The sequence below is a fragment of the Panthera uncia genome (assembly GCF_023721935.1).
Source record: "Panthera uncia isolate 11264 chromosome D3 unlocalized genomic scaffold, Puncia_PCG_1.0 HiC_scaffold_8, whole genome shotgun sequence".
In the NCBI taxonomy this organism is placed as follows: Eukaryota; Metazoa; Chordata; class Mammalia; order Carnivora; family Felidae; genus Panthera; species Panthera uncia.
In genome coordinates this window covers 247,932-371,409 of record NW_026057586.1, presented here as the reverse complement: position 1 = coordinate 371,409, position 123,478 = coordinate 247,932, and the positions used below count along the sequence as shown (strand labels likewise).

Here is a 123,478-nt window from a genome sequence, read left to right as displayed (position 1 = left end):
TCGGCCCCTAGACCCCCTGTGGCCGGCTGCTCCTCAGGGAACTCCCCTACCCGCCCCCTCCGCCCCCCCCCCCCCCCCCCCCCCCCCGCGGGCTGTCCACTGCATGTCGCTGGAGCCAGCGAGGTGCGGGCGAACAGCGCTTCCAGCCTGGTCGTTCCCTCATCCGCTTTCCGCCTTCCCTTTGGAGCTCGGCCTCTGGCCCAGAAACTCCGAGCTTGCAGCAAATGCCAGAAGGCTCTGCGGCTGGCCCGGGGCGGGCGGGGGGGGGGGGGGGGGGGGGGCGGGTAGGGGAGTTCCCTGAGGAGCAGCCGGCCACAGGGGGTCTAGGGGCCGAGCCCCACCGCGAGGGAGCCCCTGCCTGCACATGGCGCGCTGCTGAAGCCCACACCCCCGACAGGGACAGGGGCAGAGGTGTCACATCCACACGGCCACCCATGCCCAGACCTCTGACCTCCCTCCCGCAGGCCAGCTCCGTGGGGGCTTCCTGGACCCCCCCTTCCCCCCACAGGCTCTCCCTGAAAAAGACTCTGCAAAGCTCAAGGCCTGCATGCTTCCCGGCCCTTGTGCTGGCCTTGGATGTGCTTACCCTCCGGGTGCCTCAGGAACACCCCCTGGTTCTCCAAGGGCCGTGGGGGAGGGGCTGGGTGTGCAGCCGCTGGAACCCCGTCCTCACCAAAGCATGAGCCTGTTTCTGCTGCGGGCATGAAGGAATGGAACTTTCCGAATCATGTTACTTTGTACTTTTTCATGTTAATGAGTCGGGCCATGACATGGGAGACATTGCTGCCACAGGCCCCTGGGAGGATCACCCATCACCCGCAGCATCCCCCCCCCCCCCCACCGCCCCGGGACCCGCTGACACCCGCACCCACTCTGCCACCATCACAGCTTTGGCAGGGGCCCTGGTGCGAGGCCAGAGCCAGGACAGGCTGGGGTGGGGCTGGGGTGGGACCCTTGCTCTGGGGACATTTCCTAAGATGCTACCGCAACCAATAAAAAGTGCCACCTCTCCTGCACATACCTCTGCTGAATTCCTGTGGGCGGCACCGGCGTCTGCCCCAGGCACAGGGGCTCCCAGGCCAGGAAGGGGTTTCCTGCCATCGCAGGGAAGTCCGTGTGTGCAGATGGCAGGGCACCTCTGCCTGGACAAAGCCCTTGCATGCAAAGCCAGGTTGTACCCCTCCGAGTCCTACCGCAAAGAGCCCTGTCCCTAAATCTGCAACCACACTGTGACACCCCCCCCCCCACCGCCCGGGGGGCTGGTCATTCTCTGGGAACTAGGCTGGAATAGAACCGGGGGCTGGAACTGCAGGGTTTACACAACAAGCCCCAGCTCTGGGGCGGGGTGGACGGCCTCTCGGCAGACAAGTTTCCCCTGTATCTGCTTCCTCCTCACCCCCAGCCTCACTTTCACACACTCACAAACACACAAGTACCTGGGCTCCACCGCTGGAGTCTATAGGTCAGTGCCAAGTGGGCAAGGGCAGTGAGGAGTAGGGAGGCTGAAATAATGGTCTTACCACCAGCCAAGAAACGTTCTGGGATCAGAATGAGCTGAGGGTCCCCAAACCACACGCAGGTGAAGGCTGTCTCCCACCGTCTGCTCTCGCATGGATGCTCACATCAGCTCCCTGAGGCAGAAAGGGTCCCCTTGTATCAGATGGGGACACGCTCTGTCCACAGTAGACCAGGCCATTCGCACCCGGCCTGACACCTGCCCCCCCAGCCCGAGCTTCTCCCTGGGGCAGGCTCCTGGCAGGTGGGAGGCTGGGCTCCTGCCCTGGAACCCGCACTCCCTGGGGCAGGCTCCCCTACTCCTTCCTTCCTGGGTCCACGTACTCAAGCAGAGGCCAGCAGGGCTCTGCCAGGAGAGAGGGCAGGGAACTGGGGGCCAGGGGAGCCCCCCTGAGTGCAGGCTCTCGGCAGACTGAACCCGGAAGCCTAGCCCTGCCTCTTCCTGATGTTTCAGGTTAGCTGAACCCCCAGAGGATGGGGCTAGGGAACCCACAAACACACCAAGGGTGGCCGCGCTCTTGCAGTGGCAGCATTGGGTCTTGCTCAACCCGGGTGCCGTAGCTGGTGCCCGTGGGGTTCCCACGCGTGGAGGCCACACTCAGGGTGCCCACCCCTCTGCTCCTCATTTGGCTCAGCTGATGAGCCCCAGGGGCAAACTGCTTTTTCCTGTGCCGTGGGGCTTGCTCAGCATCACCACGAAGACCTCCAGAAATTACCCGAGTTGTCTCTCCAGGACCAGGTCAGAGGTGGTGGATGCCCTGAGGGACCTGTCCCCTGTCCTCCTAGCCTGGGGCCTCAGTGGTTCTGTGGGTGCCCAGGAGTACCCCCCCAAGACTAGGAGAGCCCGTGGAACACCACAGGTCCCAGGAAGGAGGGGCACCTGTCAGCCGTTCTGCGTGGGGTGCACTTTTCCCAGCGAGCCCCAGGTTTGCTTTTCCCTCCCCCACGGTACCAGCCACCCCGCCTCCCCACCCCCCAGCCCCATCGCCGTCCCTTCCACACAGTCCGAGCTCCTGCCGCTGGGCGCCGGGCAGGCCTCTGCTGCCTGTGGCCTCACTTTCCCCCTCTGGGTCAGGGACCGGGAACTCGCCAGGTCCCCACCAACTGCCCCCTCACACACTCTGACAAAATCTGTACTGAGACATCTGCTGTGGGATAGAATTGTGCGAGCCCTACACCGTGACGCTGACATTGCCAATCTGTTCGAAATGCGCAAAGGCAATGAAGGGGGGCAGTTTGGAAATGTGGCCGTTATCACCTCCAGAATCATGCGGAGAGCACTGTCCAGCTCCCGGAGTATCACTGACTCGGGAGGCAGGCTCTGACACCAGGTTATGATCACTGGTCAGTGACTTGTCCCAAACCAGCAGGCCAGCCAGAGGCCTCTGGCTCACCAGAAACCGTCCTGAGTGTGTAAGGGGTGTGATTTGGGGCCGTGATGTTCCAGAAACCACCCCCCTTGCCCTCGGGGCCGCTTTGTGTATATACAGTGCTTTCCCTCTTGTACCTGAGCCCTGCCTCGTCCCCCCACCTACGCCCATCACACCCACCCGCTCCCCCCACACCCACCCTGGCTGAACTGTGTGCTTCTGGACAACCTGGAGAACCGTGCGGGCTGAGCACGGCAGCCCCAGGACGGAACCAGCTCCAGCATCGGTGTTGGGGAGTCTGAAACCCTCCCCCATACTTGCTGCCCAAAAAATCCCTACACACTTTGCTTTTGGGAAAAACGCACCACACACACACACACACACACTCTCTCTCTCTCTCTCTCTCACACACACACACTCTCTATCCCTCTCTCTCTCTCTCTTTCTCTCTCTCTCTCCAGTCCTTGGCCAGCTGGAGACCGGGACAGCAGAAGTGGCTCCAGAGCCGTGGGCAGGGCCACAGCACATTCACAAGCCTCCACGTGTGTAAGTTTTCCGAGGCCCGGCAGGATGAGCTAGACCGTGGCGCTCACCCCGGAAGCCGTGACAGCGTCTCCGCACTGCTCCCACCTCCCAAATGCGGTCCTGTCAGAGGAAGGGCCATGAAAACAAACAGGAGGCCTAAGGCTGCGGAGGGTGGCCTTCGCCTGTTTTTAAGTGGGGCCGTTAAAACCTGTGCCCTCCCCCCGACAGACAGCTGTGTCCAGGGCTCAGGGCATGTGCTGTCTCGGCCAGGGCGACAATGGCCCCATGGCTCTCCGCTCTGAGAGGCTCTCTGCTCGGAGACTCCTCAGAGGGACACGGCACTCTCTCCGTGCCACTGCCCTCAGTGGCTCGTCAGTGGAGCCGCAGGAAGAGGCCGCAGGTGAGTTTTCAGGAACACAGATGGGTTCACAAAAAAGACACCTTTGTATATTTTACCGCCTTTCATCTTACTGTGGAAGTTTTCACTGCATGCATTAACTTAATTAAGTTGATTTTAGGTAACACATGATCAGAAAGCAAATAAAAAGCCACCGCCAGGCAGGACTGTTGTCCTGCGGCAGTAAGCGGCCCCCAGGGCCCACGCCGGGGATGTCTGCTGCCGGAACGAGGGCCACACCTGCGTCACCACCTTGGATCGGCCCCAGACCAGACTCACTCTCAGACTAGAATCCAGGGCTGGGGGGTGACGCATCCCAAAACTTCAACTATCACTTCCACGTACCATCACTTTGTGTATGGTTTTGACATTTTTTGTATCTTGCCCCCCAGTGTAAATTGTCTCCAAGAAAAAAAAAGAAAATGGCTCAGTGCAAACAGCTTCGTCCGTACTTGCCATACAGAACGGTCGATTATTCTTGAGACACGGCTCTTGGCCTAAAACAAGGCACTTCCCGCCCTTCCAAAGCATTCCACGGTTGGGGCCCTGTCGGCACAGGGCCGTCACCGGTCCGGGGCTGGCCTGCCTGGGGAGGGGGCACCTGAGCGAGCAGCCCGGGTCTCGCAAGGACAGCCGCACCCCACGGAAGGGGCGTCCACCCTTCCCTGGAGACCCTGAGGTGAAGTAAGGGCGGGGACCGGTTCCTCCCTCTGTCCTGGGCCCTCGCTCCCGAGTCCATTCACGAGGCCACACTGGATCCGCAAGCGGTTTATTGATTCACAGTCACCACGCTGACAGAACGGAGCGCCCCCCCACCCCCCACCTGGGCGCGGCCGGTCACCACTGCAATCGCTGACGTTTTAATTCGGAGGCAATTACTGCTGCAGACATGTCCCTTCATTTTTATAAACTAAGCATTTCCAGGTCATCTCACAGGCCATTAACTCGGCAGGATCCTCGCTCAAACACGCAGGAGTTTTTGAGGAAAACTCTGGAGGAGGGAACGGCTGTGCACAGCAGACACCACTAGGACTGTGGCACCCCGGTCAACCCCCCCCCCCCCCCCCGCCCTGAGAGCTGCCCCTCTGCCCAGCAGAAGGGAAGCCACGTGGAAGCATCCAGAACACAGGCTCTGGGGCCTGGGAGCTTGCCCAGGGCTGCTGGGCACGGCTGAGATGCTCACGTGACAGTGAAGGGGGGAAATACGGGGCGACCAGAGTCACCCAGCAGCCCCCACCACAGCCAGATGCAGGGGATGTGGAGGACCAGGGGTTCGGCAGGCAGAGATGCCGGGGCCCGGCCCGCTACCCCGGAAGGTCACCCCAGGCCTGAGGGCCCAGAGTGTGGGGTGTGGGACTGGCTCGGCAGCAGGGACACGGGCCACACGTGTCCCCACTCCTGGCCCGCAGACCGGCCCCCTGTCCCGAAGATGGAAGGCTGTGTGCTGCAGACACGTGCATTCCCCAGGATACGGGGAAAACGCCCCGCAAGGCAGCTCTCCTTGGGGGACCCGGTCGCGGGCCCCTGGCTTTCCTGGGAGCACACGCGGGCCACCGGCACCCCACCACACCCCTGAGCCCCAGCAGGGTCCACACCGGTGCCTGCCAGGAAGAAGCCAGCGTAGCAGTGAGGCCCAGGGGGCCCACAGGACAGCCCTGGGCCCCACTGCCGAGCTGACGGCCGAGTCCTGAGTCCCATGAGGCAGCTGACTGCAGGTGGCCCTGAAAAGGCCAACTCTGGCTGGATAATCAAGAATGCTCATGACGCGCGTCCTCACGGCCTCCTTTCCACATGTATCAGGCGGGCTCTGCGCCCGGGCCCTTCTGAGACCGGGCTCTGCACTCCGGAGGGGCTTCATGGTGTCCTCTGTCCTGTCGCAGCCCCAGGTCAGCCTTTCCCGGGTTTGTGAGCACGTTCCAGGCTGCAGACAGGCGTCTTGTGAGAGGAAGGAAGAGAACACTCGCTTTTCCATCGCCCGAAAGCGGCTGCAGCCCAGCCCTCTCTGTGAACCCCACTGGCGCCCGTCCTCGGGGCGGGCGGGCACAAAGGCCGGCACCCAGGCCCCCCCACCGGCCCACCCCAGACCCACAGAGGCTGACAGAGATCCCGATGGCTGAGACCCCTCTGGGGCCACGGTGCCTGCCCGCCCCGATGGGGAGGCCGGGCGGCCGGGCGGCGCCTGCGGCTGGAGACCGCCACGCGTCCTTGTCCTCCTCCCCGGCTGCCTCAGAGGGCCTTGGCACTGGCGGGGTGCGCCGCGTGGGAGGCGGGCTTCGGGGGATGGCGGGCGAACGCGTAGGCCTGTCCCAGGATGGCCAGGTCCACCAGCACCTGCAACAGGCCACACACGGAGAACTGCAGGGGCGCGCCGTTCAGCAGGAAGTAGGCGGTCTTGAAGGCGTCCCCGCTGGTCCACATGAACACCATCTTGATGCTGCAGAGACACCAGCCAGGGGTCAGGAAACAAAACGGGGCTGGGGGCTCAGCAGACGGGGCAGTCGGGGGACACCCGGCCCCAACCCGTCCCTCCCATCCCTCCCATCCCTCCCATCCTCGCCATGAGGGCCCTGCATGCCCCGCCACGGGGACAGGGAGGCCCTTCGGCCGGAGGGGTCTCAGCTGTGTGGGGCAGGAAAAGGCCGACACAGCGGTGGGGCCCCCACGGCCTCACAGGTGCTCTGCCCCTCGCGGCTGCGGGCACGTCTGTCACGTGCCCCTCAGGAGACTCGCCGTGGCCTTAGCACAGGGGAGACCACCCCTCCCCACGCTGCATCCCAGGGAGTCGACCAGGCAGGGGCAGCAGCCACAGCCACAGGACCTCAGGACGGCCGCACTCAGCCACAGGAGCCTTGCCCAGGACAGGTGGTGGCCCCCTCAGCCTCAGCTTTCCCCTCCTGGCCGCGGAGCCCCCGGTCTGCACCCAGGGGACAAAAGCAGGGGCTGCCAGGAGAAGCGGAGCAAAGCCGGCCACTCTCGGAAATCCCTGCCCGGCCAGACCCCCCCCCCCCCCACGTGAAAGCTCACTGGAGGGTGATTCCCTTCCTGGTCACGGACGCCGACCCCCCTCAGACACCTCAGACCCGTCTGTAGGGGGACAGGGACCCTTGGTGAGTAAAGAGGGAACTGTCACCCACGTCACTGCCCACAGCCCACATGCACACCACCGAGCCCTGGCTCCCCGAGCGACGAGCGGAGCACCGCTGTGCCTTCCCGCGTACGCTGTTTAAATCGGACCGCCTCCGCCAGCAGGCCGAACCTTCTCCAACCAATGAAACCAGGCCACAGGGTTTGGGGGTGGTGCCACCAGGAAGGACGGTGAAGTTCCCCAAGCAGACAGGGTGCCCGTCAGAGCCGCAAGCACCAGACCGAGAAGAACTTACGTCGAGGGCGAGGCAGGCGCTGGGCTCTTGCAAGTGGGCACTCCTCCACCCCGGAGCCCTGGCGTTCGGACAACCTCAAGCCCCAGGCTGGTTCCGACAGAACCGGGGTGAGGAGCCCCGTCTCCTGAACCCCAGCGCATGGAGGCAGCAGGCGCTCAAACACTGCTCTTGGTCCCATCCTCCGCCCGCTGAAGTGTCACACTGGCCATGCAGGACCGAGGGAAGCGGAGAAAACAGCCTGAGGTTCTCGGGGACGGTCGCTGGGGAAATGGCCTAAGGCCGAGCTCCACCCAGCTTGTCTGTGGGCAGGCATCCACGTCCAAACAGCCCACGGATACATCTCACTTGGCCTGTAGTGTTGGCTCACGTAGTATTTCAAAATGTTTGTTCTGAGTTAGCTGATAACTAATTCTGCATTTTGAAAATCCAGATTTATTATATATAACAGATCTTTTTCTGGCTGCTTTCCACATTTAACGTTGGTTTTTAGCAGATTGTGATGTGATACATGTTTGGGATTTGCCAAACGTCTGAAATCTGTGTTTACCTAACATCAAATTTGGAAAATTTTCAGCCATTATTTAACTATTTTTGTCTGCTCCACACTCCTCTCCTAAACTCAGACGACATCAATGTTAGATCTTTTGGTGCTGTCCCTACGTCCACTTTTACCCCCAGTTTTTCTCTGTTGTTGAGAATGTACAATTTTTATCGATCTGTCTTCAGGTTCAGACTCTTTCTCCTGTTACCTTCATTCTGCTACTGAACTCACGAAGTACATTTTTATTTGGTTGTCTGTATTTTTTAATTTAAGATCTTCTATTTGGTTCTTTCTTATAGCTTCCACGTCTTTGCGGAGATGTTCTGTTTTTCATTCATCTCCAGAGTGTCCGCTCTTGCTCTCTAGAGTGGTTTCCAGTGACCGCAGTGCCTCTGTCACCTGGTTCACGGTCCTTGTTGTCAGCTGGTTCCCGTGTCCTTTGACAGCTGCTGAGATCTTCCCGGTTCCTTCATATGTTGAGTAATTTTGGTTTGTATCCTGGACATTGTTAACATATAATGAGACTGGATGCCTTATTAAACCCTATGGAGAATGTCGGGTCTTGTGTTCTAACAGCAGCTGATGTGGGCTGCAGGTCAATTCAGCTCAGTTTTCAAGGCCTCGGCAGAACCACCTGGGTCCGGACTGTGCAGGCAGCACTCAGTGGCCGGGCTGGGATGTGGGTGGTGGTCCTCCCCAACATTCAGTTTTCAACGCCTTTGGGATGTAGGTTAGGGCCAAGTCCATGCATGCATAGCTTGGCGTGAGCCCAGGAGTCACACGCAACTTCACAGGATCCCTGTCCCAAGATGTTCCTGTCCATCTCCCTGACTCTGTGCCTCGGGGACACTCCTTTCCCAGGTCCTCTGGCTGGAAAGCCAGGGCTTTAGTGTCCAGGTCCATGTGGTGGCAGGGTGGAGGGAAAGAGCCACAGGATTCCCCTTTACTCTCAGGGGCAGGTGTCTGTCCAGCCACCACTCACACGGCCCCAGCTCGGCAGACAGCCCTTCAGGATTGGGACTTGCCTGGAGCCAGGACATAAGAGCAAGGCCAAAACATCAACGACAACAACCTTGGGCGTCTCCTCACTCTCTGCCCTGGAGGGGGCCCTGCCCCACGCTGGGACCAGTGGAGGAGGCCCCTCGTGGAGCTCTTTCCACCCTACCCAGGGCACAGTGCTGAGTTCCAGGCTGGCAGAGATGGACAGGAAAACGGAACTCAGGTCAGTCATCCATGTGTCAAGTTGTGGTCTCCTTCCCGTGACCTGCCCGCGCCGGCTGACTTCTTGGAGTCCCCACAGCTGCTCCGTGCCTTCTGTCCAGGCCTGCAGTTGTGCTCAGGGGGAGAGACGGGCTTGCCCCGTGCAGCCTCGTGGGAAAGATCCGAGATTGGAAGTTTGGGTCTGCATTCTGCCACTGGCCACCTTCCCCAACTGGTCCCTGTGGACATCGGACCTAGTCCACCCTGGGCAGCATGGCTGAGGAGCAGGAGGGACGGTGCTGGCTGCTGTGACATTTCCCATGGGGATTTGTCACCTGCGGTAATCAAAACCCTCCACTTCCCACCCCGTGCCTCTCTCTCGGTCTGAACTGTCCTGGTCTGGAGCACCAGCTGGGGATGTCTGCCTGTGGGTGACTCGGCATCATGGCTCAGGGCCTCAGTGGGGCTGCAGGGTAGGGACTTGGGCTAATGGCACCCTTAGAACTGGGGGAACCGTGGAGATGGGGGGCACAGCACGGAGACGAGCTGAGTGAGGGAAGCGGTGTGAACGGGGGACAGAGCTGACAGCACGCGGTCCCCTCCAGGCCTGGGCTGGGCCACCAGGAGGCCGCAGGCACCTGGCAGACTGGGGCCCAGGTGCACGGAGTGAACTGCACCGCGGAGGGCCAGCCTGTCCAAGCTGCTCACAGCCCCCACACTCACAACACCACACTTTCCGAGGAAAACCCACAGCCACAAAGCAAGCACCTCAAGGAGAAGCTCCGAAGGCAAGCGAGGTTTCTGCCATGAAGACAGGAGGGAAGCAACGGGCGCTCAGAGGAAGAGGCTCGTTCCATTCTACGGACTAAGAGCTCAAGGCACGGTCTCCCCCAGAGATACCCAAGTTTAGGAGGGGACTGAAAGACCCTCCTCAAAACACAAGGAAAGCCTAACGAGCCCCAGAGACAGTTCCAGCTCAGGCAGCAGGGTCGGGCAGACGGCCGGGCTGGAGCCTTCTCAAGTGGGGCTTTGGGGTTGCAGCCAGAGCCAGAGTGACACCAGCCTGGAAAAGCCCTGTGTCCCCAGCCCCTCAGGGCCAGGCCATTCCTGGGGTGAGGGTGCCGGTCCTTTGATGGCCCCCTGGCCAGAAGCTGGCCCCTCCCTCCACTGGTGGCTCGGAGAGAGACAGGACTCCACACAGCGGCACTCCCTATGGGGCAGGCAGAAAATGCAGCTGAGGTCAGTCCCAGTACCCGAGGCCACCCCTCCCCTGGCGCCCTGTCAGAGCCCCTCTGCGTCCTGAGTGCACAGGTGCACGTGCAGACGTGCGGTCACCGCTCAGACGTGAGGTCACCTGATGTAAAGAACATTTTTAGCCGCACAGACGAGACGCCTCACCCAGCCTCGGCCCTTGAGTCAGCTATGGCTCGGGGTCAGGAATGTGACAGCCTCTCTGAGGTCCCACGACCAGCCGCCTAGGTCAAATATTAACCAAGTTGTTCCCGCCCCGTCTGGTGCAGGAGAAAACCAACACCCTGAGCAATCTGCTTATCGGGAAGGAACGCCCCTGTGCAGACAGCAAGGACTCTGATGTACAAGCTCACGTTGTCACCCCGAGACTGTGTGGTGCCCTGCCCCCAAGACTCCCAGGACCTTCAGTGGGCTGTGAATTCCCATCACTTGCAGCAGCTATGGGACAGAGGAGCGAGCCGCAGAGGTCGGGCTATCACTCTTCAGTATGTCTGGGGTGTCTGGAGTGCCACCCAAGGGAGACCCCGACTCCTCCTCCTACACGGAGCCCAGGGTTTCCACAACGCAGGAAGCCCAGCTGGTCGCCTCCCAGGCCCCAGGCCATGTCCTTCCTGCTCAGGCTGGTAGCCTGGGAGCTGGAGTCCTGGTCAGGCCACCAGCTCCTCCCACACCTGGCCATCCCTACCCCCTCCCACTATTTTAATCCCAGCTCCCATTACCTCATTCTTGGCTCCTGCATTTTTTCCTCTCAGACTACTCCTAAAATACCTCTCACCTCATCCTTGCCCTGCCCCGCAGTCCAGAAAGCCTTCCCCACAGCACACAGGTCAGGCAGGCCAAGCCCTGTGGCCTCCCCAGCCCTCCCCTCAGGAGCCCAGGCCCAGACCTTGCCCTCCTCCCACCCATCAAACTCCACCCAAAACACATCCCAAAAGAGTAGGTTTTTGTGACCTTAGGTCAGACAATGGTTTCTTGGGCATGACAACTAAAGCATAAGCAACACACACACACACACACACACACACACACACACACACACACAAATATGCTGGACTTCATTCAATTTAAAAATCTTTTGTGCTGAAAAAGAAAATATCAGGAAAGTGAAGACAATCCACAGGATGGGAGAAAAAACTTGCAAATCATATACCTGACAGAGTTCCAGTATCCAGTGTGGATAAAGAAATCTACAACTCAGTAATAAAAAGACAAACAACCAAATTTAAAAATAGACAAAAGGTCTGAACAGCTATCTCTCCATAGACATATAAATGGTCAAGAAGCACACGAAAGGATGTTCAACATCATTAGTCATTAGGGAAATGCAAATCAAAACCACAACAAGATCCCACGTGACACCCACCAGGATAGTGGGGACGTGGGAGAGCGCAAGCAGGGGAGGGGCAGAGAGAGAGGGACAGAGGATCCAAAGCAGGCTTTGCATTGACAGGCTGACAGCAGCGAGCCCGATGTGGGACTCAAATTCACGAACTGTGAGATCATGACCTGAGCCAAAGTCAGACGCTCGACCAACTGAGCCACCCAAGTGCCCCCAAATTTTTAGATTTTATAAAGCCCAACATGTAGTTTTTATGTTGTTTCCTGTGCCTTTGGTGTCACATCCAAGAAATCACTGCCAAATCCAATGTCATGATGCTTTTCTCCTGTTTTCTTCTAAGAATTCCATTGCTTTAGGTCTTACATTCAGGTCTTTGATCAATTTTGAGTTAATTTTGGTATACGGTGCCAGGTAAGAGTCTAATGTCATTCTTTTGCATGTGGATATCCCATTTCTCAGAACCATTTGTTGAAAAGACTGTCCTTTCTCCACTGAATGGTCTTGGCACCCTTTCCGAAAGTCACTTAACCATATATGTAAATGTCATTTCAGGACTCTCTAGTCCCCTGGTCTCTTTGTCTTTATGCCAATAACACACTGTCTTGATTATTGTACTTTTTAGTTATTTTTGAAATCTGAAAGTATGAGTCTTCTAGTTTTGTTCGAGATTGTTTTGACTATTTGGGGGTCCCTTAATATTCCATATGAATTTTAGGCCTGGTTTTTCTATTTCTGCAAAAAAAAAAAAAAAAAAAAAAAAAAATCACTGGGATTTCGACAGGGATTCCATTAAATCTGAGATTGCTTTGGGTAGTACTGACATTATAACAATATTGAGTCTTCCAGTCAATGAACATGGGATGTCTTTCCATTTACTTATGTCTTGAATTTCTTTCAGCAGACTGTTTTGTAGTTTTCATTGTACAAGTCTTTTATCTCCTTGGTTAAGTTTTTTTTCAGAAAAAAAAATTTTTTTAGGTTTACTCATTTTTGAAAGACAGAGACGGAGCACAAGCGGGGGTGGGACGGAGAGAGGTGGGGGGACACAGAATCCGAAGCAGGCTCTAGGCTCTGAGCCGTCAGCACAGAGCCCGACGTGGGGCTCGAGCTCACGCACCGTGAGATCATGACCTGAGCCCAAGTCGTACGCTCAACCGACTGAGCCACCCAGGCGCCCCTCCTTGGTTAAGTTAATTTCTAAGTATTTTACACTCTTAATATTACCATGACTAGAATTGTTTTTGTAATTTCCCGAGCGTCCTGCAAGCTGCTCTTAGTGGCACTGGGGGAATTAAGCTGTTGTGTCACTTCCCACATTAAGAAGCTTGAATCTCCTGCCTCTGGCGATGTCTGTGGACTCAGCTTCCTCTCCGTGGATCACGGCCTCCAACCTTGGGCGCTGGCAGCCTCCACTCTGGCCTGCCTCTGACCCACGGAGGGTTCTTTCCCATCACAGAAGTTGAACTTGGAAAATTGAGACAATGTTGGATTCAGCTGCCCGGGTATCCCCTACATGCCGGATACAGTAAGTTGCCTACAGGATCTAACCAGTAAACAGTGACGGTGCAGGTGCAAGCAAGCACACAGGTACAGGCAGGTGGACTTGGAAGCAGCAGGTGCGGGATCAACATGAGCCCACTTTGAGCACGCTGTGGCCACAAATCAGGTGGTCAGCCTCAGTGAGTCCGCAGGTGCCGAGGGTCCCCAGGGAGGGGACGCCACGCCCCAGCCACCGGACAGGCCTCCCGCCGCACATTCGTATCTGAAAGTGCACACTAGTCTTCTCCTGTCTTGCTTCAGTGGAACAGACACCCATCCAGGGAGAACTGGGTAGGGAAGGGCCTGTAAGCCATATCACGGGAGAGGGAGCCAATGCACCTGAGGAGGGTGAGAAGAGGCCCCCAGGGAGGTAGGGCCACGATGCTGCCTTCACACGCACACGACCGCCCTGGGAGGGGCTGAGGCTCTGCATGGATCTAGGCAAGAAGGCATGAGAGGTTCAGGTACTACTACAGCCCTCGAAGAGAGCCCTGCACAGCTGTAAGTGCTGCACGGGGAGGGAGCTCCCCATCGCAGGAAGCGAGCAAGTGCCAGAGGAACAACCAGTAGGAATGGCGAAGATTCTGAACCAGCCAACCCGGGGGGCCCCCGGGATTCCAACGGACACCCCGTTCCAATGGCACAGGTGACTCTCATCAGGCCAGGCCAGGGGAGGGCCCTACCCAACGCCTTCAAGACTGGCGCCCCACCGGCCTCCCGTTACTCGGAGGACATCTGAAGTCACGGATGGCATCGGCACACCTGCTCCGCCGTGACAAGAGTGAATCCCATGACACAGGGCCCCCACCGCTGAGTGCACCTCTGTGCTCTGCAGCCAGAGCGCTGTCCCCTCGCCCCCCCTTCTGCACTCAGCACGTCCCTCCCACCGTCATGCTTCAGGTCCAGCCTGAAAGAGTGGCGCTCAGATCCTGCACCGCACACCTGCCTCGCGAGAGGGCCGTGGCCTCCCCCGACCCGCCCCACACTCACGTCTCTGCTCACACACCCAGACATCAAAGGGCCAACGTGTTCACACCTAAACTGCTCCTTACCCGGCGGTTTCACAAGCGTGACCGAAAACACGGCAGCCGTGTTCGTGCACGTTCCGTTCTTACCAACTTGGAGGCACTGGCACCACTGGGTCCAGCGAGAGCCGCAGGGGCCGCCTACCTCATTCCCTCAGTGGACTGGTGGCGATAGTTGCGGTAGAGCTGTGGGACACCCAGCATGGCCTCGGTCAGCACGGCCAGGAAGCCCAGGGTCTCCACAAACAGGGCCGAGTCGATGGACAGGTACGTGATGTAGCCCGCCACGCCCGTGAAGGCCACAACACACTGCACGTAGTCCCCGAAGCTGCTCCAGTGCCAGAAGTGGCGAGGGTCAAAGTCTAGGGCAAGAGGCGAGACAAATGTAAGCCAGGCGTACGGGTCAGGGCACCGTGAGGAGAGGACGTGAGCGGAGCGAGGAGGTCAAAGTCAATGGACGTGAGATGGACGTGGGCTGTGGGGCTCCGTGTGCTCTTGGCAGGGCCCTTGTGAGGGAGCTTTGATATCAGTCACCGTAAAGACGTTAAAATCCTTAAATCCTGTGATAGTATAGTGCAGGGGTTGTACCGGAGCCTCTGAAGTCTCTTCCCTGGGTTAGAATCCTCACCCCTTCCTCCACAAGTGGATCAGTTAACCAGGTGTCTTGGTGTCTTCAGGTGTGAAAGAGGAATAAGGTAACCTACCTCCTGTGGTTATTCTAACAGTTACGTGAGTTAATCTTACAAACCCGATGAAGTGCCCAGCCCATAATAAGGGCCAATAAAGGTATGTACTTATCATCACTACACAGTCGATCGAATGTTATCGTTCGCCTGACAGATAGATGTGTCCTGCAGAAACCAAATCCATAAGCACTCACAAATCAGCAAACTACGTGAAGTTCTTGGGCTTTGGCAGATAAACACAGGAGGTCCTGGGGACAGAAGCGGCATCAGGGCAGGTCAGGGAAATGGGGATAAATAGAAAGAGAGCTTGAGGGTGCAGGATGCACCCGATCCTGGCCCAGCCCTTAGAATGGCAGGATCTGGAGCTAGGGCGCCCTGCCAGGAAAATGACCCAGCAAGGGCTGCAGGCATGGGCGCCAGTACGGGGCGGCGGGTCCGGCCCTCCAGGGCCCGGGAAGTGTCGGCAGGGAAATATTCAACCTGCACACGTGTGCCTGTCCTGCCGGCCCCGTCCCCCCACCCCTTCCGGCTCCATTCCCTCACTCTGTGCGAGAACACTGCCCAGAGTCTGAGCTAGAAAGGGGGAGCGCGGGCAGGAGGCGGGGCATGGTTTGCAGGTGTGACGTCACACCAGAGTGGGGGTCACCTCCTAGAGCAGGGCAGGGTATGAGCCAGGCTTGCTTCAGGAACAAACCCCAGCTGTAACACGGGGGTGGCCTGAGCGTGCAGGGGAGCTGGGGGCAAACACTGAGGTGTTCCCTACAGAGAATATGAAGTCATGAGAGGATGTGACAAGAGGGCGGAACTCAGACCCGGATGAAGTTCCTGACTTTGTGCCCAAGGAGTGGAAAAAACAGGGTCAGACCGAGAACCTGGGCCAGGACAGGGATGGACTACGAACAGGCGAGCTGAGGACACCAGGTGAGGTCCAGGGGGCTTTAGGAAACAGGGTCTGAGGTCAATCGGTCACAAGCCTTTCTCTTTTAGGTTCTCAAGGAGCAGGTCAACTGGCAAATGACTAACAGAATACCTTTATTACAAAATTTCTAAGAAAAGACTGAGACTGAACCCTTACCTTAGCAGACACAAAAATTATCTCAAAAAGACCTAAACATGAGAGAGAAAACAGTAAGACTCTCAGCAGAGAACACAGAGGGAGAGCATCAGGACAGTGGATCTGTCAACAGCTCCTTAGATATGAGAACAAAAACACAGCAACAGAAGAGAAAATAGACCAATTCGACTGTATCAAAATTATAAACTTCTGTGTTTCTAGGAAAAAAAAACTCTTTGAAATTATTGGTCTTGGCAACGATTTTTGGATAGGACACCAAAAATGCAAAGCAAAAATAAACAAGCAGAACTGCATCAAACTGAAAGGCTTCTGCAGAACAAAAGAAACGACCAGCAAAATGAAAAGGAGACCAACAGAATGGGAGAAAATGTTTGCAGACTGTCATGTTATAAGGGGTTTATACCCAAAATATATGCAAAACTCATACAACTCAGTAGCCGAAACAAAAAACAAAAACGAAACAAAACAACCCAATTAAAAACTAGAGGACTAGAACACGTATTTTTCCAAAGAAGACATACAAATGGCCGACAGACACATGAAAAGAGGCTCCACATCACTCATCAGGGAAATGCAAATCAAAACCACGATGAGATACGATCTCACACCTGTCAGAATGGCTAGAATAAAAAAAAAAAGAAAAGGGATCAGCGTTGGTGAGGATGTGGAGAAAAGGCCACGCTAACTGGGGCGGCCACTGTGCACAACAACATGGAGGTTCCTCAAAAAATTAAAAAGAGAAACACATGATCCAGCAATTCCCCTCTGGGCATTTATCCAAAGGAAATGAAATCGCTATCTTGAAGAGACATCTGCACCCCACGTTCACAGCAGCGCTATTTACAATAGCCAAAACATGGAAACAACCTAAGCGTCCACACCAAGAGATGAACGGAGAAGGACGACTGGTGTATATACACAATAGACTATTATTTAGCCATAAAAAAGGGAAATCTTGCTTTTGTGGCAATATACATAGACCTTGAGAACCTTGAGCATAATGCTAAGTAAAATCAGTCAGAGAAAGACAAACACTGTGTATTCTCACTCATATGTAGAATCCAAAAAAGCCAACCTTGTAGAAACAGAGCAGAATGGCGGTTGCCAGCACTGGGGGTGGGGGACGGAGGGAGATGTTGGTCAAAGGGCACAGACGTCCAGCTGTAAGATGAATAAGTTCTGGCATCTAATGTACAGAATGGTAACTATAATCAACAATACTGTATTACACACTTGAACGTGGCTGAGGCACCTGGCTGGCTCAGTCGGTGGAGTGTGCGACTCTTGATCTCGGGGTCGTGAGTTTAAGCCCCATGTTGGGTGCAGAGTTTACTTCAAAAAGAAAAAAGGAAAAAAAGAAAGGTGTTAAGAGAGTAGATCCTGGGGTGCCCGGGTGGCTCAGTCAGCTGACCACCTGATTTCAGCTCAGGTCATGATCTCACGATTCGTGAGTTCGAGCCCCACAGGCTCGCTGCTGTCAGCACAGAGCCTGCTTCGGATCCCCTGACCTCCTCTCTCTCTCCCCCTCCCCTACTCATGCTCTCCCTCTCCCTCAAAAATAAATAAACATTAAAAAAAAAAGTAGATCTTAAATGTTACCTCCACCAAAAAAAGAAATAAATAAATAATGTGAAGGGATGGAAGTATTAATGAACCTTACTGTGGTACTTATATCACAATATATAAGTGTGTTAAGTCATCACATTGTACATCTTAAATAGGTTATATGTCAATAATACCTCAATAAAGCTGAAAAATTGAAATTTTTTAAATAGTTCTGTTTCAAATAACATAATCAACAGAGTAAGAAGGTAACCCATGCAATGGGAGAAAATATTTGTGAATCAGATATCCAATAAGGAACTTGTATCCAGAATATATAAAGAATGCTTACAACTCAAAAAAAAAATTTTTTTAAGGGGCAACGTAATTGAACAGACATCTCTCCAAAGGACATCTATAGATGCCCAATAAGCACATGAAAAGATATTCAATGTTATTAATCATTAGGGAAATGAAAATCAAAACCAAAATGAGATACAACTTCACAACCATTAGGACAGCTGCTTTTAAAAACAAAACAAAACAACACAGGGCACCTGGGCAGCTCAGTCACTTGAGCATCCGACTCTTGATTTCGGCCAGGTCGTGCTCTCCCAGTTTGTGAGATCGAGCCCCACGTCGGGCTCTGCACTGAGCCTGGAGCCTGCTTGGGATTCTCTCTCTCCCTCTCTCTCTGCCCCTCCCCAGCTCGTGCTCGTGTACTCGCTCTCTCTCAAAATAAATTAAAAACAAAAAACCAGAAACAATTGTTGGCAAGGACAGGGAGAAACTGGAACCCTGTGCACTGTTGGCGGGTATGTGAAATGGTGCAGCCGCTGTGGAAAACAGTATAGAGGGTCCTCACAAAATTCAACACAGAATCACATGACCCAGCAATTCCACTTCTGGGGATACACCCAAAAGAACTGAAAGCAGGGACTCAAACAGATATTCGTACAACCATGTTCACAGCAGCATTATTGGCAATAGCTGAAACACAGAAGCAATTCAGGGTCCACCAACAGGTAAATGCATAAGCGAAATGTGGTCTGTACATACAGTGGAGAATTATTCAGCCTTAAAATGGAAGAAAAGTCTGCAATGTGCTAAAACATGGATGAACTGAGAGCATGATACTGAGTGAAATAAGACAGGTACAAGAAAGAAGGGAAAGCAGACCCCTACTGCTGCCCAAGACAGCGATTCTAACAAAGCAAAGGTGGCAAAAGGAACAGCCAATCGGTCACCACTGCTTCCCAAAGGAAGGAAGGGTGAGGCATCCTTCCACTCTGGCAAAGTCCAGTGTCGAGAGGAGGAAGAAAAACCCACATCAGATGGGTAGTCACACATATAAGCAGCTAGGAGCGGTTAAGGGAATACAAAAGCCAGGAAAATGAAAACTGAGCTGCCACTCTTTTTCCAGTCAAGATGGAACAACAGAGACCAGACTTACTGTCCAAATAGCCACAAACTGGGCAAAACAGACGTCTGCAAAACACTGGACACGAGGCAGTAAAGGACAGGGATCTCTAGGAGATGCAATACAGGTGAAGTGAGCCCCAAACTGTCCCAGGTTCGGCCTGGAGTTTCCAGGGTGCAGAAAATGAAGTGAGAACCAGGCCAAGCCCCCAGAAACCCACAGTGGGGAAGACAGAGCTGGGTCTAGGACACGAGGCGGCTGGCGTTTGCAGGACAAAGCAAGCACCGATCACAAGACCGGGCAAAGAACCACCGAAAAAGGTAAGCATTCACAGGGTGCAGCATTCCCAAAGGGCCAGGAGCAGTGTCTTCCTTTCAGCCAGAATGGGAAACCTCGAAATTCACAGGGCTTTAGGTAGAACATTGCTTCAGCAGTGGGGAGTAACTAGCCCAGGCTGAGCAATGCTCCCACCTAACTCATCTTAAAAGCAAGATCTAAAAAGATCACACTGTTTACAAGTTACTTAACCACATCCCCAGAACAAAGCTCACAAATATTTATAGAAACTTAAAAATATTCAGCAGATAGCAAGGTAAAACTCACAATGTCTGACATCCACTCAAAAATTACCAAGCATGTAAAGAAACAGGAAAATGTGATCTATAATGAAGAGACAAATAGACCAACCGGAAAAAAAAACAAAAAAAAATTGGAACCAACATGAATGTTAGAACTGACAAGGGCCTCAAAACAGTTATTATAACTATATTCCATTTGTTCAAAAGTTAGGTTGGGATACAGAAAATTATATACATATTTTTAGACTCTACTCCCTCCCAAAAAAACCATCTAGGCATAAAAATCACAACATCTGAAATGAAAAATGAATATATGGATGGGGTTAATATCAGATTAGATGAAGAAGAAAAGATTAGGAAACTTGAAGACATAGGAAGAGAAATTGCAAAATATAAGAGAAAAGAGAATTTTTTAAAAAAATAAAAAAATAAAAATTAAAAAAATATATAAATAAATAAATAAATAAATAATTTTTAAAAATAAATTTAAAAAAAAAGAGAAAAGAATTTTTTAAATCAACCGAGCATTAGTAAGCTGTGGAACAACTTCAAAGCACATAATATTTGTGTGATTAGAGTCCCTGAATTTCAGGGTTGGGGGAAGGCAGAAAAAAATTGCTGGAGGAAAAAAAGGGCCAAAATCTTCCCAAATTTTATGGAAACGTTAAGTCATAAATCTAAGAAGTGCAACGGATCCCAAGCACAATAAACATAAAGAAAACCACACCAGGGCACAACATAATCAGACTTCTCACCAAAACCAGTAATAAGAAGAAAATTATAAAGGCAGCAAGAAAAAAGGATATATTACATACAGAGGAACAAAGAAGAATAATGTCAAGTTGCTCATCAGTAGAAGACAAGACAGCAAGGGAGCAACGTCTTGAACAGACTGAAAAAAAAACGTGTCAGCTTGGAATTTTATACCTAATGAAACTATTGTTCAACATGAAGGCAGATAATGAAGATTTTTTTTTTCACATTTAACAGCTTAAAAAGGCCGGTGGCTTCGGGTCCCTCCACTACCGTGAAGAGTCCTTGTGGCTCCTTGTTGACCTAACATAGTGAATGCAGTTAGCCCAGGAGGCTAGCCCAACCCGCTACAAGGGTCATTCCTGCCTACTAGGGTTGCCGGGACCTCTTGCCCTCCTTCACCAGATTTTCAGCTACTGATGTTACAAACAATAAAATAATGGAGCATAGAGTTGAGGAAAAGACTTAAACCAGATTTCTCTTCAATCAGTTAAAAAATATGGATCCTGAATCACAGGGACCACAGATTATCAAAGTGACACCTCTTCAACAAATGTTTGCCTCTCGTGCTGGAGCTATCCTGACATCACTAATGGTAATTCCTCTGGATGTTGTGAAGTTTCAACTCCAAGCCCAATGCAACCCATTCTCCAAAGGAAAATGTTTTGTGTAGAGTAATGGACTTATGGATCATTTATGTGTTTGTGAAGCGGAAGGCAACAAAGCATGGTATAAGAAGCCAGGACGTTCCCATTGGATGCCTTTTTGAAAACCATTCGAAATGAGGGCATTAAATCCCTGTGGAGTGGCTTTCCCCCTACTTTAGTGATGGCAGTTCCTGCCACAGTCATTTAGTTTACCTGCTATGATCAATTAACTAATTTTCTGAAATCAAAATTAGGAGAAAATAAAAGTCATATACCAACTGTTGCTGGAATTGTTGCCAGATCACTGTACTGGTATAATTATGAAGTCTTAAAGAAGCCGCCATGTGTGAAATCTAGTTTATATGAACCAACATTTATGATCCACTTTACTTCTGGGGTAGTCTTGGTTATACTTCCGGGGCATCGTCTGGTTATACTTCCGGGGCATCGTCTGGTTTTTCTGCAGCTATCGCAGCTTTGCCCTTTGACGTGGCAAAAACACAAAAGCAGACACAACTTTGGATATGTGAATGTCATAAAATTTCTCTGCCTCTGCATATGTCAACGTGAACTATCATGAAGAACACTGTTGCTAAGAATGGGTTTGCAGGATTATTTACAGGACTCATTCCCCGTTTAATTAAAACTCTTCCTGCTTGGGCCATTATGATCAACACCTATGAATCTGGGAAGGCTTTTCCCGGAAGCAAAATGCTCTAAGACAGCAATACTAGTGATGCTGTTTCAACCTGAAATAACAACCAAAGCCAAATAATAAGTTGGAGACTCTTAGGCAAGAACTCTTTCACCATTATCTTGAAATGATTTTATTATTTTCTATTTTATAATTTAAATAAGTAGTAATTTCTACTTTGCCTCTAAATCATAATCCTAATTTAAAAATAAATTTTGTTACTCTAATTTTTGAGATATTGGGAACGGTATTCCAGAAATCACAACCATTAAATGTTCTCGTAAAGAAAAGAAAAATTATTCCTTAGCGCTGAAAGCAATAATCTGAGAGTTTCATAACTGAGAATGTTTCGGATATATCATAATACTTTGAATTGTGTGCTGAATGATGTAGAGAGTCTGGAAGAAAAATGCCCAAGTCTTTTATGCACACTTACATCATATACATAGATATTTAAGTATTTCAGCAAAGTATATAATAGATAGCAGGCTTTAAATAACATTATTCGCATTTACCAAATAGTACCTATTAGATACCTTCTTTAATTCAAATGCATTAGTTTTTTTTGTTTTGTTTTGTTTTTTAACTTCCTGTTGCTATTTTAAGGCTTCACCAGAGTTAGGATTTCTTCACTCAAAGGTATGGCTATTTTATATCTTTATGAACCAAAATTAACTGTTTATATGATATAGATATTTTTGATAATTAAAGACTCTGTATAATGTTAAACGAAGTCCTTTGGACAGAAGGAAAGCGACACCAGATGGAAATACAGATCTAACATCTTCAGTTTAGATATGGTAACTAAATGGATTGGGGCACCTGGGTGGCTCAGTCGGTTAAGCATCTGACTTCAGCTCAGGTCATGATCTCACAGTTCATGAGTTCGAGCCCCATGCTGGGTTCTGTGCTAACAGTTCAGAGCCTGGAGCCTGCTTCAGATTCTGTCTGTCTGTCTCCCTCTCTCTCTCTCTCTCTCTCTCCCCACTCCCCTGCTCACATTCTGTCCCTCTCTCTCTCAAAAATAAATAAACATTAAAAAAAAATTTTTTTAAGATATGGTAACTAAATGGGTAAATGTATTTGATTTTTCTTCTTATAACTTAAATCTCTTTGATACACAATTGACTATCAAACAAATTTAAGAAACAGTAGCGTTTTAGCATATATAAAGCTAAATATGCCAAACAATCACAGGGACAGGAGGGGTCAGTGACGCCCTGCAGGTGAGGTTCTCGGCAGCATGTGCAGGTGGCAGGACGTCACTTGAGTCAGACAAAGGTAAAGGTGGACCATAAACCCACAGCGAATGCCCATCAACACGTGAATAAAGAAAGAAAACTTAAAATTAGGAAAGAGAGGGGCACCTGAGTGGCTCAGTCAGTTAAGTGTCTGACTCTTGATTTTGGCTCAGGTCATGATGTCACGGTTCGTGAGATCAAGCACCACATTGGGCTCTGAGCTGACACTGTGAAGCCTGCTTAGGATTTTCTCTCTCCCAATCTCTCTGCCTCTCTCCCACTCGTGCTTGATCACTCTCTAAATAAATAATGTTTTAAAAAATTAGGGGGCACCTGGGTGGTTCAGTCAGTCGAGCATCTGACTCTTGATTTTGGCTCAGGTCATGATCTCAGGGTCATGGGATCAAGCCCCATCAGGCTCCACACTGAGCAGAGAGCCTGCTTAAGATTCTCTCTCTCCCTCCACCCCTCTCCCCCACTTGCATGGTCTCTCAAATAATAGATAGATAGGTAGATAGTAGGTAGATAGATAGATAAATGTGTCAGAAGGAGAACTCAAAAAGAAATTAGGAAAGAGAAATTAGAATATATCTCGAACCGACTGAAACAAAAAAGCTACATCCAAGTTGAATGCAGTGCTGGGAGAGACTCGCGGCCGCACGCATGGCCCTCGATGCCCGCACTGGAGGGCAAGCACACTGGGGGGTGAGCAGAGAACAAAGTAAACCCAGAGGAAACAGATAAAGGGAAATAAGGAGGATAACAGAAGCCAATATACAGAAAACAGAAAAATAGAGAAAATCAGTGAAACCAAAGCTGGTGCTTGGAAAAGATCAATAAAATAGACCAACCTCCAGCCAGAATGATTAGGAAAAACAGAAAAGGTGTGAATGTGCGCCCGACGAAAAAGGAGATACACATGACCCGATATCCATTAAGACGCTGAATCTGAATTAAAAACTTCCCACAAAGATAACGTCAGGCACAGAGGGCTTTCCTAGGGAATTTTATCAAATATCTGAAGAAGAAAAAATAACAACCCTCCAAAAACTCACCTAGTAAATTGAAAAGTATGGGATAGTTCCCAACTCATTCCATGAAGCCAGCACTGCTCTGACACAAAAACCAGATAGAGGTGCTACAAGAAAACCACAGACCAGTATCACTCATGATCATAGATGTAAAAACTCTGAACAGACTTCAGCAAATAAAATCTAACAATATATAAGAGGGTTAGTATATCATGACCAAGTAGGGTTTATCCCAGGAATGCAAGGCTGTGCCAATGTCCATAAATCAACCAATGTCATGCACTATATCATACTAAACTAAAAAAGAAAAACACAGGATCGCATCAGCAGATGTAGAAAAAAAGCATCTGACAAAATTCAACATTCGGTCCTGATAAAAATCCTCAACAACTGAAGAATAAAAGGGAACATCCCCAACCTGTGAAAAAAACAACCCCACACAGAACCTGCAGGCAACAATCGTCCTCGTGGGGAGCAGCGAATGCCCTTCCCTAAGATCAGACACAGGGCAAGTGCATGCACCACCTTCTGCCCGAAGCCACACCCGCCTCACTGTGGCGAGTAAGCAAGAGAAAAGAGACAGAAATTTAGAAAACAATACCATATATGATACCCTCGAAAAGTATGAAATACTTAGGGATAAATCTGACAATGTGCGATACCAGCACGTGAAGACTGGGAGGGAAGCAGTGGTGACACTTTAAAAAACGTAAATAAACGGAGACACACACAGTGCTCACGTCCAGAAGTCTCAATGTTGTATGTGTAACAGTTCCCAGAGCATCCCCAGGTCTGACGATTGTTCTAGAAGGACTCACCCAGGATGAGCTTAATTCCTCCAGCAAAGAACTATCGACAACGTGTGAAACGTTGTCGACCAAGGAAGCTCATTAGAGACTCAAGGCCCGGAGTTTTCATTGGGTGCTGGCCATGTAGACGCTCTCTGCCTGGCACATACCAAAATCCCAGACTTCCAGAAGGGAAGCAGGTGTTCAGTGTCTACCATGTCGGGCCAACAGTCCCGGCACAGAGAGCCACTCCACTGGTTCTGGGAATGAAGCAAAGTCTCCTACAATGCAAGTTCCCGGACACCAGCCAGGGGCCAGCTTTGCAAGCAGGCCTCTCCAGAGACCACAGTTACGAGCCTGCTGTGTTAACACTTTCTGCATAATCGTAATTTTACCCAAACTAATCTAAGATCCAAGATAATCCTAATCAAAATCCTAGCATGTTTTTTGTAGAAATTGACAGATTGATTCTAAAAGCCATACAGAAATGCACAGAGTCTAGAGCAAAGTTGGAAGACTAACGCTGCCCGATCCGAAGACTTATTACCAGGCGACAGTAATCAAGACATGTGGCAGTGCCCAGGGCTAGAGAAGCAAATCAGTGCAACAGAACAGAGTTCCCCCCACCACAGAAGCTCATCCTCGACAAGCACACAAAGGCAACTTGGTGGAGAAAAGATAGTCTTTGGACAACCATACGCAAGAACAAAGCTGGGCCTGTGCCCACATCATAAACAAAATTAACCCAAAGTGGATCACAGATCTGAATGTAAAACCTGAAACTACAGTCGTACAAACATCTCCGCTAGGACACCAAAAGCACAATCCCACAAAAGAGCAGACTGATAAAGCAGACTTCTTAAAAGCTGAAAGACTTCTGCTCGCCAAAGGTAATGTTAAGGGAACAAAAAGAGCACCGACCGAAAATACTGCCGACCACACGTCTGACAGAGGACCTACGTGCAAACTAATGAAACTCAAAACTCAGGACGAACGATTTTTGAGTTGGCAGACGTGGACACTTCACCGTGAAGACACAGGATGACAGACAAGCACAGGACAAGATGCTCAACATCCTTCGTGAGACGAAGACCACAATGAGATTGCCACTACCCACCACAGACGACTGAAACCAAAGACAGGTTCACACGGTGTAGACGAGGGGGTGGGGCAGCAGGAACCCACACACTGCTGGGGAGACAGCGGACGGTTTCTTAAAAAGTTAAACATGCACTTACCACAGGATCCAGCCCGTGCACTCCTAGGTACACACCCGAGAAAAGAAAGCATACGTTCACATAGAGACCTGTACCCACATGGCCACGGCAGCTTCATCTGTAACAGCCAAAAACTGGAAGTGACCTAAATGTCCACCCCCAGTGAATAAGCAGAAAAACGGCAGTACAATCAAGATGGACTAACGAGGAAGGACCCACTGACGCGCTGCAATGTGGACAAATTTCAGGATAATTCTGCTGCGTGAAAGAAGGCAGACAAAACAGAGTACACACCATGTGATTTCATTTACGCCCAATTCTAGTAAAGGCGACGAATGTGTAGTGATGGAGAGCAGACGGGAGCTGCCTGCTTGGGGGGGTGGGGGTTACAAAGAGGAAATTTGGGGGGGTGAGAAGCACGTTGTCTCAGATCACGGGTGAAGGTTTCATGGTGAACACGTGTCTAAACCTACCCAAACCGCACACTTTAAACACGTGTTCACCTTGCACTGATCACACCGCAGAAAAGCTGCGAAAAGCCAGCTGAGCTGCCCGAAGCTCAGGGAGAAGGTTCCAGGGGCCGGGGGCGCACCAGAGCCACACAACCAGGACAACAGGGCCCCCCAGTCCTCAGGCACCGCGGCGGGGCGCCGTCCGTCCGTGACAGCAGCCCCAAGCCTCCTGAGCCCTGCCCACGGTCAACCGAATATGACGGCAGTTTTCCCCGAAGCTTTGCCGAAGCTTTATCCCCCTCCGAGATGAGACCCAGGCTACTGCCGGGTCCCAGGCCTTACCTCCCCAGGTCACGGCACTTTCCTTGGGTGGCTGGAGGGACACGCTCCAGCCCGCGGGGGACCCGAGCCCACAGGCGCCCCTCGCATGCACCCTGCCATGCAAGCCTGCCCCCTCTGCTCCCCGCGGCGAGCGCCTGCGGGCTGGAGCGCTGTGTGGGGGCCCATGTCGTTCCCACAGCGACAGTGATGTGATGGTGATGGTGACACCCACCCCAGGCCACACAGCCACCCGAGGGAGCCCAGCAGCATCACCTCCACAGCCTAGGACTTTCAAGTTTGCTGCTCTCCTGCCGCCATGGGGCTCTTAGGAGCCACGTTCCCCGGACCACAGGACACACGTCCACCTCTCTGGGAAACAGCCATCAGAGCCTCGGGGCTCACATTCCTTGTCCCTCACACACGGGGGGCCTCGCCTTTTCTGTGGGACCATTTCCTAACCTGGAGTTACACGGGGAAGCATCATGGCCCAGGCACACGTCCCCTCCGGTAAGGCAGCGGGTCCTCCGAGCAACTCGGACATCTGCAGGGACAGCCGAGGACACGGAGGGCTTCCCGGTTTTCCCTGACTCCAGCCTCTGTGCTCACGGGCAGAGCACTCAAAAAGCGTGTCCACGGAGCACATAACAGGGACACATGAGAAGCAGCCCAGGGTGGCCCCTGGCCCCGAGGACACCGCCCCTGACGCCGCTCCCATCACCACACCCCGTCTGCGCGCCTGGCCCCCAGTAGCACCGTGCTTCCTGATTCTTCCCCAACAAGAAATTCTGGAGAGGGTGCCTGCACCCCTAGAGCCCGGCGTCCTTCCCCACACACAGTGCAGGAGAGGACTGCCCCACATGGACCTGGGGACCCTGCATGACAATCCTCACCAGTGACAAGTCTCTGCCAACAGCACCCAGGAGGTACTTCAGCGCAGAACCCCGATTACCAAGGGCTGTCCCAGATCCTTCTGCGCACAAACGTTTTTAACAAGGAAAACAACACTCGAAGGACACAGCGGTCTCTTCTTAGATTAAGGCTGGATTTTCCATAAAGCCTCCTTTTTCAACAGAACTGCAGCTCTGAAGGTTTCCACAGATCTCAGCCCATGTGCAGACCAGCTTGCCTGCGCTAAACTTTGCAGATTAGCAGCCCCCCGGCAGGACTGGCTTACTTTGCCTGCACCTGTACCACCAGATGAAGGCAGAGGGATCTAATTTCCATCTGCAGCAGGAGCGACCTGAGAAGGACCGTTTCTAAACCCGACCAGTAATTTTACCCAAGAGTGTGTGACAAACACGCTTTTGAATGTCATTAAGGAAACAAAACAAAACAGCCGAAGCTTGAAGGAACATAAAAATAGCACCCACGGAAGCCGCGATGAGGGCAGCGGCCCCGGGCACTAGTACACCCAGCATCGTGTGCACAGTGCACACAAGCCGACCTGGAGGTCTGGTAGCGCCCTAGTGCTCTCGCCACAGCGTCACCCACCTGCAAACACACGAACCGCTCGGTGGCAAAGGGCTCCGCCGCAGAGCCTCAATCACGGGCACGCGGCAAGGCCCAGCAGGGCCAGCCCGATGGCCACGTGTGTCAGCCCCTCCCGGGCCAAAGCTCCCGCAAAGGGCAAGGGGAGTGGGGTGTGCACAGAGCGCCAAGCTCTGGGGCTCATCAGGCCCCTGGGCCCGACTCCCCAATGAGGGACCTGAGGCCAGAGGGGCCTCGTCCACTGCCTCTGCCTTCTGGATTCCAGAAGTTAGCAAAGCCTCCTTTGGGCGTGTCCTCAGCACTCCTCAGTGTGACGGCCGTCACCAGGGGACCCCAGAGAGCAGCTCAGTCTCCACCACCTGACCCCTCGTGGCACCGAGCCGGTCCCAAGGCAGTTATCCTGAGACCCCGGGGAAGACTGAGGGCTGCTGCCGGGGAAAACGCACACATCCCGGGTTTATCTCCTAAGACAGCAGCACCAATAAAAACTGAACACTTTTAACGATCTATAAAATAAACATCATTCAGCATTCCCAGGACAGTTGAAGAAGAAATATTCCTTCTGAGTATATATGATTTACAATAAAATGACAACACAATTTAGAAAACGACCTAAATAGACATTTTCCCAAGGACAACACACAAATGACCAAGAAGCTCGTGGAAAGATGCTCAGCATCACAGGTCGTCAGGGAAGTGCAATCACAGCGTCTATGACGGGAACGAAACGAGACAAGAAAAACTTTTGGTGAGGACATGGAGAAACTGGGAATGTAACGTGCAGCTGGTGGGAATATCGGAAAACGTTCTGGAAGTTCCTCAAATGACTGAACACGGAGCTACCTGTGGCCAGCAACACTCCCATGTGCGTGCCCAAAGAACTGAAACATGCATCGTATACAGACTCGTACACGAGTATTCACAGCTGCATTATCCCTGCAGGTAGAAAGAATCCAAATGTCTTTCGATGGATGAATGGATAAGCAAAACGCAGTCTATCCATGTAGTCACAAAAGTGACAGTGAGAGAAGCCAGTCACAAAAGACTGCATCTGGTATGACTCTCTTGTGTGAAATATCCAGAACAGGCAAATCCAGAGACAGAAAACAGAGGAGTGGTTTCCCAAGGTTGGGGTCAGGGGGAAATTGGGAGGGATAGGGTTTCTTTTTGGGGTGATGGAAACGTTCCATAATTAAACCTTTTTTTTTTTTAAGTGATTTCTACACCCAACATGGGGCTTGAACTCAAACTCCAAAGTCACATGCTCTTCTGAACGAAACAACCAGGTGCCCCCAAGAAATGTTCTGTAATTAGATAGTGGCGATGATAATACAACATTGTGAAGGTACTAAAAACCACTGAATCGTGTACTTTAAGGTGATTAAAATGGTGAATTTGCTGTGAATTTTATCTCAAGAAAATTTCAAGGGTAAATTTTATGTTATGTGAATTATACCTCAAAAGACAAATTTTAATGAACAAAATAGTTTTAATGTATATGATATTTTATACAGAAAAATACAGATATAAACAGCCACGTTAGTAGTATATTTTCTAATGCTGGAGTTAAAATACTTCTTTTAAACTTCAAGTATAAGGTGCTGTCCTTTGTATCCTGGATCATTTAAAATAAATTCAGCAACCCATGCACCCATCAGGTGTGACTGATACATTGCAGTGAATTAAACCAAGCGGTAGGGAGAGAAAAGTGGGAACTAGATAAGCAAAAATGTCAGCCGAGGATAATACCGGGTAAATACAGAAAGCATGAAATGAGATTTGCAATGAGGAACACAGAAGATGCTTTTTAAAAAGTACAGATTCCTGATCTGTATCAGATAGACCCAAACTTTTTCTACACTTCTGAGAGATTCCTATGTCCACACAATTTCATTAATAAATACTAAAATAAATTTTAAAATAAACTTAAAGAGAGTTCTGGCTTCCCTCTCAGGAAAAACGGGTGCTGTACCCGGGCACAGGGGAAGGCAGCCCCCCTCTTCAAAAGGAGCCCCCGAGGTGACCCCTGCACCTGCAGTGAGTGTCCCAGGAGAGGTGCGGGTAAGGAGCCCGCGCTCCAGGCACCGGGACAGGACACGGGAGGGCCAACCCGAGTCACACCCCCTCAGCATTTTCACAACCCGCACACCGACCAAGATGGGATGTGTTAGGTCCCACAGGGTGTTTTCTAGACAAGACTTGAAAGCAAGGAGTTTAGCGCTGAACAGATGTGTGCAGGGCGAGGGACAGGCCAGCCTCCTCCCAGCCACGGTCAGCCCTCCCTGCCCCTTAACTGCTGCTCAGAGAACGGCTGACAGCCACGAGGGATTCCTCATTACTTAAACGTCTGGAAGTCCCTACCTGTCAGGGCACTGGCTTCCCTGGGTTGGCAGACTGACCCCTTCCTTGCCCACAGCCCATGAGGGTTCCCATTCAGCCTCACCCCCTCCAGGTTCACCGTCTGGAGAACGCGGACAGGGAATCTGCACCAGGAGACGGCGTCCTGATGGGCACAGGGACCCGATTTCTCACCCGCTGGCGTTCTGATGCTCCAAAGGCGACGAAAGAGACCTGGTCTTTCTAAGAGGATGCTGAGCAAGCCGCAGGTGAAAAGAGCAGGCACTTTGAGGAAGCTCATGAGTCAGGAGGAAAGTGCAGGAAAAACACCGCAATGCTGGCTCCAGATGCGAACAGACAGCTGTACCCGGAAGCTGTTTCCCACCGGAGCCCGAAGGGACCGTGGTGACACTAACTGCCTCACAAGCCCCCGGCGGACCCCCCCCCCCGCCAGAAGACAGGCTGAGTGGTAAAGCCTTCCCTCAACTGTCACACCCCCACCCCACATGCCCCACGCACTACACGCTTCAGCCACACCAGACCACCTCCCTACCCTCACCCAGGCAGCCCCTCCCCCAAGGCCAGCTGAGACAGACCCAAGCCCCCCCATCACCAGCCTCACCACATCTGTCTTCACTTTCCCCCCTGACCCCAGTCCTCTGTCCCCCAGCCCCCTCTTTGTCCCCAGTCCCCCCTCTGTCCCCAACCCCCTGTCTCTACTGGCCTCCCCTCTCTGAAGCAGGAGATCAGGTTAGAGAAGGCTTCCCAGGGACTGACTCTAACCACCATCCATCAAGTGTGGTGTGAGAAGGCACAGAAGCTATTTTTTACAGCCAAAGGCTCCAGAATTAGAGTCAGTTCTGTTCTGACTGCGGGAGTGGACTCCCTCCGCAGCCCGGACGGTCACCCTGATGATGGAAGCATCGCCTTGGCCGAGGTGACCACAGCTGGCCCAGAGTCACGGCAGGAGCCTGCCCCGTGCAGTGGCCACACGAGCTGCAGACGGTACGAGAGGTGGAAGGAATCCCCCAGCTCCTTTTCCCCTCTGCTGACCCTCTGCTGAACCCGTGAAGTTTTCCAAAGAGCAAACTCTAGTCCTTTCTACCGACCCCTTCCTCTTCCTCACCAGGCAAGTCCTTTACACGGGTGCCCTCTCCTCGCCACAGCCCCCCGGCAGGCCTACAGACCTGGCCACGTCCCCAGGGGACAGCCAAGGTCATGCAGAGCCAGCTCCAGTGAAAAGGTGTTCCGGGGAGGAGCCCCTGCTGCTGGGGTCACGGCCAGTCCCTCACAAGTGCTGACACCACGCCAGCATCGGGCATGCACACACCCCAGCTGTGTGACCTTGAGACAAGGGCCTAACCTCACAGCGCCTCAGGATGCCACGCCGCCCCATGAGGTCACGCCGTCTGGTAATTAAGACCCACGGACACAGAACGAGCTCGGCCCACCCTCGGCAGCCCTCGTGGTGAAGCCACCCACACGCCTTCTTCCCAAGACACGCACACAGGTGCTCGGCCAGGAGGCCGCGGTCTCAGAGGGACCCAGGGGGCCCTGGGCACCGGCACAGGTGTGTGTGCGGTATGGCACCTCATCTCCCTCACCACAGGGTCCAGTGGGCCCAGCACAAGGATGAGGAGGCCGGTCAGTGTCCTTCTAGCCCTGGGCCCTCTGACCCACCACATGGGAATTACAGTCCCTCGAGCTGGATGGGACCCCAAGAACCTCGAATCCCAACACTTCACTGGCCGATAGAAGCAGGAGTTGCCCCGATGCTCCTCCACCGACGAGAAACCAGGAACAGCATCTGGCTCCCGTGGTCTACACTCCCCAGGGGCAGACACGGCTCACGGCACACGGGAGGGGCAGGTGCCAGGGACCACCCCCACCGACCAAACAAAACCCCCTTCCAGTGCCCCCAGTGACTACCCTGATGGGCATGCGCACCTAGAAGGGGGCATTTTCTTGTATGTAAACTATACATGGAGACGTTTTTTAAAAACAGACCCCCTTCTTCAACCTCCATGCACTAACTCCACTCTCAGATCATGAAGACACATTTCACAGAGAAAAGGAAGCTTCCCACAGCTGCGTGGGGAGTCCCCACTGAACAAACTGCGGGGGGGGGGGGCTCCTCTGCGTCCCCACCAGGGCAGGGGGCCCCTCCTCTGCGTCCCCGTCAGGGCAGGGGACCCCTCCTCTGCACCCCCACTGGGGCAGGGGGCCCTCCTCTGCACCCCCACTGGGGCAGGGGGCCCCTCCTCTGTGCCCCGGCGGGGCAGGGGCAGCCACCAGCCTCTGCATGGCTGAGGGACTCCATGGTGGCCCAGAGACCACGTGCTGTCACGGGATCCCGCCAATGCAGCTTCACCTCCTGTCTCTCAGCCAAGGGCTGAGGAAAGCCAGCGTGCCACCGAGGGGGCCGGGTGCCCCTCCACACAGCCCCGGGCCTCGTGGGGTCACAGAGGGCCTGGCCAGGCAGGGGCCAAGGCCAAGTGCAGCCCCGCAGCTTGTGGCCTGACCCCAGGGAGGCAGCTGGTGGTCAGTCTGCTGAGAGAACCAGTGCCTCGTCAGCTGTCTCATTCCACCCCAGGGAACGAGAGCAGCAGAGACCCCAGCCTTCCCTGAGGAGGAGACCCCTGCCCCCTCGGGTCACCTCTTAGGGCTCCATCGCAGACCCCATTAATGACGGAACAGTTACGTAACCTGGAGCGGTCCCTGCGCCTCCCAGACCTCGAAGCCCGCCAGCACCCCCGTGTGGCCCGTCCCCGCCGGTGCAGGCAAAGTCCTTCCTGCTGGAAAAACACTGCAAGAGACCACGGGGGGGGGGGGGGGGGCCCAGGGTTCAGGCCTGGGCGCCGCAGGTGGAGGGAGGCCCAGCACCAGAGGCCACAACCACAACCAGAAGCTGTTGGAGAAAGTCGTGTGAACCACACAGCCACGGGCTCTCCACACGAGCCACGTTCAAAAGACCCCCATGTGCCCCGAGCGGCATGGGCAGTGCTGGGGGCTCTGGCCACCGTGGCCGGTCCCGGACCCCAGCTCCCGGCCCCCCCGGCCCCTGCCTCCAGATGCCCACAAACCAAGGGGAGGCTGTGAACGGAGGGCTGCCCTCCAGGGGACAGGGGCGCTCCCAGGGTCCGCGACACACACGGTGACAAAGCAAAGCGGGCCAGCCAGGGCTGAGCTGCTGGGCGGGCCGGGGCTGCCAGCTCTGTCCTACAGGACAGGACGCCCTGATCCCGCGTGGCAGGCGGCTACAGAGCGAGCAGGGCCATTGCCCAAGGGGGGGAAGGCAGGTTCCCAGAGGGCCTCGTACAGCAGCCACAGAGACAACACGCTGCACGCGGTGGGCGCCAGGAACAGAGCCGAGCGCCCCACTCGTCGCGGTCACTCTGTGGGCCCTCACACTGCCTGGTCCATTGGTGTCCCCCGCGCCTGGGCACACAACCCCCCGCCCCCATCCCGCAGACAGGCTGTGGCTCCACACTGAACGGCTTCTGCCCCGGTGTGTGCGGCACAGGCTGGGGTCCCCGCGGGAGCGGGAAGGGGGCACAGCCGGCAGGAGAGCCACCAAGGGCAGAAGTAACATGCAGACGGGGGGGGGGGGGGGGGGGCTGCACCTGTGGTGAGAGCCCACCCATCGGAGAGTGCAGGGCCCCAGGGTGATCCAGGAGCAAACACACACAAGGCTGCCAGCGAAGATGGGGGGACGCGTGGTCCTGCTGTGAACATGGCTCTGGGGCCCCAGCCGGCCTCTGACTGCTGTGTGCCTTCCTGGCTAGTGATCCAGCCTCTCTGTGCCTGTAAAATGGGGGAATCACAGCACACTGTGCATAGGCCAGCATGAAAATTAAATGACCGATTTCCGGTAAAAGACTTAAGACAGCGTCTGGCACCTACTGAGCACTGAAAATCAGCTACCTTTAAAAACAAAGTCTACCAAACAAAGTCCCCGCGCGGCCAGGGGCCACTTCCCAGGCGGCAGGTGGCCTTCACCCCACGAAGCTCCATCCAATGGCAGTCGTGCTGTGCTGCTTCCTGAGATTAAAAGCTCACCAACCCCCCCCCCCCCCACCGAGCCCAGCAGGGGACCTGCCCATCAGCAGTTTCTGAGGAAGAGAACAGAAATTGGTGGGGCTCGGGGGCCAGCCCAGGCCTCTCCCTGCACTCAGGTCCCGCTCCCTCAGCGCCCCCTCCCGGCCGGCTCCCCACTGGCAGAGTCCAGATCACCGGACACACCCGCGGCACCCTGAGGTGACGGGATGTGGGGACCCAGCAGCAGGCCAACCAGACACGGGGTTTGGTCAGTGAATGAGGCACAAGGCCATGCGTCCCTGTCGTGGCCATCACACACGGGAACAGGATGAAAGACTGAGGGGGAATGGGCTCTTTACATCCTTTCAAAGTGTGCCCCAACAGGTACAAACCACCCGCAGAGGCGTGGGGGCCGGTGGAACAGCGCCGTGTGGCCCCCAGCACTGGAAGCACGGGGGACCTTCAGCCAAGCTGCCCCAGGACCCCCAGGACAAAGGTCCGGAACTGAGCCCTGGGAGCGGACGGCCAATGGCGAGGGCAGCTCTGGCGTGGTGAGGCCGCAGGCGCCAGGCTCGTGGGACCAGGCCGCGCTGTGGCCGTGGAGGCACAGGTCCTGCCTTCCAGAGGGAACACTGGAGGACGTGGGTGTCACCAAACACCGAGTCAGCAACTTGTTCTCCAACAGCTCGAAAAAACACTACCGGATTCCCACCTTAACTCTATGGTCTCTCGAAAAATTTTTAAATATTTAAAAATCAACTCTCCGTGAAAACAAAACCACCCCGGGTCAAAGTGACACTCAGCTCTCACCACACTGCTCTCCTGGAAGCTCCCCGTCCCCCGCCCCTGCCCAAGCACCTGTGCTTGTCTCTGTGACCCTGCCGAGCGCCCGCTCAATCCAGGGACACAGGGACACAGCCCTGACCTACGACCCCACGTCCCCGAGCTCACACTCCAACAAGGAATAGGGGGACGCCAGGCTCTGGGGGAGAGGGGGGGCATGTGGCGCCTGTGGGGCCACCAGAGAAAGCTCAGGACAGGGGCCTGTGGGGCTCCTGCTGTGCGGGAGGGAAGCCACAGGGCAGGGGAGGAGGTGGCTTGCAACCACTCTGCCTGGACAGGGAAACAAGGTTAGCAAAGACAACAGCGCCATCTGGCTGTAGGACTGCAAACGCCCTCGTCAGCCTTCAGAGCAGTTCACTGTACTGAGCCACCTTTGCCCCATCCGCCCACACCCACCCCCACCAGGCGGGCCAGGGGACCAGTGGGCGGGCCAGGGGACCAGCAGGCGGGCCAGGGGACCAGCGGGCCGCTGCCGTGAGACACAGATCCAGGGATCCAGATGCCCCAACCCACCCGAGGGAGCTGAGCACGACTGAGCAGTGAGCCGGAGCACTGGCCCTCACTGAAAAATGCTCTCAGAGAGGAAGCCCATCACGTCCTCGTGGCTAACCCCCCAGCAGAGGTGAGCCCGTCTTGGGCTCTGTGACGGGCTGGCCTTTCTGGCATCCCTCAACTGCAGCAGCCTTTTCCTTTTATCCTACTGCATTTCTGGCTCTTTCTTTTGCTGCTAATTTCTGGTTAGTGGGCATCCTACACTGGACAAGAGGCCACAGGCTGAGGCCCCGTGCCCTGCACCAACAGTCCAGCAGGAGGCCGGTCACCCCGGCCAACAGCCCCGCAGACAAGTGCTTGGGCAGTGACTCTCCACACAAGCACCCTGGACTCGGCAGAAAGAGCAAGGGAGGCCTTGACACAGAGGGACGGGGACGTAGTTTTACCCCAAGTCAAAACAGCACCCTCACTTACAATGACAGTTTGAAGGCTACCTCTAAAAACCTAACGGAGGACATGTCCTATTCACATGAACACGAAACCAACCAAGAAGCGGCCAGGCCCCGAGTCCAGCCTTCAGGGAAGCTCCAAATAAAAACAGACCGTGCTCTCCTGGCCCGAAACATCCCGTGTAACCCCGGCTGCCAGGGCTCCGGTCGGGTAACCCAGTGAATGGGACAGAGTGGCGACGTGAGGGTCTCTGCAGACGCTCTCCCCGGCAGAATAAGAGAACCGCTGTGAACTCTAAAACACCACCATTGACAATCTCTGGAAAGTGTCCTATGGCCATACAGCAACAAAGAAACATCTACTTAAGAAAAGAGGGTTTGAGACATGACCCCTCGTGACAAAAGCTCCGCCCCGGGTGGGGCGGCCAGAGCTCCCAGTGCGGGCACAGACACTTCTCACCTCTGGCTGGGCTCCCGCTCTCCTCCTGGCAAGAAGGGCAGACAAGTCAGGGCTCCCTGCCCACCGGGACAGACACTCCACACCGGGCACAGCCAGCAGAGAGCACCGTCCTGACCCAGCTCACGGGGTTTACGGGTCCCACGGTGGGAGGAGCAGCACACCGCCCCAGCACGGGTGCCAGAGCAGGGGTTCAGAGGTTCTGTCCCGGAAGTGGGGGGTGTGAGAACAGCCAGTTCTGCAGCTCTCCCGAAAGGGACAACCTCTGCTTAGAACACAGTATGAACAAGTTCAAGCCTAAGGGTGCTGACAGAACAGTGAGGAATCTGGTACCCGAGCAATTACAGGAAGCTGGAAGCTCCACTATGGCAACAAGGGAAACAGAGACCCGGTCGACGTTTACCAGACACAAACAGCCAAGGAGAGTCGTCCTGGGGACACAGCAGTTCTCGAAGACTGCCCTCAAGACACCCCCTGGCCCCCTGCCTGGCCTCAACTGGACCAGACCTGTGCACGCCCCGGCGTGTTATCAAAACCAACAGAGCAATCAGCTAGCCATTAGAGGAGGCTAACAGGTGAGTGTGACGGCAGTGGAGGCAGATCACCCAGGGGCTTGGAGGGGACCAAGTACCTCAACCAACCACAGCCTCACCTGGGGGAGGAGAGGTGCAGAGACAGCGCTCATCCAGCCAGGTCACTAAACAAATAAGCAAACAAGCCTCCCCGCAGCCAGGGTCAGGGATCAGTGACTAGAGTTGCTACAGTATTTTGCAATACAGTTTTCAGCAAAATATTGAGAAATGCAAAGAAATGGGAAAGTGGCCCGCACACAGAAGAAAAATAAAAATAAAATAAAAACAAAATTGGTTTTGAAAGGGAACAGCTACCAGACTTAGCAGAAATGACTTCAAAACGGTTATTATGAATATGTTCAAAGAACTAAAGGAAATCAATCATAAAGGATAAAGGAGGGCAGGGGTGCCTGGGTGGCTAGGTCAGTTGAGCGTCCAACTCTTGATTTCAGCTCAGGTCATGATCTCACAGTTCATGGGATTCAGCCCCATGTCGGGCTCTGTGCTGACAGTGAGGAACCTTCTTGGGATTCTCTCTCTCTCTCTCTCTCTGTCTGTCTCTCTCTGTCTCTCTGCACGCCTCCCCCCCCCCCCACCAAATAAATAAATAAACTTAAAAAAATTAAAACTAGAACTCCACATGACCCAGCAATTCCACTACTAGGTATTTATCCAAAGAAAACAAGAACAATAATTCAAAACGATGTGTGCACCCCTGTGTTTACAGCAGCATTATTTACAGTAGCCTAGATGTGGGTGCAGCCCAAGTGTCTACCAACAGGTGAATGGATAAAGAAGATGTGGTGTGGGGGCGCCTGGGTGGCTCAGTCGGTTAAGAAGATGTGATGTAAATATGTACAGTGGAATATTGTTCGGCCAGAAAAAAGAAGGACGTTCTGCCATTGGCAACAAGGATGGACCTTGAGGGCACTGTCAGTGAAATAAGTCAGACAGAAAAAGACAAAAATACCACATGAGCTTATTTATATGTGGAAGTCTGACAACAACAACAACAACAAAAACAAAGCCACAATAAGCCCGTGGACGCAGAGAACAGATTGGTGGTTGCCAGAGGTGGGGGATTCAGGATGGGTAAAATGGGCGAAGGTGGTCAAAAGGTACAAGCTTCCAGTTACAAAATAAGTATGCCATGGGGATGTAATTTACAGGATGGTGCCTACAGTTAACAATACTGTGGGGGCGCCTGGGTGGCTCAGTCGGTTAAGCATCCGACTTCGGTTCAGGTCGTGATCTCGCGGTCCGTGAGTTCGAGCCCCACGTCGGGCTCTGTGCTGACAGCTCAGAGCCTGGATCCTGTTTCAGATTCTGTGTCTCCCTCTCTCTGACCCTCCCCCGTTCATGCTCTGTCTCTCTCTGTCTCAAAAATAAATAAACATTAAAAAAAAACAACAATACTGTGTTGCACATTATTTCAACTGTGTGTTGAAAGTGGCTTAGTGAGAGTAGATCTTAAAAGTCCTCATCCTAAGAAGAAAATATCTTGTAACCATGTCAGATGACTAACGTCAACTAGACTATGTACAACACACGCATTTCACAACGTACTTCACCACATATACAGTACATACGAACGTCCAATAACATACACCTGAAAGTGATGTCATATATCGATTACACCTCAAAAAATTTTAATTAATAAAGAATTGATACCAATTTTTCACAACTGAAAATGGAAGAGGAGGGAACACTTCCCATCCCCAACCTGCCTTACGAGGCCAGTACTGTCCTGATATTAAAACCACAGTCATCTCACACACACACACACACACACACACACACACACACGCACACCAATATCTCTTGTGAACATGGACACAAAAATCTTTAACACAATACTAGCAAACAGAATCCAGCATCTTATAAAAAGGGTTACACATCATGGTCAGGTGGGACGTATACCAAGAATGCAATGTTGGTTCAACATACAAAAATCAGTCAATGTAGAATAAAGGACAAAAAACACATGACCATCTCAACAGACACAGAAAAGCAGTAGACAAACTTCAACGTTGTTTCAGGACTACAACAAACAAACAACAAACTCAGAACAGAAAGGTTCTTGCTTCCGCTAATCTGAGGCATCTGTGAGAACCCACGGCTGACATCACACGTAGTGGCGAAGGGATGCCGTCTCACTCAACTCGGGAGCAAGACCAGCTCGGCCAGGCTCACCGTTGTAGCCATTTCGGACTCTAGGGTAATTAGGCAAGAAAAAGGAAAAGTATCCAGACTGGGAAGGAACAAGTAAGCGTATCTCTATTTGCGGATGATGCAATCTTACATACAGAAGTCCTAAAGAATCCACTAAAAAGCTAACAGCACCAATAAACGAGACGCACGAAGCTGCAGGAAACGGGATCGACGTATGAAAATCTATTTTATTTCTAGGAGATAGCCACATGCGATGCGAAATGAAATCAAGAAAACAATTCCGTTCGCCACGGCAGCAAAAAGAAGACTTAAAAGCGTTCGGAAACCTGAACTCCGAGCACCTCCTTGTCCCCGCCTCTCTCCTACCCTTCCTCCCTCTTTCTCTCACACTCACACAATGGGCAGGTTTCTACGAACTGGTTCATGCTTAACAGTAGCAGGCTATGTGTTGGTTAGTTTGCTGGGGACGTGGGCGCACTGGTACCATGAGGCGCACGCGCGGGGCAAGCATGGCCGTGGGGGCTGAGCGGGGACAGAGCCGCACAGAATGAACGAAGCAGGGGCTCCAGCGGGCGGGCAGCCTCGTGCGGTGTGGTACGTACCCAGATATGACCGCCGGGGCGGGGGCTTGATTGCTTCATCCTGGGTATCCGCAGCTACATTTAAAAAGAGAGAAAAACAGAAAGGAGGAAGAGAAAAGAAAAACAGACCGATTTTAACACGGGCAAGCGGCTGTGTCTCCCAGTCCATTTTGCATTTCCTTTTTTAAGAAACACCGGAAAAGAAGGACAAGATCTTGGCGTCTGAGTTTGAGGAAGTTTACTTTCTGAATGATTTTCCTCCAAACCTACCCTCTTCCAATGTAAGTCCCTGGGGAAGGAGGAGGAAATCTCGGGCCAAAACGAAAAGTCACCACGTTTTCGCTGAATTTCTAAGGTCAGAGATGGCATAAAGCCCACGGCTTGCCTGCTCTGCTGACAGAGACAGCAGGCGGTACCCCCACTTCCCCTAAAAGCTCGTCCGCACGCAAGCTCTGACTGCAAGACAGCTGTCCCAGGTCAAAGCTCTTCAGAAGGCTGCCTGATAAAGCCTTTTTCAGAGGACACTCAACAAAATGCCCTCTGGGAACAGGGAGCTAGTGCAGCATGTGAACTGGCCAAGCGTGCGGCTGAGAGGCGACGGCCCGTTACATTGGGGGGACCGCGGTACCCCGACCGCTCCCTGAGCCCCGCCGCAGCACCCAAGACGGGCACACGAGGCCTCCGTTCGGAGGGAGCCCAGCCCCACCCGAGTCCCCCCGCTCCGCACTGCCCAGGACGCAGCCCGCGGCCCTCGAAGACTCGGCCAGAGTCCCTCCACGGTGGGAAGAGTGAGACTCAGGCAGGCACTGGACCTGGCCACAGAACGGGGGGCAGGTGTGTGTCATCCGCCCCAGGCGAGGCAGGCTCCGCCTACAAATGGACATTTTGCAAGTAAATGGCTAAAAGAAAATGCCAGACTGGCTATGTGGGCTTGGGGACGGCACATGCCCACAGACCCTGCGGACCAGGAGTCGCTGCCCCCCCCAACCTGAGGGTTTCTTGACCCAGCAGCACCACCTCCGGGAACGCTGGGCTCTGAATAGCCAGACTCAGCCGGACTTCCTCAGCTTCCTGCATCTGTTTCTTCACTGAGGCCAAGTTTACTGCTCACCGACACTTCCTCTAAAGATCAGGGTCCCAAAGCGGAAGGGGAGGGAAGGAAGGGGACACGGGAGGGACTGCTCACCGTGGCTCCGGTGCAGTTCAGACACACCCATGCTGTCTCCCCTCTCGCCTCGGGCCTGATCGTGCCCGGCACACAAGCTGGAAACATGCCAGGCAGCAGGGCAAGGCCAGGGTGGAGGCCCGGAGCGAGAGAGTGTGGCCGGGGGCCTCTCGGGTCACAATGATGGGGGAAGGAAAGGCAGCAGCTGGTAGGGGGTGTGGGTCAGGGCGGGAAGTCTGCCCTGTGTCAGACTTTCCGGAGGACAGAGTCAAGCCACCTAAGTCTTCTCGGCTAGAAAGTAGTGAGATCAGGCCTACACCTTAGAGAATCATCTTTGCGCAGGACAGACGGGAGGAGGGCCAGTCCCGAGGCTGAGAGACCAGGGGGCATCGTCCACAATCACATACTTTCAGGCATCTGTGAACACCCACTCCAGGCACCGAGGTCCAGAAACAGCCTCAGCAACATGTCCACATCGTTCCCATCGGAGGCGGCGTGCATGTCCTCGCCCCTTGATTACGGGGGGCCTGTGACCACTCCATTCTGCAGAAGCGATGCATGCTCCCCAAGACCAGAGCACAGACACGGCTTCCACCTGGTTCCCTCTCACGCTCCCCTTGTGACCTGGTGGCCATGCCACGAGGAAGCTAGGAAGCTTAGGCCACACAAGAAGGCCACGTGAAGATCTCCCAGCAGACCCCCCAACACGGGAGCAACTGAGAGAAAGGGAGGGACCTAGAGGGTGAAAGACACAGAAAGAGGAAGGGAGGCAGGGCCCCGGCAAATGGCCAGCCATACTGTTGCCGTCCAGCCAGACTCGTGAGCATCACTGCGTCCTTGCAAATCACCAAGCCTGGGGTTACTTGTGGAGCAGCCACAGAGACTGGAACAGAACCTGACGGGACAGAAGTCTGGGACGAGCTCAGACAGGAGAAGTGGTCGTCCTGGATGCCACGGGACAGCAGGAGGGAGGGCCGGTGAGCTGACCAGAGGCCAGACCATCGACTGCTCCCAGGGGCTTCTGGGCTTTGTCACAGCGTGAGAGCCGCTGCAGTGCGCGAGGGTTGGTGGGGGCGATGGCCACAGGTGGCTCACACGATGCCCTAGAGACCAGGGGACCGGGCGGAGGTCCGGGCAAGGAGAGACAAGACCTACATCAGGGTCGTGGCTGTGGACAGGGCAGGTCAGGATTTGTAGCCTCACGTCCAAGGACATCAATAAGCCCTCGAAAATACAGAATGGTTTACAGACAAACATTGTACTGAGTGGGAGTGGGAGTCCTCAGCTTTCATTGTCGGAATGGAATGTGACCCTCCCCGCCCAAGTTTTTAGTTTAATGCAGACATAACCACATATCATGAAGGATTCACTCGTTGAACGTGTACAATCAAGTGGTTTTTAGCATGTTCGGACCTGTACGACCACCACCGCAGTCTTAGAACACTTCTGTCCCCCACAACAGAGCCCCGTCTCCGTGAGCAGCAGCCCCCATGCCCCCACCCGCCTCCCCAGCCAACTCCATTCTGGAAGCGGACTGTTGAGACTTGGGGCAAACGTCGAGTGAATGTGACTGAGTCGCAGACAATTTCTCTCTCTTGAAGAAGGAACAAGTGAGCCCCTGTGTGCCGCTGGTGGTACCGTTCCCAGAGCCGATGAGCCACGTCATCTGGCGGTAAGAACGTGTCATCCCGGGACCCCCGACAAAACAGCATTCCAGGAGCCTCCTCACCGAGACCCCTGCGAGCAGGGACAAAGCAAGTGGCTCTTTCATTCCGGGCCCGTGGAAGATCAGAGCCACGACCGAAGAGCTCGGTGAAGGGTCACAGGACGCGTCAGCACGCACACCTGAACTATTTCGTCTGCCACGAATCTCCCAGCTCCACCCACTGAAAAAGCCAAAACCCACCCCCAATCCACAGCTGTCCCAGGGGCCAGACCGTGGTCTCCACATGCCACAGCCCAGTGCCACAAGCGCTCCTGGGAGAAACGGCCGACTCCAGGTCTGGGGCAGGAACAGAAGATGACACGCCCAGAGCACCCTGTCACACCAGGGACACGGCTCCGAGGGACCACTCGTCTCTGCCGAAAAGTCAAGAGCTGACCGGAGAGGCTCCCGCTGGCAGACGGGTGGGTCCACGGGGCCTTGAAGGAACACAACAATGGCAATCAGGAGAACACATCAAGTATGTTCACATCCACACACTCGGAAGCGTGGAAAAACAAACGTGAACACAGCTGCAGGATGTGAGGGACCAATTCTGAGAACCGGCAGATAAAGAGAAGGAAGCGATTACCTGCCTTTAACTTATAAATCACACCCTGGATAACTGCACCGCTACAACAGCATTTCCAGGGAAGTTCCTCTTCGGAGAAGCCCCGTGGCTGACAGCCGAGCGAAGGCTGACGGGGCATCGGTGTTCTGCAGCCCCACGACTGATGGGTTTAGGCACGGGGCACCCTCCACCACCCACATCCAAAGTCAGCCAAGGTGACGGGATGTGCCCCTTGTGGAAGAAACAACGGTCCGGCAAAAAGGAGCCGGACCTAGATCTGACCAGACCCCTGCATCCAATTGGCTTCTCAAAACGTGTTTCACAGGGCGTCCCGGGGACGGGAAGCCTCGACGCACCACCACGGGGTGTGGCAGAAGCCAGGCGGGGCCGCCTCCGTGCAGCCGCGGGAGTCTGGTCCACACGCAGGCGTGGCTTGGCGGCAGGGCCGGGGTCTCAATTCCGCATCCCCACACTCCCCGCGTGTACCGCTCAGGCCACAGACGGAGGGCTGGGGCACAGCAGGCACCACGTGCAGGGCAGACACAGCAGACACGTTTCGAGGAACAAGGGACGTCAGGGAGAACCTGCAGCTGACCTTGGCGTGCCGCCTCGACTGCGGCCCGCGGACAGAAACCAGCCCCGAATCGGGAAGTGAGGAGGAAGCCGCACACTTACACAAATACTGGGTCTTTGACAATTAAGGGATTACTTTTTTACGGGTGAAAATGGTATTACGGATACTTTTTCAAGTCCTTGTCTATTAGAGATCCGTTATGAACTATATACAGACTATGTCTGGAATTTGCTTCAAAAACTGCAGGCAGGCAATGTGAACAGCGTCTCGGGACAGCTGGAGGCGGGTGTGATTACTGCGGGGGGCGGGGGGGGGGGGCTCGGACACGCTCTCCCCGACTCCGTGTGTGTTCCAGGTTCTCCACGAAAAAACACGAGGGACGAAAAGGAAACATACAGCACACGCAAACCACTTTGGACCTCACGCCCTCTGTGCGGCCACACGGAGAGCCCACAGCAGCTTCTGGAGACCTCCCCCTGAAGCCTGTGGGCCCGGCCCCCTCGGACCCACAGCCCAGTCTGACCTCCGGGGGAGGAAGGAACCCCCGATGTCACCTCTGGACGCTGGGTGGAAAGCTCTTTGCTTTTACTTCACGTTCCTCTCGTCCCCAAAATGTCGACAATGACCATGTACTGCTCTTCATAATCAGATAACAGATCACGTGTTAATTTGATAAGCAACCAGCTTTTTCTCCTTTAATTTCAGTTGTTTCTTTAACCTTAACTTCTGAGCTGAACTGATGACCTTCAAAATTAAAAACCTTTATAACAGACAGCTGTAAAACATTTAAGCTTTTATTTTATTTTTTAGACTGTCCTATGGAAACCCTGAAATATGGCTGTTGAACGTGTCTTCGTAAGTTACTTGAATGTGCCTGCTCGGTGTGCCTCCAGCACCCTCCGCAACGCCCCACTGACAGCCTCCAGGAAACGGGGACCGCAGGCCTCCCCAGCAAGGCACAGGGCGCAGCCGCTCCTGCGATCTCAGAGCTCTCCAGACCGAACTGGTTGGTGTTTTCAAACCCTACCCTCCCACTTCTGGCAGAGGAGACGAAATAAACCCACAGGTTTCTTAAAAGCTTCCTGATGAGTGTGCTGTGTACCTCACACATGGTAGATGCAAATATATGTAACCCCAATTGCATTCAAGAATTAAGTAGGGGCGCCTGGGTGGCTCAGTCGGTTGAGCTTCCGACTTCGGCTCAGGTCAAGATCTCCCGGTCTGTGAGTTCGAGCCCCGCGTCTGGCTCTGTGCTGACAACTCAGAGCCTGGAGCCTGTTTCAGATTCTGTGTCTCCCTCTCTCTCTGACCCTCCCCCACTCATGCTCTGTCTCTCTCTGTCTCAAAAATAAATAAACATTAAAAAAAATAAAAAAAAAAAAATTAAGTATGAATCTCAAGATCTCTCAAACACTGTATCCCGGATCCCAGGATACGATCCCAGGATGCGGAGTTTAGGGTAGATTCTCCCCCTGAGGCCGTCTGGGGCCCAGCAGGGAGCCCAGGGGTCAGGAGGCCTGGTCCTCCGTACCCCACCAGAGCCCCGGCAAAGCGGAGGCCAGCAGGGCAAGCCAACTGCCCCCACAGTCCTGGCCGTCACCAGCAGACAGCTGCTCCCCGCTGCAAGGTCAAAGCCTCTGCAGCCCCGCCCACCTGTACGTCTGCGGATTTCCAGCCAGCCCTTTGGCCAGCTGCCAACGCCCGCCAACAGACACCCGCCAGACGCTGCAGACCTCACAGCTGCCATAACAGGTTACCCCAAACTCGGCGGCCGACAACACAGATGTATCACCTCACTATTTGGGAGACCAGAAGTCTGACATGGGTCTCACTGGGCTAAAGTCAGGGCATATTCCTTCTGAAGTTTCCAGGCAAGAACCCAGGTCCTCCCGTGCATCCAACCTGTTGGCAGAATTTGGATCCTGGAGGCTGAGGCCCCCATGTCCCTGCTGGCTGGAAGATGAAGGCTGTTCCAGGCTCAAAGGCCTGCTGTGCTTTTGGCTCCTAGCCCTTCCCCCACGTCCAAAGCCAGAACCACATCCTCTTGACGTCCATCCCTGACGGGCTCTCCTCTTCCACTCCACGGGCCCAGCGGACACTGGGTCCACCCAGACAGTCTAGGCCAACCTCCCCCTGCCTCCGAGGCCTCACACTCACCTTGCCTGCGGCCCCTGAGCCCCGCGAGGTGGCACCACGGTTGCCAAGTGTGGACGAAGCAGGCTCCATTAATTGGCTCATCACAGAGAGGGTTACTTGCCAAAATTCAGATGGCAGCCCTATCCCTGGAAACCGGGATTCACAGTCTTAACCCAATCCATTCTAGTTAACCAGAACAGAAATGCTGCTTTTGGAAGAATCTACATAGAGCACTGGAAGTCAAGACAGAATGAACCCCCGGGACAGGAGAGGAGAGGCCTGGCTTCCCGCTGACAAGGTCAGCCCCCGCCTCACCCTCACTGTACCTACGTTCCCGTATTTCAGCAAGGTCACATAAATGTTAAACTCCAGGACTGTCCAGGGCCCGGACGCTCGCACAGCTGCAGGATATCTGGCACCCTACTTCATCCGAGCTTACACCCCATTTCACACAAGATCACAAAACCCAGGCTCATGATTCAAAGCCTGAGGCTCAGGACACCAAGCAACTGTGGGCACCGCGTGCCCGCTCCCGGCGCTCCTCTGTCCCTGGGGCAGGAGGACCATTACTGACGCCCCCCCCCACACCGGCGCTCTGCAGCCGGCCTTGAGACCCTGCGCACACGAAAGGTGGGGTTCCCAGATCACAGACAGAAGCGGGCGGGAGCTGTGTCAGCAGAGAAAACTGCTAGGTAAGAGCAAGTAAAGGGCCCAGCCCCTCGCCTCTTAAGGGACCGGGCCGGACACGCCCGCTCTCAAGGAAGGACCAGCGATACAAGCAGCCCCGCCTCCGGTGTGATTTCCCAGGTCACAAGAGGGAGAGACGAGAAAGAACAAACACACAACAGAAGCACACCGTGCTGGTCTCTACAGCTGACGTGACCCTAATCGGTCCAGGCCACCCGTCAGAGCTGGAGGCTGACCTATTTTCTACAAAGACTGAAATTAGCACACCTTCGTCTCTAAAGACAGAAGCTACAGGGGGAAAGGGTCCGCTCAAACGGAAAGAAAATCACCGTCAGGAATAAAATTCAGGGGCAAGACCTCGAGTCCACAGGAGTCCCCAAAGTAAACAAACTAGCAAAAACGTTTCTCTGAGCAACAGTGGAGATAAACACACACTATTTCAGACAAAATCAAAGCGAGAGCTGTCTTCAATTTAGTAACTAGAAGAAAACCAGAAGTAAGGCATTAACCCTCCTGCGTGTTCAAACACAGAACATCAGCTGAGAAAGAGCTTTTTCAAAGGAAAAGGCAAAAACGAGAAGAATTTTCTCTTTGCTGAGCCACAAACAGTCACGGAGCAGCGCGGGCCGAGCATGTAACCCGTCCTGCCCACGCTCCAGGGGACAACCCACCTGGCCCCACAGCAGCATGACTCTGGGTGAATGTTCAGTAAGGTGTGTGAGAAGATCCCCGCTACCCCGGCCACAGGTAAACGGTACAAGTGAAGGGTATGTCTCATGCACAAGCCACACACAGAGATAAAACTGCCTCCTCAGACAGCATCTTTCTGTGACCTGATCCTGTCCCAATTCAGAATCCCCTCGTAATCATCACAGAGGATGCTGACACACTGAGATTAGTTAGTAAACATTTAACGTGCTGAAAACACTGACATCGGTTACACACAACCGAGCATTTGGTGAAATCAAAGCTGCTCAGGTAACACTAACACGGCTCCCTACGTCACCCACGAGCACAGGATGATTTTGCTTGTTGATTTAGTGCTTTATTCCCAAAGTTGCAGATCACCAACCTGCAAAGAAACGGCGTTTTACGTTCAGCTCATTTGTCACGCGGACTTCGGTGCAGAGTTTCAACATCAGTAACATGGTCAAGATCATGACTATGCTTTGCCAGAGGAGCGGCGACTCAAAATGCCTTCCAAACCTGGGGAGGTAAAGAGACCACGGCATCAGGAGGGCCCCCGCACACCAGGGGCCTCACCGCCTCTCCCTGCCCAGGTCCCGACCAAGGCCCCCACGGCCACATCCTGAGCAGCCCCCAGAGGGTCTCTCACATCCGTCACAGCCTCTGGCACCGACTGCCTCGGCCTCAGGCTCCACGGTGCACAGAGCTGGGTGAGCAGGGACACTCCTGGACGGCTGGGCGCGGGGACACCTCTCAGAATCATGTGCACGGCTCCTCAAAAGCCACACTCACCTCCCCAGGAGCCGCTGATGAGGGTGTGGACGGGACTCCCCGTTCCCTCGCCGCACAGCCAGGTGCCCAACACCCCACCTGCAGAGGCACCCGCAGAGGCACCTAGACCACCTGATGCCCTGGGAAGATGCATTCCGGAGTCCAGGAATGACAGGAAGCCCTGCCCCCTGACGAAGACGAGTGGGGTCAGCAGGCCAGAGCAGCCCACGCTGTGAGCAGACCAGTGAAGGGGGCCAGGGCACCCCCCACCCGCCACCCCAGAGAGGAGAAGGCAGCTGAGGGCACAACCCCCCTCCCGACCTGAGGCCCTGACCCCCCGACCCAGGCCTCTCTGCCCAATCTCCCTCCCCACCCAGGTCTCGCTGACCCCCAGCCGAGGCCTAGTGGCTCCCGCTCTTCTCCGGGCCCCAACCCCGCCCGGCTCTCACATCCTCCCTCCTGGTTTTCCCTCCAGGGGCAGAACTTCTCACCAACTCGGCCACAAGCTCGAGGAGGTGAGACCGCAATCTAGTGACTAGCACAGACTGGGCCTGTCGGCAGAACCCGAACCCCAGGGGCTGAGAACAGCCCGGCCCTTCCGGGGGCAGCTCGGGGTCTCCGCCACGGCCACCAGAACCACCAGAGCCGTGACCTGTTGGTCGGGCCACGCAGGCCTGCGGGACTACCATCGACGAGGCCAGGGCACAGCACCGTGCTCTTTCAAGGCCCAGCCCCAATTCTAGCCCAGCTGCTCTGGAGAAGGAACTCCGCTAGGTCTGCCTACAACATGGCCTGAAGGGTATTCCCAAAACTGGGGCTGGCGGTCAGCACCTCTGAGTCAGGAGAGCCTGCAGTCTGATTTCCCAGCTGCTCCCGAAAACAAGAAAACACAGAGACCACCGCTGGGCCCCACCCCCCACGCCCTCTCACTCCCTCGGCCCTGAGCCTACACCCAGCTCCCCCTGCAGAGAGGGCTCACCGGGGGCCGACCACGCCCACAACACAGAGCTGGGGCAGAGCTCCCTGAGGGGCCACCCCTGGGACTGCACCAAATCAATGAGAAATCGGGACAAAAACTCAGCGGCCGGGCTCATGGTAAAGGACGAGACCAGAGGCAGCCCCTCCCCGCCGGCCAGGGCATGTCTTTGGAAGCTGTGCCTATGCTAACAAGTCTTACCTACAAGGTAAAGAAACAGCGATGTCCCCAAGGTAGAGACACTGACCCCCGCACCCGCTCCAGGGCCGACTCGGCGTCTTCAAGCCCACGTCTGTGAGCACCTCACCGCCAAGCTCGGATCACCTGCCTCTCAGGAGAGAGCAGACAGCACCTCCGATGAGGATCTGCCACGGCCACAGCCACGGCCACGGCCACAGCCACAGCCACGGTGAGCCGGCCCAGCAGGTGAGAATGTGCCACCTGGAGGGGAGCCACACTAGCTGAGGCTCCCACAGGAGGTCAAGCGACCAGGAAAAAACAGACACTCCCTGCGGAGCGGGGGTTCCACAGACACCGGTTCCAGGACCGGCATTCTGCACTGGTTCCTGGCGCCAAGGCCCACGTCCTCTGAGCAAAGGACAGAGCAGGCCTGAGGTCACAGAGGCTCAGGCCCAGGCCACCTGGGTCCAGGAAGGGCAGAGGGGCCAGGACACAGCAGACGGCTCCATGACCACCAGCTTCTTCCTGCCTCCCCAGGAAACGTCACTTTGGCTGCTTCGTCAGGCCTCTCCTGAGGTGCCTCAGGAACTGCAAAGGAAATGCTAAGTGACTGGAGCAAGAAAGGGTTGATGAGCCAGGCCTGGGTGAAGAGAAGGTACGAGAAGAAAGAGGTGACAGTGCCCTGGGGCTTTCTAGGTCAGAGGCACAGGCTGGGGGCGCTTCCGTAGGCTCGCATGGGCTCCAGGCCCCTGGCACCCGTGAGCCACTGCCCCTGCACCTCATCTCTGCTGTAGAGGGCGACTATAACACCGGGGACTATCTAAGGACGTTTCTAGTCATTTCTAGGAACTGGATCCCACGGTCACCCAGCTGACCCCAGGGGTCAACTCATCTATAGGTGAAGGTCAGACAAGGGGCCAGCAGAAGCTAGATGTCAGCCTACTAAGACTGGAGATGCTTCCTTCCCAAGCAGGCCGGGAAGAACCACAATAAATAAGCTGCTCTGGGGCCCCTCACATCAAGCTCATCATGCGAGAAAGGCCACTTTCATGTTTTAAATACTCAACAGAAACAATGACTGGAAAAGCTGGGCAAAGAAATCAAGGTTTGCACTTCTCCTTAAACCACACATACCCAAAGAGGCGCCTGGGTGCCTCAGTGGGTTAAACGTCCGACTTGGGCTCAGGTCATGATCTCATGGTTTGAGAGTTCAAGCCCCACGTCAGGCTTGCTGCTGTCAGCACAGGCCTGCTTGGGATCCTCTGTCCCCCTCTCGCTGCCCCTCCCCCGTCGCACATGCGCGCTCTCTCTCTCTCTCTCTCTCAAAAGTAAACAAACATCAAAAAAACAAAACAAAAAACCCCACCAAAAATCAAATCCAGATGAACTCAGTGTTTATAGTAAAAACAAGACCATTTAAAGTGAAGTGAGAGGGAGCAGAGGTGAGTACTTAGGGTGAAGACAGGCTGAGACAAAATTTCAAAAAGCACAACTTTCCACAAAAGATATACAAGAGACAAAATAAATATGAAACAAGGTTCAATGTCATTAGTAACTTCATAAACTAATTAAAATACAAAGATACCATTTTTTACTTGTCAAATTAGTTAAGCTTTTCTTCCTTTGATGCTAATAATCTGTACTGACGGGGATGTCGTGAGAAACTTTTCCCTCTCCTGTCCCTGACAATATGGGTTGGCACAACTTCTTCTTAGAACAAATGATGGGACAGCCTACCAGACAGGTGAAGGGCCTGCCGCTCACACAGCCACTCTGAAAGGGTTCGGGGCGCCTGGGAGCCTGGGAGGCTCAGTCAGCGAGGCATCCGACTTCGGCTCAGGTCATGATCTCACGGCTGGAGTTCGAGCCCCATGTCAGGCTCTCTGCTGTCAGCACGGAGCCCACTTCAGTTCCTGTCGCCCTCTCTCTCTGCCCCTCCCCAGCTCATGTCTCAAAAGCAAATAAAAACATCAAAAAAAATTTTTTTAACTAAAAAAAAAAATTTTTCAGTAAAATAAAAAAAGTTCCCCTTAACTGCAGTGTCCCTAGGTCTCACCCCCCAGGAAGGTACACACCGAAGAGGGGACAGGCAACACTTCACCCAAAGTTTCCACAGAGATCACCTTCTCTGGGTCTTCAAAGTTACAGAATAAAGCTCAAGCGGAAAGAAGTTGTGTATCTACTTCCCTGTGTCACGCCAACTGCTACACCCTTAGCAAAATGTTACTACGTCCTCAACAGTGTGGTATCTCTGGCAGTGTTCCTGTAGCTCCCATCCAGTGTCATGCTGCACGTCCAAATACAGTGTTACCACACCTCGGAAACAGCTTACGGCGTCGCCGACACAATGTTGCCGTATCCAGTGCCGCGCTAAGGCACGTCTCCAGTGCGGTGTTATCACATCTCAGTTACTTTGTTCACTGCACGTCTGATACAGTGTTAATGCATCTCCAGTACAGCCCTACTACGTCTCTGGTAGATGATGCTACGTCACCACATCTGATACGGTGTCACTACGTGGCTGAAGCGTGCCCACGTTCCTGATACAACGTCACTGCAGCCAATACAATGTTATAATGCATCCGATCCAACATTACCGCATCTCTGATGCGGTGTCTTCATCCAATACAAATGGAGCTTGAGAACTACCTCCGCCAAGGCACAAAGTTCTGGGGGGGCCTTGCAACATCATCCACGCACCGCGGCCCCTCCCTCCTCGTCCCTTCTACAAAATCACAAGCCTGCAAATATGAGCTACGAGGCATCATTTAGCCTTTCTCTTGGCTTCTCCTGACACCACAGAGGCAAAATCCTATACTTCAGCATTTTATAGAATATAATCTGCTGAATGCTAGTTTTGCAAAAGGATGATAAGAATCGCAAGAAATCAGGGCGCCTGCGTGGCTCAGTCCGCTGAGCGTCCGACTTCAGCTCAGGTCATGCTCTCACGGTTCACGAGTTCGAGCCCCGCGTTGGGCTCTCTGCCGTCAGCACAGAGCTGGCTTCAGAAACTCTGTACCCCTCTCTCTGCCCTTCCCCTGCTCACTCTCTCTCTCTTCTCAAAAACAAATAAACATTAAAAAAAAAAAAAAAAAGAATTGTAAGAAATAAAGCGCCAGGGTCTCACGAGTTTCAGGAACCTGGGGTTTGCAAGCTCCGCTGGCCTCCCCAGGCGGCAGGGCCACCCACGAGCTCGTTCCACGAGTCTGCAGGGGGCTTCCCAGCCTGGAGCTCTGAGGACCACGCTCTCAGCCAGCTCTAGGAAACACACTCTTCAGCTCTAACTTCACCACTGTTCCAGTGCAGAGCCTGCTTCCCCTTCAGGGGGCACCCGCCATGACCCGTGTGTGTGTAAATGGTACGTTCCACACAATGCTTCTGCCGAAGCGTAAACCCTGCGGCATCTGCAGTGTCTGGGACACGGGAAACCCTCTAAACCCTATTCAATCATGTGGGCCACTAACCCATGAAGCCTGGAGGAGGCCCAGGAGTGGGGTCTTAGGACTAGGTGGGCAGAGAGGTACATGTTAGTCACAAGTCACAGGCGGAGCCCAGCCTGCCTGCTGGGGTTCGCCCCGTGAAATCCAAGTACTGCCCTATGTGAGAAGCACATGCCCAGGCTAGAGAGACTCCTGAGGAGGGACCAGTGCCCTCTGCCAGCCCCCCTCCGTCCCAGAATGCTGCCTGAAGGCAGCGCTGGGGTTCACACGGTAGCCACAGGACCCCTGAAGTGACCCAGGACGGCTCAGGGTGCAGACTCCGGGGAAGGACCAATCGGATGCACGGAAATACGCTGGCCCGTGGACAAAACCGAGAATCACTAAAGGCCCCCTGTGCTGAATTAGGAGAGGGCACACACTCGTTCTCAAAGTCCCAGGCCCGGCAGTGAAGGGAGAACTTCTAGTCCAAACGCATTAAATGCCAGTTAAATCAGAGGCCCTGGTGACTTGGCTTTCAAGAAATTAGTTTAACTTCTGACTTCTCCGAACCAGGTATTTGGACATAGATTAGATACCCTATTCTCTTCTCTGCAATCGTAAAGGAAAAGTACTCTTTTTTTTTTTTATGTTAATGTATTTCTGAGACACAGAGAGAGTATGAATGGGGCAGGGGCAGAGAGAGAGGGAGACACGGAATCCGAAGCAGGTTCCAGGCTCTGAACTGTCAACACAGGGCCCGACACAGGGCTCGAACTCACAGACCGCGAGATCACGGCCTGAGCCGAAGTCGGTCCCTCAACCAACTGAGCCACCCAGGCGCCCTGAAGGATGAGTATTCTTAAGGAAAAGACGTCTCAACTGCTCTCCGTCCCGCCCCCCCTCCCCATAAGGGAAGCCAGTCTCGGGCACTTCCCTTCCGCTGCCAGAGAAAACCCACTCCAGCGCCTAATGAAGTGCCCTTCCTGGCCAACGCTGTGACACCAGGCAGGTGGCAGGCCAGGGGCTCCCTGAGCGCCCTCCAGTGCGCTCAGGGTTAACAACTGTGTCAGAGGCAACTGCGTTTTGGGACCTGCTTCCGTTCAACCTTAGACTGGATTAAGGCCATTTTAGAAAAGGGAAGCCACGTGTCACCCTGAAGGGAGTGAGCTCTGTCCCCAAAGGAAAAAGAGGAATCTTCAAAATGGGGTTCTTCAACTTGTGCCAAAGAAAAAACTAAGCACCCACTGGCCCTCCTTTCAAAGTAGCCTGGCCCAGAGACAAACCCGGCGGTGTGACACATTCTCCAGGGAGGAGCCAACTTACCAGCTCACCTTTTAAAAGCCCCGGACAAGGGCAAAACTAACACACAGTGGACACAAATCAAAGGCATGGGGCCACGGCTGGATGGAACACAGAGGAGAGAACTTCGGGACTCAGAACAGTCATCTCTCAGTTATGATGGTGACAGGAAGGGGGCGTTGTCAAAACTCATCCAACTGTTCACTTACAATGGATGCTTTTATTCCACGTAAATCGTACCTCCGTAAGGTGGACTCAGACATGAATTAGCTGGGGAGCCAGGGTGGCTCAGTTGGTTAAGAGTCTGACTTTTGATTTCAGCTCAGGTCATGACCTCACAGTTTGTGAGTTCAAGCCCCGCATCAGGCTCTGAGCCGACAGTGTGGAACCTGCTTAGGACTCTCTCTCTCTCTCTCTCCCTCTCTCGGCCTCTCCCCTGATCGCTCTCTTTCTCTCTCTCTCAAAATAAATAATAAACTTAAGAAAAAGAACTAGCAAAAAACGTGATTACTCAGTAACGAACAAGTCAGAAGGAAGGGCCAGAAGCAGAGCTCTGGACACCCCCGCCTGGCGCCCTTATCCGGCCTCCACACCCACCCACCCTCCGGAGCAACTTTCCTCACTATCTGTGCTCACAGAGGGTCCGGACGCCACCAAGTAGAAAGGAAAGTTCCAGACCTTTTTAGTCTTAGAATGAGGCTCCAAGATCTCATTTCATTTCCTCTAAAAACTCCCCCTCCCAAACATGTCTCGCTTTAGCAACTGTTAAAATTAATTTCCAGTTCCTTACCCGAATGCAAATGATAATAAGAGGAAGCTGGGCTGGGAGTGGCAAGAAAAAATAGTCTCAAGTATTATCCAGAAAGTTGACTTTCCTATTAAAACAAAACAAAACAAAACCGTACACACAACAGGAAGGCTGAGGGGACCACCGTCCCTGTACATGACCCCTGAATGCTCTTTCCTGTCAGGCTGTGATGTGCCCTCCTAAGGGGCTCAGCGGTCAGGCTGTGATGTCCCCTTCCTACAGCTCATCCCTTTTTCTTCATCTTAATCACTTACTCATTCCTTGTTTTCTCTTTCCCACTGCCATGCAAATTCTAAGGACAGGGACCCAGTTCTAGGACCTTATCCAGCACACAGAAGTCCGTGGGAAAATATTTGACAACGTAAGAAGGACAGAAAATGAAGACGCGGACATGAGACTACAGTAAGTTTCTCCACTCCAATCCCACCATTTTCCCCGGGGAACAGTCCCGCCCACTTCACCAGCTCCCTCCTAGGAAGTACAGCCGCCTGCACCACCACCCCACTCCGAAACCCCAAAAAGAGAAAGCCATCACCCTGGAAGTACCCCCACAGAAAGCCCCCAACTTACCAGAAAAGGATCCGTAAAATGTTAGCCACCAGGAGCACCAGACACACGTAGGTAGAGAAGCCCTCAGCATTCTGAGTCCTCCGGATGTCCCTGTACTGTGGGATATAGGGCACGACCCCTCCGAACACCATGGCCCCGGCTGCCCCCCAGGACACCAGCTGGTGCAAGGGGACCAAAAGCCAATCCAAGCCTTCTGCTTCCATCCCGACTGACGTCCACCTGGCCCGGGGGCCCTCCGCTCTCACGGTCCCGGAACGCGCGCTGACGGTCACCCCCACATCGCCGCCGCTACCTTGTGCAGTCCTCCACCATCGGGGCCTGGCGAGAGAGGAAAGGAGGTGAACTCCGGCGCAGGGCCCTGGAGGCAAAGTGAGGGTCGCGCTCCCAGGGCGCTCCCGGAAGCCCGCGGAGGCTCACGGCGGCGGCACGACCCCCTCCTCAGACACCGGCGCCTCAGGGAGCCCTGCGCACGCGAACCGGCACCCGCGGGGGGAAAGAGGCGCGGGGCGCACGGCGGTGGACGCGGGCCTGGGAAGCACGCTCAGTCCGGGGGCGGGCGATGGCTGCGTCCCAGCGGGAACACGCGGCCGGGGTGGGGCGGAGCGCGCTCAGTCCCGGGGGCGCGCTCAGCCCCGGTGGGGCGCTCAGTCCTGGGGGCGCGCTCAGTCCTGGGGACGCGCTCAGCCCTGGTGGGGCGCTCGGCCCCGGGGGCGCGCTCAGCCCTGGGGACGCGCTCGGCCCGGGGGCGCGCTCAGCCCTGCGGTCGCGCTCGGCCCCGGGGGCGCGCTCAGGCCCGGGGGGCGCGCTCAGCAGGAGAGGGGGTTGGCTCGGTCTGGGGTGGGACGCACGGCCCGGGGGTGGGGAGACACACTCAGTCCTGGGACCCACCGCCCGCCCCGAGCCCCGAGCCCCGAGCCAGGGGAGGGCGGTCCCCGCGCCGCGCCCGCGTCCACACGCGGCCTGCGGATCCCGGGCCCGGCCCTTACCCTCCGCGCCCGCACCCGCGCCCGCGCCGGCCCCGCCCGGTCTGTTCTGCGTGCACCTTCCGTCTGTCCGTCCCAGTGCCGCAGCCCCGCCTCCGAGTGACGTCACAATGCAGGGGACCCGCCCACCCAGGCGGCAGGCCGAGAGGCGCTGGGTCCTAGAGCGCACCGGTCTGTCAGGGAGGGGTCGGAGCTAGACCGAGACCGAAGACCAGGTTGGGGGTCGCCGCGGCGATGCTGCTCCGCCGGCCCGGCCCGCCCCTCCCCGGTTAGGAAACCCCTGCGTGGCGAGACCGCGCCTCGAGAGCCAGGGACGCACCAGACGCGTCCCCCGACCTGTGCCTGGGCGAGGGGCCGTGTGGACGCGGTGCGCCGCCACGGAAGGCAGAGGACAGGGTGCCGTCCACGGCCGAGGTCTGCGCGAGGCCTGGGGACCCCCCTCGTGGGGGCCCGGGTTGGGTCTGCCCTCCCCCGCCCCCGGTGATGCCGGCGGTCCCTCCGCACCTTCGTTTCCGACGACCTCGGGGGTCGGGGGGTTGGGGGGGGGGTGGGGGCTGCCCGTCCCGATGCGGGCGGGGCCCTGAGGAGCAGGGTGCAGAAGTGAGCCGTGTCAGGAACCTCACCTGGTCTCCGGTGAGGCGGAAACAGGCCCACCGTGTGCCCGAAGCCTCCGCAGGCCCGCCTTCCGCTCCCACCGCAGGTACCCCAGGCCCAGGGCGGCAGCCGGGACTGCTGGTCGGGCGCAGTCTCTCAGACACATCGTGACCGAAGGACCGAAGGACGTGCTGGACATGCCGCTCCCTGACTTGCCAAGTGCTTCCCAGCCTCAGCCCATTCACAGAGCTCTTCCCCGACCGAGGTGAGCCCCCAGGGGCCCTAGCAGGTGCACCGCGCCTGCATGCTGGCGGTCTGGGTATGCATGGAGCCCTATGCCCGGTGGGATGGTGAGCCGTGAGGACCCTTGTGAGAAGCCAGCGAGCCCTGTGTGCCCAGGCCTCTTGCAGGAGGGACTCAGGGCAGAGAACTGCAGGGCCCCAGGGTTCTGCTCCCATCTCAGTGCGGTGGGACCTGAAACACCCCAAAAGGGAAGGCCTGGTGGATGAGAGCAGGTGGCCCTGGGGGCACACACCTGGCCGGCCAGCTTCCCCGCCCGCAGGTCTGACCTGGTCTCCTGCTTCCTACCGGGAAGATTTTGTGAGAAATCATGGGAACAGCACGGACCTCACTGAGACTAAGTCCCAAACAAGCCTGGTGTGATGAGAAGGGCCTCCTTAAAGCACAGGGTCATGCTTACTTCCCCCCAGTGTCCCAGGCTGTTGTTACGTTTTCTAAGTCACAGCTACTCAGAGGATCCACAGGGAACAACTGAGAACACAGCAGCAGGAATGTACAGGGAAATGATAATACACACACAGAGAGGGAAGTGGCGGCAAGACTGGGAGAAAAGAAGTAGGTGTTCCTACTTAACCGCCTCTCCTGAACTCTGCAGGCCCGGGAGCGTTCCACTCTGCCCTGGAGCCTGGGGTGGAGGGACAGGCTCCCCGCCTACTCTCACTGGATCACGTGGAGTCACGTCCACTGGTCCTGTTCATGCTGGCAAAGGCGGGCAGATTGCTCACCGGCCCCCAGCCGCCCACTCCCCTGGATCTATCAGGGCACATCTCAGAGCCTGCTAAGTGGATACAATCCTGCGTTCTTGGCCCAGGACTTCACCCCGAAAGTGAGCTGATGACTGAGAGTGGGCTTGTAATCGTTTTAAACACCAATTGTCTGGAATCTGAGTGGCACTCTCTGGTCTAGAACCATCGGTCAGTCAGGAGAAGGGAGGACAGCTCATCTGAGATGGTGAATGTGTTACATGACTTCCCGCAAACAAAAGAAGCCAAATTGTGCTAGGCCAGAAAATGGCCCCCAAGTATATCATCCTAATCCCCAGAAACCTGTGAATGTTACCTTATTAAAGAAGAAGAAGAAGAAGAAGAAGAAGAAGAAGAAGAAGAAATGCAGGGCATTGGCTGGCTCAGTTGGTGGAGTGTGTGACTCTTGATCTCAGGGTTGAGGAGTCTGAGCCCCATGTTGGGTGTAGAGATTACTTAAAAATGAAACCTTTTAAAAAATAAAAATAAATAAAATTTTTTGAATATTTTTTAACATTTATTCATTTTTGAGACACACACACACACACACACACACACACACACACACAGATCATGAGCAGGGGAGGGGCAGAGAGAGAGGGAGACACAGAATCGGAAGCAGGTTTCAGGCTCCCACCTGTCAGCACAGAGCCCGATTCTCAAGAATCTCGAGATCATGACCTGAGCTGAAGTTGGACACTTAAACGACTGAGCCACCCAGGCATCCCAAAATAAAATATTTTTTAAAAATACAGATGTGATTACATTAAGGATCTTGAGACAGCAGGGCACCTGCATGGCTCAGTTGGTTAAGCATCTGACTCTCGATTTCAGCTCAGGTCACGGTGTCATGGTCCGTGACATCAAGCATGGTGTTGGGCTCTGTGCTGACAGCATGGAGCCTGCCTGGGATTCTCTCTCTCCCTCTCTCTCTGCCCCTCCCCACTCATGCTCTCTCTCTCTCTCTCAAAATAAATAATTTTTTTTTTTTTTTTTTTGCAAAAAGGATCTTGAGGGAGATCCCCCTAGATTACCCAGGTGGGCTCTAAATGCCATCTCCTGTGTCTCTACAAGAAGAAGGCGGGAGACGACAAAGGAGCAGAGGCCACCACAGGCCAAGGAACACAGGCAGCTCACAGAGGCTGGAGGCACCGGAGGGACTGTCCCCAGGAGCCTCCGGAAGGAGCACAGCCCTGCCAGGACCCTGACCTGGGCCTGTAAAACTGATTTTGGACTTCTAGCCTTCAAAACTGCGAGAGAACGCATTTCTGCTTTTTCCGCCAGCCAGTGTATGGTGACAGCCACGACCGGAAGCGAATCTAGAAGTCCCCAGGGAGTGACTAACAAGACGGTCAGCGTCACGGGCAGAGAAGAGGCGGGGCCGCCCCCCTCCGCTGCTGTGCCTGCCCCCGTGTCCAGGAAACCTGCAAGGAGACAGATAGGAGGCTTCACTCAAGGAACTTGGGTTGTAAAGTTCCGGAACACGGACTTCCAGCGCCAGCCCCAGAGCACTTGGTGCTGGTCCCCCGATGACTCTCACCCCCACCCCGGCTTTCTTCGTCGACCCAGTCGTAGCCCTCGCCTGGTGGAGTGGGGCAAAGAACGTCTGTGTGCCCGTACTCTGAGCTCAGCCTTTCCTTCCGGCAGCTCACCACCCGTGGCCGAGGCTGGGCCCACCACCGGCCTCTGTGTCCTCACCCTGCACTGGTGCCGAGTGGCCGGGCTCTAGCCAATAAGGGTAGGGGACACTGACTCACCCCACCTGCAGGCCTGGCCCCCTTGGGCCTCCACCGGACCCTCCTTGCTTGCCTTCACCTGCTGACCAGGTGCAAACAAGACAGTGGAGAATCCACTGGGATGTAGCCTAGGATGTGGCTCCCGGCTAGATGGGACGTGACGCTTGACTGACAACATGAGGCAGAGCCCCCATGTCGGACTGTGACACCGATGAGTTTCACTGGGCTCAACCACTGGAATCTGGGATTGTTCATTACAGATGAGCATTACTTCCTGTAACATACAATCGAATTCTGAAATGTCCACCACCTTACCACTTCCCAAATGGCATTTAACCACACTCACACACACTGCACAAAGCCCCAGACTGAGGACTCCTAAAAACCCAGTTGAGCCCACTTCTAGTCTTTCAAACCGACACCCATATTGTTACGTAAAGGAGCCACTGTGAGCCCTGCAGTGTCTGCCCAGCCCGACGCGGACCAAACGGACCAAACGCAGCTCCCACCTGGTTGGCACCTCCCACTAAGACTCCACCAGCAGAGCAGCTCTGTGACTATTTTAAATTTCATAAACGATGGCTCTTTTTTTTTTAAGTTTGTTTATTTTTGAGAAAGCCAGCATGAGTGGGGGAGGGGCAGACAGAGAATCCCAAGCAGGCTCCACACCTGCCAGAGCAGAGCCCGATGCAGGGCTCAAACCCACCAAACTGCGAGGTCATGACCTGAGCTGAAACCCAGAGTTTCGCCTAATGGACCAAGCCCTCCAGGCACCCCTAAAAGATGGCTCTTAAAATGCAGATCGCCTACGGGGAGGACAGAACCACACTCCAGCACCACAGACCTACTGCCTCTCCCGTTTTCCTGGGCCGTGGGAACGGTGGTCCGACCTTCCAGGCCTTCTCTGGCCTCTTCTGGACTCAGGAAAGGCCCCTGGCATCCAGAGGTCAAGGGTATTACCACCTTTCTCAGCTCTACTTCTGCCTTTGAGAGCCTTGAGTTTGCAAGGACCTACTCAGCCATTGGGTCAGGAATGCCCATGTGGCTGACAGATTGCTGAGACCCCACAGAGGAACATTGTTACCGCTTTAGTTTTGAACAACAAAATCATGAAAATAAATAAAAGGACAACAAAAGGGAGGAAATATTCAGAAAAACAGGAAAGAAAAGGGGTGGGCCCTAAGAGGTGCCCCCACCAGCTCCTGCTCATGAAGCTGCATGGCTTTTCCTGGTGAGAAGGCACTAACCCAGTCCAGGCAGAGCCACCAGCCCATGACAAGTATTTCCCCTTTCCCCAAATCCGTGAGAACAGTAGCGGAAATGGAAAGTCCTCCTGCAGTGAGACCAGGAGAAAGCGGGAGCTCCGAGCTGCTGGGGTGTGGAGACAGGCCACCTGCACGGGCCATAGAGAGGAGGAAGTGAGGACCCAGGTCCAGAGAGAGCCAGGGGAACACCAGCTGCGGGGCATCTGAGCTGCAGAAATGAAACCCCTAACTTGCAGCAGGGGAACAAGGTTGACAGGCTGCTGCCAGGAACATTCCAGAACTAGTCAACAAAGAAAAAATAGAAAACAACAGCCCAAAACAGTGTAGGAGATCTTCGTGAATCCTACTTCGGAAGCATCTGTGAGCCTCGCCGGGGAGGAGAGCAGAGGTGCCCGGTGACGCCCCACGGGGCTCAGGCCAGAGCCTGGTTTTCATGAAGCACCTGGGAGCTTAACAGCCACCACCGCCTTGTTGGGACCCGAGCCCAAGTGCCTCGCCACCTTTCTTATGCAAACCTAACTGTCCCGAGAGTGTGACAGATCAGTGACCGAGCAGCAGAGGGTGTGTGTTGTTTTAAAATATCTTCAGGGGCGCCTGGGGGGCTCCCTCGGTTAAGCCTCCGACTTTGGATCAGGTCGTGATCTCCCGGTCCGTGGGTTTGAGCCCCACGTCAGGCTCTGTGCTGACAGTGGAAGCCTGGAGCCTGCTTCGGATTCGGTGTCTCCCTCTCCCTCTGCCCCTCTCCTGCTCATTCCCTGTCTCTCTCAAAAATAAATAAACACTAAAATAAATGAAATATTTCAGAGAAACACATGCAATTCTTAAAATTTGTCAGATGATGATAGTATTACGTGGAAGGGAGGGAGGGAGGGAGGGAAGTCCGGATGAGGCGTGCAGTGTAGCTGACAGCAGTGCCCCATGTCCTGGTGTCCCGGGTCCCTGGTGGTGACAGCGCCCTGTGGTTGTGGAAGACGTTTTTAGGGGAGGCTGCGTGAAGGACACGGGAGCTGTCTACCCAACAAGGTACCCTCTGAGAAAGGGGCTGGGCTCAAGGGTGTCACTGCAGTTGCGAGAAACTAACCCTACGCGGGTGGGCGATCCGCTAGAGAAAAGCTCGAGAGAGGTCTACGGAATGATTATAAAGTCTTTCAAGGAATTATTTTATGAAACATTCAGAGGGAAAAATAACCCATTATGAAATTAAACTGAGAGAAGACAGTCAGAATTTGGCCGAATCTAAAAAGACCAGAATGAGCGGGTACAGTTACCCGCAGAAGCTGAGTCCAGACACGGGACGTGCAGAGCTCAAAGAACCGGTGAGCTCATATCAGGAGTCCCAAGACCGGGGTGCCCAGCTGGCTCAGTCAGCGGGGGTATGTGACTCTGGATACCGGGGTCGTGAGTTTGCGCCCCATGTGAGGTGTAGAGATTACTTTAAAAAAAATTCTCAAAGACCTAGAAAGGGCTTTACCTACTTTTCAAAAAGTGAAATGGAAATTCCGCGTCATTGGCTTGTCCTGCTGCCTGGCTGGAGGGTCATCAACAGGAAGGATAAGAGAGAGGAGAAGATATACCAGGCTGTCTCACGAGCAAAACTCTTCGTTAATAACTGGAATAGAGACCATTTCAAACAAAAACTGGGTAATAAGATGGCAGCCGCACATGAGACGAACAAATAAAGAAATTGGAACATGATTCTCATTTACGGTCTTTGGCTAAGAATCCACTGGAAAATGAATGTGAGATCTTGTACAAAAAAAAAAAAAAAAAAAAAAAGATGTCCCATGAGCTTATTTAGCAGAAATATGTGACTCTGCAAAGGGAGCTGTTTCGGGACAGTAGGAATGACAACAGAATGAGCCGAAGGCATTAGCAGCAAAGGAAACGAGAAGTCACAGTCAGGGAGCAGTCAAGAAAGGGAGGAAGGTGTGCGGAAGCCGACCGACCGGTCTGTGCAGACTCCGTGTGACCGTGACCGAGGGAAGCTCCCTGGGCCGGAAGAGCCCCTGCTGGGGAGAAGCAGCACGCCCGGGGGAGACACGACCAGAGCGAACCGAGGAAGCCAGTGCCTGTCCAAGCCAAGTACATGTGCACACGTGCACACGCACGAGTGCACACCACGCACAAGGGGCTTTCTAGCTCTAGAAGCACGCGGTTTTGCTTATGAACCTTCCCCTTTTCTTTTTAAATTGAGGCACAATTCACGCGACACAGAATCGGCACTGTTAAAGCACACAGTTCGGTGGCAGTCAGCGCAGTCACGCTGCTCTGCCCGCACGTTTCTGTCCAGTTCCCACACATTTCATCACCACAAAGTAAAACCTCACTCCTCCCCAAGCCCCTCCCTCCAGCCCCTGGAAACCACCAATCTGCTCTCTGTTTCTGGGGATTTACCTTTTCTGGCTATTTCCTATGAACGGAATCATACAACATGTGACCTTTGGTATGTGGCTTCTCGCATGGGGGTCATGTGACCGCTGAAACCTGCGGGAGCAGGAGGCCGTCCGTCCGCCGCCCACCCGCCCCCCGCTGCCCAGGGAAGCCCAGCTCCAGCCCCCTGAGAGCCTCCCTCCTACTTGCCTTCCTGGGTGGGCTCCAGAAAAGCTTCAGGCAGCTTTAGTTTTCTGTTTTTATCCACACGCCTTAAAGTATTTTAAATCCTATGATCTTGGTCTGAGCAGTGACAAAAAGTAGCACAATTCTTACGTTTGCAAAACCATTCAGGAAAGGAAAATAAATTGAACTGAAGAGAATATTTTAATACAAATGCACATCGACTGGCTACCAAGTCCCCGAGACTCTTCCTTCTTACAGGTTTCTCTCCCTCCCTCCCACTCGGCGTGCTAGAGCCGTTCCTGGGGTCCCCGTGCTCTGCCTGGAACTGGCACCCCAGCGTCCCCGGAGCTGAACACGTGCCCTCCGGCCCCAGCCCGTGTGATTGCTTCCTTGGCTCTCCTCATTAAGACTGTGACTTGATGAATTGTTCATCTGAAAGAAAAGAACTGTTTTCCTCAGGTTTGGGGTTTTGTTCCCAAGACACTTGTGACCCACGGACAGGGAGGAGGTACTTAAGGGGAGAGGGACTGATGGCCAAGAGCCAGGTCAAAGCTCCAGAGTTTCCACCTAAAGAGATTGATGGGAAGACACTGGTTTTTCTTTCTTAAGCTTATTTATTTTGAGAGATACAGAGAGTAAGTAAGGGAGGAGCAGAAAGAGAAGGAGAGAGAGAGAGAGAGAGAGAGAGAGAGAGAGAGAGAATCCCGAGCAGGCTCCACGCTGTCAGAGCAGAGCCCGATGCAGGGCTCAAACCCATGAAACTCCGAGATCATGACCTGAACCGAAACCAAGAGTTGGACGCTTAACCGACTAAGTCCCCAGGTGCTTCGACTAAGCCCCCAGGCACCCCGAGATGCTGAGTTTCCTGACCACCGTGTCACCGTGTTTGATCCACAGAAACAGCAGAACTGATTTTATTTCTACTCTACACAGAATGCAACTTTTTAGGGGCGCCTGGGTGGCTCAGCCGGTTAAGTGTCCGACTTCGGCCCAGGTCATGATCTCACGGTTCGTGGGTTCAGGCCCCGCATCCAGCTCCGTGCTGACAGCTGAGGGCCTGGAGCCTGCTTCGGATTCTGTGTCTCCCTCTCTCTCTGCCCCGCCCCCACTCATGCTCTGTCTCTCTCTCAAAAATAAATAAACATTACCAAAAAAAGAAGAGTGCTACTTTTTTACTGTATTCTCCTCGGGGTGGCTTTTGAGAGGAGACTGCAGCCACATTGGTGGTGCCCAGTCCAGAATAAAAACCAGACACAAGGCTGGTCAAGGTGCGAAATGAGGAAGCCTTCGTCGGGGCCATTTGGAATTATGTATCACACTCTTTTTAAGGTGCTTATAACCTTGGAGAGGATTCAGGGAAGACGGCAGAGCAGGGGCCCCGGGAATCTCTCCCCCCCAGATGACAACAGCAGGGGCGGAACCTGTGTGATGGGACTGCTTTGGAACTGTGGACTCTGCCCGAGGCCTGCCACGTGTCCGGGAGAAGTAGTCGATTTTGGTCCATTCCAGCTCGCAGCACAGCAGCACCCGCCCGTCCCGCGCCCCAGCCATGTGGCAGGCAGCCGGGCACGTGTTTCTGGAGCAGCCCGCAGAAGCCAGGTGGACGAAAAGGACCCCGTCCCCCAAACGGCAGGAGGCCACGCTCTGACCACACAGGTGCGGACTCAGAGGCTGGCGGCCATTGCTGTCACCCCTCCAGCTCCAGCTCGAGTGACTTCAAGGGGATAAGTGCCCTCTTATCCCCCTTTTGTTTTCCACTTTTCCCCTTTCGGGAGCCACACGTTAAAGACTAGGACATTGAAAAACAGCTGCCTATTTGGGGGAAATTAGGAAGTGATGGCACATGTCCAAGGAAAGGCTCAGAAAAGGCCGAGGAAGACATTAAATGGACACCTCAGGCTGACCCCCGGCACAGAGCCTGCAACCATGAAAAGAACGATGACAACAAAACAGCAAACCCTGGGGAAGGGGGAGAATCTGATTTCCAGAGTAATCCCATCATGAGATTTGAATGTCCAGCGCTCAGCAAATCACAAGGCACACAAAGAAACAGGGGACTTCGGCCCATTGAAAGGAAAAAGATAATTCAACAGAATCTGTCCCTAAAAAGGACCCGGTGTCAGATCTACTGGAGAGACTTTCAAGCAACTGTCTTAAAGATGCTCAAAGAGCTGGAGAGTGACAAAGTCAAGAAGACAGTGTGCGAACTACCGACAAGAAAGAAAACCTAAGACCAAAAGAAATTCTGGAGCTGAAATTAGAGCAACTGAAATGAAAAATGCACCAGATAAATCGGAGGCGGATTTGAGCACGCAAAGGAGACAATATTTCGAAAATCTGTCCTGTTTCAAATTGTAGACAACTCACAGTGGCTCATTAGTCTGTATCCAAATCAGAGACAGTGAAGGTCTTTTTGCTTGGGGGGGCGGGGGCAGGGCTTAAACTCAATTCCTTCTCTCCTGTTTCCCCAGGTCTTTGCTCACTCACAGCTTTCGCACGCTTGGTCACACACTGAAACCCTGGAGGCTTTACAGCCACCCCAGGGGCACCCGGGGGCTTAGTCTGTTAAGCATCGACTCTTGGTTTCCACCCAGGTCATGATCTCAACGTTGTGGGATGGAGCCCGTGTCAGGCTCTGGGCTGACGGTGCGGAGCCTGCTTAGGATTCTCTCTCTCCCTCTCTCTCTGCCCCTCCCCTGCTCACGCGCGTGCTCGATCTCTCTCTCAAAAAAAACCAAAAAACAAAAAACATTTAAAGCCACCCCAGAGCACTGACAAATAGGACAGTGCTGAGTCTGGTCACCGTGCAGCCAGGTTTGAGAGCCACTCTTTTCAAATTCACACCCAGTGCAGGAAGTCCTCATGGCTTAGGAGAATTGCTTCCAGGAGAGGACACTTAAACAAAGGGGGCCAGATGGCACGGTAAATAATTAGTGGATTACAAAATAGTGGATAATGTTGCATTAAAACATGAAAAAGTTATGAAACTAAAATAATTATAAACATTATTCAAAATTAGGAAAATGTTGCCACTATTTTAGAATAAAAAGCAAGAAACCTTCTACTCAAATCTGTGTATCCAAATCTGTACCCCAAAAGAACCCCTTTTCTAACAGATTTTGTAAATGAGAATCTGCAAACATATCAAAGGTAGAGACTAGAGACTGGGAGCCCCATATCCCGCATTCTGCATCGGTACCTATACAAGAGCCCTTTTAACGAGCATGAGACAAAGACGAAAGAGAGCACTCTGACCTGTCCTGAGGCAGCAGCTGCAGGCGCCTGGGTCCGCAGCGGCACAGATGAGGCCCTGCGGCGAAGGCCCCACACGGAGCCGGGGGCACCTGAGCCCTCCCTGGCGTTGACGCTTCGGGCGCAGAACTGCCTCTCACATTTGGTCAGACAGTGATGCTCTCATCTCTCAAAATGTGAGTTTCCAACTGAGATAAAGCTTTGCTTCCTTTTTAGCTTGTGCTCTGGTGGCCCACGTCCTTGGTTTCATAAATATGTTCTGCTGCCTCTTTTCTTTTCCGATCCATCTAGCCTTGGACCAGCGAGACGTCACCCACAGCATCTGATGTCTGCAGTTTCCTGGCACACTTCAGTGCTCTCATGTTGTGGATGCCCCACCTCAGCTACATTAGAGGATTCTTCTCCCCAAACCTAGTTCCTTAAATGTAATATTCCTAAGGTGGGTTTCTATTAAGTGATGCTTGCTTCCATATTAATGAATTTGTCTCACATGGATGCAGGATTAAGACTTTGCTCCCTAACTAACCGGTATAGGTGAAAACCACCCAGGTGCTAGATGTAGAAGGACAGATCCTATATCTCCGGTGGGAGGGGGGTGGTTCTCAGAGACTTTTTGAGTAGGTTCTCACTGGACCAGAGAGATTACACTTCAGAAACACAAAACGTGTGTTTAAAAACACAAAGGCGAAAGAGAATCACAGGTTTCCCAGGTCCTGCAATTCTTTTTTTTTTTTTTTTTTAAGTTGAAACTGTATGTTTTTTTGTTTGTTCATTTTGGTCCTGGAATTGTTAGCCTAGAGTTTGAAGCTGGAAAAAATGTACTTTAAACAACTTTTTTTTTATTAAACTTTTTTTTTTTTTTTTTTTTGGGGCAGAGAGAGACAGAGGAGGAAGGGGGGGGGGGGCAGAGAGAGAGGGAGAGAAAGCACACGCATACAAGCAGGGGAGGGGCAGAGAGAGAGAGAGAGAGAGAGAGAGAGAGAGAGAATCCCACGCAGGCTCTACAATCAGCACAAAGCTGATGCAGGGCTCAATCCCATGACACTGAGATCATGGTCTAAGCTGAAATCAAAAGTCAGATGCTGGGGTGCCTGAGTGGCTCAATTGGTTAAGCAGCCGACCTTGGCTCAGGTCATGAGTTCGAGCCCCGCGTCGGGCTCTGGGCTGACGGCTCGGAGCCTGGAGCCTGTTTCAGATTCTGTGTCTCCCTCTCTCTGACCCTCCCCCGTTCATGCTCCGTCTCTCTCTGTCTCAAAAATAAATAAGCGTTAAAAAAAAATTTTTTTTAAGTCAGATGCTTAACCCACTGAGCCCCCAGGCACCCCCCCCACCCCGTTTTCACTTTTGGGGGCATATGCCCAGAAGTGGAGTCGCTGATTCATATGGTGATTCTATTTGTAATTTTTTGAGGACCCGCTGCCTCAGCGTCCACAACAACTGCTCCATTTTAAGTTCTGGCCAGCAATACACCCGAGTTCCGGTTTCTCCACATCCCCACCCACACCTGTTGTTTCTGTGTTTCTGATAATAACCATCATCATGAATGTGAAAGCGTATCTCACCGTGGTTTGGATTTGCATGTCCCTGGTGACCAGTGATGTTGAGCATCCTTTCATGTGCTTGTTGGCCACTTGGATGTCTTCTTTGGAGAGATGTCTGTTCAAGTCCTTTGCCCATTTTTAATCAGGTTGTTTATTTTTTGTTGTTGTTGAGTTTTAGGAATTCTCTATATATTCTGGTATCGATTCCTTATCTGATATATGACTTGGAAATATTTTCGCCCATTCTGAAGGTTGCCTTTTCATTCTGTTGATAGTATCCTTTGATGGACTTTCTCGGTGCTACACCCCACTCCTGGCCCTGTACTATAATCTCAAACAACTTAGTGAAGTTTAGGGCCCCATGTGTGAAGTGGCAAGGCAATAATATTTGCCTTGCATGTGTTATTGTGGAGATGAACGAGAAAGTGGAAATAAAAAGTATTAGCCCCTCTTCCAGAAATAGCATTTGGGTATTCCCCTTTCTGTAACACTTGTCCTACCCTTCCCAGTCAGCTGACACACCTCGTCTGTCTCCCAGTTCTGTACCCCTGGCGTACCTGGGAACTTGGAAGTGCTTGCAACCCCAAACACGGGACTAAGCCTTTCTTTTCCTCTCCCCTAAAGTCATCGAGCTCACTTCCACTCTGGCCCAACACTATCAAGCATCATGGGTGTGCAAAGGTATCACATGATGTGCTTGTCCAAATGCAGATTCTTGGGGTGGCTCAGTCGGTTGAACATCCGACTCTTGATTTTGCCTCAGGTCATGATCCCAGGGTCATGGGATTGAGCCCTACGACAGGCTGCTCAAGATTCTCTCTCCCTCTGCCCCCCTCACCTGAACATGGGTTCCCTCTTTCTCTCTCTGTCTCAAACTGAAAAAAAAAAGTAGATTCTTGGGCTCAGGAAGGGCACCGAGCGACGTGGATGCTGTGGCTTGAGAACCACGCTAGGATGTGCTGTTTTAACCACCCAGACCCTGAACGTCCCACCTCCGGTGACTTCTGCCTCTGTTCCAGGACAACCACCTATTTCCATGACCACATCAAGGTCTTTGCCACCTGCTCCCCTAACAGCTGGACTTCTAGAATCTTCCTACATACCTTACAGGTTCTCTTTCTTGGTGACGGCATGAGCCCTCACATCACCCTGCCTCTGCTTTCTTACCATTCCCGACTGAGCGAGGGAACTGGGTCTGAGCCCCCTCCCTTCTTAGGGAGCCCCCAGGCCTCAGATTCTGGTGGGAGTTTCAGAGGCTCCGTCCCCTCAAGGGCAGTGCCGGGCCAGCTCTACCAGAAATACCTGGAGAGAACCCCATCGCCCACCCAGACCTCCAGCCACCCTCCGAGCTGGGGGCCTGTCTTTGTTTTCTCAGGCTCGTGTCCCAGTGGCCTGCTGGGCGCAGCAGGTTCTGCTTGCCTTGGTCGAGCTGTTCTGGAAGCTTGGGCTGAAGACCACTCGAGGCCAGGCTGGGCAGCCTCACAGAGGCTCCTTGGAGGAGAGAAACACAGGCAGAAGAGAGGCCCGTGGCCTCAGAGACGAGAGCCCCTGCTCTTGTGTGTGTCTAGTTCCAGGCTCCCGTGGGCCAGGCCGTGCTCCCTGCCTGCTGTCTACTGTCTGTAATTAAAAACAAGGAAGGCAGAGCCTGCGTGGGCTGTGAGCGTGCACAGTAACGCGGACCCACAGCCAGGACCAGCCGTTAGCACCGGGAGTCCTCCCGGGAATCCGTGCTTCCCAGGGTGCTCCCAAGGCCCACCCCAGCCTAGCTCTGCACAGAACGTCAGAAGCGTCCAGCACCACGCAGCCCTGCCCTGTGTGAAGGAGCGTCTGGGGAGCCGTTTGCTTCCACGAGGGAACCTGCCCTTGCAGACAAGGTGGGTCCTGTCGTGAGAGAATCCGGGCTGGGCCCTCTTGCCAAGCAGGTTTTCCCTGAGTCCTTAGTGGCTGAGGGAGAACCCGGAGATCACCCAGCATGAGGCCTCTCCACCTCCACATCCTTCAAAGAGAAACCAGAAGCCGTAGGACAGGATTCCTCACCTGGGAACCATCCTTGGAGAGGAGGCTGAAGCTCAGGGCTTAGCCAGTGCGCCTCCTGCCACCCCCCTCTCCCCGGGCCAAGGTCCCCACTGCAAGGCTTCCTCCTCAGTCCCTGAAAGATCCTTAGAAAGACACGAAAAGTGGCAACACGGCCATGCTTTAAAAAAGCTATTAAGTTTATTTATTTTGAGAGACAGAGAGAGAGAGAGAGAGAACGCGCACACCCGTGTTTAAGTGGGGGAAGGGGCAGAGAGAGGGAGAGGGAGAGCATCCCTGCTGGGGACCCTCAGCATCGCAGAGCCAGACGTGGCTCCAACCCACAAACCGTGAGGTCACGACCTGAGCCGGACGTTTAACCGACTGAGCCACAGGCACCCTTAAAAAGGTATTTTAACAGCTTTATTGAGATATAATTCACATACCACAAATCCGCCCTTTAAAGCATACAATTCAATGATTTTTACTTTATTCACAGGGTCATGCACCCATCATCATAACCTAATTTTTGACTATTTTGCCCCCCCAAAGAAACCCCTTAACTGTTGAGCAGTCTCTCCCTATACCCTTCCTCCCACAACACCCAGCAACCACCACCCTGCTTTCCTCCTCTATGGATTCGCCAATTCTGGACATTTCATGTAACTGGAAGCCAGTCACAATATGTGGAGTTTTGTGACTGGCTTCCCTCTCTTAGCATGAAGTTCCCAAGTTCACCCACGTCAGAGCGCCCCTCAGTGCTTCCTTCCTTCCTTATAGCTGAGTAACGTTCCACCGGATGGATGGACCACATTTTCTTTGCATTTGCCTATTGGTGGCCTCCTGGGCTGTTTCCACCCCTTAGCTATTGTTAACGGTGCTGCCGTGAACATCTGTGTCACGTGTATGCTGTCACTTCTCTCGTGTCTATGTCCGGAGGTAGAACTAAGGCTATATGGCGACTTTATGTGTAGCTTTCCGTGGAGTTGCCAGAAGGTTCTCCATACTGGCTGGGCCATGTTACATCCCACCAGCAGTGTGTAAGAGCTCTAACTTTGCCACACCCTTGCCAACACTCTCATTGTCTGTCTTTTGATTCTAGCCATCATAGTGGGTGTGAGGTGGGATCTCATTGTGGTTTTGATGTGCATTCTCCTGATGAGGCTGGGCCCTGGGACACGGGGGTGACCCAGACAGACACAGCCCCGCCCCACAGAGCTCTGAGTCCAGAAGGGTACAGACACGTAACCAAAACAGGTACCTGCTAAAAAACAGGGTCCTGGGGGTCACCAGGAAGTGACCCACGAGCCACAATCCAGACAGGCCTGAAGGGTGCCAGGAGAGAAATGGGTTATGAGACCTTCCTTCCAGGGCTTCAGTAAAATCAGAACAGGACGCAAGTGTTGGCGGTGTGCCAGGACTTGGTCACGTCCTTAGGGGTAAAGTTGACAGTAGAAATGGCGGAGATTTAAAGAGCTGGCTGTCTGGTGGGTGGGTGGTTATGGGCCCAGGATGGGGGTGCACAAGAGGCCACGTGCAGGCTGCAGCTAAGTCACCCAGGGTCTCCGTGATCTCACTAGAGAAGTGACCACATTGCATAAAAACGGAGGAAACCTAAAGGCAGAAGGCAGGACAATGGGTGCCAGGGGCCGGGGAGGGGCTGTGCAGGTGCGCGCTGGTGACACAACCCCTGCCCCTGCACCCTGCACGTGGTTACGGGCTAAGATGGTAAATGTCAGGGGCGCCTGGGGGCTCAGTTGGTGAAGCGTCAGACTCGATTTCAGCTCAGGTCATCATCTCACGGGGTTTGTGGGTTTGGCCCCTCTTGGGGCTCTGTTGACAGAGGGGAGTCTGCTGGGGATTCTCTCTCTTCCCCTCCCCTGCTCGCACTCTCTCTCTCAAAGTAAAAAATTAAAAGATGGTAAATTTTATACTGTGTATACTTTGTCATAAGAGTAAAAAGACGATGCTCACTCTCTAGCTACCCTCTTCCGTCTCTGACGCAATGAAAACAAAGCAAACCAGTCCTGCGCAGGGGAAGCCGTCAAACTGGACGAGCTACCTTTTCCCTGCACAGGGTCTCCCCTCCCTCCCCCGGGGGTGGGGGCTGACTGCCGGGCTGGAGCGGCCACCTCCCCAAGCCCTCACCTCCCCGGGCCTCCTCCCAGGACCTGACGCCGGTGCCCAGGGTGCCCGGCGCGGACAGCCACGCCCTGTCCAGGGATTCCCTTCTGGGCCCTTTTCCAGCGTCCGGGGGTCAGGAGTACGAACATCCAGGCTCTTCCAGTATTTGCCTCCGAAGCCTGAGCATCTCTGCAGCCGCCGCCGTCATCGCTGCAGGGATCTGTGTGGGTGAGGTGCGGCCCGGCCCATCCGCCACAGCCACCTTCCCCCCCCCCCCCCCCCCCCCGTCCCACCTGGACCACCTGCCATCCCCCACCCACCTGGACCACCTGCCCCCAACCCCACGACCCACCTGGACCACCTGCCCCCACCCCGACCCACCTGGACCACCTGCCCCCCTCTCCCCCCACGACCCACCTGGACCACCTGCCCCCCTCCCCCCCACGACCCACCTGGACCACAGGGACGCCGACCCACCTGGACCACCCGGATCATCCGACATGGACGCGCGGAGCCCCAAAGCCCCGGGCGGGGACGCGCTGCGGGACGCGGTGAGTGGGGCCCCCCTCCCCTCTTCCGCGTCCCTCCTCACCCTCCTCACCGTCTGGGCGCCGCACCTCCTCCCGGACTGTGCGTCCCCCACCCCCCCATGGGGAGCAAACCCTTCGCGGGGGGGGGGGGGGGCTCCCGCTTCCGGTTCGCCGGGAGGAGCTCCCGGAGCAGGAGCGCCAGGCTGCGGGTCAGGAAGCGACTTCAAACGCTAGTCTGTCTTCTTGAAAAGAATTTGTTAGACGTTATACATACTTGAGGCTACATTTTCTTGACAAAAGTGAAACAGAAACACCAAACCCTCTGAAGGGAAACTGCTCCCGATAGAAGCCGCAGCACCTTCATACGCACGTGCGGGTTGCACACTGATACCCGTCTCTGTATTCTCATCTCCAAAATGGGGACAGAGACAGGTGCGGGGAGGCAATTATCCCTGGTTCCAGATTTCACTTGGTAAGCCACAAGGAGGCACTATGCAAATATGGCTTGCCGTCACCCACAATACCGATACTCGCCTATGGCCTGGTCAACAAATCCTGCCATCCCACCCCAGCTGGTAACTACCCCAGAGTGCAGGGGAGTCGCGAGGCCCACGTGTGCTCTGGATGGCTGGTTCAGCTCTGCTTAGGAATTCTTTGGGGGACTCAAGGTTATTAAGGCATTCTCCTATACTTTCTCTTGGACATTTGATAGTTTCAGCGCTTACATTCAGGTGTATGATGATTTGGAGTTAATTTCGGGGTATGGTGTGAAGCACCTCTGCTTAGTTAGTTAGTTATGTATTTGGCTCTCATTGTCCCAGCACTGTTTTCAGAAGATTTTCCTTCGCCTTTGAATAGAAAGCTCTGGACACCTTGTCCAAAATCTAACTAACTAATTAACTATATATATATTTTTTTTCAACGTTTTTTATTTTTATTTTTGGGACAGAGAGAGACAGAGCATGAACGGGGGAGGGTCAGAGAGAGAGGGAGACACAGAATCGGAAACAGGCTCCAGGCTCCGAGCCATCAGCCCAGAGCCTGACGCGGGGCTCGAACTCACGGACGGCGAGATCGTGACCTGGCTGAAGTCGGACGCTTAACCGACTGCGCCACCCAGGCGCCCCTAACTAACTATATATTTATATGGAGGTTCTATTCCGTGATGCTAAAATGCCCTACATCAAGAGTAAATATTATATTCAATTGTCTTATGGTTCATTTTTTTCAGGCAGAAAACCTATTTCAGGAACTTCAAGAACATTTTCAAGCTCTAACTGCAACTCTGAACCTCAGAAATATCCTTTCTATCTTATAACAAATACTATACAATGCTTTTGAACTGTAATATTATCAAGGAATATCTTTTGTCTGCTATTAGTGGATAATTGTTGACCTACGATGTCCTGGTGTTTACATTGTGCCTTTCCATGATACCCTGGTGTATTAACTACCACTCACAGGTAATTACTTCCTGCTTGGCCAGCCATACAGGGCATTTTGTATGAGAGCAATACGATACAAGGACGCAACGCACAATACTACCCAGTGGGGCTTTCTGAGCCTACAGACTACTAAATCCGAGTAGTCTGCTGAATAACATCTGTGCACTTCCACGGAATCAGAAACTTGCAAACATCACATGGAATGTCTTCAACCGAGGATACTATATATGGCTCCCTGACCTTTGTTTTGTTTGGTTTTGCAACTTCAGCAGCTGTTTTTTTTTTTTTTGTTTGTTTTGTTTTTAATTTTTTTTTTCAAGGTTTTTTATTTATTTTTGGGACAGAGAGAGACAGAGCATGAACGGGGGAGGGGCAGAGAGAGAGGGAGACACAGAATCGGAAACAGGCTCCAGGCTCCGAGCCATCAGCCCAGAGCCTGACGCGGGGCTCGAACTCACAGACCGCGAGATCGTGACCTGGCTGAAGTCGGACGCCCAACCGACTGCGCCACCCAGGCGCCCCTCAGCAGCTGTTTTAAGACATGAATTCAAACAGAATTAGAGTAAAATGTTTGTTTCCAGTTTGAGCAAATCCAGATAAGCTGTAATATCGGTCCTAAGACTTAGAGCGCTAGAGCTCACTTTACTAATTGAATTCATTCCATAGAAATTGTTTAAAAAAAGGGGCGCCTGGGTGGCTCAGTCGGTTCAGCATCCTCTTGCGGCTCAGGTCATGATCTCATGTCTGTAGGTTCAAGCCCCCTGTGGGGCTCTGTGCTGACACGTCAGAGCCTGGAGCCTGCCTCGGATTCAGTATCTCCCTCTCTCTCTCTCAAAAATAAACATTTTAAAAAATTAAAAAAGAAAAAAGAACTGAGCTTACAATTCAAAGGTTAAAGACACGCTCCAAAAAACCTCAGGGGAATAGTTAATTTGCACTGACCTTAAGGTATTAGTACGCGTAGTCTTTGAATCCCTCGTTTTAAGTGTTGCACTGCCGGGGCATTTTATCAATAGGCTCGATGAGTAGCTGCAATCTGAAGGATCTCTCAGGACTTTCTGGCTGGTGCTCTGTACCCTGTGTAAAATTCTCCTTAACATCGTACTGGAAGAAATGGGAAATCGCATCGAAGATTTACAGAAGAATGTGAATGACTTAATGGTGCAAGCTGGGATTGAAAATTCTATTAAAGAACAAATGGTAAGGCCATTATTAGGAAACTAAATATGTTTGTCTTTTGCATATCTTTTGATTGCTTTCATCTTGAAAAATACAATCCCATATTTGTTCACTGTGGGGATTATTGCCTCTGTACTACGTGGAAAATCTTCAGGAATAATAAGACATTTACAAATGCTCTTTTCTAAATAGACTAAGAGAAACACTCCTTGTCATAGTTCCTTAACAAGTGTACAGTTTATTTATTTAAAAAATTTTTTTTTAATGTTTATCTATTCTTGAGAGATAGAGACAGAGCACAAGCAGGGGAGGGGCAAAGAAAGACACAGAACCTGAAGCAGGCTCCAGGCTCGGAGCCATCAGCACAGAGCCCAACGCAGGGCTCGAACCCACAGACTGCAAGATCATGACCTGAGCCGAAGTCGGACACCCAACTGACTGAGTCACCCAGGCGCCCCAAAAAGTGTAGTTTAAATGACAAGCTCTACTATTTAAAAAATGGATGTTATTAAAGTGCTTTTCACAACCACCCCTCAAATTAGTCTTCTATCAAAACACAAATCATGATGAATTGGAGACTGGGGATTATAAGGTAGTTTCTGTTTCAGACAATATATTTATATAACCATTTGAAGAAGACATATGGGCATTAAGCCCTCAACCCGTTTCTCAGTGGTTCAAGAGCCGTCCATCCTGGCTCCCACAATGCAAACCTTTCCGGTGGGATGTTGCATTTAATCTTGAAGATGCAAGTTAAATGCTTGGCTTCAGGTCTCAGACTGGATCTGTGTCCATGTGCTATATGTGGAGGTTCCCAACTTCATCAAGATACTTATGTCTGTTTTATTCTGATAGATAAGAATAATAGATTATTCTCATCGAACGATTAGGTGTCTTTGTTTCCCTTGTCTTACTGTCTCTTTTATAATTATCCTAAGTCAGCTGGCAAATTATCCCCACTTAATCCTGCTAAATCAGGGCCAGTTCACCTAGCAGCGACTTACAAATACCTACATCTGGTATCCTGGTAACAAAGGTAATCGTAACCTGCGTCCTGCTGCCACCATAAAACGCTGCAGAGGACGCTCTGTCTCTGAGGTGGAAGGCATAGCTTCAATCAGGCTCCCTCGACGGGGCCCACCAGTCCTGAGGCGGGGCGAGCAAGCCCTCCCCCGCCCCCCTGCAGGACTGACTGAGTGAGAAGAGGAGAGCCTCAGGGCAGGAAGCCCTGTGCCCAGAAGAGATCCGGCACACTGCAGGCACGGGATGGCAGCCAGGTAACCAGGTCCCTAACCTCCATCACTCAGATCTAGCTGCTGTTTTCAATTTGGTCGAAACCACTAAATATTAGGCACCAAATTAAATGATCAAGTAGGTGTGGAAACCTCACTACGTGATGTGCACGCAGCCTGAGAGAAGGTCAGATCTCCAAGTGTGTTTAAAAGTGGTACTGCCGGGGGCGCCTGGGTGGCGCAGTCGGTTAAGCGTCCGACTTCAGCCAGGTCACGATCTCGCGGTCCGTGAGTTCGAGCCCCGCGTCAGGCTCTGGGCTGATGGCTCGGAGCCTGGAGCCTGTTTCCAATTCTGTGTCTCCCTCTCTCTCTGCCCCTCCCCCGTTCATGCTCTGTCTCTCTCTGTCCCAAAAATAAATTAAAAAAAAAAAAAAAAAGTGGTACTGCCGGGGCACCTGGGTGGCTCAGTCGGTTAAGCAGCCGACTTCGGCTCAGGTCATGATCTCACGGTCCGTGAGTTCGAGCCCCGCGTCGGGCTCTGTGCTGACAGCTCAGAGCCTGGAGCCTGCTTCAGATTCTGTGTCTCCCTCTCTCTGACCCTCCCCCGTTCATGCTCTGTCTCTCTCTGTCTCAAAAATAAATAAACGTTAAAAAAATTTTTTTTAAATAAAAAAATAAATAAATAAAAGTGGTACTGCCTTCTAAATGAAAAGACCTAAACAAACTGAGATGTTTGCACAAATCTGTACTTGTTGGTTGTGCTTGGTCGCACTAGGTCAGGGTTAACACAGGGCTGGCTTGTGCTGTGAATCTCAGGGGATTGTGCACACCCCTCAAACCTGTGTTCCAGTTGTGGGGAACCCAAGATGTTAAAAACTGCTGTTCTATATTCCGATAGATCTGGTACTTTGTCAGTCTCCCATTAAATGACGTTGTAACACCTTTCCGGCAATAACTTAGGCACAGATAGGCAGTGAGTGTGTGGGTGGAGGGAGCAGGGCGCTTCCCTCTGGGGTACTGTGTGCTCAGTCACCGCGGTGGAATACTGATGCGGGAGTCACATTTCGGTAAGAGAACGCGCAGTTTATTCACCTGCAGTTGTGAATCCACACTGACTCCATCTGTCAAACATGAAAAATTTGTGGTTTTCTATACACTCAATTTTTCCTATCCACAAAATGTGTTTTAATTAAGGGAACTTGGGGCACCTGGGTGGCTCAGTCAGTTGAGCCCCTGACTTCGGCTCAGGTCGTGATCTCACAGTTAGTTTGAGCCCCATGCGGGTCTCTGTGCTGACAGCTCAGAGCCTGGAGCCTGCTTCGGATTCTGTGTCTCCCTCCCTCTCTGCCTCTCCCCTACTTGTGCTCTGTCTGTCTCTCTCTGTTTCTCTCTCTCAAAAATAAATAAACATTAAAATTTTTTTTTAAAAATTACAGGAAATTAAGGTATTTTATTGACAGCTTTGGATTCCAGGTTATTTAACTGTGCATTAATTGGTATATAAATCAACCATTACCTCTTTCAAATTTTTTCTTACAGACCTGAAGACTTGAAAATATGATAAAGTCAAAGTTGTACTTTTTGAATGACAATTTGCATAGTATGTGTTCTGGTTTTTACTATTTAATTTAAAAATTCATTTTAATGAAGTGAAAGATTAAAAGAACAATGCAATAAGAACATAGTTTAGAAGGCGATTAACCACTTGACCAAGATGGTTCTAAAATGGCAGAACATCTTTCAACGCATACCTAGTATTTACAAGTCAGGGGAGGAAAGCATAAGCTATATCAGGTCAGCTTTTTTTCCTGAATTGTGTTCTAGATAGATCTTTTTAAAAAAAATCACAAGCTGTTTTGTGATTGAGATTTCTTTTTCAATACCTGCATTCCAACTCAGCTTTTCCAGTCATATGGTTCTCTGTCTAGTCCAAACACATTCTGATAGCAGTGTTCTCCAAACCAAACAAAACCCAGGAAAACAGCCCGCCTCGTCCCAGGTCACCCTTGCCCACTCTGCTCCTAAGGAGGTGGTTACCAAGAAGAAGCACAAAGATCACAGTTCAGCTTATTTTGTAGGTTATATAGAGACGTTTTCAAATAATTATCCAATTTCCCTCTCTGAGCCAAAGTAAAGCAGAACAGGGTCGGTAATAGGCTCTCATTGTAAAAATAACATGATTCCTGCATATGAGATAAATTTTATTCTTCATACAAAAGTCAAAACCACCCATAATTCTACAATTTAAATTGAATTAGCCACTGTAAACATTTTTCTGTACATACAATTCTATATATGGTTGATGATGTTGTTTATAATCTCATATCCTGTTCTCTTCATATCATAAACATTTTTCCATCTGAAAATTTCACACACTTCTCATATTTTTTTTTATGGCTGACTACTATTCTATCATATGGATGTAATAATTTAACCATTTCCTTGACTGTTCCTTGGACATTGACTGATATTTCCCACCATCTTGCTACTATAAATAATGCTGTAAGGAACACTGTTACCATGAATTCTCTGCATGTTTCATTAGGGTCAAAAGTGTGACTGAAGACCGAGTACATTAGTCGAATGCATTTAAGAAATGAAGCATCATTTTATACTCCCAACAGTGGTGTATGTCTTTCCTTTTTTAATCCAAGTTTTAAAATGGCATCATTTATTTATTTTTTTTTTTTAATTTTTTTTTCAACGTTTTTTATTTATTTTTGGGACAGAGAGAGACAGAGCATGAACGGGGGAGGGGCAGAGAGAGAGGGAGACACAGAATTGGAAACAGGCTCCAGGCTCCGAGCCATCAGCCCAGAGCCTGACGCGGGGCTCGAACTCACGGACGGCGAGATCGTGACCTGGCTGAAGTCGGACGCTTAACCGACTGCGCCACCCAGGCGCCCCAAAATGGCATCATTTAAATTCAGTATTCTGGGGCGCCTGGGTGGCTGTCGGTTAAGCGTCCGACTTCAGCTCAGGTCATGGTCTCACGGTTCGTGGGTTTGAGCCCCACGTCGGGCTCTGTGCTGACAGCTCAGAGCCTGGAGCCCGTTTCAGATTCTCTGTCTCCTTCTCTCTCTGCCCCTCCCCACTCGCGCTCTGTCTCCCTCTGTCTCAAAAATAAATAAACATTTAAAAAAAATTTTTAATTGAGTATTCTTGGGGACTTAAAATCATGATAGTTCTATTGGATTAGGTGAAAAATCTCAAAGCATTTTAGCTGCTATTATAATTTTAGCAGAAACTAAAGTAGATATTTGAATTGAAGTAAACCAAACAGATTTGAGTCCTCATTAATAACATAGATCACAATTCAAAATCCAGGATTTTTAAGAGATTAAAGTAGGTAGAAAAGAAAACTTCTATTAGTTATTCACTAAATAAAAACACTAGGGGCACCTGACTGGCTCAGTTGGTAAAGCGTGTGACTCTTGACCTCGAGGTTGTGAGTTCAAGCTCTACATTGGGCATGGAGCCTACTTAAAAAATAAAATAAAAACAGTAATACTGTCCAAAAAGTACTAACTTCTTTGTGGATCCTCTTTAACAGTCTGACATTAAACATCTCGATGATTCATTCAAACCTTTAGAGAGATTATTTGACATTTTAGAATATCATACCTGTTTCAACATGTTCCTAACATTTTTATAAAGGATTGCTATTCTCCAGCACCCTGTTGCATATATTTAAAAGAAATCAAATGCTTCCATAAGGAAAAAGGGGGACGTAGCACATGGGTTTACACGTGCTTAACCATGCTTATTCCAATCTAAACTTGACTGATACGGAACTTCAGTAGCAACCAGTTTATTCATAGAATACTTAAGTGAAATGTTGCAAATTCAGTATCAAATGCTATATTCATATACTTGCAATTTAAAACTCATTTCACACAAAATTTTTGAACTTATGAGAACACCAAGCTTAATAACAAAGGGCTAACTTTGTAAGGCAGCATTTCCGGATGCAATTGCCTGAAGGTTTAATTCTCACATTTAATTTCCTTTTTGTTTTTTAAAGTTTATTTATTTATTTTTGAGAGCGAGAAAGCACAAGTGGGGGAGGGGCAGAGAGGGAGGAAGAGAGACAATCCCAAGCAGGCTCTCTGCTGTCAGCACTGAGGTGGGTTCAGGGCTCAAACACACAAACCATGTGATCATGACCTGAACCAAAGTCAGAAGCTGAACTCACCGAGCCACCCAGGCGCCCCTAATTTCCTTTCTTGACAACTATGGTCTCTTGCCTGACCTATCACCATAGACTTTTTTAAAATATATTTTTAAAATATTTATTTTTGAGAGATAGAGCAGAGTCGGGGAGGGGCAGAGAGAGGGAAACACAGAATCCGAAGCAGGCTCCAGGCTCTGAGCTGTCAGCACAGAGCCGGATGCGGGGCCTGACCCCACGAACTGTGAGATCACGACCTGAGCTGAAGTTGGACGCTTAACCGACTGAGCTACCCAGGCGCCCCTAAATATTTTTTAAAATGTTTATATTTGAGAGAGAGCACAGAAGGGGGGGAGAGAGAGGGACTCAGAGGATCTGAAAAAGGCTGTGTCTCTCTCAAAAATAAACAAACATTAAAAAATTTAAAAAAAAAGAAAAGAAAAGAAACCTGGTGAGGCCACGAACACATCCTGTATTTTAACTGAGCAGCTTGAGAAACGACATTTAGGGTGCAGATTTTAGAAATATCAGTGGTGTGGTTTTAGAGTAGTTGTAGCTTTGATTTTGTCAGTGCTCTGAGCAACTCCTCTCTCCTCTGCATAGGATCAGAAGTTAGAAAAAGGCAGTCTAGGGACCCACACGTAACAATCTACTGCAAACACACAAGGTTGCTGGTTGTTTTCACGTTTCGGATCTTTGTTTTGAATGTCTGAGGACTGTATGTAAATGACATCATACCATAGTATCCTGCGCCCAGCTTCTCCAGTCAGTAGTTTCAAATTCATCTATGTTGATGTATGTAGCTCTGCTTGAGTCACTAACTGCTGTGTAATAGCCTTCTGAATTGTTTTGCACTGGACTAATACTGTTTCCGAATTATACTGCAATAAACACTCTTGCGTATCTCCTCTGTGTCAGTTTCCCTGGGGTACTTGATTACTTACTGGGTCCCTGAATATATTCGGTACCTTCTAGGCTTGTTGCCTCTGTGTCAGCTGCCACGACTAATTCCTGGACTTTGCACAAAAACCATCCTGGGGAGGATGGGAAACAGAAATCATTCAGATTCAGAGAACCAAGGGTACTGGTATACTTTCTGCACTAGCTAATTTCAACTTGAATAAAACAACCTGGTGCAGTGATGAGGCACGTTTCGGTAGCCATGCAGATCTAGGTTTGAATTCATGCCCTGTGTAAGGAGTTGTAACTTCGGGCAACCTAAGCTTTAATTTCCTTCTCTACAAACTATCCACCTCGCAGGTGGTTTGCAAATGGTTTGCAAATCACTTAGCTCTAGGCAAGGTAAACAGTAGGTACATAATGATAAGATATAAACTTGGAATGAAGAGACCAAACTATTATAAATTCAACTATATTGCAGTCACAAAGCACTTCCAGTGAAAAAGATAGTTATTAAAGTCAAATGTGAATGAACTTATTACAACTTATAAATACAAGTTTACAGCAAGTACAGAGTAAGTTTACAAATGTGGAGTGTAATTTTTTTGCTTATTTTTTTGTTAATAGCAATAAAGCTTTATCAATAAGATATAATTCACATGTTATGCAATTCACCCAGTCAACACACACACTTCATTGGTTTTGGTATATTCACAGATGTGTACAACCATCACAGTTTTAGAACGCTTTCATCATCTCAAGAAGAAACCCCATTCCCATTAGCTACCACCGCACCCCTTCCCCTCCTCCTAGTCTCAAGCAACCACTAATCTACTTTCTGTCCCTACGCCTAGTCTGGATATTTCCTATGAATGGAATCACACGATACGTAGCGTCTAGCCTCTTTCCCTTACCCTGATGTTTTCAGGGTTCACCATGTTGTAGCCCACATCAGTAGTTACTTGTGACCAACTAATACTCCATTGCATGGCTGTGCCATATTTTGTCTAACCATTCTTCAGTTGATGGCCACACAAGTTGTTTCCCCATTTTGGCGATCATGAGTAACGCTGCCACCAATGTTCTGTCCAAGGTCCTGTGTGGACACACGTGTTCGTTCTCTTTGGCATATAGGCAAGACTGATATTTCTGGGTCAAATGGTATTTCCCGATTTTATTGGGAAACTGTCAAACTGGTTTCCAAAGTGGCTGCAGCGTTCCACCTCTCCACCAGCAGTGCACGAGGGCTCCAACGCCTCCATGTCCTTGACCTTGAATCCACTCGTCCTTGACCACACATGTAGTCATCTGACCCTTTGAATCTACTCACAGCCATCCTAGTGGGCGTGAAGTGGCATCTCCTGGCTTTGATTTGCATTTCCTTGATGAGTAATGACAGCGAGCTCTTCCTAGGATTGTTGGCTGTTCTATCTTGGATACGCGTCCAAAGTAGAATACGGTCTATTATGTCAGGTACTTGGGGTCGTGCTGATGTTCCCACTAGCCCCTCGTTTGATATGGGATCATACACCCTATTCTGCAAATGGGCAAGTTTAGGCTGGAAGAATGAAGCTGAGGATTTGCATTTGAGTTTGAAATCCATTTAAAGCACACCTCCTTTGTACTTGTGTTCCAACCACAGTCAATCTGGTCACAGCAGTGAGGGCCCAGCAGGCACCATCCAAAGACACTATTCCAAGACATGGGACAGCAGACACTACCACCCCCACACTCCAGAGACAACGGAGCTCCAGGAGGCCACTTGCCACAGTAAGCAGCAGAGCCTGGCGGTGAAACCAGACAGGGCTGCAGGGTGTGGCCCCGGCTCCCCGCAAGATGTTCCTGGGAAGATCCTAACCACCCACCCATCAACATGCTGCTGGGGTGAGAGACACTCAACACCGTGATAAGGAAACCAGCTGTATGTACTGAAGAGCTGTGGTTTCTACAGAAAATACAGCCTAAGTTCGTTAGATACGATGTTTGGAGGAATAAGAAACGACTTCTTGGGGTGCCTGGGTGGCTCAGTCGGTTGAGCGTCCGACTTCGGCTCAGGTCATGATCTCACGATCCGCGAGTTCAAGCCCCGCATTGGGCTCTGTGCTGACAGCTCAGAGCCTGGAGCCCGTTTCAGATTCTGTGTCTCCCTCTCTCTCTGCCCCTCCCCTGTTCATGCTCTGTCTCTCTCTGTCTCAAAAATAAATACAAACGTTAAAAAAAAAATTAAAAAAAAAAAGAAACGACTTCTTACTCTTTATGTTTAAAAGGAAAATAAGACTCATTATTTTATTGCACTGTTTTTATAGCCAGAAGACTAAAAAATACTTTTTCCCCCAAGTGTATATTCTTTCTGAACTCAAGCCTTTGGACTCTGTTTTGGGTTGAATTGTGATCCCCATAAATTCCTATGAGTTCTACCCCCAGTACAATGTGCCCTTAGTTGGAGATGGGGTCATCACGGGTGTAATTAGTTAAGATGAGGTCATGCTGGGGAAGGGTGGCCCTCATCCAATGACCAGTGTCCCTGTAAGAAGGGGAAATCTGGACACAGACCCGCACACAGGAAGGAGGCCCCGTGAAGATCTGGGTGAAGCGTCAAGCCAAAGATTGCCAGAAACTAGCAGAATCTGGGGGAGGGGCAGGGAACAGATTCTCCATCACAGCCCCAAAGACCCCAGCCCGAGCACACCTGGATCTGGAGTCCTAGCCGGCAGGATGTGCGAGCCCCCTCGCTTCCGTTGTCACCCCGTCTGCGTACTTTGTTACGGCAGGTCTCAGAGACGCCCACGGCCAGGCGTATAAAACACGGCGGCCCCATAGGACATGGGCCCGAATTCCACTCCCAATGGTAAAGATTACGATTAATTTCTGACTACCAAGATCAGTGATCTGTATGTCAAGTTTCTCAAGAAATAAGCAATCATGGCTTTCCATCACTGCGTATTTTATTTACCTCAGCTAGGTATTTACAGATATTTGCTAATATAAAAATACAATGGCCCGGCGGCCGGAAAGTTGAGGCCATGCAACCCTTACTTCTTCGTGTCCAAATGCTCTAAGGCTTTAAATAGTTCAAGGTATTTCCACATGAAAAGGACTCCACAACATTTATATGCACAGAGAATGGGCTGAGAGCTCAGTATCTGTATTTTGTGGAGTAGTCCTTTGGAGACACCACCAGGCCCCGACCCTTCCGGGCGCCTCGGTACACGGTCTCGATTATGTCTATCATTTCCTGCTTGTCTTCCATGGCCCAGTTGATCTTGTTGTTGTTCCCAGTACCCAGGTCAATCATGATGTGCTTGTTCCTGCAAAGAGGAAAACAGGGGGGTCAATGCTCACAAAAATCCTTCTAAAAAAGAGTTCCATGAAGAAGGCTTTTCTGTTTTGCACCTTTACAAACTGTCGTTAAACATCATTTAAGAGAAGAACACACAGTCAAGAGGATCCACCATGATTCAGGAGAAGATGAAAACAACCTAAATGCTACTTAAAAACACACAGCTTGCGTGGGGAGCAAGCTCTTTCTGTACTCTTCTCTGTCTCCTTAGGACAAATACCCTACAGGGTAGTCGAAAGCTCAAAGGACACAGTTTTTGTCACTTGGACCCAGAGGGTTGTACTAATTTACTCAGGAAACACAATGGATGAGTTTTCATGGTGCTCTTGTGAGCACCTAGTGTACATTTCATTAAAAATCCTACTAACTGTGAAATTAATAATGTTTTGGATTTTTATGATTAGAGACATAGACAATTCTTTACAAATGTATTTCTTAAGAGGCTACTTTTAACAATGATTTATATGTGCACTTTATAGAAGATATTAACCCTGGTTGTCCCTGATGCACTAATTTTTCCAGGTTTGCTGAAGACTGATTAGTTTTAATTACTTTAACTCCTCACTTCCCTAAGAATGAAGTGCTCCATCCACCCTGCAGTCTTTGGTCTGGCCACCTTTTAACCGGAGTGAGCCTCCAAAAGGCAAATCCGATGTTCCTTTTCTGCCACAAAATTTCACTTCTAGGATAACATTCCACATCCTCACTCTGGCCCAGGAATCTGGGGGGTCTGGACCCTGCCCCTCCCCCTCCCTGGCAGGGGGGATCTGGGTGTCTGGACCCTTCCCTCCCGCCCCCTCCCCCAGCAGTCTCCCACCATCGCCCGCCAGCCACTCCGTGTCCTCTCAGGCTCCCAAACACAGCATGAAGCTCATGCCGTGTGCCCGCCCCCCAGAAGGCTGGAGCTCATCCCAAACCTATCCCAGCTGCCACTTAGCTCCCGCCACCCTGACTCAGTGTTTGTGTGCCTATAAATACCCGCCCTCTGGCACCTGTTTCCCTCTGCTAATTTACTCAGCTGTTCCCAACCTACGAAGTTCCCTGATGGCAGGATCCGCGTCCCAGCACTAGACCACAAAACCTGGCAGGACTCAATATATATACATTTAGTGAAAACATTAACCGAAGTGCCACCACGCCTCGTCTTAGAACTCTGGGTGGCAGAAAGAGACGTTCTCTCTCTGGTGCAGCCTCTGTCCTAAAACACCCATGTGCACAGACGGCGGGGGGCTTCTTTCTTTCAGCCTCACTCCCACCTGAAGGGCTAGGGGAGCATTTTGAAGAGCACGACAGAAAAGGCCTAGACTGCCTCCAAGAGCCCGTGAGAAGAAACACGGACTTGGAGAGCACAGCCGGTGCCGGCTCCAAAGGAAGGGAGGACCTCGCGTTGCTGGGGGTGGAGGAAAGGGACCCTGTTACTTGGCAGGACATCGCGATGGCATCCTGCGGTTCTGTGGGAAGGACTTGTAATGACTGATGCCCTTGGATATTCAACTGAAGGAAAGCAAGCAAAGTCTTGAAGGTGCTGTCTGGTTTCTCCCTGGTGCTCACAGCAAAACGAGAGAGACAACCTAGCGTGAGAACTGCGAACAAAGACTCAATTCTCAGCCTCTCCAGATGGCAGAAGGTGCTGAAATCCAGCAACGGCTGCAGAATGGGGGGTACAGGGAAAAGGAAGCCACACGACCTACTGCTGAAGCCCAGGAAAGCCCTAAAGGCCAAAACGTTCAGTCACAAGAGAGGGAGGTGTGCCTCACGGATCTTCCCCGATGCCCAGGCCAGGGACTCGGCTGCAAGGGACAGAGGGTACAGTGAAAGGAGATGACAGAACCCAATGTGCTGCTGGCTGAAGGAGGCTGGAAAACGGCCCAGCTGCGAATGCCTTTCATGAAAAAGGGAGGAAAATCCAGGCAAGCACCCTCCCAGGGCTGGGGCATCGGCCCCCTTCCTCCTCACGTCCCCTTGGGAAACCAGACCTGTTTCCTATGCTGTCCCACACCGTGTGCTGGGAGAGCTGGGGCCACAGACAAGTGGTGTCCAGGAGCCTAAGAAGCCTTGTCCATACCTGATTTTGCATATGAGAAGGATGTGAGTTTTCGGAGCCAGAGGGCAGACTGGTAGGCAAAATCCTACACTAAACCCTGTGAATTTCCTGCCCGATTCCCTGGGACTGTGATATGATGGGGCATAAAGACTCTGACAGATGTCCCAAAAGTTTCTGATCAATCGACTTTAAAATAAGGAGATAATCCTGGATTATCTGGATGAGTCTATTCCAATCACAGCCCTTAAGAGCAGAACAGGAAATCTCAGAGACTGTGCAGACTTCAAAGGCGGAAGGGCCTCCAGGAGCAGGGAGGGGTCCCAGCGTAGAGCCGGCAAGGAGTCAGAGACCCCGGACCCGTGAGCACCAGGAACTGCATTCAGCCAACAACCCAAGTGAACCAAGTGGCTTCTTCCCAGGCTGACGGTCCAGGTAAGGGCCCAGCCCGATTCTGACTTGGTGAGACCCTGAGCGGGAACCCACTGAGCCTGCCCGAACTTTGACACAGCACTGAGCTCATAAGTGGTGCTGTGTTAGCTACTCAACTTGTGCTCGTTTGTTACACAGAATATAAAGCTAATCCACACCCTACACAATCCACCCAAACATTCCTTGCCAGCCAGGGAGCTCTACTTTCGGAGTATGGTCTAAGGCTTAACACTGCTATTTACCAACTTCTGTATTAACAATAAACGGTAAGAAATTTTGACCAAACATCAAATGGTGATTCCTTTCTACATTAAATCTCCGCGACAGAACTTTTTTAAAATTCACGACGTTACTTGACTTTACTACCTAAATACCATCAAATATAAAGATCTCCTGATTACATCAAACTTCCAGACCAACAATATTCAACTGAAATGACAAGTTTAAGAGAACATACCTGAAGAAAAACATGACGGTGCATGGATCGTATAACTCATACATTTTGTTGAAGTCAGGCACTTCTGTAATATCCACAAGATAGATAACTGCAAAATTTTTCACCTAGGAGAGATTGAAACAACCCTGTACAGTAACACACCATTTTTTTATTCTACAAAAGCACGTTAAAAACAAACACAAGAATTTGTATATAAGTGGACAATTTTCAAACCAAGTCCCCAACGTTCTTTCCCATTAGAGCTAATACACAGGGAGATGATTCAGCACGTTCGGGTTCCTGACAACTGGCTGCTTACGCCTCGCTTTACCGCTTTCACAACAGCAAGTTATGAGAGTCCCACCGAAAATGTCCACAGGTACGTCATTCATGCTGATCCAGTAATAACCTATCTCAAACTTTTCCAGATTTGTACTTCTACAAATACTTAATTGCACACAGGAAACCACTATTTTAAAACCCACTGCTAGAATCTGCTGCACACCTGCCTTTTTGATCCAGGGGTGCACACATGCAGATACTAAGACTACTACTCCAAATAATACTATACACAACAAATTTTCTTTCATTTTTTTCTAATTGCAGATTCATCATAGCAGATTTAGAAAACTCAGAAAACTGTAAATAAGACAGAATCACCTCCAGTCCCAACCACCAGAATTGCTACAAATGTATTTTTTTTTTAATGTTTATTATTGAGAGAGAGTGTGTGTGTGCAAGTGGGGGACCGGCAGAGAGAGGCAGACAGAAATCTGAAGCAGGCTCCAGGCTCTGAGCTGTCACCACAAAGCCCAATGTGGGGTGTGAACCCACGAACCATGCGATTATGACCTGAGTTAAGTCAGACACTCAACGCACTGAGCCACCCAGGCGCCCTGCTACAAATATATTTTTGGTAAACTCTTTCCCATTTTTTCTGGCATACACACACACATATTAATCTGTTTATACTGCTTTAACAAAATATGATCATTCCATGCCACAGTACTTTATATCCTGCTTTAATTATGAGCATTCTCTTATACAAATTACATACTTTCCCAAAGCACAATTTTCAGGGCTACATAATACTTCATCAAACAGCTATGTCATTAGTTTATCATTCCTCCATTATTTTCTGATTTTTCCTGAAAATAAATAATTCAAATTTTTCATTAGTACCAATTATTCACCTGTGAACATTCTTACCTTTAAATCTATGTACATATTTCATATTTCATTATTTCCAAAGAACAAACTCCCAAAATAGAATCTCTCCGACAAAACACATGACATTTTAATGGCCCCTATGGGGCGCCTGGGTGGCTCAGTTGGTTGAGGGTCCGACTCTTGCTTTCAGCTCAGGTCATGAGCTCATGGTTCATGTGTTTAGGGTGACAGCGTGGAGCCTGCTTAGGATTCATTCTCTCTCTCTCTCTCTCTCTCTCTCTCTCTCTCTCAAAATAAACAGTGCAAGACGGTGCAGGGCTGAGGTCTGACCAACAGAAGGCATTAAATACGGACATGTCCCACAACTGGCTGCGAAAGGAGGGAAGTTACTGAGGGACCCAGGCATGGAGCTGGGGCCCCTCCTGGCCACCCCCCATTTCCCTCTTTCCTGGTGACAGAAGACAAGGCAGCTGTGGAATCGAGTGTGCCACACACCGCGTGTCCAGATGGCCTCTGTGGCAAGTGTTCTTTTCATACTGCCGCGGCCCTCAGACAGCAGGGCTGGAGTACAGCACACGCCTCTGCAGAGCTTTCCGGCAAAAGGGACCCTGTGCATCCGTAGGTGCTGCCTACCCCTACGTTTCACTTCATCATTATTCCGTTATTACTTTCCATGTAATACAACAGAGCTATCACAACTTACACTGACAGATGTTAACCTTATAGTAAAACCAAACAAACACGTCCACTTGTCCCCTAAAGCGTAAACTGCCAATGCAGTGAAAGCCCAAGATGCCACTCGGATTCAGTGTGAACTATTTAGCCAGTTGGCTCCAGTTCCTAGAACCTCCACATCTCCCAAGTTAAAGCAGAAACTGACACAAGAAACCACGTCCTCTTAAAGTGATCAAAATATACCACCTGTTTCATACATGAAGATATTCAATTACCCAAACTCAACGATACAATCTTCACTATAAACGTTGGTTTTTACAGCGAGACTTTGAGAGCAGGCCCTACTTCCCTTTGCCTTCAATGAGGAGGAAGAAAACGGTAGCTCGTTCAGAAGTAAAACAACTAACGACAGCACAGTACTTAATTCTTTTCTTCCCCTCTATGTAAAGTACACTATGGTTCTCCAGATAAATCTAAGGCTTTCCGAGGCTAGGAACCACGTCTGTTCTCTTTACTGATGTGTCCTCAGAGCCAAGCAGTACCTGACTCATACACGGGACCAGTAAACGCTTATCGAGTGAATTTGAACAATAAGCTTGCATTCTGAAATACAAGAAACACATTAATGTCACTAAAAATGTGTTTTTGGACAGTGTGAGCTTAATCACGTAACGCTGAGTTCAAACAGACCTGCCCGCAGGGTTGGTGGGGTGCCACTTCGGTCTGACGGGAGGCTCTCAAGCTCCTGCAGCTCAAACACCGGCAGAAAGCAAGGGGCTGCTCACCCATCCGGGCGGCCAGATGAGAACCGCACGCGGCACCAAGGGGCCTTCCTAGAAACCTGTACAACCTACCCAGTCTTCCCCCTGGAAAAGCTACCATTTATCCAAGCTGCTTCTAATGCGGGTTACATGAGTTGTCGTGATGCTTTCCACATGGTCTGAACGTTTCACCCCCACTGACGAACCCACAGTTAACTAAAACTCTGTGTATGTTTTATAAAAGTGAAATGAAGCTAGGAGTCTACTGTATTTTCTCCATTTAAAAAAACGTTCAGGGGCGCCTGGGTGGCTCAGTCGGTTAAGCGTCCGACTTCAGCTCAGGTCACGATCCCACGGTCCGTGGGTTCGAGACCCGCGTCGGGCTCTGGGCTGATGGCTCAGAGCCCGGAGCCTGCTTCCGATTCTGTGTCTCCCTCTCTCTCTGCCCCTCCCCCGTTCATGCTCTCTCTCTGTCTCAAAAATAAATAAAACGTTAAAAAAAAATTTTTTTTAAATGTTCATTTTGGGGTACCTGGGTGCTTCAGCAGGTTAAGTGTCCGACTTTGGCTGAGGTGGTGGTCTTGGGGTTTGTGGGTTGGAGACCCGCGGTGGGCCCTACGCTCTCAGCACTGAGCCTGCTTCAGATCCTCTGTCTCCCTCTCTCTCTGCTCCTTCCTCACTCCCACTCTCTCAAAAATAAAATACACATAAACAAATAATGTTCCTTTTGAAAATATAGAAATGGAATGGAAAAACCACTACTGGGGCACCTGGGTGGCTCAGTCGGTTGGGCGTCCGACTTTGGCTCAGGTCATGATCTCACGGTTCGTGGGTTTGAGCCCCGCGTCGGGCTCTGTGCTGACAGCTCAGAGCCTGGAGCCCGCTTTGGATTCTGTGTCTCCCTCTCTCTTTCTGCCCCTCCCCTGCCCACACCCTGTCTCTCTCCCTCTCAAAAATAAACATTAAAAAAAAAAAGAAAAAAGAAAGAAAACCACTACTATGTGTCCAGCCCCGTATTTTTAAGCAAACTCTACCCCAAATGTGGGCCTTGAACTCATAACCCTGAGATCAACAGTTGCATTCTCTTCGGACTGAGCCAGCCAGATGCCCTTAAGTTATACAACTTGTTTAAAAAACACTGGGCTGGAGCACATGGCTGGCTCAGTCAGAACAGCGTGCAACTCTTAATCTTGAGGGTGGGAGTTCAGGCCCATGTGGGGTATACAGGCTACCTAAAAGGAAAAAAAACCCAAAACTTAAAAATATAGGACAGTCAAATAAAATCAATAGTATGGGTGTCTTAAAGCAAAAAGTGTTTCCCTTTCCCCAGACCCACAAGCTCACTTGTGAGGAAATCATATACATTCTGTTTTCTCCAGCTGACATCATTAACTGATGCCCATGTCATCGAAGAAGCTGTTAGAAGATAACTTCTAACAGCCAAATAACATTCCATCCCGTGAACAGGACATTCCCAGTTTAAATCCCAACCGTCTGTTTCTGAGCCTGGACAAACTACGTGCCAGCACCTACCCCTGGGAGCCATCGTGAGGACCACAGGACAGGTCTGTTTCCCACCTGGCAACAGGATGCGTCTAAGGGTTCAAACGCTAGAGCTCACGGTCATCACCATGTTCTCCTATCATGAGACACTGCTGTTGTTTCCAGTTATGACAGAAGTTATAGCAAAGGTCTTGTGGAGCATAAAACTTCGTCTATTGAAGACGCGGGGTTACTAGGCATAAGGTATGACTATTCTCAAGGCTTTTTATACGATGCCAAACTGCCTCCTGAAAGGAGATCCGTTCTACAGGTACCTCAATATTAACTTTCACCTTTTTAGCTCTGCTATATCTAAGAAACGATAGCACACTATTTTAATGTGTGTGTCTCTGAAGTTTACTTAACCGTGAGAATTTCCTCTTTTTTAGGTTCCTTGCCTCTCTACCCACAGGATTTATTTATTTATTTCATTTTTTAGGAGTCATCTTTTTAAATGGCACTTTAAACTTGTTTGCCTAAGTCTTACTATGTCTAAAATAGTATTTTGCCTGCTATATTGGCAGTAATTTTAATTGGCTGTTCGACAGGATCTTTTAAAAACCAACGACTCTATGTACAAATTTCATTTCTATTATCAAGTTGTTTCTTAATGTACATATTCTTTTGATTGTCTACAACAGTAACTATGATTTCCAACTCTACCGCCTACACGTTTTATAAGCACCCCTCCTTTTTCGTCACCAAGTCACGGATTAAACTGTTCGGTAGTCCTTCTACAAGCCACTCAACTTGCCTCCAAAAAGTAACTCCTGCACATCACTGAGACTGAGGCTGGCACATGACCCCAACCACCACTCCACCCTCTTGTATGGGACTCCTCCTCTGGCTAAGAACCCACCTAAAATGCTGGAAAAAATCTTATGGACTGCCAACTGGCACTATGTATTTTATTTATAACAGTCGATTTTTAGATAATTCATGTCAAAGCCATCAAAAAACTGCACGATAACTTTATTTTCCCCAACTACTATTTGCCCGATTAGCTCAACAATAACTCTCGAAAACTCTGCGATGTGAGTGGTAATGATACTAACAACAGTGGCTAAGAATTATGGAACATGCTGCTTACATGAGACAAGAAGTGTTCTGGAAGTCTTTTATATTCATTCTATCCTCATGACTGCCCTCTGGGTTAGGCACTACCATCCCTTTCCCACAGATGAGTAAAATGAGGCACACAGACAAGTTATTTAAGGTCATACGGGTAGTAAGCAGCAGAAACAAGCTTGGTCTCTACCCTTACTGCCCCTCATAGCTTGCTCCTAGCTCCAAGGCTGTTATTTCCAGAAACACAAATCCAGAGCAAACATACACATTTTGTTGGCTCTTATGAGAACATCAACTCCCAGTAGAGTTCAACTTACTTTATGCGAGGTTTAAGAATGATCCCCCTAAGGGTGCCTGGGGGGCTCAGTCGGTTGAGTGGCTGACTTTGGCTCGGGTCATGATCTCGTGGTTCGTGGGTTCGAGCCCCGCGTTGGGCTCTGTGCTGCCAGCTCGGAGCCTGGAGCCTGCTTCAGATTCTGTGTCTTCCTTGCTCTCTGCCCCTCCCCCACTCATGCTCTCTCTCAAAAATAAACATTAAAAAAAAAAATGCTCTTCTCTAAAGTCATTTCTAAAATGTTCCATACGTATATTTGTCTTATATACAATTTAATGAGAATGTATGCTCATGAGTCAATGATATCATTGAAGCTTTGCATATTTTAAACTACTTATTTGGGCTTTTAACACACAAAAATTAAATGTCCTGTTTATTCTTCCCCGTTATGGGATTTCGGTAACAGTGAGCTGTCACGAACCTCCTACAAAACGGCAAGACACCTCAAGACAGCTCAGAGATACACCAAACAGTCTCTCTTTGAAGCTGTGTATAAAATCAGCTGTTAATCAGGAAGCTTTGCTTATTACCACTCCAGCAAACTCCAGACATCTGTAAAATCGTTCAGCACATCTCTTACGTCTTCAGAGCAGCTCCAAACTACTCCAGCATGAGGTGGGGTCGGGAGGTCAGCAACGTCAAAGCATCAAGTCAACACACTACATTCCAGGAGAACAATCTAATCAAGTCCAGCCTAAACGGCGCAACTTTTACTCACTTTAAAACAGCTGGGGTATCCAAACAGGGCTCGTAACAAGATGAGGAAGATCCCCCACTATCTGCCATTTCTGCAGAGGGAGATTTTTAAATAGAGAGTTAAGTTGTTCTTTATACTAAAACTTTAAATTTCAAATATTCCTGTTGAGATTCCCCAAAAAGGGCTTCCAGAATTATAAACTCATATTTTGCCTTTATACCAAGAAAAAAAGAAAACCATAATCTCGTGATGCATTTCAAGTTTGCATTTTTAATAACTATACTATAACATTATATTAAAAGTTTACTAGGACAGAAATCCAAATTTTGGGACAAAAGAAAAAATACCTTAAAAAAAAAACAAAGAAAAATACTCAAAATGAGCCCAATTGAGCCATTCTTATCAACAGGTTCAATACCAGAAAGAGTATGTCCACCAGCGACAGCGTCTGTAACTGACAGAAACGGATGAGAAAAGAACAGCTCTGGTAAAAGTCCCTAAAAACTTACATTCACTCACAAAATCTGTCTCCTAGCTAAAAGCATTTTGCTGGGTTTTGCTCAGATATGAGAAGCCAAACGAGCCTCACATCTCTAATTACCGTACCCTCGCACTGAGGGCAGCGAGAGCTGGACGTCGCCTGGTGTTCACACGGTCGCCTGCAACACAGAATTCGGGGCACACACCCGAAGTCATTTCAAAGTCAACAGAGCGACAATTTGCTTCTCAGAAAAGTGTCCTTAGGCAATTCTTGACTCAACTGGCTAGTATCTGCCCCTGACCACCATAGCCTAAGCGAGGCGTGACCCCCTGGCACCACCTCATTTATGCCCTCTGACCCCAAATGGGAGGACCCCCAGCGTCAGAAAACTGCCGCTCTCCTGAGTTCCCCAGGCACCTCCTCAAGCTCCTTGGGGAAGAGGAGGGGAATGACTGCTAATCACAGCACCCATATTCTGATCCTGACCTCTGTTGAGGGGTTTTTGAAAGTCACATCAGAATTCCCAGGGGAGCTGGGCCTGTTTCTGGACCTCACCCCAGATCAAAAGAATCAGAATATCTGAGGTGCACTTGGGGAAGTATCCCAAGTGACACTCATGATGACTGACACACACGAATGGTCCCTAATGTCCCCAATGCCATCACCCCATCTCACTTTGCCTCTCTTACCAAATAGGAAACAGTAAAAACTAGCAATAGAAGATCAGATAGTTTTTTTTGATGTTTATTTATTTTTGAGAGAGAGAGAAAGACAGAGTGTGAGTGGGGGAGGGGCAGAGAGAGAGGGAGACACAGAATCCGAAGCAGCTCCAGGCTCTGAGCTGTCAGCACAGAGCCCGACACGGGGCTCGAACCCACAGACTGCAAGACATTACCTGAGCCAAAGTCAGCCGCTCAAACCACTGAACCACCCAGGTGCCCCCAGATAGTTGTTGTTTTTTTTTTTTTAAGTAAACTATACCCAATGTTGAGCTCGAACTAATGACCCCAAGATCAAGAGTCGCATGCTCTACTGAGCCAGCCAGGCGTTCTGAAGGTCAGATAGTTTTTCCTTTCCTAAATACAAAATACATCCTCACATCTTTGCTACCTACTAAAAGGTGTTGTTTTAACCCCTTATCCCTAAGAAAAGATGGCTTCAACCCTTCCATTACTTTTACTCTCAGTTGGCAGTTGGCGGGGAGCCCCACGATGGGCTCTGTGCTGACAGCTCAGAGCCTGGAACTGCTTCGGATTCTGTCTCCCTCTCTCTCTGCTCCTCCCCCGCTCACACTCGGTCTCTCCCTCTCCCTCTCAAAAATAAACATACATTTAAAAAAAAATCGCCATGCGGAAATTTAGAAAAGCGCTCAGCCCCCCGTTATATAATAGTTGCCAATGACATCACTTCTGTTGTCAAGCAAGACTGACTAGCCAGGGGACTAACACTAAACATCAGGAAAACTAGTACCACAAAGCACAATTCTATTCTCTCCTAACATCTCCTGCAAATGAATCACTCTAAGCTATAAATCAAGTGACTTACAAAGAGCATCGTGGAGTAAAGGGGAAAAAAGACTAGAAGAAAACCAGATTAACATGAAAGTTCTGCTTTACGAGTACGATAAGCAAGGTAGCAAAAATGGACAACCCTTTAAACTAAACTATTTAAGTAAACTCGATCGTTCTTCCCAAAACCTGTAGGCGTTTGTTCATGGCACTATAGAGAAGGAATCGTGAATCATTTTTAAAATTTGAAAATCTGCGGAAACTTCTCCCAGAAAAACCACAGGACCTACCCTGTACAGTTTCAGGACCACAGCCTCCCACCACAAGGTAAGAATCCGTGTGCTAATCTAGCGAATGTGCTGCACGCCAGGAATAAAGGCACGAGGAAGGAGCACCGGACGGATTCTAACCTCACTTTTAAATTCTACCGCCAAACAGACAAGCAAAAGCAATGCCGGTGAAATGAGCAAGCTGATCACGGAACGCAACCCGAAGCGGCGGAGCTGCGTTACCTTTTCGGCTATACTGTACAGGACCTCGTCCATCTTCATGCAAGTGGGGTCCCAGTCGTGTCCAAACCGGATGACGACCACCCGGTCTTCCTCCGAAAGGATGGCCTGGTCCACCTGCCAGCCGTTGTGCAAGTGCGGGAGCATGTACGACATCTTCAGGGCCGCTCGGGTACCTGCGGGACAGGAATTCCACGCACCCGCTCCTTCCGGCCAGACCGCACTGCCGGCAGGGGGGCCACGCGTCGCCCCCGCCCTCACCCCTCGGTCCCGCCGCGGGGAGGGCGCAAGGGCCAGCACGAGACCCTCGGAAGGGGGCCTGGACCGAGGGGACGCCCGGCGGGCCACTGCCCGGGAGCGGGGCCCCGAGGGGGTCTCCCCCCGAGGGGGTCTCCCCCCACCTCAGTTCCCCGCCCCCTACCTCCCCGGACCGCCGTCCACTCCCGCTCCAACCGCACGCACCTCTGACGCCTAGAGAGTCCCGCGCTGCGGTCCTTCCGGGCGTGGACCCGCGCCGGACAGTGCGTGCGCGCCGACGTGAGCGTGCGCGTGCCCGCCGACGTGCGGCGCGCGTCCGGCGCAGCTGGGCGCGACGTCCGGAGCCGGGGGGCTGGAGTCTGCGCGCTGGCGGTGCGCGGGCGGGTAGGTGGTCTCCGCGTGGGCCGCGCGAGCGGGGTTTTCCCGGGGAGCCGCCGCGGTCGAGAGGAGCCTGTCTTTACCAGACCTGCTGTCGGTCCCAGTCGGGCCCGTCAGAGACCCAACTTCACCGCGCCGCCACGGTGACCCCGGGGGTGGGAGGGGGCCGACCGGACCAACGAGAAGGGTTCGGGTCTGGACGCAGAGGACGCCCGCGACGCTGGGCGGGGGCGGGGGCGGGGGCAGGGGGGACTGAACTGAGGATCCCCGTGATTGCGGGGGAGGGACTGGACAGAGAGGACCCCCGTGACTAGGCCGGGGGGGGGGGGACTGGGCAGAGAGGGCCACTTGACCTGAGGTGTGGGAATGGGAGCTGGACTGAGGACCCCCGTGACTCGGGGGGAGGGGGAACGGGGTGGACAGAGAGGACCCCCGTGACTGGGGGTTGGAGGACCGCTGGACACAGAGGATGACATCGGGAGAAAGGCTTGTCCTGTTCACTCCCACACCAGGTCCCCAAATTAATCAGGGCGATCCTGCTTTCTGGACATAAATGCAGTTGATTGACGTGTGAAACCCATGTGTTCAGAAGAGCACTCCCCTCGGAGGGTCAGATCCTACAGTGAGATAGAGCCAACGTGGAAGTTACCCTTCAAACCGCACCACCTGAGCTTGTAGCTCAGCGGCACTAAGCCCCTTCGTGTTGTGGTGCAACATCCACCTCCAGATAACAATTCTTTGTTAACAAATTCTGCTGCAATCTCATTTGCATGCTACAAGATTTCATTCATTCAAGTTAAGGTGGTTTTTCTCGAGAGTTGTGGAACCTTGAGACCTGGGTGGCTCAGCCGGTGAAACCTGGAACCTTGGACTCTTGATTTTGGCTTAAGTCATGACCCCAGATCATGGGATTCAGCCCTGTGTGGGGGCTCCCTGCTGAGCATGGAGCCTGCTTGGGATTCTCATTCTGTGTCTCTGTCTCTCTCTCAAAAAATAAAAAAGTGTGGGACCAACATTATGATCTATTTTTAGAACTTTTTCATCATCCTGAAAAAAATCTTGTACCCATTTGGCATCATTGCCATTTCCCTCCTGACCACTAACCTGTTTCCATCTCTGCAGATTTGCCTATTCTAGACATCTCAAGGGATTAAATGGAAATGTATGTAGTCTTTAACTTAAATAATTTTTTTAATGTTTGTTTTTGAGAGGGAGACGGAGCACAAGCAGGGGAGGGGCGGAGAGAGGGAGACACAGAATCGCAAGCAGGCTCCAGGCCCCAAGATGTCAGCACAGCTGAACCCCTGAGCACTCGAACCCAGGAACCATGAGATCATGACCTGAACCGAAGTGGGGTGATTAGCCACCCAGGCGCCCCCGTGACTGCTTTCATTTAGCATAATGATCTTAAGGTTCATATTGTAGCAGGCGTCAGGACTTAGTTCCTTTTTATTGATGGTTAACATTCCATTGTATGGATACACTGCATTTTATTTATCAGCTAATTAACATTTGGGTTGTTTCCATTTCTTGGCTATTATGAATAATGCTGCTATGAACAATGTATATAAATTTTTGTATGGATATAAGTTATTTCTCTGACTATATATGAGTGGAATCATTTTGTCTTATAGTAAGTACGTTTAACATTTTGTGGCATTGCAAGTTGTTTTCAAAAGTGGCTGCACCTTTTAACATTTCCAACAGCAATGTGTGAGGGGTTTGATGTCTCCACATCTTTACCTACACTTGTTATTTGTGTATTTTTTATTATGACATCCTGGTAGATATGAAGTGATACTGTTGTTTGACTTGCATTTCCCTGATGGTTAGCAATATAGAGAGCATTTTTCATGTACTTTTTCTCCATTTGGAGAAATGTCTGTTCATATCCTTTGCCCAATAAAAAATATGATTACTTATGTTTATTATTGAGTTTTTTAAAGTTTATTTATTTATTTTGTGAGAGAGAGGGGGGAGACGGGCACACAGAGAGAATCCCAGGGAGGCTGTGTACACTCAGTGCAGATCCCAACAAGGGGCTCCACCTCTCATGAACTATGAGATCATGACCTGAGTTGAAACCAAGAGTCGCATGCTTAACAGACTGAGCCTCCCTTATTATTGAGTTTTAAGAGTTTCATTAGGTATATGATTTAAAAATATTTCTTCCCATTCTGTTGATTGACTTCACTTTTTATTGCTATCATTTGCAGCACAAAAGTTTTAAATTTTCATGAGGTCCAGTTCATCTATTTAGTTGTTTGTGCATTTGGTATCATCTAAGAAACCATTGCCTCACTTAAGGTTGTGAACATTTCCTCCTCCATTCTTCTGAGAGTTTTATAATTTTAACTTTTTTTTTTAAGTAAGCTCTAGGCCAATGTGGAACTTGGACTTGAGACCTGGAGATCAAGGGTTGTATGCTCCACAGACTGAGCCAGCCAGCTGCCCCCGTTAACTTTTACATTTAGGTCTATGATCACTTTGAGTTAACTTTTATATATAAGGTGTCCAACTTCATTCTTTTGCATGTGGCCATCCAGTTGTTCTGGTATCATTTTTTGGAAAGATTATTCTTTCCCTATGAAATTGCCTTGGCACCCTTATTGAAAATCAATTGACTTTATTGTTTTATATTATTTTTAAATTTTTAAATATTTTTATTTTCCATGCTAACAAACACAATGTGATGTGTCAGTCACTCTTCACAGTACTCTATAGGGGAACTCTGTGTGGGAACATGGAACCCACACAACAGCCCTATAAGATAATTGTGCTATGGTTATCATCCCCAGATGAAATGACTGGATGGAGAAACCAAACCCCAAGTGTTTCTGTATCTTTTTCAAGATAACCAGCTAGTAAATGGCAAAGCAGGTTTGAACCTCTATGCTATTTTAAAAATTTCCATCGTTTTCTTTATTTGAGTATGAACCATGTTCATAGGTTTTAAGCTTGATCATCAAAATTTTCATTTGCCACCACCAGTGGGTGGCCGTAATTGAAAATAGTTTTAAATATTATATTTTTTCTTCAAATTTTTACTTAAATTCTGGTTAACATATGGTGTAATACTGTTTTTAGGAGTATAATTTAATGATTTGTCACTTACATGTAACACCCACTGCTCAACATGACAAGTGCCCTCCTTACTGCCAATCACCCATCTCACCCATCCCCCACCCATGTCCCTCCAGCAATCCTGTTTGTTCTATTTAAGAGTCTCTTATGGTTTGTTTCCTTCTCTTTTCTTCCCCCTTCCCATATGTTCATCTGTTTTGTTTCTTAAATTCCACATATGAGTTAAATCATGGTATTAGTGTTTCTCTGACTTATTTCACTTAGCATAATACACTCTAGCTCCATCCACATCATTGCAAATGGCAAGATTTCATTCCTTTTGACAGCTGAGTAATATTCTACTGTATATACATACATCACGTCTTTTTTTTTTTTTTTATTTCACTTAGAGCATGCACACACATGCATATGTATGACTGGAGGAAGGGCAGAGAGAGGGGGAGAGAGAATCCCAAGGAGGCTCCACACTGTCAACATGGAGCCCAACGTGGGGTTCGGTCTCATGAACCTTGAGATGCATCCCACCACATCTTTATCCATTCATCAGTTGATAGACATTTGGGCTCCTTCCATAGTTTGGCTATTGTTAATAATGCTGCTATAAACATTGAGGTGCATGTGTCTTCTTTGAATCATCATTTTTGTATCCTTTGGGTAAATACCTAGTAGTGCAATTGCTGGGTCATGGGGTAGTTCTATTTTTAACTTTTTGAGGACCCTCTGTACTGTTCTCCAGAGCGGCTGCACCAGTCTGCATTCCCACCAACAGTGCAAGAGGGTTCCTCTTTCTCTGCATCCCTACCAACATCTGTTGTGCCTTGTGTTGTTAATTTTAGCCATTCTGACAGGTGTGATGTGAGCATCTTTTCATGTGTCTGTTAGCCATCTGGATGTCTTCTTTGGAAAAAAAGTCTATTTGTGTCTTCTGCTCATTTCTTAACTGGATTGTTTGTTTTTTGGGTTTTAAGTTTGATATGTTTTTTTTTTTTTTGTATTTTTTTTTTAATGCTTATTTATTTTTGAGAAAGAGAGACAGCATGAGCAGGGGTGGGGTAGAGAGGGAGGGAGACACAGAATCCAAAGCAGGCTGCAGGTTCTGAGCTGTCAGCACAGAGCCTGACATGGGGCTCGAACTCACAAGCCGTGAGATCATGACCTGAGCTGAAGTGGGACACCTAACCAACTGAGCCACCCAGGCGCCCTGAGTTTGATAAGTTCTTTGTATATTTTGGATACTAACCCTTTATCAGATATGTCATTTGCAAATATCTTCTCTCATTCCATAGGCTGCCTTTTAGTTTTGTTGTTTCCTTTGCTGTGCAAAAGCTTTTTATCTTGATGAGGTCCCAATAGTTCATTTTTGCTTTGGTTTCCCTTGCCTCTGTCGATGTGTCTAGAAAGAAGTTGCTCTGGCTGAGGTCAAAAAGATTTTTTCCTGTTTTCTTCTCTAGGATTTTGATGGTTTCCTGTCTCACATTTAGGTCTTTCTTCCATTTTGAATTTACTTTCGTGTATGGTGTAAGAAAGTGGTACTGTTATGGAAACTGGTCTGGATCACCCGGCAGAAGAACCAAGCAGCACTCGGAGATCTTAGAAGGCAGGAGGTTTAGTTTACACCGGTGGGCTCAGAGGAGATCATTCTCCAGAGGTCTGAGCCCAGAGCATCAGCAGCCGGATGATTTATAGTCTGTTGGAGTGTGGCAAGTGGGATGGGAAGAAAAACCCAGAAGGGGAGTCTTTAGGCAGGGACTGGAATCCCCCTGTCCTGTCAGCTGTCTTATAACAGACTTCTCCCTATCAGTACAGTTTCATTCTTCTGCATGTTGCTGTCCAGTTTTCCCATTTCCATTTGCTGAAGAGACGTCTTTTTTCCATTAGATACTCTCCTGCTTTGTCAAAGATTGATTGACCATACTGTTGCGGGTCCATTTCTGGGTTTTTTGTTCCGTTCCGGAATATCAATTGACTTTAAATGTAAGGATATATTTCTGGATTCTCAGTTCTATTCCATTGGTTTATATGTCTAGCCTTATGTCAGTACCACACTGCCTTGATTAGTGTAGCTTTGCGGTAAGTCTTGAAATTAGGACATGTGAGTCCTCCAACTTTATTCCTTTTCGTGATTGGTTTGGCTGTTCTGGGTCCCTTGCATTTCCATATGAACTTTAGGATTAGCTTGTCAATTTCTGCAAAAAAAAAAAGTACCTAGGATTTTGATAGGGATTGTGCTAACTCTGTACACCATTTAGAGAATACCATATGACCATCCTAACGATGTTAAGTCTTCCATGGTTATAGGATGTCTTTCCATTTATGTAGGTCTTCTTTATTTCTATAACTTTTATATTTTCCAGTGTTCACATCTTGCACTTTTTTTTAGGAGGAGGTAAAATTTATCCCTAAGTATTCTTTTTTGATGATATTTAAATGGAATTGTTATTTTAAATATTTTCAGATTATTCATGACTAGTGTATAGAAATACAATTGATTATTATTATTTTCTCCTGTTTATTTTTGAGAAAGAGCTCGCATGTGCTTGAGAGCAGGGAAGGGGCAGAGAGAGGGGTACAGAGGATCCAGAGTGGGCTCTGTGCTGAAAGCAGAGAGCCCGATGTGGGGCTGGAACTCAAGAATCGTGAGGTCATGACCTGAGCTGAAGTCGGGGGCTTAACCAACTGAACCACCCAGGCGCCCCAGAAATATGATTGGTTTTTGTATACTGATCTTGCATTCTGCAATCTTGGTGAACCATTCATTACTTGGAAAAGTTCTTTATTTGCATTCCTTAGGAGTTTCCCTATATAAGATCTTGCCATCTGGAGATAAGCACAGTTTTACTTCTTGTTTGTGTATCTGGACGTTTTTTTTTCCCTTGCCTAACTGCCCTGGCTGGGACGTGCAGTACAATGTTGAATAGAAGTGGCGACAGCAAGCATCTTCTCTTGTTCCTGATTTTAGGGGGAAAGCATTGAGACTTTCACTATTGAGTATGAGGTTTGCTATGGGTTTTTCACAAATGCCATTTATGAGGTTGAAGAAATTCTGTTCTTATTTTGTTGAGAGTTTTTTGTTTTGTTTCTTATGAAAAGTTGTTAGGTTTTGTGAAATGCTTTTTATGCCTCTGTTGAGATGATCATGTGGGTTTTGTCTTTTATTCCCTTAATATGGAGTATTCCATTGACTTTTGTATGTTAAATCAAATTTGCATTCCTGGGAAAAATCCTATTAGGTCACATTAACTTTTAACAATATATTGCTGTAATAAGTTTGCTAGTGTTTTTTGAAGATTTTGTGTCTAATTCATAAGACATATCAGTGTGTAGTTTTCTTGTTGTCTTTGTTTGATTTTGCTGATAGTGACCCCATAGACTGAATTGAAAAGCCAACAATATAGGCAAGAAAAATTGGTTATTTGGCCAAAGCTGCTCATCTTTCCTTCCATTCATTCACAACATATCCGATCATCTAGAAAATGGAAATAAGTAGGCTAAATCATTCTGAGTGAATCAGACCGCTTGAATTACATTTTATCGTTAGAAATTGAATTCTTCATTTAAAAAATGACTAAACATAAGCATTAAGTATTGCTTTTTGGAATTCTCAAGAGCAAGACAGATATTTGGAAGGAGCAGGTGTCCCTGTATGTCGAATTGTGAAAGGATACATGTGTCTAAACAGAGTGCCCCTTCCTTCAGAGCAACTGGCCTGAGTTAAGTTGAGGAAGAGAGCAATTTGACTGAACTAATTGTTACTGATGAAAAGTGACTGGAGAGCCTTATAACCCTCCCAGAGGAATTTGCATTTTTAAAAGAACAAATGTTTTAAGTCAGATGTAAGACAATGTTAAAGTGAGACTTTCCTCTCTCTCAAATTTCAGCAGAGGCCCCAAACTGAAAATAAATGATTTAAAATGCTTACACGTTTCAGGGCGCCTTGGTGTCTCAGTCGGCTGAGCATCTGACTCTTGATTTCGGCTCAGGTCATGATCCTACAGTCTGTGGGTTCCAGCCCCACATCAGGCTCTTCACTGACAGCGTGGAGCCTGGTTGGGGTTCTCTCTGCCACTCCCCCCTTGTGCTTTCTCTCTCAAAATAAATAAACTTAAAAATTTTTTAAATAAAATAAAACGCTTACATGTTTCAGAGCAAGAGGCCACACTGGCTTTCTCCAGATCTTGCAGAGGAAAGAATAATTTGCATATTGTTTGTCCATCACTCCTTAGGATACATAAGAGGAAGTGCAAAAATGTTTTGGGGAACAGTGTGCCATCATTTCTTTGGAGGAAGCTGTGCACATGTGTATTTCCATGTGCATTCTCTTCCCTTTGGAAAAGAAAGGGGTATTCCACCCCACCTCAAGCCAAGAAAAGGAGCTCCAAAAGAATCCCTCACTTTAAAAAAATTTTTTAATGTTTATTTTTCTTGAGAGAGGGAAGGAGCAGGGGAGGGGCAGAGAGAGACACACACAGAATCCAAAGCAGACTCCAGGCTCTGACCTGTCAGCACAGAGCCTTGACGCGGGGCTCAAACTCACGAATAGCAAGATTATGACCTGAGCCGAAGTCAGACGCTCAACCAACTGAGCCACCCAGGTGCCCCTCTAAAGCTTTTATTTACTTATTTTTGAGAGAAAGAGAGAATTGGGGAGGGACAGAGAGAGAGAGGGAGACAGAGGATCTGAAGCGGGCTCTGTGCTACAGCAGAGAGCCCAACTCAGGGCTCGAACTCAGGAACTGTGAGGTCATGACCCGAGCTGAAGGCAGACGCTTAACCTACTGAGCCATGCAGGTGCCCCAAGACCTCCTCACTTTGGGTAGGAGATGGTCAGGAGGGAAAGAACCTGTCACCTAGTAGTGAAAGTTTGCTTAGCTGTAGAAATCTCTATGTCCAGACCTGCTGAAGGGACCCGAGTTGAACTCTTGAGAGAAACTCTCCAATTTATAGAGTATGTTCTCTATGAAAGTGGCCAATGCTCAACCTTATACTAAGAGAAATGCAATTATCCCATTGCAGGAAAATGGATAAACTGAGGTGTACTTATTGGCACATATAGCTTTAAAGAGGAATGAGTGTACCTCCACATATAAACAGGCATGAATCTCACAGACTAATAAACTTAGAAGAAGCAGATCGCCAAAGACTACACAAGGTGTAATTCCGTGAACATAAAATGCAAAAATAAGCCAAACCAAACCACATGTTGTTTAGGCTAATTTTCCCTCTCTCTCTTACCTATCTGTAGGCACACTCGTTTTACTGCACTTCACAGATACTGCATTTTGTACACATGGAAGGTCTGTGGCAAGTCTGTCGGTGCCACTTTTCCAACAGCGTTTGCTCACTTCCAGTCTTTCACGTTTTGGTGATTCTCGCAAGAGTCCAGATTGTTTCATTATTGTATTTGTCGCGGTGATCTGTGATTAGTGATCTTTGATGTTACTTTTGTAATGTTTTGGAGCACCGTGATCTGTGCCCGTATTGAAACCAGTAACCAAAGGGAGACTGCGGATAATCCGCACAGCGGCAACTTTGCGCCCAGACCTTTTTGTGTGCCTTTACATGTCTCCGACCCCTCCTTTGGGGAGACGGACGGGGAGGTTGTCCTCCACGTCTTTGTTTGGCTGCCCCTCCGGCAAACTCTTTCCTGGCTGCATACTTGGTGTCTCAGTGTTTGTGTCTGCTGTGTGCTGGGCAGACACGTGGGTTCCATTACAGTATAAGGTGGGGAACTTCGTTGGCGAAAGCGTGTACCCTGACTCTTCCGCCCTCTGGCCATTCCCCATTTCTGTCCCTCTCGACCGGCCTCCCTATTCCCCGAGACACCACAATATTGAGCTTAGGCCCGTTAATAACACTCTGGCCTCTCAGTGTTCAAGTGAAAGGAAGAGTTGCACGACTCTCACTTTAAATCAAAAGTTAGAGATGACTAAGGTTAGTGAGGAAGGCGTTTCGAAAGCTGAGATAGACCAAAAGTTAGGCGTCTTTGTGCCAAACAGTCCAGTTGGGAACGCAAAGGAAAGTTTTTGAAGGAAGTTAAGAAGTTCTGCTCCAGTGAACTCACAAATGTTAAGAAAGCAAAACAGCCTTATTGCCGATACAGAGAAAGCTTGGTCTGGATAGAAGTGAAACCAGCCATGACGTTCCCTTAAGCCAAAGCCTAATCCAGAGCAAGGTCCTAACTCTTGTCAGTTCTGTGGAGGCTGAGAGAGGTGAGGAAGCTGCGGAAGAAAAATTTGGAGCTAGCAGAGGCTGGCTCTGAGGCTTAAGGAAAGAAGTCATCTCGATAACATACAAGTATAAGGTGAAGCAGTGAGTGCTGATGTAGAAGCTGCAGAAAATTCTCCAGAAGATCTAGCGAAGATAATTTACAAAGGTGGCTACTAACCAACAGATTTTCAATGTAGATGAAGCAGTCGTCTGTTGGAAGAACATGCCATCTAGGACTTTAAGCTGGAGAGGAGAAGTCAATGCCTGGCTTCACACTTCAAAAGGCAGACTCGCTCTCTTGTTAGGGGCTAAAGTCCCCGGTGACTTTTAAGTTGAAGCCAGTGCTCATTGTCCTTTCTGAAAATCATTAAGTATTATGCTATATGTACTCTGCCTGCTCTAGAAATGCAACAACAAAGCCTGGATGACAGCACACCTGTTTACAACATGGTTCACTAAATAGTTTAAATCCACTGTTGAGACCTACCACTCAGAAAAAAAAGATTCCTTCTAAAACATTGCTGCTCATTGACAATGCACCTGGTCACCCAAGAGCCCTGATGGCTATGTGCAATGAGATTAGTGTTGTTTTCCTGACTGCGAACACAACATCCATTCTGTAGACCACGGATCAAGGATAATTTCAACTTTCAGATCTTTTTAAGAAATACATTTTGGGGCGCCTGGGTGGCTCAGTCAGTTGGGCGTCCGACTTCGGCTCAGGTCATGATCTCGCGGTCCGTGAGTTCGAGCCTCGCGTCGGGCTCTGTGCTGACGGACTCCAGCTCGGAGCCTGGAGCCTGTTTCGGATTCTGTGTCTCCCTCTCTCTCTGACCCTCCCCTGCTCATGCTCTGTCTCTCTCTGTCTCAAAAATAAATAAATGTTAAAAAAAAAAAAAGAAATACATTTTGTATGGCTATACCTGCCATAGATAGTGATTCTTCTGATGGATGTGGGCAAAGTAAATAGAAAACCTTCTGGAAAGGATTTAATATTCTATATGCCATTGAGAACATTTATGATTTGGGGCACCTGGGTGGCTTAGTCCATTGAACTTCCAACTCCGGCTTAGGTCATCATCTCACAGATGATGAGTTCAAGCCCCACATTGGTCTTGCTGCTGTCAGCAAAGAGCCCACCTCAAATCCTCTGTCTCCCTCTCTCTGCCCCTCCCCCTGCTTGCACTCTCTCAAAACTGAATAAAAAAATTTAAAAAAATTCGTGTCCCCCCCCCAAATAAAATACCTAGGAATAAACTTACCCTAAGAGGTGAAAGACCTGTACTCTGAAAACTATAGAACATTGATACAAGAAATTGAAGATGATGCATAAGAAATAGACATTTTGTGCTTGTGGATTGGAAGAACAAATATTGTTAAATGTCTACACTGCCTAAAGCAATCTACAAATCTAAATCAATCCCTACCAAAATACCAACAGCATGTTTCACAGAACTAGAACAAACAATCCTAAAATTTGTATGGAACCACAAAAGACTCTGAATAGATAGCCAAAGCAATCTTGAAAAAGAAAAAGAAAACTGGAGGTATCAAAACTCCAGGCTTCAAGTTATATGACAAAGCTGTAGTAATCAAAACAGCATGTTACCAACACAAAAATAGACACACAGATCAATGGAACAGAATAGAAAGTCCAGAAGTAAGCCCACATTTATATGGTCAATTAATCTTCAACAAAGGAGTAAAGAATATGCAATGGGAAAAAAGACAGTCTCTTCTTTGGTGTTGGGAAATGGTGCTGGGAAAACTGGACCACTTTCTTACACCATACACGAATATAAACTCATTATGGATTAAAGACCTAAATGTGAGACCTGAAACTATAAAAATCGTAGAAGAGAACACAGGCAGTAATTTCTCCAATATTGGTCATAGCAACATCTTTCTAGATACGTTTCCGGAGGCGAGGGAAACAAAAGCAAAAATAAACTGTTGGGATTACATCAAAACAAAAAGCTTCTGCACAACAAAGGAAACAACCAACAAAACTAAAAGACAACCTACTGAATGGGAGAAGATATTTGCAAACGACATATCCAATAAAGGGTTAGTGTCCAAAATATATAAAGAACTCACACAAAACTCAACACCCAAAAAACAATCCAATTAAAAAATGAGAAGACATAAACAGACATTTCTCCAAAGAAGATATCCAGATGGCCAACACACACATGAAAAGAGGCTCAACATCACTCATTATTAGGGAAATGCAAATCAGAACCACAATGAGGTATCACCTCATACCTGTCAGAATGACTAGATCAAAAACAAGACTTAACAACAGGTATTGGTGAGGAGGTGGAGAAAAAGGAACCCTCGTGCACTGTTGGTGAGAATGCAAACTGGTGCAGCCACTATGGAAGACAGTATGGAGGTTCCTCAAAAAATTAATTACTGAAACCTTATGATTCAGGAATTGCTCTAGTGGGTATTTGCCCAAATACAAAAACACTAATTCAAAGGGATTTGTCCTATGTTTATTGCAACATTATGTACAATAGCCAAACTATGAAAGCAACCCAAGTGTCCAAGTGTCCATTGATAAGTGAATGGATAAAGAAGATGTGATATATATATGATATATCACATATTCATATATATATGAATATTTTTCAGCCATTAAGAAGAACAAAATGTTGCCATTTGCAACAACATGGATGGATCTAGAAAGTATAATGCTAAGTGAAATAAACAAGTCAGAGAAACACAAATACCATATAATAATTTCACTCAAATGTGGAACTTAAGAGACAAAACAAATGAACAAAGGGAAAACAAGACAAACCAAAATACTCCTTTTTTTAAAAAAAGTTAGGGGCGCCTGGGTGGCTCAGTCGGTTGAGTGTCCGACTTCAGCTCAGGTCACGATCTCACGGTCCGTGAGTTCGAGCCCCGCGTCGGGGTCTGGGCTGATTGATGGCCCAGAGCCTGGAGCCTGCTTCCGATTCTGTGTCTCCCTCTCTCTCTGCTCCTCCCCCGTTCATGCTCTGTCTCTCTCTGTCTCAAAAATAAATAAACGTTACAAAAAAAAATTAAAAAAAAAATTTGCCGATACTAAAAAAAGTTAAAAAAAGTTCGTCTGTTTAAGTAGTCTCTACACCCAACATGGAGCTCAAACTCAGAACCCCGATATCAAGAGTCACATGCTCTTTCAACTGAACCAGCCAGGTGCCCCAAACACTCTTAACTACAGAGAACATGCTGGTGGTGACCAGAGAGGAGTTGGATGGGGTGATGGGTGAAATAGGTGAAGGGGACAAAAACACTTGATGAGCACTGAGTACTGCATGGAGCCGTTGGATCACTATATTGTACACCTGCCTGAAACTGATAGACCACCGTATGTTAACTACACTGGAATTAGCATTTTTAAAAAATCCATAATTCATGAAAGAGGTCAAAATATCAACATTAACAGGGGTTTGGAAGCCGTTGACTCCAGCTCTCATGGATGACACTGAGAGGTCCAGGACTTCAGTGGAGGAAGTAACTGCAGATGTGGTGGAAATAGCATTAGAACGAGAAGTAGAGCCTGAAGACGGGACTGCTGCCATCTCATGGTAAAACTTGAACCAGTGGAGAGTTGCTTCTTACAGATGGGCAAAGACGTTGGTTTTTCAAGATGGAATCTACTGCCGGTGAAGGTGCTGTGAAAATTGTTGAAATGACAACAAAGGATTTAGAATATGATGACATGCCTTTAGTTGATTGGGCAGTAGCAGGATTTGAGAGGATTAGCTCCAATTTTGAAAGAAGTTCTACTGTGGGTAAAATGCTATCAAATAGCATTGTAGGCTACAAAGAAATCGTTTGTGAAAGGAAGAGTCAGGTGGTGTGGCAAACTTCACTGCTGTCTCGTTTCAAGAAATTGTCGTGGTTGTCTCAGTCTTCAGCAACCACCACCCTGATCAGTCAGCAGCCGTCAACACTGAGGCAAGACCCTCCACCAGCAAAAAGATGATGACTCACAGAAAGCTCAGTGATGGTTAACATTTTTTAGCAATAAGCTTTTCAAATTGAGGTATGAACTTTTTTTAGACATAACGCTCTTGCGTACTTAATAGGCTACAGTATAGTGTAAACATAATTTTTATATGCACTGGGAAATAAAAATCACTTGAGTTGCTGTATTGCGATATTCACTTTATTGGAACCAGACTTGCAATATCTCCAAGGTGTGCTTGGAGATCATTAAATTCCAAGTAGGGGATACCTCTTGAGCAGCAGGGAGTGGTAATGGTAGTGGTACATTTATTAAGCTTGGCGGCACTTAATGGGCTCATTTTATTACTATTTTTATAACTTACATGTGTTATAAATAATTAAATAACATATTTATAACTTAAATGTGTTATAAATTTAATTAAAAATTAAATCCAGTTTTATCAAATTCTTATTTTTTTAATACAGTAACTTCCAACTGAATACAGCAGGGATTCTGGCAATTTGGATTCTTGCTGGGCTGAATTTGATAGTGCACCCTGGGTAGGTTGGACAGTAATAAAACTTAAAATAATCTTTTGTGACTACTGGTAATACTCACTTTTTGCAAGTCAGTGATTAAGAGCTTTTTTATGCTCTTGAGGTAGAAGTAGTGAAACTTAGGGCATCTGTGTGGCTTAGTCAGTTAAGCATTTGACTTCAGTTCGGGTCATGATCTCTTGGTTCGTGAGTTTGATCCCCGTGTCGGGCTCTGTGCTGACAGCTCAGAGCCTGGAGCCCGCTTCAAATTCTGTGTCTCCCTCTCTGCCCCTCCCACACACACGCTCTGTCTCTCTCTGCCTCTCAAAACTAAAGAAAACTAATAAAAATAAAATAAATTAGTCATCTTAATAAAAATAAATAAAACCTTTAGTCCATTTTGCAGACAATAACATAATATCTTTTACTTTCACAGTAAAAAATGGCCAATTTTGTTAGTTGTTGCTGCATACATAACACATTTTCCTAAATTCCAGTGGCTGTAAAAACAAACTCTATGACCTCCCAGGTTTTGGGGTCAGGAATCCAGGAGTAGCTTGCCCAGGTGGTTCTGCCCAGGATCTTATGAAACTTTAATTGAGGGTTGGCCAGGGCTGTGGTCACCTCAGGGCTCGCCAGGCTGGTGTCAGGCCTCTTCAGATCAGCTTCCAAGCTCATTCATGTGGGCCTCTGCACAGGGACGCCTCCGGCCTGGCCCTGGCTCCCCCCTGGAGAGGGAGGAAGAGAGCCCAAGCTGTGACCTCCCGTGGCTTCTGCCGTATTCTCTTCACTAGAAGCACCAGGGTTGGGGTCCCACAAAGGTGTGATTAACAGGAGGAGCACTTTGGAGGCCACCTGAGAGGCTGCCATCACAGCTGAAGGGCAGAAATAAAGACTCAGGCAGAATAGGGAGAAAAGTGGGTGTGATGGAGACATTGGTAACTTCAGAGGGGTGGGTCTATTGTCCTTCAGGTTTTTTAGGGACTTGTCCAGGAAATAAAATGAATCCCAGTGTTGATGTAATTTAGAAAATCTAGAGTAACTGCAATATAATGATTTATGAGAAATACATATTTCATCGTTCAGAGGACCAAACTGCTTCTCAGATATATTTGGTCTTCATCCATAGTTCCTGGGAACACTTCAGAGCCAGAAAGGTGACAAGGATATCTTAATGAAGGAGACTTCTGGACCCCACTCAAGGGCGGGGCTATTGCCAGGAAGACCAAGCAGGTGATCGGAGGGTTGGAACTTCCGGCACGCCCCCCCACCCCTGCGGAGAGGGGAGGGGCTGGAGGCTGAATTGGCCAATGGGAACTTCCAGACCCACCCCTGACGCCTGCATAGAGGGGAGGGGCTGGAGGCTGAATCAACCAATGGAAACTTCCGGCCCCACCCCCTGACCTCCTGGAGAGGGGAGGGGCTAGAGGCTGAATCGGCCAATGGCCAATGATTTAATTAATGGTGGGTATACAAAGAAGCCTCTATAAAAGCCTTTTCTGGAGACGGCCCACACTTCGGCACCCGAACTCTTCCGTGTGCCGGTGGGCCGGGCTCCAGGCTCCATGAGGACAGAAACTCGAGTTGGGCACCTCGCTCTGTGGATCTCTCCCATCTGCGTGTTGCTACACACTCTTTGTATCTTTAAGGAACCGGTAAGCACAGGTCAGCCTTCCCCTGAGCTCTGTGAGACTCGACAAGTTAACAGAATCTAAGGATTCTGCAGAACCGGCTGCCGGTTGGTCAGAGGCACAGGTACCTGGTACCTGTGACTAGAGTCTGAAGGTGGGGGCTGGGAGGGGGCATCTTATAGGACAGAGTCCTTAGCCCGTAGGATGTGATGGTGTCTCTGGTAGATAGTGTCAGAATTGAATTGAATTCTGGGACACGCTGCTGGGATCCTGAGAACTGCTTGGAGTTGCGGGTGGGGGACTTGGAAATTGGGTGCTCAGAACCTTAAAAGAGCAACAGAGGAGCATATTGATTGTCTCTTAAAGACTGTCTTTGACAGCAGAAATTGTGCTTCTCTTCCTGCAGGCCATGGGGGATCAGGACTTACCTGGCGTTTTGGTGTCTGGATTGGAAGGACCTCATGGTATATGTGAGGATCACATTGGAGATCTGCAGAAACACTTTACTCTCGTTACTCTGCAAGAATTTTTGGAAAATAACACACGATTCGGTCCAAAGGTCCAAGCTGTATACATCTGGGGTGGAAAGCCAGCCGTTACCCAGGAGCTCCTGCAGAGTCTGCCCTCCTTGAAGATAATTGCCAGTGCAGGAGCAGGTCTAGATCACCTGGACCTGAAGCTCATTGCCAGCTGTGGTGTGAAGGTGGCCAACACACCACAGGCGGTTTCCAGTCCCACAGCAGACATGGGGATGGCCTTACTGCTGGCCGCAGCTCGCAGAGTCGTGGAAGGTACCCAGTCCTTGGAGATGCTGGTTTTCCAAAGAGAGCAGATGACAGATACTTAATGCAGATGATTACATAATGTTATCTTCAAACTACAGGTCTTTCCTGGGCCCTGATTTCTCCCGGGACTTTGTTGCACTTGAGAATTGGAGTCACTTTCAGTCTTTTGCAGCGTACTTAGTGCCTGAGCCCAGCTTCCCAGCACATATCGGCCATTTTCTCCCCCACCAGATTCCTCTCATTCACAGGCAGTAAACGTGTGTGTGGAGTAATTTCAACATCAAAATTACTATGGAAATGCCCTTGGGGTGATTCTTTGGTCAGTCAGCATGCTACTCTTGGTTAAAGACCCACGAGCGAGTAGGCAGAATCTGACCTCTCCACACAGGGGACATCTCTGGGAATATCCCCAGGAAAGGCAGGGCAGCAGTTCAACACCCCTCAGTCCCCCAATCCTCCTGATGGAGCTCTGAGCAAAGAGGAAGATGAAGCTTTGACGAAGAGGCTTGAGGAAAGAGGAGACAGGAATCAGGCTCTGGTTCCGATTCTGGTTGCAGGTTCACGCACATGCACACACACCAACATACCGACACCAGCAAGTTTTAACCAGAAATCCTGCCGCAATGTAAAAGAAGTTGGTATTTCAAAGCTTTGCACCAGGACGCTCTGGTTTTGTTATGAGGAAACTGTCTTTGTCCCTTTCCTTCACCCCTTGCAGAAACCCTTGTCTTCTGTCAAGAGATGCATGAGTGCTGTGTCTGCCACAGGCATCCTCTAACTCACTACTCTGCCCCAGTAAGGTTGTGGATTTCTGTGTCTGGTGACATCTGCTCTGACCACTCTGTCCCTTGTATATTTTAGGTCATAGGTTGGCTATTGCACCGGATACAGAGAACTTTTCTACAAACTGGATGGGTCAAGAAGTTACAGGGGCCACTCTGGGAATCATCGGCATGGGCAGCATTGGCTATAAGATTGCTCAGAGGGCCAAAGCATTCGAAATGAAGATTCTGTATCACAATAGGAAACGCAGGTAAACATTCGGAAAATGGACTTGAAATTAACTGAGCAGAACGTATACCATCACTGCCTTAAAGTGGCTTGGATATAGGAGCCCTCTGTTTTTCATAAGACTCTCCTACTCTTTCTCTCCAAAAAATAGGACTGATTGTCAAGAAAGGGATTGTGATATTTTTATAATTACCTAGGAATGTGGCTGTGACTTTTTTATTGAAAAATTTCACCAAAAAAGAGATTTTAGCTCACAGCTTTGTTTTTTGTTTTTTTAATTTCTAAAGTGTTTTTTTTCAAGGAAGCTTTCCATACCCACTGAGCAATTTGACTGGTTCCTTTATGTGCACTTCCTCCCTTAGCCTGACACCCGGTCTTACTGATTCTGTCTCCAAACAGCCTTCAGACCTGCCTGTTCTCTCTCACCTCATCGATGCCACTGGGCTCAGGCCCCGTCCTTTCTCACCTGAAATACATATTCTCCTAACAGTCTGCTCACATCTGCTCTTGAACCTCCCACTCTCCTTGCAAACCAGCCAGATGATGGCCATTGTTTACAACCTTTACTGGCTTCCCACTGCACATGGAACACATTTCCGGCTGGTGAGCAGTTTGTGGATGTATGGGGAGCTGAGAGATTGTGCATTAGAACTGTGCCCGTTTTTCAGTCACTGTTTGCACCATGGGCAGTGGAGGGACTTAGGTAGATGTGACGACATTCCTTGTGATGAACACGCAGGCACAGAGGCCAGGGTTCTCCCAGGACAAGGTGTGTGGTGTGGGCAACGTATTCATCTTTCCTTTGGGCTGTCCCCTGACCCAAACATGTGTTTTGTATTCCATATATGTATTCCATATTTGCATAGCAGTGGAGGTTACCCGGCATGCTGTGGCCTCCGGGATCTTGGAATTTCTGTTGAATAATCAGTTGTTTGGGATGGCCAGAGCAGGAGTTAAACAAATCCTGCCTGCATCGGACCCTTGGGTCTTTGCTTTCCGTTTCATAGGCAACGTTCCAAGGCCCTCTCCTGTTTTGTTTGTTTTCTAGAGGCTGTGATGTGTTTGCTGCATTCAGCAATGCTGTGTGGTCACAGAAGTACACACTCCTGCTCTTACTTGGGAGTGGGACCCACTTCCTGCCAGTAATGTTCTGTCATTGCTGAGTGCATGTCCGATGCACAGTCAGGCTCACACCTGTCTCTGGGGGCTCAAATGAGAAGAAGCTCCTGGCCGCAAGGAGCTTCAATGTGGGGTGCAATTCTGCAGACCCAGAGGCCTCGCCTCAGAGGTCCCGAGGGGCCCCCAGTGTTTCCATGGTGGGGGAGGATCCTGGACCCAGCAGCAACAGGCCCAGTCTTTGGCTCCCCTCAGAAACTCCTTCCTGAGGTGCCGTCATGAATTCCTGACTGGAGAACATGGTGTTTCTTCCTTGTCCCCTTCATAGGAAATTAGAGGAGGAGGAGGCTGTTGGAGCCACTTATTGTGAGAGTCTGGATGACCTGCTTCAGCGATCGGACTTTGTGCTGTTGGCCGTGAGCCTGACACCCCAGACCCAGAGGCTGATTGGGAAGAGGGAGCTGAATCTGATGAAGCCCACCGCCATTCTCGTCAACATCGGCAGAGGTACTTGCCTGCGCCACGGTCTGTGTGGAGGCCCGCGGGGCTGCGAAGTCTGCAAAGTCGGCCCAGCTCGACTTTCTCCTGGACAGCTGTGGGTCCAGAGAGTCCGTGCGCACTGGCGGGTGATGAGCTCAAGGGAGTTTCTATTTAGAAATATTTCTGATTTTTGTTTTCACATCATTTCGAGCCTCAAATTAGTAACAAAAAGGAAGAGAATAGTACAATATGGGGTTTTCACATCCCAATTAGGGCATCTACTTTGGGGCATCACAGTTTGGTCTTCTAGGTGTGATTAAGCAAAATTTATGGGGATATATTTTCTGAGCCTTCACTTTAAAAAAATTTCTTTTAAGTGTGAGAACGAGGCGGGGAGGGGCAGAAAGAGGGAGAGAGAAAACCCCAAGCAGGCTTTGCACTGTCAGCGTGAAGCCCAGTGTGGCCTGAGCCAAAACCAATAGTCAGATGCTTAACCAACTGAGTCACCCAGGTACCCCTTCACTTTTGTTTTTAAGTTTATTTATTGAGAGATAGAGAGAGAGAGAGAGAGCGAGAACACATAAGCAGTGGAGGGACAGGGAGAGAGAGAGAGGGAGAGAGAGAAACCCAAATAGCTCCACACTGTTAGCACAAGCACAGAGCCCAACTCGGGGCTGGAACTCAGGAAATGAGAAATCATGACCTGAGCTGAAATCAAGAGTTGGACGCTTAACCAACTGATTCACTCAGGCGCCCCTCTGATACTTTACTTTAAAAAATAAATAACAGTGTTAGTTTGGTTATTTGGCATTTATGTAGTGCTTTGTGTTTACAGACAACAGGGAGTTGGCCCTGTGCTGATACCAAATATTGTGGGCTGGTGTGACATTTATAAAGAGTAGAGGATCAGTGCTGACATCAGACATCCAGGCCACTCACCTTTGTGGGGTGGGGGGCCAGAGTACATATGACAAGAGCCACCCGTGTATCATCTGTAAAACAAGGAAAACAATGCTTGCCACATGAGATAGTGTAATTTGTAAGAAATACATACTTGGTCATTCAGTTGTGGTTTTCATCCATAATTCCTAGCTCTTTCCTCACCAAATTGACTAAGTGTTGAGAGTGATAAAGGTGTCTTTTGTTAATGGAGACGGCTGGACCCCACTCAAGGGCGGGGCTGTTGCCAGGACGACCAACCATGTGATCAGAAGGTTGGCCCTTCCAGCCCCAACCCCGACCTCAGTGGAGAGGGGAGGGGCTGGAGGCTGAATCAGCCAATGGAAACTTCCGGTCACACCCCCGACCCGGGGAGGGAGGGGCTGGAACCTGAATCAGCCAATGGGAACTTCCGGCCCCACCCCCGACCTCTGTGGAGAGGGGAGGGGCTGGAGGCTGAATCAGCCAATGGCCAAAGATCTAATCAACTGTGGCTATACAAAGAAGCCTCGATAAAAATGCCAAAGGACCGGGTTCAGAAGCTTCTGGAGATTGGGAAGAGTGCTGTGCGGGGAGGGATGGAAGCCCCACAGCCTTTCCCCAGACCTGTCCCTATGTTCTCTTCCTCTGGTGGTTGATTCTCAGCCTTTGTCACCTCCTTGAGCCACCAGGTGAGCGGCAGTGTTCCCCTGAGTTCTGTGAGCCGTGGCAGCAAATTGCCAGTTGGTCAGAAGCACGAGTAACAAACAGCCTGGGACTTCCGACCGGTGTCCGAAGTCGGGGTGGGGGCATCTTACAGGACTGAGCCCTTACTGCGCAGGATCTGATGCTGCCTCCGGGTGGACAGTGTCAGAATCCGCAGGCACCCTGCAGGTGTCCGAGAACTGCCTGGGCTTGTGTGTGTGGGACCCTCCCTACCCCAACTTTGGAACCGGGTCCAAGAACTCTGAAACAATTGTTGAAAGACCAAAAACCCTCATGGGACCGAGATAATATGCTTCAGAGTTCTCTGAAAATTCGGACCGTCTAGGTGAGCAGGAAGGACCAGTGCTATTAGGTACCCTCAGGAATGTCAGAGGCTGGCGAGCACACTAAAGATTCTGGAGAAGCAAACGCCCCAGGAAAGCCTCTGGGACTGGGCTTCTCCCCCAGCAGCACCAGCATACCAGGGCTGTGTCCCGACCAGCGGGCCGGCCGCTCCCAGCCCGTCAGCAGAGAGGAGGCACCCTCAGTCTTTGGGCCCCTTGCAGGGCTCTGCTGGAAGGAAAGGGCTTTCTTCTCAGCTTCTACTCAAACATGCCCTGCTTTTCTGTATTTGAAATGACAGTTACAGTTACTAAGCTTGTGGCTTAGTTTTTTCGTGTGCATATACAGCTATCTGGGGGCTGTGTCCTCAGCCTGAACTAGGTGGTGCTGGGAGGTGGTGTAATAAAATGAGACGGGCCCCGGCTTGAGGTCAAACAAACCTGGGCTCAGATCTGAGTCTATATGTTAGAAGCTGTGTGACTGTGGGTGTTTGTAACCTAAGGGCCTCAGTTTCCTCAAGTATAAAATGAATATTGACTTTGCCAGGTTAGTGGAAGATTCGGTGAAGGCCTGAGTGCGCTGCCTAGTATGTGGTGGGCTCACAATGTCTGATGATGAACTGGCAGAATGACACTCACGTGCTCTTTGTCAGACCTTTGACAAGATCAGGGTGTGTTTGGAATAGCGGCTAATGTGACCAAAGCATCTATCCCATGTACTCTTAATGGTAGCGACTGCAGAGGAACTGTCTTGTTGACGCAGGTCTCTTAGTCGACCAGGACGCCCTGGTGCAGGCTCTTCAGACTGGGGTTATTAAAGGAGCAGCACTGGACGTGACGCACCCGGAGCCCCTGCCCAGGTAAGAAAGCTGGACAGAATCTACATCCTCTGGTCCACGTAGCGCTGTCCTCAGTGGTCATTCCTCCTGGTCCACGCAGGGCAGTCCCCAATGGTCATTCCTCCTGGTCCATGTAGGGTGTCCTCAAATAGTCACTGCTTTGGGCTTTTTCAGATGTGTTGTCACAGACCTGTAGTCGAGTCTTGGCCATGCAGGGGCCTGAGAAGGCCTCTGGTGGCCTGTCCAGTCCTACAGATCATCAGATGTCTGTTTCAACACCTCCATGGACAGGGAGCTCCAGGCCCGCAGGCAGCAGTCCCTACGGATGGAGACTGTACAGAATATTCTTGCTCAGATCAAACCAAAATAGTCCTTCCCTTACCCACTGATTCCAGTTTGCCCCTGATCATTCTCCTCTTACAAACCTTATGTGTTTTAAGACAACCACTGTGTTTCATCTTACTTTAAAAACAATTTTTTTTTAACGTTTCTTTATTTTTGAGAGAGAGAAACAGACTGTGAGCAGGGAAGGGGCAGAGAGAGAGGGAGACCCAAAATATGCAGCAGACTCCAGGCTGTCAGCACAGAGCCCAGCACGGGGCTCATACCCATGAATTGTGAGATCATGAGCTGAGCTGAAGTCAGATGGCTAACTGACTGAGCCACCCTGGCGCCCCTGTTTCTTCTTACTTTTATGTAAGTAAGACTTACTTAAGTAAGTAAGTAATGACCAGACACCTGGTCATTATTGTTGCCTTCTGGCACTGCTGTTTTAAAGGGCCTTTGAAAATGTGCTCTCAGGAACGGAGCATAGTGTCCACATTGTGGCCTGACCACGCAGAAACCTTGCTCAGAAGTTGTATCAGCAGCCTCATTGCACCCTTAGTTCATTATGTTTTTAGTCAGCAAGAACTTAAATTATTCTTGCAATTGTTCTTTAAGTACATATGTGGAGCTTTACACTTCTGTGCATTTAATGCCATTTGCTTGTGTGTTTTGACCCATTGATCCAGCCCATTAGGACTACAGTCTTGATTCTGTCATTCGTTAAGCTAGCGATTCCCAGGTTTGATTCCTCCAGCTTTGATTTGTCTGGTAAACAAATTACTGTCTGAATGTTTGCCATTACAACCAAATTTAGTATCTAGGTTTATCAAGATTGACCGTAGAACTTACATTTCTGAGAAAAACAATAGTTTATCTAGAACAGCCTTTCTCAAAACATGGTCTGGAGACCCTTTCAAGGGGCCAAAATTATTATTATGTGAAGTCAAAATTATTTTCACAATATTGTAAGATGTTATTTACCTTTTCACTCATGTTTCGGTACATCGTACAGTGGAGTTTTCCAGAGACTAATGACATGTGATTATCACTCTGACAACTAATGAAATGTGTGCTTCAAGGTTATTGTATTAAAATTTTTTTAGTTTTAATCTCTAACATAGTGAATGTTGATAGATACAACCCACATAAACAAATGTTCTTTGTGGTTCTCAATTTTAAGAGTGTAAAGAGGTCCTAAGACCAAATGTTTGGGAACCACTAACGTAGAATAGAAATTTTTTTCAATGTAAATTAAGAAACTTGAGCATTTTAGACAGTTGTCAACTTAGAAACCTAGAAGTCTAATGCTCACCTGTTGGCTAGTCTGCCAAGATGAGATTTTATTAGCTTCATTCACTAGTTTTCAGTTTTATTATATAACAAACCAGTGACAGTTACAGAGGTATTTGCTACGCCTTCTCAACAGAGTTGGCTCTTGCCTAGACACCTCATATTATGGACAGGTGTTGCTACAATTGGCCATGATTCAGTTATTTCTGAGTTCCAAGTCAGTGGAGAGACAAAACCAGTCACCCTGTCTCAATTCACTGTCATACTGAGACTGGTTTCCAATATGTGCTGTTATAGTAGGGCCCACCTCCTTCCTATTAGGAGGACAGAAGTGTTTTTTTTTCAGAAGAGCTCCTCTCCTTGCTGGGTTATAGGCTGTATCTTAATTTCAATCAATTCCAGGGGCAAGGACAGAGTGTTGGTATAAATTACAAGTGTCCCAAAGAACTTCCACAGGTTTGGGGGTAAGTCCCAGAGGTGTGCTCCTTGAGCCTCAGGTAGGATTAAAGGTTACTGTTGCCTGTCTGCTTTGGCCTTTGTATTAAAAGTCAAGAGGTCCTGTTTGGGCAGGTGACTGCCTTTTCATCATGCTGGTTTCTAGCGTTTTCCACCGTTTCAGTCTGCTGGATCACTTCACTAACACTTCCTTATTTTCCCAGGCTGACTCCCATCCTCTCCCTTCTTCCTGGGAGAGAACTCCCTCTCATCTAATTCTAGGTCATAAATATTTTCCCTCTGAATGCCACCACTCACTAAAGGCACATTCAGCTTATCGCATGATGCCTAGACTAGCACCCATATCCCCAGGAGCCTTTTCATTTTTGTGGACCAGTGTTGTCTAAACCACCACGTATGTTGTGCTATTGTGTGCTAATGGCCGGGGTGCCATTAGGATACATGTTTTGCACCCAAAAAATGCTGGGCCCCCCACAGTGGGGTTAGATGAGTGGTGGTCATACCTAGGTATAATTTAGAATATGCCATAAGGCCACTCATAGTCTTCCCCTTCTCAGCGTGGGGCTAGAAACCCAGAGTATGGAATTAGAGCAGACAATGTGGAATAGTTTTCATCAATTAATCTGCATTTCAGAGATCATCCTTTATTGAAGTTGGAGAACGTCACTTTAACACCTCACGCTGGGAGTGCTACTCATCAAGCCAGGCGACAGATGATGGAAAATTTGGTTGCAAGCATCCTGGCTTCTCTCCATGGCCTTCCCATTCCTAATGAAGTGCGACTTAATTGGGACAATTCCGTGGCATGACACGTGGCAGATTAAATGAAAAAAAAAAATCTTGTTTTGTGTATCTACATTAAAGCCCATCATGCAGATTAATACTCTTTTGGGCGAAAAGCCTTAAGAACAGGGGCGCCTGGGTGGCGCAGTCGGTTAAGCGTCCGACTTCAGCCAGGTCACGATCTCGCGGTCCGTGAGTTCGAGCCCCGCGTCAGGCTCCGGGCTGATGGCTCGGAGCCTGGAGCCTGTTTCCGATTCTGTGTCTCCCTCTCTCTCTGCCCCTCCCCCGTTCATGCTCTGTCTCTCTCTGTCCCAAAAATAAATAAAAAACGTTGAAAAAAAATTAAAAAAAAGAACAGCGGTAACATTTGTTGAGAACTTGGCAGGCGCTTCTCTTCCATTCCCGCCGCAGCCTCCAGGCCGCCCTGAGCGAAGTCCCCGCCCCCCCCCGTTTTCATAATGAAGCACAGAGAATTCCCTGTCTGAGGTCCCGGCAGCCTGCAAATACTCGGTCTTGGATGAAAACCCTGGGCCCGGTCTGCGCGTTTCCCAGTGGGTCACGCTGCCTTCCGTCCCGTTAAACTCTCGTAGCTCCTCGGACCCCAGTACCCGTGACACTTGGAGCCCGAACCCCTCGTTTCTTTCCGTTATTCCACCGGCGGTTTTTGAGCACCGTCTGCGTGCCGCGCGCGCGTGCTGTTCGAAGCTCCGGGGCTTCCGCGGGAACGGCGTCCCGGAATGGGGGGCTGGTCCGCTGGTGGGGGCGACAGGAGCGCGGGGCACCGAGCCGGGGTCTGCGGACAGGCCCCGGGATGGGCGCGCCTCCTTTCTGGAGCGGAGGGGAGACCGGCGAGGCGGCAGGGGCTCCACTGCCGGCGCCCGAGGCCGCTCAAGCCGCCCCCCCGCCTTCCTCACGCGATGGGGCGGGGAAGGGACACGGGCCTGGCGATGCGCCCTCCCCAGCTCCGTGAGGGAGCGTGAACCGCGCTCCCGGCCCGCCCCGGCGCTCACCACCACTAACGCCGCCAGCCGCGCTGGGGTGCGGGGCGTCGCCTCACAGCGCCTCTCCCCGGCCTCTAGACCCCGCCCCGCTATGCACGCAGACCACGCTCCCCTAGTGTCCCCGGAGGCGCGTCGCCCCGCCCAATGTCGCTCTACAAGCGGGTCGCCCCCTCCAGGTGACACCGCGTTCCCAAACTCGCCACACTCCGCTCGCTTCCGCTCAGACCCACGCGCGCCACACCTCGCCCCGCGTCGCCCCGCCCCGCGTCGCCCCGCCCCGCGTCGCCCCGCCCCACGTCGCCCCGCCCCACGTCGCCCCGCCCCACG

The 123,478-nt window shown here is 50.5% G+C and overlaps 4 protein-coding genes, 1 long non-coding RNA gene and 1 pseudogene across 13 annotated transcripts; 3 read left to right on the top strand and 3 right to left on the bottom strand.

Moving 5' to 3' along the window:
• Positions 1-4,686: 4,686 nt before the first annotated feature.
• SLC66A2 (solute carrier family 66 member 2) lies at positions 4,687-56,576 on the bottom strand. Of its 6 annotated transcripts, XM_049620299.1 has the most exons (8): positions 56,488-56,576; positions 55,502-55,819; positions 47,864-47,997; positions 39,978-40,031; positions 14,228-14,444; positions 13,397-13,494; positions 6,139-6,241; positions 4,687-5,742 (listed from the first exon to the last, which is right to left on the bottom strand). In XM_049620299.1, exons 2-7 carry the CDS (start codon positions 55,702-55,704, stop codon positions 6,180-6,182), a joined length of 768 nt encoding a protein of 255 aa, XP_049476256.1. In that variant the 5' UTR covers positions 55,705-55,819; positions 56,488-56,576; the 3' UTR covers positions 4,687-5,742; positions 6,139-6,179. The 6 variants fall into 6 exon arrangements, with proteins under 6 accessions (XP_049476256.1, XP_049476258.1, XP_049476254.1 ...); XM_049620301.1 differs by lacking the exon at positions 13,397-13,494 and having other exon boundaries at positions 56,488-56,570; XM_049620297.1 differs by lacking the exon at positions 13,397-13,494 and having other exon boundaries at positions 4,687-6,241; positions 56,488-56,570.
• LOC125914746 (probable mitochondrial glutathione transporter SLC25A40) lies at positions 20,602-21,517 on the top strand (annotated as a pseudogene).
• Positions 56,577-72,407: 15,831 nt separating the features above from the next.
• Positions 72,408-76,622, top strand: HSBP1L1 (heat shock factor binding protein 1 like 1). Its single transcript, XM_049620308.1, has 5 exons — positions 72,408-72,841; positions 73,072-73,159; positions 74,370-74,436; positions 75,689-75,783; positions 76,052-76,622. The coding sequence occupies exons 2-5, from the start codon at positions 73,109-73,111 to the stop codon at positions 76,175-76,177; spliced, it is 339 nt and encodes a 112-aa protein (XP_049476265.1). The 5' UTR covers positions 72,408-72,841; positions 73,072-73,108; the 3' UTR covers positions 76,178-76,622.
• An 8,366-nt stretch (positions 76,623-84,988) lies between these two features.
• TXNL4A (thioredoxin like 4A) lies at positions 84,989-97,583 on the bottom strand. 3 transcript variants are annotated; one of them, XM_049620305.1, is made up of 4 exons: positions 97,522-97,583; positions 97,063-97,235; positions 88,336-88,439; positions 84,989-85,373 (listed from the first exon to the last, which is right to left on the bottom strand). In XM_049620305.1, exons 2-4 carry the CDS (start codon positions 97,213-97,215, stop codon positions 85,202-85,204), a joined length of 429 nt encoding a protein of 142 aa, XP_049476262.1. In that variant the 5' UTR covers positions 97,216-97,235; positions 97,522-97,583; the 3' UTR covers positions 84,989-85,201. The 3 variants fall into 3 exon arrangements, with proteins under 3 accessions (XP_049476262.1, XP_049476263.1, XP_049476261.1); XM_049620306.1 differs by lacking the exon at positions 97,522-97,583 and adding an exon at positions 94,583-94,652 and having other exon boundaries at positions 97,063-97,149; XM_049620304.1 differs by lacking the exons at positions 97,063-97,235; positions 97,522-97,583 and adding an exon at positions 90,850-90,871.
• Positions 97,584-97,625: 42 nt separating this feature from the next.
• LOC125914740 (probable 2-ketogluconate reductase) lies at positions 97,626-122,264 on the top strand. Of its 2 annotated transcripts, none has more exons than XM_049620293.1 (6): positions 97,626-97,701; positions 113,506-113,890; positions 114,746-114,917; positions 116,340-116,518; positions 119,219-119,315; positions 122,002-122,264. In XM_049620293.1, the coding sequence occupies exons 2-6, from the start codon at positions 113,509-113,511 to the stop codon at positions 122,174-122,176; spliced, it is 1,005 nt and encodes a 334-aa protein (XP_049476250.1). In that variant the 5' UTR covers positions 97,626-97,701; positions 113,506-113,508; the 3' UTR covers positions 122,177-122,264. The 2 variants fall into 2 exon arrangements, with proteins under 2 accessions (XP_049476250.1, XP_049476248.1); XM_049620291.1 differs by lacking the exon at positions 97,626-97,701 and adding an exon at positions 112,847-113,123.
• Positions 111,867-113,615, bottom strand: LOC125914750 (uncharacterized). The gene is made up of 2 exons (XR_007455414.1): positions 113,528-113,615; positions 111,867-112,196 (listed from the first exon to the last, which is right to left on the bottom strand). It is a non-coding gene; the product is annotated as an uncharacterized LOC125914750 (long non-coding RNA).
• Positions 122,265-123,478: the final 1,214 nt, after the last annotated feature.

Coding starts and splice junctions, on each gene's coding strand:
- SLC66A2 (XM_049620297.1), bottom strand. CDS start 55,704: ATGGAAGCAGAAGGCTTGGATTGGCTTTTGGTCCCCTTGCACCAGCTG. Junction 47,998..55,501: donor ATTTTACGGATCCTTTTCTG/GTAAGTTGGGGG, acceptor TTACCTCCCCAG/GTTTGGAAGGCATTTTGAGT. Junction 6,242..14,227: donor CAGTCCACTGAGGGAATGAG/GTAGGCGGCCCC, acceptor GTGTCTCTGCAG/CATCAAGATGGTGTTCATGT.
- HSBP1L1 (XM_049620308.1), top strand. CDS start 73,109: ATGGACGCGCGGAGCCCCAAAGCCCCGGGCGGGGACGCGCTGCGGGAC. Junction 73,160..74,369: donor GGGACGCGCTGCGGGACGCG/GTGAGTGGGGCC, acceptor CATTTTTTTCAG/GCAGAAAACCTATTTCAGGA. Junction 75,784..76,051: donor ATTCTATTAAAGAACAAATG/GTAAGGCCATTA, acceptor CTTGAGAGATAG/AGACAGAGCACAAGCAGGGG.
- TXNL4A (XM_049620305.1), bottom strand. CDS start 97,215: ATGTCGTACATGCTCCCGCACTTGCACAACGGCTGGCAGGTGGACCAG. Junction 88,440..97,062: donor TGTACAGTATAGCCGAAAAG/GTAACGCAGCTC, acceptor AATCTCTCCTAG/GTGAAAAATTTTGCAGTTAT. Junction 85,374..88,335: donor ACCGTCATGTTTTTCTTCAG/GTATGTTCTCTT, acceptor TCCTCTTTGCAG/GAACAAGCACATCATGATTG.
- LOC125914740 (XM_049620291.1), top strand. CDS start 113,034: ATGAGGACAGAAACTCGAGTTGGGCACCTCGCTCTGTGGATCTCTCCC. Junction 114,918..116,339: donor TATCACAATAGGAAACGCAG/GTAAACATTCGG, acceptor TCCCCTTCATAG/GAAATTAGAGGAGGAGGAGG. Junction 116,519..119,218: donor TCTCGTCAACATCGGCAGAG/GTACTTGCCTGC, acceptor TTGTTGACGCAG/GTCTCTTAGTCGACCAGGAC.